The following is a 111,750-nucleotide window of genomic DNA, read 5'->3' as shown; positions in this document are numbered from 1 at the left end:
ACTCACGTTCATGTTTAAAAACTAGTCATTTTTGTTTTAGTTTATTATTGTTGATTGTTGTTGAGCATAACAGAAGACATTTTGAATAATATTGGAAATCGGTAACCATTGACATCTATAGTAGGGAAAATTGTGGTTTACAGTTTCCAACATTTTTCAAAATATCTTTTTTTTGAGTAAATGATATTGTGTGAACTGTCCCTTTAAATACCTTGATTGCTGCATGTGAAGGTTTCTAAGGGTCCACATTCAAAACATTTAGAATGTAATAAAATTTTCTTAGTTTCTTCTAAAAAAGCTTTATTTAAATAGCATTTAATTTAAGGTTGTATTTATTTTGCTATAAAATCCTGCCTTAGCGTTTCAAAAAAACTTCCTAGACACCTCTGAAGCAGTCATGCATATCAAAAATGACACAAAATGCACCATTTTTAGTCACTTTAACTGTAGTATTATACTGTTCATTTAGAGGAGAGATGTGCGGAGGAATCTTTAATGAACATGGTAGTCTGAAAATAAAATGTCAGCAAATATTCCAAAAATATCATTAAGATTAATGGCATTACAGAATTAGTTTCATCAATATTGTGCATGTTTTCTTCAAATTACTGTATTGCAGTATTAGAACTTAATGCAAGTCCTTGAGTAAAATGAGATTTACAAAATAAAAAAAAGTTTTGAATTTCGGGGCGATAATGAGCTAAATTGTCATTAAAATGTCCAGTTGGTCTCAAAGGGATAGTTCATTCAGAAATGACTCAACTTAGAATTGAAAGGCAACCTGCTGCAGAGCTTTTTAAGCTGGCTCAACTTACAATTAAAAGGCAACCTGCTGCAGAGCTTTTTAAGTTGACTCGACTTAAAATTAAAAGGCAACCTGCTCCAGAGCTTTTTAAGTTAACTCAACTTAAAATTAATAGGCAACTTGCTGCAGAGCTTTGAGTTGACTCAACTTAAAATTAAAAGGCAACCTGACGCAGAGCTTTTTAAGCTGACTCAACTGAAAATTAATAGGCAACCTGACGCAGAGCTTTTTAAGCTGACTCAACTTAAAATTAATAGGCAACTTGCTGCAGAGCTTTGAGTTGACTCAACTTAAAATTAAAAGGCAACCTGACGCAGAGCTTTTTAAGCTGACTCAACTGAAAATTAATAGGCAACCTGATGCAGAGCTTTTTAAGCTGACTCAACTGAAAATTAATAGGCAACCTGACGCAGAGCTTTTTAAGCTGACTCAACTGAAAATTAATAGGCAACCTGATGCAGAGCTTTGAGTTGACTCAACTTAAAATTAAAAGGCAACCTGCTGTAGAGCTTTTTAAGTTGACTCAACTTAAAATTAAAAGGCAACCTGATGCAGAGCTTTTTAAGTTGACTCAACTTAAAATTAAAAGGCAACCTGATGCAGAGCTTTTTAAGCTGATTCAACTTAAAATTAATAGGCAACTTGCTGCAGAGCTTTGAGTTGACAACTTAAAATTAAAGGGCAACCTATTGCAGAGCTTTGAGTTGACTCGATGTAAAATTGAAAGACAACTCACTGCAGAGCTTTGAGTTGACTCAACTTTTAACCCAAGCACTGCACTTGACTGGATTTAGGTTAAGTACTCAAAAAAAAAAAAAAAAAAAAAAAAAAAAAAAAAAAAAGCTGTGCAGCAAGTTGCCTTACAATTTTAAGTTGAGTCAACTTTAGTTCACACAATAATTATTTTTTTTTTTAGTTTTATTTGATTATTTTTGCAGTTTTTGTAGGGCATAACAGAAGATATTTGGAAGAAATCTGTTACCATTGTAGGAAAATCCCACTAATCCAGTTAATAATACACGCACAAATTATTTAATACCTCACTGTCAAAAAACATCGTTAGGCAACTTGCTGTAGAGCTTTTAAGTTAACTTAACTTAAATCCAGTCAAGTGCAGTACTTGGGTTAAAAGTTGAGTCAACTCAAAAAAGCTGTGCTGCAGGTTACCTTGTAATTTTAAGTTGAGTCAACTCTTTTATTTCTAATGCTACTGAAAATGCATTAAGGTCTGTAAAGCGAAACCACATGGGCTCAGTGCCGAGACTGTGGAATAAAGGGATTACTCTTGTCCATAATATTCAGTTTCTTGCACAAACTGATCTTTTCAGTGGATCATGAATTAAAAAGATATTTAAATCACTCAAAAATGAAATATTCCTCATTTACTCACTCAAGTGGTTTTAAACACATATTCATTTCCTCCTTCTGTTGAACAAAAGAAGATATTGTGAAGAATGTTGGGGAAAAAAAACAGCCATTGACTTCTATGGAAGTCAATAGCTGCTGCTTTCCAACATTCTTCACAATATCTTATTTAGTGTTCAACTGAAGAAAGAAACTCAAACAGATTTGTAACAAGAGGACAATGAGTAAATATGACAGAATATTCTTTTTTGGGTGAACTATCCCTTTAATTTAGTGTTTCCTGTTTGTTTTTTGACTCTCAAAGTGCCAATGACTTGCATTTTATGAAGCACAAATGACGTTTCATTAAAAAATATTGAATAATCGACTAAAGAACAAAAGTCACCCATAGATTCCTAAGAGAAATTAACATCAACAGTTGGATTAAATTATCTCTTTCCACCCAAAAAAAAAAATAAGTCATATGCCAAATTTAGTCTCTTCATTGTTCGATTTTAATTCCATGACCTGAACGTGCTTTCTGCAAGATTCCTCCTCCGACTGCATTGGTGTGGATTCATCTTCTCTCTGGCAGCTTCTTGAACCCAAGTGTCCTTTAACTGACCGAGCAGATCAGTCCCTGATCAATTAGGACAGCAGTCGTTTCTAGAAGGTCTTGAAACTGAAGCTCGTTGCGTTTGGGTCACGGTGAAATCTCTGAGGTGTCTCTGGCTGCGTGTCAGACGCAGGTTAATAATGAAACGCTTTGAGCCGCAGGCGACGACTGAAAGCAAGAGGCCCTTCAACCAAACCATCAATAATTTCGTAGCCAGTGTTTCTCTAATGAGTTTGAACTGCCTGATAGCTTTGTTCTGCTTGCGTTCACTTGTTAGATATAAAACTTGATTAGCTTTAAGTTAAGCTGAATCTTGTGAATACATTTCCAGATCATATTTCAGACCAACATAATGTTTTACTTAAAGGGATAGTTCACCTACTGATTTAGATTCTGTCATCATTTACTCCTCTTTTTTTACAGACTTGTTTGAGTTTCTTTGTTCTGTTAAACACAAATGAAGATATTTTGAGAAAAGTTAGAAACCTGTAACCATTAGCTTTCATGTTATTTGTTTTTCCTACTATGGAAGTCAATGATTACAGGTTTCTAACATTTCTCAAAATATCTTCATTTGTGGTTAACATAAAGAAACTCATAAAGGTTCAGGCACAAATGAAGATATTTTGAGAAATGTTAGTGAAACCTGTAACCATTGACTTTTATGTTATTTGTTTTCCTACTATGGAAGTCAATGTGGTTACAGGTTTCTGTTTCTTTGTTCTGTTAAACACAAATGAAGATATTTTGAGGAATGTTAGAAACCTGTAACCATTGACTTCCATGGTAAGAAAAACAAACACTATAAAAGTCGATGGTTACAGGTTTGTCCAATAAGTCAAAGTATCTACATTTGTGTTTAACATAAAGAAACTCATAAAGGTTCAGGCACAAATTAAGATATTTTGAGAAATGTTAGACACCTGTAACCACTGACTTTCATGTTATTTGTTTTTCCAAAGATGGAAGTCAATGATTACAGGTTTCTGTTTCTTTGTTCTGTTAAACACAAATGAATATATTTTGAGGAATGTTAGAAACCTGTAACCATTTACTTCCATGGTAAGAAGAACAAACACTATGAAAGCCAATGGTTACAGGTTTGTCCAATAAGTCAAAGTATCTACATTTGTGTTTAACATAGAGAAAATCAAAAGGGTTCAGGCACAAATTAAGATATTTTGAGAAATGTTAGAAACCTGTAACCACTGACTTTTATATTATTTGTTTTTCTGACTATGGAAGTCAATGGTTACAAGTTTCTGTTTCTTTGTTCTGTTAAACACAAATGAAGATATTTTGAGAAATGTTAGAAACCTGTAACCATTGAATTTCATAGTGTTTGCGTTTCCTACAATGGATGTCAGTGGTTACAGGTTTCTAACATTTCTTAAAATATCTTCATTTGTGTTTAACAGGACAAATAAACTCAAAGATTCAGACACATATGAAGATTTTTTTGACAAATGTTAGAAGTCTGTAACCATTGACTTTCACAGGGGTTGTTTTTCCTACTGTGGAAATCAATGGTTACAGGTTTCTGTTTATTTGTTCTGTTAAACACAAATGAAGATATTTTGAGGAATGTTAGAAACATGTAACCATTGACTTTCATAGTGTTTGCTTGTCCTACTATGGATGTCAATGATTACAGGTTTCTAACATCTCAAAATATCTTCATTTGTGTTTAACAGAACAAAGAAACTCATAAAGGTTCAGACACAAATGAAGATATTTTGAGAAATGTTAGTAAAACCTGTAATCATTGACTTATGTTATTTGTTTTTCCTACTATGAAAGTCAATGGTTACAGGTTTTTGTTTATTACTTCTGTTAAACACGAAGATGTTTTGAGGAATGTTAGAAACATGTAACCATTGACTTTTATAGTGCTTGTATTTCCTAAAATGGAATTCAATGGTTACAGGTTTCTGTTTATGTGTTCTGTTAGTAGTTTTCTATGGTAGGAAAAACAGTCACTATGAAAGTCGATGGTTACAGGTTTTTCACATTTCTCAGAATATCTTTGTGTTCAACAGAACAAATAAACACATAAAGGTTCAGAATCACTTGAGTAAAGTGAGATTAAGTAAACAAAAGTAAATAGTGAGTTTGTTTTTATTTTGGGGTGAACTATCCCTTTAAACCCATTATGTAAGTACCATGAAGGTTTGTTTTCACATTGGAGGATTTGTAATTTAAGCAGAATCTTAAATGGTACATTTTCTGTGTTTAATTCAAATCTCAACGTTAATGCTCTATACATGATCTTTCATCTGCGGTAATCTCACTAGATTCATAACTGAATAATTGTGGGTGAAATATGACCAGGACATGTTCTTGATTTCTCAGCTTTTACCTTCAGTTAATTCATTTGTTCATCTTTGACACTTCACAACGACTGAAAAAATCTAAAGAGAGAAACATATTTAAACAGGTTGCGTATTTCACACATGCATGAAGAATGTTATGCATATAAGATGCGTGCAATGGCAAGATATGGGTGTTAATGTACATATGTGAATGTGTCCACCAGAAGAAAACAGAAGACTTCAGTTTGTAAAATACAAGTTACTTATTGATTTTCTTTAACGATGTGAAGGACATTACTAATGTGAAGGGGGCAGATGTTTACAAACACCGTTTCCTGGAAAGATGACATTTTGTTGAACTGAGATTATATTTTTCCACTTTATGACCATTGGTTTAATGTGGCGACTGTTTATTCCCTTTGGAATAGAGATTAATGGTGGAAAGAAGAAAACCCTTGACATTTCATAGCACCACCACTGTATATATATATATTAGTTATGATCTCTGATTTGAAATGGCCTTGTAAACGTCTCTTTTTAAACCTCTGCTCTTAAAAGGGATGTTTACAGGGAACATCTGTGTTGAGGTTTTAGCTTCGTTTGCCGTTTTGTTGAAATCATACCAAACAAGTCGGCTTCACAGCGTGCGCTTTATTTGAGATCAGCTCTTCTGTGAAATGTACTTAAATACTGTACAGATAATGTTTCATTTATGCTTCTGTCTTTAATATTTCTACTCGTTTTGTATATTGAACTGGACTGGGAGTGTATTGGGTTGATATTGACCTAAGTTTGTGTGTGTGTGTTTGCTGGGGACCAGCAGGGGGCGCTACTGTAGTGCAGTGATGCTTTATCAGCACTGGGTTTATGTAAATACTGTGAAATATTGTGAAAAAGACTGTACAATGTTTTCGCTTCTATTCAACTGTGGGAGAATAATTAAATAATTATTCAACAAATTTTCCATTAAAATATCAGAGTTGGATCTCTTCGTGTGTGTGTTTCCTTTAGTACATGCTTTCATTTTTTACTCATAAAGGTTCAGACACAAATGAAGATATTTTGAGAAATGTTAGTGAAACCTGTAACCATTGACTGATGTTATTTGTTTTCCTACTATGGAAGTCAATGGTTACAGGTTTCGGTTTATTTGTTCTGTCAAACACAAATGAAGATATTTTGAGGAATGTTTGAAACCTGTAACCATTGACTTTCATGCTATTTGTGTTTCCTACTATGGAAGTCAATGGTTACAGGTTTCTGTTTATTTGTTCTGTTAAGATATTTTGAGAATTGTTAGAAACCTGTAACCATTGACTTTCTTTGTTTATTTTTCCTACTATGGAAGTCAATGGTTACAGGTTTTTTCACAACATTAAAGACTTGTACATTTATATTTTTTTATTAATTTCAATGTATTTTCTGAGACATGCTTAACATTAGTTTGCTGCTAGTCTATTAGCCCGATGTGCTGTGACAGTCATAAAGATGAACCATTGTTAGCCAAAAATACACTAACAACAAAGGCAAGGCAGGCAGACTCCTGTAGTCTTAACTGCTTCAGACCTGAATTATGTTCCAAGTTTCTGAAAAATGTAAATGTCAACAGTTCTTGAGGCTCCTATAAAGAGACCAAACTATGATAATAAAAGTTCAACAGCCTTTAGGTAAATATTTATATATTTTTGTCCATTTCAATGTACATCAGGTCAGAACAGTTTTAAAAAAATTAATTATTCCTAAAAATTGTAAGTGGTAGTAAACAGCTTATTTGGACTGAATTTAAACAAATTAAGTTGAACTTTACTGAATTTAATTTGTTTGTTTAAAACAATAAATTTGTTTAATATAAATTGTTTGCAACAATTTTGCAGACATAATTTTATGTGTTGTACTTAGCAAATATCATTCATTCATTTTCTTTTCACCTTAGTCCCTTAATTAATCTGGGGTCGCCACAGCGGAATGAACTGCCAACTTATCCTGCATATGTTTTACACAGCAGATGCCCTTCCAGCTGCAACGCATCACTGGGAAACATCCATACACACATTCACACACATGCACTACGGACAATTTAGCTTACCCAATTCACCTATAGCGCATATGTTTAGACTGTGGGGGAAACCAGAGCACCCAGAGGAAACCCACGCCAACCCCAAACATTATACCAACATAAATTACAATGTTGGTATAATCTTGACATTTCTTTTCAAAATCACAAACATTAACATTTTGACTTTAATTATGAGATTTTTGTTATTTTAAGGTCAAAATTATTAGCCTCTTTAAGCTATTTTTTTTTCAATAGTCTACAGAACAAAACAAAATCATTACAATAACTTGCCTAATTACCCTAACCTGCCTAGTTAACTTAATTAACCTAGTTAAGCCTTTAAATGTCACTTTAAGCTGTGTAGAAGTGTCTTGAAAAATATCTAGTCAAATATTATTTACTGTCATCATGGCAAAGATAAAATAAATCAGTTATTAGAAATGAGTTATTAAAACTATTATGTTTAGAAATGTGTTGAAAATGTCTTCTCTCCGTTAAACAGAAATTGGGGGAAAAAAATAATTAGGGGGGCTAATAATTCTAACTTCTATTGTATAATAAGGTTCAATCATCATTACTGGAGATTTAATTTCATTAACAGATCTTGAATCCATTGTACATCCTAATGGACAGACATCTTTTTTTTTAATCCTGATCTAAACCTTGCAATGTTACACAAGATTTTTAACTTTAATTGGTAAATGCAATCCCTTTTTTTTTTTTTTTTACATACTATGAAATGTTGGCAGACATATCAATAAATCTGAATAAAAACATTGTAAATGTGGCTTCTGTGTCTGGAGTGATATGATGCCATGCCGCTTTTCAGTGTAGTTGTGTTTTTTCCAAATTACAACATGCCGAGCCTTACTGGCATTTGACTGGATGACAATCGTCTACTCTCATGGACTGCAAGCTTTACATTAGATGAAATGCTCAGGAATCATGAAAAAACACGGGCTGACATGCGATGTCCATAGTAATGGACACAAGGTTCAACTACACTCAAAACTGAAAATTCTGTCGTGATTTACTCTCGTTTTACTTGTCTTTAACCTAAAAAGTTCTCAAAAGAACATATGAAGAGATCAGATGCAAAATCCTCGAAGTGCCTTCTGAAATTTTGATCTAAAATGAGCATTTTTTTTTTCAGCCTTCCGTGTTTATGTTCAGTTATTTTACTTTAAAAGCAATGAAAATAACCTATTCCTTCAAATTAATATATATTAACACACAGCAGCCTGGAAAAAGTGCTCAGTTTAGAAGAAAATTCAGGTGGCACTTTTTCCATCTGCTTTTCTATCAGAACTCTTCATATTTAAAAAGGCAACCTCTAGCCATTGCCTTCCATTGTAGGCCTACGTGTTGTTTATATAGAAGCAGAGATAGACTTTTTAATTTGGGGGCCCTAAGCAATCCCATGTATGCAGCCCTAACATTACAACTCTCTTTCTCTGTAGAATTTTTTCCTCTGTAGATTCTTTTTTTTTTTTTGTAAATAAACTGCAAGTAAAAAATATATTTTAAGTGGAACCTTATTAATGTAAAATGTAATACTATAAACTCACAAATAATAAAACAACTGCACAAACTAACTATATGTACAGTTAATTAGCCATGTTAGATTTTAATATTTGCACGTGCAGTACTAAAGAAATGTTCCATTATATATGGTGGACACCAGGTTTTAAAGAGGTAATACCATAAAAACCTAAATAACATAGAACGATATTACAACATACTGTATGATAGAAAATGAATAATAGAGCTATATGATTAATATAGGCTTCTTGGCATTGGTCAGGGCCCCTTATGGTTATTTGCTTTCAGTAAAACATACTTTGTGTCCAACAGAAGACAGAAACTGCTGGATTTGGAAGCACTTGAGGTTGAGTTAACTTACATTTTTGGGTGAACTAACCCTTTAAATTAGACAGTGGAGAAAAACAAATCTAAACATTAGTAATGTATGTGGTTTAAGCTCAGTACAATAATCGTCAAAACGGTAACAGTATAAAAAAAACATTTTGTGAAATCCTTGTCCACTATCCACTGCATACCGCATACTCCATTTTGTTTCACCTCTAGAGTAACTTACGTATTAAACAAGCATGGATCCAAAAGGCCTCTGTTGACGCGAAGTTGATCGCCAATTTTCCGGTCAAACACTTGAGTTTCCTCATTGAACTTTTGCCTGTCTCCTGTGGACTGTGTTGACCTGCATTCTGTCCTGTTATAAGCACAGGAAGACTATTATTAAGGATTTCCGGAATGAAACGAGCACAATGCAGAGCAACATCCTCGATGCTAATGTGCAGGGACTATTTTTCTGTCTCAAATATTAGTGCGATTAGCTGAAATAAGCTAAGAAAATAAACAACTATATACTGTGGTTTGAACGAATGTTTTGTTATTACAATTACACACATACATATATATATATTGAGAAAGAATGTCCATCTTTAAGCGATAAGTCTTCAGACTATTTTAGACCTGGGAGATGTCTGTGTTACTTACGATCAGCGCAGTTTGTGATGTTACGTTACAAAGATTACGTGTTATAATGAGGTTTAAACGCAGGCCTGTAGCCAGCCTGGTGATAGGGGTAGTGGGGTTCTGGAACTTTTTACAGTTATTGGCATAATATTCTATTTAATTATTAGATTTAAATACTGAATTTAACGTCAAGTGACATTTTAAGCAGCATTTTTAGCTGAATTAATCAAAAAAATAAATAAATAAATAAATAAAAAATAGGAAAAAAAATAAATAAAAAATAAGAATAAAATAAAATAAAAATAAAAAATGTTTAGAAAAAAAACATACCATAAAAAGGAAACACCTTTCTTGTGTGAGGCTATGGGCTCTACTTTAAAAGGTGAAGTACTCAAGTTTGACATCCAGTGGTTGAACAAGGTATTGCGCTCTAGGATCAAAACACATTTTCACTCGGCTCCTCCTCTGACGACTCCACACAAGTGCATGTTGTCAGAATGATGACACTAAAAGGAGCATGCCTGATTATAGAGGCTATAGGCTGATTTAAGGCTGATTTAAACAGAGTTCGAACTAAAAGCAATGGCACGCGATAGAAGAAACCTTTTCCATATTAAAAGGAGTTTGCCCTAGCCAAATATAAAAATTCTATTTTAGAAATGGCTTCAATTTGTTGTCGCTAACAACAGAAAACTGTGACAATGACCACCTCAGGTACACTTTAGTTGCTTTATTAAATGATAAATGCTAATAGTGTGAATGCCAATTTACATGACACTTATTAGGGGTGTCAAAATTGTTTCTTCGGTGCACCGCGATGCAGAGGTGGACAATTTGCTATCGGTTCAGTAATAATCATAACCGGTTATTCTGTATTGACATCATTTATCTCATATGCACCATGTCGCCGTAGCTTACTATGGCGAGGCGAGTATTTACAACGCTCCAAGACTTAAAAACGCAGAAACTGCACAATTCACAGCGTGTGTGTTTGCTGAACAGTCTTTCACTGACACTTACAGCAGAAGCCCGATTGAGAGAATGAAAGTACTCCATTTCTCTCTCTCCCATGCCCATTTGACCTGCTGGCGTGACTTTTCCTCTCTTCTTAGTTGTTACAGCGATACTTCTTGATACAGACACGAGTGCGTGCCTGCAGAGTTTGTGATCGCAGATGCTGTTTATCAGTGTCACTCATCTGTTGAGCGCGTGACCAATCAAAGGGGTGTAAGAGAACTTGGTAGCCAAGGATCAGAACGCGAGCGGGATATTTATATTTGTTTCTATTATTTACTATAAATGCTTGTGTTGTTTAAAGGTATTTATATATTTCAAGTTTATATATCTGACTTTGTATTAAAGGACAAAATTGTATTACAAATTGTATATAATTATATATATACATATATATTTTAATACAAGAATTGCTGATGTGAAGAAAATATAAAACCGTGTATGGAAAGCATCGCCAATGCACCGTGATATCGAATTGAATCGTATCGATGGCATGATCATCGTAACCGAACCGAGAGACCAGTGTAGGTTCACAGCTCCAGCATTTATTGCATGGTTTCCGCTACATTAATTCGTCAATGGCGGGGCGCCAGGCCAAAATTCATCCCGCCACGGCTACATTACAGCTTTTCATTCAAAATATTCAGTCGCATTTTTTTTTCTTTTAATAGCGGGTGCTAAAACGCACTAAAACGTATTAAAAAGTAAGTGAATTATAACAGTGCGACCTTTTCTGTAACCATAGTAGTGCTGTGTGTTATTTGTTTAGCCCTTTAAGGTTACGTGCTGACTGACAGGTGCGTGATGCGAGCAAACATGACCTATAGCTTTACTTTAGGACACATTAATATCACTCTGCAGGTCTATTGGAGACATTCATAAACATTCCTAGCAAATCTAATAAACGTCGGCGCAGCGTCAATCCGGACAACATTTCTAACCAGCATGCACCGCTTTAGGACGGATTTCGATCGATCTGCGTAGCGCTGCATGCAGTCGAACGCACCTTATTTCTGCGACACATGATTAAGTTGCGTTGCATGTTTTGTGAGGGCACGGTGTGAGGTACTTGACCAACCAGTGCACACAGCTGCCTCCAGACCGATCAGAGCACGCCGGGCCACTCGGCCGATCAAGAGAGCACATCAGCTTTCAGATTAATCAGCGCATTTACGGCCATCTGACCAACCAGAGGACCCAGGGTCCAACTGACCGATCAGAGCACCCTGGCACTATGTCCTAACTTTGCACGATACGGCGCCACGACACGCAATAAGAGCTGTCTTTTTGGAGTTAAAAGGAGTTGTGCTAACCATTGCGATGACGTGACATTGAGTTTAGACACCGTTTCTATTTCTGCATCACATGGTTAAGTTGAGTCGCATGTTTTGTGAGGGCACGTGTGAGGTACTTGACTCACCAGTGCACACAGCTGCCTCCTGACCAATCAAGTGCACGTCAGCCACCTGATAAATCAGCGCAATCTGGTTTATGAACTGCAGGTGCTTCTCCTCCTCCAGCTGTGCGTTGCTGTTTGCTCTTCTGCAGTTTGTGTTGGGTGTTGTCCAGCTTTTACCGCAGCAACTGGTTCTCCCAACACGCCGATGATCACCTGACAACACACAGACATTCACATTATATATAGATAATAACTGGATTTCCAATATAATGGATCCTTTTATAAATAATGTTATGATACGGTCATCAAAATCTTAAAATCTTTAGAGTTTCTCTTATTTAGATTGTTTTACATTATTATGTATTTACGTATCTATTATATTATCTTTGCATGACATTACAAAAAACAAATTACTGATTGTGTAAGGCGTTTGTAATGCAGTGTCTATGGACAGGCAAGCAAATTTGATGTTATTCTCTCTTCTCACACAATTTTGACTTTTTCTGAAAATTGTTGATAACACCAATGTGGAGGTTTTCTTTTATTATTTCAGCAAATAGGATTGTAAAAAAATGTATTATTTCTATTCCGTGCGCTCTATGCTTACTTATCAATGGCGACTTCCACTACTGAGAAACCTGGAAATGTGAAAAGGTCTATTAGTATAATAGATCAGCAAATTAATATAATAACATACATATACAGTTAAAGTCAGAATTATTAGCCACTCTTTGAAATTTTTTTTTTTTTTCGTTTTTAAATTTTTCCCAAATGATGTTTAACAGGGCAAGGAAATGTTCACAGTATGTCTGATAATATTTTTTCTTCTGGAGAAAGTCTTATTTGTTTCAGCTAGAATAAAAGCAGTTATAAATTTTGTAAACACCATTTTAAGGTCAATATTATTAGCCCCTTTAAGCTATATTTTTTTTCGACAGTCTACAGAACAAACCATCATTATACAATGATCTAGTCAAATATTATTTACTGTCATCATGGCAAAGATAAAATAAAAAGTTATTAAAAATGAGTTATTAAAACTTATATGTTTAGAAATGTGTTGAAAAAGAAAATCTCTCTGTGAAACAGAAATTGGGGAAAAAAATAAACAGGGGGTCTAATAATTCTGACTTTAACTGTACATATACAAATATGCCCTTCCAGCTGCAACCCAACTCAGGGAAACTGCAAACTTATACAAGCAATAATATCATTAAATGTGGAGGGGGGGGGGGCTTACGATATTTTCCAGAGAAAAAGCGGGTCTCAAGCTACGGTCACACCGGGCTTTGTGTGTGCGAAATTCTGTCGTGTAGCGCTGCGAAAATGGGCGGGATTAAACAAGATGATTAGACATTTAAAAAAGCGAGCAATTGCTCCATGCTTTAAATTTCTGTCCAGAGAGGTCCTGTTTTGATCCTCGATGGGTCTCACGCAGTCAAGTGATGCGATTTCGCAGGTCAGAGTTCACAAGCTTGAACTTTGCACCGCAGCAACCTGCGAAGCTTAACGCATGACCCCGCGTTTCCGGTCTGACGTATTCGTGTGCGTATTAATGGAAGTCTGTTGGGGAAAAAGTCAAGTGTGACCGCAGCTTTAGGCAAAAAAAGGTTGGCAACCACTGTGTTAAGTGACCAAAAGTAATTGGACAATTGAATTCTAAGCTGTTTTGTGGCCAGGTGCGTGTTATTCCCTCATTATCCCAATTACAATGAGCAGATAAGAGGTCCAGAGTTCATTTCAAGTGTGCTATTTGCATTTGGAATCTGTTACTGTCAACTCTCAAGATGAGATCCAAAGAGCTGTTACTATCAGTCAAGCTAGCCATCATTAGGCAGATAAAACAAAAACCCATCAGCAAGATAGCGAAAACATTAGGCATGGCCAGAACAACTGTTTGGAACGTTCTTAAAAATTAATCAGTAAGCTCTGCAACATCGAAAAACCACGGAAACAACTGTGGTGCATGACCAAAGAGTTCTTTCCCTGGTAAATAAAACACCCCTCACACAGTTAGCCAGATCAAGAACACTCTCCAGGAAGTAGGTGTATGTGTCATCTATTAAGAGAAGACTTCACCAAAGCGAATACAGAGGGTTTAACACAAGATGTAAACCATTGGTAAGCCTCAAAAACAGGAAGGGCAGATTAGAGTTCTAAAAAAGCCTTTACAGTGCTGGAACAACATCCTATGGCCAGATGAGATCAACGTGTACCAGAGTGATGGGAAGAGAAGAGTATGGAGAAGGAAAGAAACTGCTCATGATCTTAAGCAGTGAAGCATGGTGGTAGTAGTGACATGGTGCGGGCATGTACAGTATGGCTGTCAATGGAACTGGTTCTCATGTATTTATTGATGATGTGACTTCATCATTAACACCAACATTAACACCGTATATTCATTGGCTGCTAATATGATTTCGCTATTTAGAGTTTGCGAATAATACTTATGAAATTATATTATTAAGGGGAAAGTCTGAATGTGCGAATATAAAACCGACTTTACCTCTATTGGCAACAACCATGTTCCGTAAACTTTCCGTTTTTTCATGCATTTAAACTACCACTCCTCCATCATTGAAAACCAGATAAACATGCTTGTGTGATCATTCTCTGGGTGAATACCTACTGCACAATCTAAATTGTGATTGATGTCTTCTGGACAAGTAGTTTTTTTAGAAAACAAAGGAAAAGTAACGTCTTTGCACAGGGCGCATAACATTAATTCACCGGCAAAAATGGTCATTGCTTGAAGTCCTATTAAAAACTTATGTCAGAATATACCACTACAGTTTAACTTGAAGTTAATGTCAAATTTTCATATATTTTTATGAAAGTTTGTAGTGAAAGAACCTTACAGTTTAAGTTTAAGATCGTGCTCATTTTAATACAGCGTGACAATTTAAAATATTAAAACATTAAATTCATTTAAGTTAACGCTACCTTTTATGAATATAAACATCATCAATGCACAAAGATGACGGGCAAATAGGGTTTGCAGCCTGTCTCTCAGGCTCTCTCAGGCGGAGAATTGCGACGTGGTTGTCATCACTCACAGCTGATGTTTAATTATCCCCATTTCAAAGCATTTACTCAACAAAAGATAATTTCTTTAAAAATTAGTGATATAATATTCACTTAAATAACACTATAATACTGTGTTATGCATAAATTAAATTCAAATGCATATTTTTATTGCACTAAATGTTTTCAAGAGCATTAGGTGGACGTAGCAAACTTACAGATTTTTTTCGGAAACATTTGGTAGGAGAGTCTCTGCTGTGACTAGAAATAAGAGTGAGACACAAAGATTACAAAGATATATACTTGTTTATGTAAGTATTTACTCAGAGATTGGTGTTAAAAGGTAATCTGTATGGAACATCGTTGTGTACGGAATATGGTTAGTCTACGTTAGTCATCTATACTTTAACGTTACTATATAATTGAATGAATGCGCGAATATAACACCAACTTTACCTCCATTCAACATCACTCATCCTGCACAACAAACTGAGGCCTACACTCACAAAACCACCCCAAATATTAACACACACACACACACACACACACACACACACACACACTAAATCAAGTTCATTCAAAACGCGGCACACCCGCATATACAAATAAATAAATGTTTAATTCAACAATCACTCCACTATCACTGTCTGAATGACGACGATAAAAACAACTGAGTGCATCACTAAAACTTTTTAAAACAAAGCAAACTGTAGCATCCGTTTCTTGTTTATGCTAAACATTAAGCACAATTCAATTCAAATGCAAAGCTATTATTTTTTCACAAACAAAACTTTAAACTGGGCTGCAGGTTAGCATCACCGCTATGTTGATCAATAACACAAACGAACATAACATACCTTTTGTAAGCTGCTTTACAGATGGGTTTCAAACTCCTGTTGTTCTATGTTGTCCTGTCGTTCCAAAATGGTCGCCGTGTGACACTAGCGGCATTTAGTGTCTGATTCCCAAATTGCACTTGAATGTCGCCTCTTGGTGATTCTATAGACGAATTACCATTTTCAGGAATTACATTCAGGATGTGCGCAGCAAGGTTGCAGGAAAAGCCGAGAGCACTAGCATTATCAGCGAGGGAATGACATCTGATGCGGTACAGAGTTTGTTGTTGTCTTAGAAATAAGTTATATTGATTACATGTTATATATATTATTTACATAATGTTTTCAGCGTATTATAACAGCTTATCACCCATTGATAAGCACAGTTATTTGGCAAAATTAACGTTAGAGTGAGCGGCGTTCGTCTGACAGGTCCATTTGGGATAGCACCCTCCCAAAGGATACTGGAGAAGACGAAATGGACAAGCATCTCATTGAAACTCCACGTGATTTTATAAGAGAGAAGTTAAAGGTCTACAAGTCTTTGGTGACCAACAATTTTGTTCTGTGTGGAGAAGTGCAAGAAATAATGCTCTATTACCAGATTCAAAACTATGTAGAGCTAAAAACCGAGGCTCTGCCTAGCCAAAGACAAGGAAAGAAGACGGAGCTGTACAAGGCCTGGGTAATCATAAACAAGCAAAACAACTGCATTCTGACAGCAAACTGCACCTATATGGCAGGGTATGTGAACTTACACTTTTATGTTTCATCCTAAGCATTCAGTGTTCACAGTTTAATTCACCATATTTAACTGTTTTTGCTGAAATTATTGCTAGAATCAAAAACGAGTATACTGATAAAAATTATTCAAAGATGATTCCTTGGATTTACTCAATTTTTTACGTTAAATGGTTGTAAAAAATTTATTAAGGCTGAATTTAAACAAATTAAGTTGAACATTATTAAATTTAATTTGTTTAAATTCAACACAAATAAATTGTTTGCGACAGTTTTGCATGCAACACTTTTTTCAGTAAAGTATGATTCAGCATAGCCTGAACTTACCTGATATGAAATGAGAACTGAAGAGTCGAGCATTTTTAATTAGGTCCTTGCTCCATTCAGCTCCTATTTAGCCAAAGACGTCTGCGGTTGGCATTAAAAGCAGTGTGGTGTGCGGTAAAAGTTAAGTTTTCTATATATATTTTTTTTTTTTTTTTCGAATTTGGCATCCTACCGCACAACACAACATGTTTGCTATTGCAACCGGTTTCTTTTTGCAACTGGGAACCCGTGTGATGTCATGTGTGACATAGATTGGTAATTCCTCTCTTTTCTGTGACTGTCAACTGTGATCTACAGGTTAAACAAAAACCAATGTCCAGTTCACATGACATGTTCATTTGCTGGTCATTATTATTAACGTTATTTCATGGTGACGTATTTTGGTTATTTAGCCAAATAATGTATGGATCAAGATGATAGAAACTGATGAATGGATCAAATATTAACATAATAAACACTTGTGGTAATATTTGGATTATTTTCATTTTTTAAAGCCTTTCTAGGTATCTTATAAGCATAAACTAGAGGAGAGTGGGGACAGTTGAAACGCTTTTTGCATTTTCTTCAGTTTCTCAGAGATAATTTTTTTGTGGAAACCCAATATTTTAATATAATAAACCCACACCTATTGGACATAATGGCTGTATATAAGATATGATGATATATGCAGAATTTTAAACTTAAACAGACAAAGTCAAACCGTAGCAGCTGACCCAGAGCAGGGCGATGGTTTTAACATTCCTTCAAGAGTTCACACTTAGATAATGCTCGACTATGATAGCAGGTTTGGCATGCTGTCCCGGAAGAGAACCCTGAGCTCGGAGATAGATGAGCCCGAGGTTCCCGCCTGGTCAATGAGCATTAGGAGGGATACGAGATGAGGTGTTTCTCGAGTGCCCCCTTTTGCTATGTATGCGTTAAGTGCTTGTGACTGTATTACGATTCACCTATGTACATGTTTTTAGACTGTGAGAGGAAACCGGAGGACCCGGAGAAAACCCACACAAACACAGGGAGAACATGCAAACTCCATGCAGGGAGTGCCGACTGGCTCAATTAGAACTTGAACCTGTGGCCTTCTTACTGCGAGGCAGCAGTGCTAACCACTGAGCCACCGTGTTGCCCGATCATGAAAGAGGAGGAGGGAGAAGGGAAGGATGGGGGTGGTTTCCAAAAACGAAGATAAGGAATGAAGTTTAGGCAGGATATTTATAGTAGTTTTAGAATGATCTGATAGGCTAGCTAATGATTAGCAATGAGGATCAGGTGTAGTCAATCATATCACGTGCTCCTCTCGAAATTAGTTTGTGAAACTTCACTTAAAATGCTATATTCTAAAACATCAGGCTGGATTTTACGTGAATGTTTTTGGTAAACAGACTAAATGTAAATTGTTAAATTGGCCATATAAATACAGACTATTAAAATAAACAAGCAACAACCAATTATCAGGCCTAAAAAACTGAACATATTTTACTGAAAATCTGAAACTTTACTAAAGTACTTTAAAATGAACCAATTAATGAAATAATAATTCATTTCTCAAATGAAATTAAATTGAATCTGTGATAAAGTCAAAATTGTACACTGTTAACATGGTAAGCTTTTAAATGAATTTAGTAATTGGAGACAGTTTCTATAGCATGTTACAACTGTCTCAACTCTGTCGACCATGATTAAATTGTCAATGCTAGGGAGACACAATAGCTTTAACGCTTGATAGCCATACCTATTTAAAGCTAAGAAAACAGTGATTTAAATTATACAAATGAATAATGTTTCACATAAACAGATTAGACAGTATGAGAAATTTTCTAAACATAAAAAAAACTATTTTATTTAACCTAAAATGAGTTTTATACTGAAGGAACGGTCACATATGGCTGATTTCTCTCATATTGGAGGGTCTAATTGAGAATATGTAGTATAAATATCACCACTCTAGCTCATTCCTGAATGGAGGAATCAGTCTTGTCGCAACCGTTCACTGACCTCGCCTTTATCACTGTATTGAAAACTATAAAAGTTTGATTTCTTCCTCGTTCTGTGATATGAAACCAGATCTGATTTCCAACACTGGATGTTTTGAAGAGGATTTCAGTGACACACTTTTACTTAATCTGTTTGTAAACACGATCATAAACGCAAATTTTTATTGCACACGTGCTACTGTAATAAACCAATGCACAGGCTGGTTTTATCGTTATTTATAACAAGTCGTGTTTTTTTTTATCAAGGACAGAATTTTTACTGGTATATTACAAACGATAAGATATTATTACTTCGATTAATAATTGACACAACATGAGTTTTTCCCCACATATTCTTATTAAATGACAATTATTTATTATGTGATTTTTTTATAAGTTGTCTACATTTTAAGACTTTTTATTAAAAAAAATGGTTTATCTATAAAGTTGAACTCTAGTTTGGCTGTATGAAGTTCTTTCTGTGAGCGGTGTTCCTGTCTTGTCATTTCGCCAGACTGCTTCATTGACAGTGGGAAAGACCAGAAAGACACAATTAAAGTCAACTAAATAATCCCGCACCACACGAAATTGAGACGTGTGTAAATGTGATGATTTAGAAGCATTTTTTTGACTTTGAGATGAAATGTTAAATTTTACATTGTTAAAAAAGAAACAAATATAAAATAATTTCTATATTAAATGTGAAATATTTTTATTTGTGTGTATATATGGTAAGTGAAACATTTTTCAGTGTTTATTAAACCCATTTGCTCATTGTTTGTTTTCATTTAAAGTCTTTAAATTTAATACTAAGCCTTAAAGGGCAAATAATTTAATTAATGGGGCATATAATTCAATAAATATAATTCAGTAATTCATATAAAGCAGGGGTGGGCAAACTCGGTTCTGGAGGGCCGGTGTCCTGCACAGTTTAGCTCCAGCTCTAATCAAACACACCTGCTTATAGATTTCTAGTGATCTTGCAGATACTGATTAGCTTGTTCAGGTGTGATTGATTAGTGTTGGAGCTAAACAGTGCAGGACACCGGCCCTCCAGGACCGAGTTTGCCCACCCCTGATATAAAGCATAAGATTGAATAAATATTAACATATAAATTAGATCAAATGACCATCTGCACTGGACAAAATATTTAGCACAGCCTTGTATGCTTAATTTGAACAAAAAATATTCATCCTAAAACATGAAATTAACGTTATAGAAAGCAAAAATGTCACTTTCTCCAGCATCAACATATTGTTACAACACCAACTTCTATATTTTTTGTTTGTATTTCTTGAAAAGTAACGCTTTAATGAATGATCTGCCAGATAGAACCTTATAATTCCAAGTGGAAAATGACTTTTCAGAATGAGAAGGTTCTGCATTTACTGTGTTTGTTTTACCGCAAGTTACAAATGTAAGAAAACTTTCAGCATTTTTATTTAGAGTACATTTAGGCTCTCTGTCATGTTAATATATGAAAGAGAGCTGTTACACACATATTGTTTGCTATATGGAATGCAAAAACTTTGAAGTTCAATATCTCAAAATCATTTAAAACGCAGACAGAACCTTATAATTCCAAGATGACACATCCTGATAATTGGCTCATAAACAAACAAACAAAAAAACCATACAAGTAAACAACATTTTTATTTATGCTTCAAAAACAAACCACAAAACTTGCTTGGAAAAATGCAACATACAGGAAAAAAACATGTACACCTTTAAATTATACACTTTTATAAACAAAATAAATTCTATATCTATATTTTACAACAGCTGGTTTTGCAACAGTTGTTCAGATTGCAAATCTTTTTCTTTTCATTCTACAGATAAAATGCAATCTGTATTTTCTATCCTGTTATGTACATTTTTATAATTGTCTTTCATGTTAAGTTTTTCACAAAAGTCCACTCGCTTGCAAATTTCTTCTAAAATCGTTTTCTTCAAAATATAGATGTTTATAGTTTAACAAAATGTTTACATTTCAGCTCAACCGCAAAATGACAGCAGCCCAATAAAATGGACCCAGTCAAAAGAACTGCTGGAATGATAACTCAAGGTCTTTTTTTCAACACAAACTCACTCTTATATACAAACACACTAAACTAGAAAAGTAAACCAAAGATTTTTTTTTTTAAAAATGGGAGAAATATGAAGGTCATTATTCACATATCTTTCGCAAAGTCAATAGTAGAAATCATTTGCATATGTACATCAAGTGCAAAATTCTACTCTGAAAAAAATTTCGTGTTATAAGGGTCTGAAAGTGTATATATATATATATATTAGATGATAAAAGTGCATTTCGAGTGATTATTTTGCACTAAATTAACAAATTTAATTGACCTAGGGGAAACATTTTAAGTGCAGTACCCAGACTCAAACAGCAGAGGACGCTAGTAGTCCATCTCTTAAAGTCTTAAAGGGGCGGCTGCTTCAATCTAACACAACAGCCTCTAATCCTCATTATCTGATATCTAGATATTATACTGGACAAGGAGTTCAGCAATGTTCCTTCCTTTTTTCCCCAAGTCCACTCGTTTTCCTTTTTTTAATTTGCTCAGGCCTTGAGCTCTGGAAAGTACCTTGGCACAGTCTTAACAGGAAACTTTGCAGGAAAACCCTGGTGACACAGCATAATAATACACAAACGCTTTCATTTTTTTTCTATGGCTAAGGATTTGGAGCTTTCCATGGATTGGCTACTTAATAGAAACGAACAGTTCATCCAAAAATGAGATCTTTCTTTTTGGATTAACTGTTTCTTTATCACCAATTATTCGTCACAATGAAAAATGTGGAACTTGGAATAAGACAACAGTGAATATACTTGTCTGTACCTCTCTTAGAAGAGCCGTTTCTTATATACTTTGTAAATAACATTTACTTGGTAACACTTTAGTTTTGGTCACAACTCAATCAATTAACTACTGGCTTATTACCTACCTGCTATAAAAGATATTAACTGTTCATTAGTAGTTACAGACCAGTGGTGTCAAAACTCGGTCCTGGAGGGCCGCTGTCCTACATAGTTTAGCTTCAACTTCCTTCAACACGCCTCCCTGGAAGTTTCTAGTATACATTGAAAGAGCTTGATTATCTGGTTCAGGTGTGTTTAATTGGGGCTGGAACTAAAATATGCAGGACACCGGCCCTCCAGGATGGAGTCTGGACACGCCTGTTATAGACCATTTCAATGTGGTCATGTCATTGGCCCATGAACATTTCCTGCTTGTTATCAGACTATTTCATTAGGGCTGGGCGATTTGGCCTAAAATCAAAATTTCGATTAATTGAACATTTTAAATCTTGTTAAAAATAAATAAATAGAAGAATCGTTCAATAATTGTTTTATTGCCCACTCCGTGCCGCCCACACTCGTCAACGTTACAAAGGCGACCAATCACAGAGCTTGCTCTATGCATCGTCGCGACGTGTAGTTACAGTCAGTGTTGCCAGATTGGGCGGTTTCACGTCCAATTGAGCGATTTTGAATGTGATTGTGCGGGTAAAAAATAGCATAGGCAGGTTGACATAATTTGGCCGGTTTTAATTCGTAACTTTTATTTGCAACAAAACATAACTGTGTGCTCCTACTCCATTCAGTTATCAGGGACCAGTGCTCAGCCGCAAGAGGTGGTGAAGGAAAGTTGTATTAAAATCTGACTCCCAGACAAATCTCACTTCGTTTTGCGTGCACGCGCATCACCTGCAGTTATGACACTTATATCGATAATTTTTTTTGACAATTGACAGCAAGAACAGACATAGAAGTGTTGTCTGATTGACAAGCAGAACCGAATTATGTTTAAAAAAATTAAAACGATGAATAGGATGAATTTATACCATATTTCAAAAGTAAAACATACTCTAACATTAACGTTTCGATGTGATCCGCTTATGTTGTGGTTCTGTGACTGCTGGTGCTGGTTGCTGCAAGGTTAAAAATTATGAAAGTAAAGTAACAAGGTTAATTTCGATTAAAATTAAATTAAATATTAGTATTTTTTCTTTTTGGGGGGGGGGGGGGGGGGGGGGTGGGGGGGGGGGGGGGGGGATGGGGGTTGTGCGTTTTGGAGGTTTGGGCTGGAAAAAGTCAGTAATATCTGGCAACACGGGTTACATTTTTTGAGAGGTCAGAGTCGGCATCAGTCATGGCAAGGGGTATACAATACCACATGCTATGCTCAACACAGAGGTGTAAACAAAGTAGGGTCACGCGACTCCACACGCAGTAAGGAAAGTAATTGAGAAAAATTCATTGATTATCGGCTCTGAATGTCGATTACTTTTCGATTAATTGTCCAGCCCTATGCTTCATAACTGTAACAAGAGGCAATTCAATCATAACAATGTTAAAACGGCTATCATAGCATTATTTATTAATATGTGGCTCTTTTTGGATTTCCGGAAGCTATAGAAATTAAAAATGTACAACAGGAAATACGTTGGGACTGTTATTTTTGTTTACATCCCTCAAAATGGTCAAGTATGATCGTATTCTGCATCCCTAATCCTAGCTTAAACCTAAACCCAACTTCTACCTTACCAACTATTAATAAACAGCTAATTGGTAGTTCATTAAGCTAGTAGTGTTAGCCAATGGTTTGTTAATACCATGAATCGTGACCTAAACTAAAGTGTTAGCCATTTACTTCATAAGCGCAGTGACATTCAATAAAATAAAAAACAATCCTGCTCCACAGTTCCTTGAAAAGACTCAAAGATCTGACGTCAAAACAGCGAATTATGCAGATCAAGACATTTCATAGATGCCTGGTCTAAAAATGCCCAAAATTAAGCTCTATACGTGTCTTCTGTCTTCCTTACAATCTTAAAATGACCAATCTGGTAGGGTTGAAACCTGCTTGAAAGGGCAGCTTCATAACTGGACTGGAAAACACTGAGCTACACCATTATTTGGACACCACCGTTATTATTTCACAATCTGTCCTCCAATGGTTTTTCTGTTGTTTCTTCTCAGTCGGTGAGGACGACGAGCTCTCCTTCACTGCGTTCTCCAGTGTCGCTCTCTTCTCCTTCGCTGTAGGGTTGTCTTGGCCTGGCGCTCTCCCTCGTATCGCTGACTCGACCCTGCGGAGGCTCCAGACCCCGTGGCAGGTAGTGCTCCAGGAGGGCAGGGTGCAGGGGCAGGGTGCTCATGGACACAGGTGTGGTTGGGTACTGTCCTTCACTGGGTGGGTATGACAGCTGCTGCTCTGATTGACTGCGGGAATACATGACAATTATAAGGCGGCTGATGACTACACTAAATAATCTAATCCACTAATAATCTAATTTAAGAGATAGTTCACCAAAACATTTAATCAGTCTGGTTTTCAAGAAGCACACTGTAAGCCTGTATATGACCCTGACCACAAAACCAGTCGTATAATTAGCATTGCCAACTTAGCAACTTTTCAGACCTCCCTAACGTCAAATCTAGCGATTTTTTTCGTGTGTTACTGGAGATTTTCAATGACTGACGTGTCCATTGTGTACCGTTTCGGTTCCTCTCAACAAGCTGCTGGTGAAGCCGTCGGTCCCTCCCCGCCTAAGAGCACTCACAGGTGGCCCAGTCCTCTCACTGCTGTCATTCTCTCCCACCTGCAGTCAGATCACCCCTCTGCGTATCGATGGTAAATCATTTAGCACCGCGAGCTTGAGGTATTTCCCTGGTAGTCAAACCTGACTGTTTTCTGACAGGTTTTTGCATCTTGTGCTTGTATTGTTCACAATCACAGAGCTTTTAGTGACACCAGTTTCTCAACTTGTCTTTTATTTGTTTATTATGTCTGAGAGATCTGCACTGATATACCATATTCAAACTGTAAATTTAACAAAATTTACATGCATATTTAAAGCGTTGTGCACATATAAATGCCACTTTATTAAACCATAGACTCTCCCAGTACTGTATATATATATATATATATATATATATATATATATATATATATATATATATATATATATATATATATATATATATATATATATATATATATATATATATGCTGCGTAAAACATATGCTGGAATAGTTAGTGGTTCATTCCGCTGTGGTGACCCCTGAATGTACAACTACACAACAGACTAAGCCGAAGGAAAATTAAAGAATGAATAAAGCACAGACTATCAAACAAACAGAAATAGTTGGACGCAATGATGTCAGTAATATGCAAATTGATGCATGACGTCATTTAGCGACATTTATTAATTTTGAGCAGAGCTTAGCGCCTTTCCATTGAAAATAATTGGCAAGACTACATATCAGTGTCAGATTTTAGAAATTGAGATTTATATATAAAAGGTTTTGTATGGTTTATTAGGATAGGACAATAATTGGCCAAGATGCAATGATTTAAAACTGATTAACTCTATTATGATTAATGAACGATGATTTATTTAATTTATTTAACAGGTTTTGTACTGTAAATGTGCTCTTAACAAGTGAGATGTTTTGCAATAAAGGGTGCATTACTTGATTTTAAAATAATTGAAGAAAACTCACACTATCTATGATCTATGATTATTTATTGAATGCTGAGCAACTGAAATTAAAACACACATTGCCTACTTGTTTCTTATAAAATAAGTGAAAATAAATAATTAGCTAATTAAAATAAATAACTTGCACTTTTTGAAACAAAATCAATTATTTTCAATGTTAAATAGGTTAATATTAAGGGTAGAAAATAAACAGTATCTTATTATTCTAAATAAAATAACTCTTTTATATTGTGTAAATAATAATTCAAATAGTGCATTTCTTGAATCTTCTGTAAACAAGTATTTCATGTAAATAATAAATTACAATGGAAAATATGCCATTATTGTCAGTGCTCTGCAAAATTGCAACATATAGTTAATTTTTTTGCGAGGTGCATGGGAATGCGACCGCATGAAGGCTGCGCCAGACTATACCTGTGCGTTCGACGCAGAAGTATAAATAAGCCTTAACAGAGCGGGGTTACATGACTCCACACACATGGTAGAGAAAGTAATAAAAAAAAATTGACCTGGAAGGATTTGATCAATTCTGAATGTCCTTTTTGATTAATTGCGCAGCCCTATTAACAAATCAAGAGGTTAGCAATGGGCATAACTAATCAAAAATTGAGTTTTGATATATTTACACGGAGCATGATCTTAAGGTTAATCAGATAGTTCACCTAGAACTGAAAATGATATAATCATGTACTCATCATCAACTTGTCACAAACCTGTCTGAGTTCATTTTTGTTGAACACAAAATAAGTAGTTTTGAAAAAAGTCAGTTTGAAAACCACTGACTTCCATTGTAGTTGTTTTTCCCATCATGGAAGTCGATGGTTGCAGATTTCTAAAGCCTTTCAAAATTATCTACTTCTGGTTCAACAGAAAAAAAAAGTCATAATGGTTTGGAACCGATTGAGGGTGAATACATTTTCATTTTGGGCGCTCTATTCTATTAAGAATTTTAACCACTGGTTTGGTCAGGAGTGCAGGAGAAGCTTTTCACTGGTCCACTGGTATATACAGTTGAAGGCAGAATTATTAGCCCCCTGTTAATTTTTCCCCAATTTCTGTTTAATGGAGAGAAGATTTCTTCAACACATTTCTAATCATAATAGTTTTAATAACTCATTTGTAATAACTGATTTATTTTATCTTTGCCATGATGACAGTAAATAATATTTGACAAGATATTTTTCAAGACACTTCTATACAGCTTAAAGTGACATTTAAAGGCTTAACTATGTTAATTAGGTTAACTAGGCAGGTTAGGGTAATTAGGCAAGTTATTGTAAAACGATGGTTTGTTCTGTAGACTATTGAAAAACACATAGCTTTAAGGGGGCTAATAATTCTGACCTTAAAATGGTTTTTAAAAAATTAAAAACTGCTTTTATTCCAGCTGAAATAAAACAAATAAAACTTTCTCCAGAGGAAAAATATTATCAAACATACTGTGAAAATCCTTGCTCTGTTGAACATTATTTGGGAAATATTAAAAAATAAATAAATAAAATTTCAAAGGGGGGCTAATAATTCTGACTTCAACTGTAAAAGGGACTTAGCCAGAGGAAAATGAATGAATGAATAAACCATAGACTATTAAACAAACAGAAATAGTTAAACGTGGTGATGTCAGTAATATGCAAATTGACGTATGACATCATCTAGTGACATTTAGTGACTTTTCAAGCAGGGCTTAACGCCTTTCCATTGAAAATAGCTGGCAACAGTGCCTATTAGTGTCAATTTGAGCAAATTGAGATTTATACATCACATGAAAGCTGAATACATTTTTGTATAGTTTGTTATGATAGGACAAGAATTGACCAAGGTGCAACTATTTACAAATCTGGAAACTGATTAACAAATCAAAAGCTTAGCAATGTGCATATCTAATCAGAAATTGAGATTTAACATTTACATTTGAAAATGAACAGGATAACTTCATGGACCATGGTTAATGTAATCAAGGTTAATGTGATAGTCCACATAGAACTGAAAATTGTGTAATCATGTACTCATCATTCACTTGTACCAAACCTGTTTGAGTTTATTGTTTGCTGAACACTTGACTTCCATTGTAGTTGTTTTTTTCTACCATGGAAGTCGATGGTTGCAGATTTAAAAAATTATTCAAAAACAAATTACTTTGGGTTCAACAGAAAAAAGAAACTTAAAGGTTTGGAACCACCAGGGTGTGTAAATAGTGAGTACATTTTCATTTTGGGTGCACATCTGTTCAATTTCCCTGCAAAGTTTTTCACTTGTCCACTGGTATAAATGAATTTATAAATATAAATAAATATTAAATAAATGTTATGTGAATTATAAACAAATTATATGAATTTTCGTTCTCATCGTTTTAAACTAATAAATTATGACATGAAGCATCCTAAGAAATTTCACAATGTTTAACTCCAAATTTATTGTTAAAGAATAAGCTACTAGCCTACATAAAAATTAAGAAATAAGACAGATGATGAGAACATTGTGTAATATTCTTCAAATGGGTCTAACAGTGATTGATCTTTGGTTACTGATTAATGTTAACGCCTGCTGTTACTAAAAAGGTTATTCTTCAGCTGTTTACCTTCTCCTTTAAATGGTGTTTTAAAGGTTTTGTGCTATTTTAAAGTTATTTGATTTATCTAGAACCACAACATCAGCTGTGAGAAAACTCTGAATAAATGAACAAAGTATCAGGACAGACTGTGGTGAACTATATCACTATAGAAAGCTTCAATCAGCCTATTTATTAGATAATAGTGTCTTTAGTATCTTTATTGAAAAGGTGATATCAAATATTTCAGTATGAATAAGCATCAAAATATCAATACTTTGGAAAATACAAATACACCCCCCAAAAAGTCATGTTGAGTTTGTTTGTGGGCTTCACCTTGGAGGGTATGATACTCGTTGCTCCTGTCTTCGGCTCTTCATCATGGCCTTGTACTCTCCCACCCGCAGTCGTCTGCCCTCTACAATACAGGTGCGCTTTGGCCTTGGTTTGTATTTGTAATCTGGGTAACGTTCCAGGTGTTGCCGACTCAATCTGGCCTGCTCTTCATAGTACGGCTGCTTCTCCTGATTGGACATGGACTTCCACCGGGAACCTAAAGCAGCAGGAGCAGACAGACATAACAGTAGGGTGAGGAAATGTTTCAAGAAATGTAACTTAAAGAAAACACCACTAACATTGCTTTGAAAATCACCAGAGCTTAATTGAAAGATGTTACATATTTTCAATATGTGTTTGAATCATAGACTGTAAAACATATGGACTTAGTATCCGTGACGTCACCCATAGGTTTCTAAAGAGCGCAAATGAAACTACAAGTAGGCGCGGCCAACCGTCGCCATTTTGTTCGCGCGTCATCGCACCCACGGCGGGATACCAAACAAGGGCAAAGAGGCGGAGAGTGAGCGGAGCTACAGACACCTGCTGGCATTTTGCTTAGACCTGGCTTAGACAGACTAAGCTTAACACTTTATTACCTGTGACTCGTTTGTGTCCTGACCACATGTGCTTGGCTGTACACTATAACAATAAAGTGTTTAGACTTTCAAAAACACTGTAGTAATACATTGAGCCACTAAGCATTGCTCTTATGACATTTTCTACAGGAGGAAAACGCAAATTACTTCCAAACACTTATAGTGTGTGTTAGTAAATGCAAGACTATTGATGAAATCCAGGCATAACACTGTATGACAACGCTTCAGATGACTGTTCTAGAGCCTACAGCTAATCAATCTGTCACATTCTGGAGTGCTTTACGGGTCTAAAGAAAAATATAAATGATCTTAAATAAAACAAATGCATTTATAGAGATGGTATACAAGTATATAACTTTACTCACATGGGAAACGGAGGACACGTGAATGGTTTGTGAGCACAATTAAGTGCACACAGCATCCCAATATCATCTGATAATTGTAAGAAATAAGTCCAAAAGGCAGCTGACTGTGTAAAGCCACATAAAACAAAACAAAAATACGATGAATATGCCGAGATCAGTGGCTAATCTGCCGGATTCAGCTGAGGTGAAGTGACGGCGACCAGCGAGACCTAGCTGTCACTCAAGTGGCCACGCCCTTAATTATGCAAACTTAATATAACCTAATATAAAGGAAACGGATGAGTTATAAAAAAATTCACCCCCCTCACAGTTGTCATGGAGGGTAATAATAGCTATATGAACCAAAATCTTTCTTTGTACCAGGCTGTAAACACCTTTTTTTATGCTGTAAAGTTGGCCATTCTAACAGTGGGCTCAATTGCAATTTGCTCTATTATGGAGCCAGGACTAGCGGAATTTTGATAAATTGCAGTTTCAGTCACTTCCGTATTGGCCTTCCGAGGGAGAGCGGGAGGTTGCTGCTTGGTTTGAACAAGGGCAGCACAGTGGCTCAGTGGTTGGAACTGTCACCTCATAGCAAAAACGTAGCTGGTTTGAGTCCCGGCTGGGTCATGATTTATGCGGATGTCCTTCCAGGTGCAACCCATCCCTGGGAAACACCCATACACTACAATTTAGCTTACCCAATTCTAGCCTATAGCTAGGACCAGATGGAATCTGCGGACATTTTTTGCTATTTCTGCGCAAAATTGTGTTAAAAATCTTTATAAATATAATAATAATTCTTGCAGAATTATTTTAGCTAATAACTAAAACCTTAAAATATAAAATAAAAAGTAATACCTTTTATAACTTTTATTTAATGTTTACAATGCAAATCCAATTAGATGATTATTTGGTAACAAAAAAGCAATCTCTCATATAATAAATCTACTAAAAGACAGAAAATATTACTGTACAAACTGTATTGTAAATAAATCAAATGAATATTTTCATACTAGTCAATAATATTACTGTAATTAGTTAAAAAACTGAATAAAAATAAATTTACACACATTTACACAGGTAAATAAACAGAATCATTGATGGGCTAAAAGCTGCGGAATTCAGCGCGCGCCTGTAGCGCCTACCTATAGCCCATGTGTTTGGACTCGTGGGGGAAACCGGAGCACACGAACACGGGGAGAACATGCAAACTCCACACAGAAATGCCAACTGATCCAGCCGTGGCTCGAAACAGCAACCTTCTCTAGCACTACCACGCTACCCTGTTTTATGTTCAACCCACTTAAATTTGTAAAAAAAAAAAAATGTATATATATTAAGTTGTCTCCAAAAAAAACGTAAGAATTGTGTCATTTCAGCTTGTTTTAAAGGAGTTTGAACAAGCAGCACAAATCAAGAGTGCATTGTTATTCTGTAAATGCAAGTCAAACCAGATCATGATAAGGAAGTATATACTGTACATACTTTTGCCTACATTGAAAACTGCACAAATACCACTGAAAAACACACAGCGAGTCGGTGAGAGTTGAAATTCCGTGAGCACAAGGAAGTGAGAGATAATATATAGTGAAAGAAAAAGCGATGCAAATGTAAAGGAAACAAAAACAATCAGTTTAACTGAAGAATTGACTGACCTAATTGGCTACACGCTGAGAATGTTTGACATTGTAAGAATTTGGCTTATTGACTGCATGCGTGCAATGCTGCATTTTAGTAAATGTGTGCTGCAGGCTAAAAAGGTAAGAAACTGAAAGAAACTTAGGTGTGTACTTAAAGGAGCTGCAGGCCATGTTCAAGAGAAAAAGTTGAATCAGGAGGGTGTCAGTGTCACCACAATGGAATGGAATGCGAGTGTTTTGTGAAAGGAAAGAACTGAGGAAGGCAGAGGTGCAGCAAGGGATGAAGGGGCTGAAGTTCTGGGTGTTGTTTTCCTGTCACCCCAGGAGCCAGGTGGCTGAATGTGCCCTGCTTTGACCTTTTTTTTTTTTTCATCCCCCCCAAGACCTTGTGTCCCCTTCTCAATTCCAGAAGGCATCAGCAAGTGACATGTTTGAAAATACAGACATGTTTTACGGAGTGACACTACTGTAGGATTAGCTGCGAGCATAATGAACCTACCTTTCCCATAACCCCCCAGCCCAACCCAACAATAAACAACTGATCTCAGGCAGGAAGATAAAGGGGTTAGGGATGAAAAAAAGACAACAATGAGGACAATGTTGACAGAACAGGTGCTTCAGAATCCACAAAGAGGAAGGATTAGAGGCATTAGTCACTGGAGACTTCATTTTGCAGATGGAAACTCTAGTGAAAAGTATTTGGCAGCAACAGATTTCATTCTCTCAAGAAAACTATTTAAAATATGTTAATTCTGGTAGTTAAAGACCAATTAAAATGACTTTTTACAGTCTTCTATCAATCATTTATGTACACTGCAAAAATGTATAGTTTGTCTTGTTTCTAAATCTCTAGAAAATGTTTCGTGATTTCAGAATTTCTATGCAAGTAAAAAGTTTAAATTAATTGATCTTCCTTTCCTTTTGTAGCCTATCCAAGTTTTAGGAACAGCAAAATTTAACTTGACTTTTTGTTGATCATTTGGTATCAGAAGTGGCTTATATGAAAGGCAAAGGCCTCTAGATTACACTTATTTTACCAAAATAAAATATGATCATGCCTTTATTTTTTTATTATTTAATTAGGACAGTAAGGTCTGAAAGTCTTGTCACTTAACAGAAATAATGTCCAGTATAGAATATAAAGTCATGGTGCAGAGGAAAAAGAATGAATATTGTGTATGACTCCCATGAGCTTGGAGGACTGCATCCATACATCTCTACATTGACTCAAATAACTTATTAATAAAGTCATCTGGAATGGCAAAGAAAGCGTTCTTGCAGGACTCCCAGAGTTCTTCAAGATTCTTTGGATTCATCTTCAATGCCCTCTCCAGCTTTCCACAGACATGCTTAATAATGTTCATCTCTGGTGACTGGGCTGGCCAATCCTGGAGCACCTTGACAATCTTTTCTTTCAGGAACTTTGATGTGGAGGCTAAAGCATGAGAAGGAGCGCCATCCTGCTGAAGAATTTGCCCTCTCCTGTGGTTTTTAATGTAATGGGCAGCACAAATCATCACCTTGCAATTATAAGGTTCTATCTGCGTTCTGAATGATTTTGAGATATTAAGCTTCAAAGTTTTTGCATTCCATAGTAAACAGTATGTGTGTAACATTTGTTTTTTTAAATAAAAAGTCTTAAAAATGTAAACAAGCAACTTATAAAAAAAACATCCCATAATGTAAATAAGTTGTCATTTAATAAGAATATGTCAATAACTCAATTTTGACAAATGTCAGATAGAACCTTATAATTCTAATGTGACGAAATGTCTTGATACCTCAGGCTGTCGATGTTGCCATTCACTCTGCAGATCTCTGAATGTAACCCCAAAGCATGATTTTTCTTTCACTGAACAAGACTGATTTCTGTGAGAATCTTGGGTCCATGCTGGTTCCAATAGGTCTTTTGCAGTATTTGTGATGACTGGGATGCAGTTCAACAGATGATTCATCTGAAAACTACCTTCTGCCACTTATCCAAATTATCAACTAGAAGTCAAGTTACTATTTGTTGCTCTTACAATTGGGATCAATGACAAGACTTTTGTCAGGTAGTGTACACAGGTATTTTAAATGAAGTTTTTCCCGCTTTCGTTTAAAAAAAAAAAACCTTGGTCCACATGAAAACACAAAAATGCACTGTGATGCATGGTGAGGGCACGCCAAACCAACAGGCAGAGATAATTTGCTTATAAGCTGGATTCACGCCAAACGTGGAATTTTGTATTTTTTGTGAGTGAATTGTATATAAATCAATGCAACCGTTTCACGGTACGAATAACATGAAATACACGACACATTTGGCAGGGACGTGTGGAATTTGCCTCGTTTGCATCTTCTGCGTTTGGTGTGAACCTAGCCGTATTGGCCAATTAGAATGGAGAAAACATTGCACACGCTGATGTCATGAGGCAAAAACTCCAGTTGTGGTGTCCGCATGACCACCCTGTACACATAAATTTGGAAAACTTTCACCCTAGCTATAGAAAGTTTAGATTTCAGTCACCCAATACTCCATTTGGACAAATAGCGAAGCCGCATAGAAAAAAAAGGGCGGTTTTGAAAATACCCATGTTTGTTTGGACAGAGCCTTAGACTAGAAACAAATAGCTTTTTGCAATGAACATGCAACATGAACATTTATCATTCATACATTCATTTTCCTTCAGCTTAGTCCCTTATTTATCAGGGGTCACCACAGCGGAATGAACCGCCAACTATTCTAGCATATGTTTTACGCAGCGAATGCCCTTTCAGCGGCAAGCCAATACTGGAAACACCCATACACACTCATTCACACACACTAAGGTCAATTTAGTATATTCAGTTCACCTATACCACATGTCTTTGGACTGTGGGGGAAACCGGAGCACCCTTAGGAAACCCACGCCAATATGGGGAGAACATGCAAACTTCACAAAGAAATGCCAACTATCTCAGCCGGGACCAGCGACCTTCTTGCTGTGAGGCGACAGTGCTATCCACTGAGCCATTGTAATGTCACAACATGAACATATTAGCACTATATAACTAGTCCATTACTACAAATAAATTATAACTGCCTTGCCGAAAACAAATTGTTTATTAAAAGCAGCAGCAGCTTGAATCTATCTTACCAAGGATCTTGCTGATACTGGAGTTGTGCATGTCAGGGAACGCCTGCAGGATGCGTCGCCTTTCGTCTTTGGCCCACACCATGAAGGCGTTCATGGGACGTTTGATGTGGCCAGAGGAGGGAGTTCGGGATTCACCAAAGCTACCCACCCCAGAGATTGCCATCTGCCCTGTTGGGAACAACAAGATTAAAAACAAAACAATCAGTCTAGACACACATAACTTCCTTTTGTTTGACTACACGCCCCGCAGCCAAATGCAATTACACAGGCAGGTGGCATCTGTGTTTGTTGCATGCCAAAGAGATTTTTTATTGTAGTTGAAACGGTCATAAATTCACACCCATTCATAAGGCAATTGTTTATTTGATCAGGAAAAAAAGGCACAAAGCTGAAATGTGTGTGTGATCATCCCAATTTAATTATTACTAGTGACATACTATATTGAAAGTGTTTCCCTAAGTAACTCGTCAGCCAATGGGTCTTAACTGGTAGCCATGTATAATTAGATTGACGGGATGGCCGAGATGGTCATGTTTCAGGAGGTGTTTATGCAAGTCCGAAACAGTTTCTCAAAAGAACAGAACACAATGCAGGGATCTATTTTTAAGATGACACGCCATCTTTCAAGATGTGAAGCTATAGCAAATGGCTACACTGCAAAATATACTTTTCAGTTGTCTCGTTTATAATCCAAACATCTTAAGATTCCACAGTCAAGAAGCATTTTCTGTGAGGTAAAAACATTGTTTTGTTTACAGAAATAATAAGTTAAGTGAGATTTTCCTTCAAAAACAAACTAAATCTGCCAATAGGATAACAACAATAATCTTGTTTTCGCTTTGAAAAAATAACTAAATTAAGATATTATTTCTGAAAATCAGACAAAACTTTTTACTCGTCCAGAAAACGCTTCTTGATCTAAGCATTTTCAGATATTTAGACTAGAAACAAGAAAATCAGTGTGCTTGCAGTGTATAGATATGGATACAGGGTTCCCACACTGTCATAGACACCAGATTCAAGGATTTTCAAGGACTTTTAAAAGCACCACTAATTTTAAATCAAGCGCCTTATTAATCATACCCCAGCATATGTAGCGCCATGAAAGTCTTTACTGTACTTACTGTAACATTTCACTTCCAGTTAAAATTTACATTAAAAATATCAGAGCAGTTTTCAAAAAGGTTGTCCTTTTGAACAGTCATGTTCAAAGAACTTTAATAAAATTAGCTGAATTCAATATGGGTGATTTTTAAACAGTTTGATTTAAATGTAAGATTTTAAATCAAGAGTTTCTCTGTTTTAGGTTCTGTTTTTGACAGCAGCTCGGTGAAATAGTTGAAATAACACCATAAACTAATTTTACTTCAAATATAATTCAAGCACTTTCAAGGACCTATGTTAGTTTTTAAGTACTTTCTAGGCCATGGGTCTCAAACTCAATTCATGGAGGGCTGCAGCTCTGCACAGCTTTGCTCCAACCCTATCAAACACAGCTGATCCAAATAATCGAGAAGAGTCATGAACACTTTCATAAGTTGGATCAGCTGTGTTTGATCAGGGTTGGAGAAAAACTGCAGAGCCCTCCAGGAATTGAGTTTAAGACCCATGTTCTAGGTCTTGAATCTATATCAGGGCTGCTCAAGCATGTTCCTGGAGATCTTACTTCCTGCAAAGTTCAGTTACAACCCTGATCAAACACTAAGGATGGCTGACATGAAACTGACGCAGTGTCGAGATACCGAATTGCAAGTGTTTCGAAACACTGCACCAAAGCATGATCTGAAACACCCAGGTCACGTGACTAAGGTGATTCGAAACCTGTTGTTTCAAATCACTTTAGTCACGTGACCTGGTGTTTCGAATCACTTTGGTCACGTGACCTGGTGTTTTGAAAGACTTTAGTCACGTGACCTGGTGTTTCAAATCACTTTAGTCACGTGACCTGGTGTTTCGAATCACTTTGGTCACGTGACCTGGTGTTTTGAATCACTTTGGTCACGTGACCTGGTGTTTTGAAAGACTTTAGTCACGTGACCTGAGTGTTTAGAATCACTTTAGTCATGTAACCTGGGTGTTTCGAATCACTTAAGTCATGTGACCTGGTGTTTCAGAACACTTTAGTCACACAAGTTGGCCATCTTGACTGATATATACCTTCAGAATCACTGCTGTGGTGGTCCTCATTTGTCCGACTATGTCCATCATCCATCCGGTCTCGAGATGCCTCCTTATAATCGAACAACAGACAGAGATCTTACATAAGACAGGCATAAATGGCATCATGGCATTCATTTATTTGGCACAGCGATTGAATAAGTTGGCATTGTTGCTACAGAAGCTGGTCAACATACAAAAGCGTCTCAGCCACACCTATGCTGAGAAGCTCAAAGAGCTCCGGGGACATTTTAGCGCTTGTTAAATCTAATTTTAAAATTCAAACATAAATGAACTCTACTATCCTCCACTTTAAATGGTTCGGCATTGTTGTCCGTGTCTACCAGCATACTCAAGACTTTTTTTTACAAGTGTCAAGCTGTAAAAACAGGTTTAAGAGGAATGCTTGAAAACCCAGCAGACAACAAAGGCAAAAATCACTGTCATATCTCCCTGCGGTTAAACTGAACTCTAAAGGACCAACAAAGTGGTTGTCGAAACAGGTGTCTACAGAGACTATTCCACAATCGCCACGTATACAAACAAGTGAACATTGTGGTAAGACTCCAATAGCAGCTGTTCTTGGCTGAAAGGGGAATGTGGCCCTTGTTTAGCTGATATCATGAACGTCTGTAAACCAATATCCATTGCTGACCCTGACCGGCCCTCTTCTCCTGTAACACACTGGGTGTTCTGAAAGAGGGGTATTGCAAAAAAAAAATGACCATCTAAATATGAGAAACGAGAGGAATTATTAGCCAGTGAGAGCAGCAAGATAATTGTTTTTGGATTTCTTGAAATCAGAAAACGTACCTAGGCTTAGTTAAGAAAATAATGTCTTAAAATACATACTATAACATTTATTCCAAGCAGTGTTATCTGCTAGTTCTAATATTTCCTAGTCATCTTCAGACTAGCTTGTTAATTTCTTGAAGTTTGCTTTTCTTATTCACTAAACAGGAGAATTAGTCTTAATAGTCTTTCTGTCTTATGAGCCAAAATATATATTATTTTAGCTGTAATAACTTGGTTTAAGTGTGACCATTAAAAAAAAATAAAAGCTTGATCACACTTAATTCTTTAGTGACAAAATATACCCCATTATGTTTTGTGGTAGTAAACTTCAGTATTTTGAGATGCAACAAGTAATAATTTTGCATTGTAACTACTGTCAAGGCTGGATTTGAATACAAAACTGTGGAAAAAACAGTATGCCACATCAAGACTTGACAGTAGTTTCAATGCAAAATTTTACTTGTTGCATCTCAAAATACTGAAGTTTAATATATTTTGTCATTAAAGTACAAATATAAATGTGTTTGAGCTTTTACTTTTTAAATAGCAAACTTATAACAAGTTTTTACAGCTAAAATAAGTCTTAAAAATACAAGACTGGTCTTAAATTATGTCTCAAATTGTAATTAAGCTAAATATGTGGTTAAAACACCTAACTTTAAGTTTTACTAACAAAGAAAGAAACAAAAAGTGAAATAACCTTAAAACAATCATAATACAATGCTTCCCATATATAGACTTTACTTGGGCGGACTGCTCAGGTATATTAACGGTGCCCAATTATATTTAGTGCCTTTTTTTTTTTTTTACTTTTATTAACATCCTTTTCATTTTTTATTTTTGTATTCGCTCAATAATCAAACATCCACGATCGATTAAGTAGTGGAAAATCTTCTCTCGTTTACCCGTTTCGTTCTGTGTGCACAAGACTTTTCAACACTCCCACAGACAGCTGCTTTTTGGTACTTAAAAAATTAGTCCGGCCCGGATTAGAAATTTCATAAAATGTCCGGGATTCTTTTACTTTCACTTTCTAAAGCTCGCATGCATTTTTGCATCACCTTTTTACTTAAGCCTGCGTTCGCTGAGCTTTGCAACTGACGGTGCAGGCATCGCTAGAGCAAGAGAAACATTAAATAATTCATTTTTTTAAATTTAAACTCAAAAAAACTTTACTAAATACTCTAAGAGGACTAAATGGCTGGTCTAAACTGGCAGCAAAATGTATGTACACCATTAAGAATGGGTAATCAACACATTTGCCTTATTTTAGGCAAGGTTTTAATCTTGTAATTATGATCTTTTTTTTTTGAGATATTGTCTGTTTTATTCCATTTTCTGTCATTTATTTCTCATTTGCTCTATATTTTATTAATTTGATGACGTCAATATATTACATAGGCTATTTTATATACATATCTATGCTTTGGCATTCAAGTTTGCTTTGTACTTGAAAGAGAGAGAAGCAGATTTTACCTGTCAGAGGGTGCACATGGCTCCCGAATAGCATAAAAGTAAAATTCCTTTTTTTATTATTTTTTTTTTTTAATACTTTACTTTTAATACTTTTGATAATAATTTAAAATCTATTCTGAATGTAATCGGGAGCCAGTGTAAAGGCCTGAGGACAGGTGTAATGTGCCCTGATTTTCTGGTTCTGGTCAGAATCCTGGCAGAAGCATTCTGGATGAGCTGCAACTGTCTGACTGTCCTTTTAGGAAGGCCAGTGAGGAGTCCATTACAGTAATCCACCCTGCTGCTGATAAAAGCATGAACAAGTTTCTCACTGGAAACAAAGCATCTAATTCTTGCAATGTTTTTGAGATGATAGTATGCTGATTTACTAACTGCTTTGATATGACTATTGAAACTCAGATCTGACTCCAGTCACACCAAGATTCTTGACTTTATTTTTTGTTGTTTGACTCTTAGAGCCAAGGTACGCATTCACCTTGAAAACATCATCTCTGTTCCCAAACGCAATCACTTCTGTTTTCTCTTTGGTTAACTGAAGAAAGTTTTGGCATATCCAACTGTTAATTTCATCAATACACTGACAGAGGGGTTCAATAGGGCTGTAGTCATTAGGCAGCGAGTGTCTTCAGCATAGCTGTGGTAGAAAATTTGGTTATTTCTCATTATTTGGCTCAGAGGGAACATATAAAGGTTGAACAGGAGAGGTGCCAGAATCGAGCCTTGTGGGACTCCACATGTCATGGGTGTCCACCTCGACCTATGGTCACCTATACTGACATAGTAACCTCTTCCTTCAAGGTAAGATCTGAACCATTTGAGGACCGTACCAGACAGCCCAACCCAGTTATCCAGCCTATCCAGAAGTATGCTGTGATCGACAGTGTCAAATGCCTTTGCCTTAAAATGATTAAGTAAACCCTAACCCTAAGCTATGTGCATAATTAATTAAAAGTTAAAGTCAATGAGTTTACTGACTAGTAAAATCAACACACTTTTTGACTCAGTTTAAGCAAAGTCGCTTTTTACAGTGTAGATAAAGACTCTGAATCAGAAATCCTTTGTTGTCATCATATACAAGCATAAGTGGGATTGCACTTGTTAAAGTCTGTAGCTCATGTGAAATGGATTGCATTAATATTATTATACAGAGCATTCTGTGATTATTATCGGGTCATTTGCATATTTGTATTTAGAGCATCTATGGTTCCATGACTGGAACTGTCCCAGAGTCAGTTTGTGTGTGCTTTGTGGGCTCTATACCGCCAAAAAAGGAGTTTCTGCAGTGTGTGTTTCAAGAGCGGGTCTTGATGGCTACTTGCCTCAATGCTCCGGCCTTGAAGCCTGACCAATGGTGACAAACAGCGAGCCCCAGGTGCCGCTGAGAAACCTTGAAAAACTGGGGTGTGGGGTATGTGAGAGCGTGTTGGTGTGTGCGCGCTAAGACATGGACTCACCAGCCTTGTGTTGTTGTCCCTCTCTCGGCCCGTTGAGCCCTGTCCTCCACGCAACAGCTGCTGGGCATCATGAATGGCTTGTGTCACAACATCACCCTCTCCCAAGAAGCCTGAAGAGTGAAAGGGTGAGAGAGAAAGGAAACTTTAGACAAGGTCAAGAGAGATACGTTTATCCCTCCCCGTCTTGTGATGCACAAATAAAGCACTTGGCTCGAGCCCAAGTATATGATCTGATCCCGGACTAGTCCCCGGTCTTCAGTCCAAAGGCTTAAGACAAACAGTCATGTCTGAGGTGCTGACACATTCTCATGGGCTGCTTCGAAACAGGTTTTCTTTACTGCAACAACTGCTGTTAATACTTGGGAAAGTATTTTGGCAGTGGGAACCCTGAGATGGGTACTTCCTAACAGGGTGCAGAAAGAGTTTCTTTTTTCTGAATGTGAGCCCTTAAGAACTTCCCTCTTTTAAAAATGGTGTGACAGCTCAGCGGAAGAACTACAGTCAGCATGATGGTAGAGATATATGATGACCCATCTGACAGTTAAACAATACGTTGTGGAACTTGTTGGGAAAAAAGAAATTCACACTTGAGTCCGACATTTTGGCAGAATTTTTCACGATAAAAAAATACATTCAACCTCAGATTGGTTGAAACACACTGCCTTTGAAAGTCTGTTGTCATAAAAAAATGGATTGGCTTTCACTTCCGAATCTGTAAGAAGTGTTTTGAGAGACTTTTTAGATAGTTCAGAGCCACTTTACATGTGCAAGCTAAAATCCAGAAAGCCGTCACTTGCAGCACAGAGTACTTTATGACAAAGTGTGTAATATAAAGACAGAATGTGGTGGATGGTTGAGAACCACTGCTTTACCCTATTGTATGCTGATTTCAATGCCTGGCGCTTCTGTCAATACCTTTGATTTACTACATGTCTTCATTTATGGAAATTTGTGCAAGCATTATCACTATAAAAATGTACAAGTATTATATATATTAACATGCCACTGATTTTAAGAAATAAACTTAATTTCGAGATAATCCTGCATAGCTCTCAATGCAGTGGATTGGATGAATATAATATTTCCTTTTTCTTTATTGAAGAGAGAGAAATTAAAGCATCACTGCACCACTTTGCATCACTTGGAATTGATTCCAAATTGTATTGCGTTTTTTCCCACAACGGATTCATTAATACGCATCGAACTCCGTCAGCAAAGTTTCTGTGCATGACAATTTTTTCGAACACCAATACGAAAAAAAGTTAACTGGGTTAATTATGCAAGTTATGGTAATTAGACAAGCCATTTTATAACTAGTTTGTTCTGTAGACAATAAAAAATGCTTAAGGGGCTAATAATGGTTATTAAAAAAAATAAATATAGTGGCAAGATCAATTGTAAAATAATAATAATCAGCTTAAAGCACATCCCAGCAGGCACAGGATGTCAACAGATTAAGCGAAAATTAGGTTGACGTCAGAACCCAACGTCAGGCCGTCGCCAATGTCTAACTCCAAACCTAAAGACAACAAAATATCAATATCTAATGATGTTACAACTTTACGTTGTTTGGACCTTACCACAATGACATCTATCAGACGTTAGATTTTGGTTGCCATACCTGACAAATAAATGTCAGTATTTGACATCAATATGACACTGGTTTAAGATGTTGGCTCAACATTGGATTTTGGTGAATTTCCAAACCTAAAATCAACCAAATATCGACGTCATCTGATGTCGTTATTAGACCTCAAAATAATGTTGTCTTTAGACACTGGCTAGACATTGAATTTTGGTCACCTGATGTCATGACCTAAATCTAACCTAATTTTAATATCTTATGCCGTTGTGCATGACAATTATTTCTAACACCAATACGAAAAAAATGCATACACAAAAATCCAGGCGTTAAATCTACTATACAGTGCTGCTGTTGAGATATAGTGGCAAGATCAATTGTAAAATTACAATAAAAATAATAATAATCAGCTTAAAGCACATCCCAGCAGGCACAGGATGTCAACATGACTTCAGATTGACCGAAAATTGGGTTGACGTCAGAACCCAACGTCAGGTCATCGCCAATGTCCAACGCCCAACCTAAAGACAACAAAATATCAATATTTAATGATGTAACAGCTTTACGTTGTTTGAACGTTACCACAATGACATCTATCAGACATTAGATTTTGGTTGCCATACCTGACGAATAAATGTCAAATTTGATGTCAAATACTGACATTTCCAACCTAAAATCAACGTCATCTGATGTCGTTATTGGACGTCAAAATAACGTTGTCCTTAGACGCTGGCTAGACATTGAATTTTGGTCACTTTATGTCACGACCTAAATCTAACCTAATATTAACGTCTTATGACATTGTGTGCCTGCTGGGATAGCCCTGCTTAAACCTCCCAATCACACTGCTCAGTTAGAGATTGGATGTAATACTGTGGTGTATCATCACATACTCAGGCTGAGGGCAGATCGAGGAGGGCTTGGCTGCAAATCTCTGGGTCGGTACCCTGACTGCAAGTGTGCCAGCTCCAGAGCCTGGGGACTTGGGGTCTTCGGTTTAGCGGTGAGGTTGAGAGGTTGGCTGGTGTCCTAGTGCACAAAGTGATTGTGAGATTTATTAAGTACAACAAAGTGAAATATCAAAGATTAGATTCAACGTTAGAAAAATTTACCTGGCGATAGACTGTACCACTGGACCTTTTGACAGGGGTGGAGTGTGGATTGGGCAGCAATTGCATGGGGTATTCCACTGAAAACCCAAAAGTAGAATTTAAAGACTGAAATATGAAGGATTTATGAACAGAAAATGTCAGCGAACATGCTAGATATCTAAAACCCAACCCAAGCCCAATGGAACATGCTTAACTATCAGATTTCAGGGAAGGTCAATGTTTTTCTTTGTTTAACCTTGCGGTCCAGGCATGAATTGGATGTAAGAATTCAACGGTTTCACATTTTTCAATGCAAATAATGATATCTGAACTTGCTATCAGAACAAATGGTCACCATACTTAATGACTTTGAAGAATCTAAGACGTACAGCACCGCAAATTGCTTATCGCCTGAGAACATCTCTAATTTACCAGCTGGATAAACTCTTTGAGCTCAGATCCGCTTGCGTCCTTGGCCCTCTACTCCTGGTTTCTTTACAAAGACGGCTTGATTGTCGAGCATGCTGTTAGCTGACTAGCTCGTACACTTGTCCTATTGTTCCCGGTTCTTTCCTTCCACCCTTCATCTTCTAACCGAATGGAGTACATGCATACAGCATCAAAGTTGTGCGTTCACAGGAGTCTTTTAACCGAGCAAGGGCACAGCGCCGTACATCACAGATGTCAATGCAAAGAACCCGCTCAGGATTTTACGTGATCAATATGCACTCTAATTCAATGGCCAACCCTGAGCCATTCTTTAGCGGACGTGCAAGAAAATCACTCGGGCGGATCTTTGAATGAGTCTTTCTTTCTAAGTGGATCAAAGACATGAGGAAAACCATCAATGCGCGCAATAACTACTTGCATTACAAAACAGACCTTCAGAAGAACACGCGTTTATAAAAGTACAAGTTCTTTTGCAGTTCATACATTTCTACAATGCCAAGTTTTATTTCCTTCAGCACAGAATGGCATATTAACGCTTTCGGTTTAGCTTTGCTCAGTGCTACTTATTAACTAAAATACAAAACACAGCTGATAAGCCTGTGCTGAAAGGCGCGAGAGCAAACAAGTTTTCAAAAGATCGACAAAGGATAATATTTGAGGTCAATTATTTAGAGATTTTTGACAGATGCTATTTGATCCATATGACGATAATAGATGGCTGAATGCTGTGTTCTTATTGTAAAAGCTAACAATATGCCAATATGTAGGGTTTTTTATACCTATATCTGGGCATACAAGCTTTACACTCCACTGACCCGAGTTGTGGATGTTTTCTTGAGGTTTTGGTCAAGCTCACCTGGCTTACATACGAGGATAACTGATGGCTGAATGCTGTGTTCTTATTGAAAAGTCTAACATTATGGCATAATGTAGGGTTTTTATGCCTATATCTGGACAAGCAAGCTCTACATTTCATTGAGCCGAGTTGTGGATGTTTTCTTGAGGTTTTGGTCAAGCTCACCTGGCTTGCATATGAGGATAACCGATGGCTGAATGCTGTGTTCTTATTGAAAAGGCTAACATTATGGCATAATGTAGGGTTTTTATGCCTATATCTGGACAAGCATGCTTTACACTCCATTGACCAGAGTTGTTGATGTTTTCTTGAGGTTTTGGTCAAGCTCACCTGGCTTGCATATGAGGATAACTGATGGCTGAATGCTGTGTTCTTATTGAAAAGGCTAATATTATGGCAATATGTAGGGTTTTTACGCCTATATCTGGACAAACAAGCTTTACACTCCATTGACCCGAGTTGTGGATGTTTTCTTGAGGTTTTGGTCAAGCTCACCTGGTTTGCAGGGAATGGGCTGCAGAGGTAAACCCATCTGGGCTTCAGAGGTGACCGGTAATGGCTGGGCATTGGGGTGAAAGGCAGGGATCATAACATAGGGCATGTTTACCTGCTGAGCCAGAGATGACAGAACAAATAAGTCACCAACATAATATTGTGTTTCCACTCTGTCCAGCTAGTCTCAAGTGAACTATTCACCCACAAGGTTTTATTTACCCACTGTCATTATGACATATCAATGTCTTCCTTAACGTGATAGTTCACCCAAAAAATAAATATTTACTCACTATTTATTCACTTTTAAGTGGTTCCAAAACTTTATGTGCTTCCAAAGAAGGTGATTTGAGGAATGTTAGAAATTGGTAACCATTGACCATTTATCTATGCTTATTTGTTAGATTTTATGCAGATGCACTCCCCTACAGAATCATCTAAAATCATTAATTATTCTCAAATAGAGATATTAAAGTCATCTGGAGGAACTGTTTTCATATCGCAATATATGAATCGCAGAATAACAAAATATTGCAATGTTAGATTTTTCTAATATCGTGCAGCGTGCAACCATTCAAGGGTAAATAGTCAGTAAATTATCATTTTTTGGTGAACTATCCCATTAAAGCATATACATAGCTGAACTATTTCCTCATTTTCAAGTAGTTTATGCATTAAAGTAAGCTTCAACATTTCAACCATGACATTAAACCTCACCTGAATCTGCTGCTGCAGTAAGTTGATTTTATGTTGCTGCTGTATGAGCTGCTGCTGCTGCTTTGCAATCTAAAAACATATGATTAGCTTTTAGAAACTAAACTAATTCATGCATTCACACTTCTTTCCTTGCAGTGTGAACATAGCCCTCAATCACTTATATATTTTCTCCTTTGTCACAGGCTCAATTAAAAGCATCTCCACACCTGTTCTTGCTGCTGTCTTGCCAGTTCCATCTGTTGCTGCTGTTTCTCCAGCAGAAGAGCTGCCATGTTTCTCTGCTCCGAATGAGCTCCTAACAGCTGCTCTCGCAGACCAGAGAGCTGGTTTATCATCAACAACAACTGAAGCTCCTTCTCTGCCAAACTGTCTGGGGTTCCTGTAAACATATGCACATGCTGGTGGTCAGTCAGAAGTGATGCATAAATGAGAGAGGAACTAATCTCAATGAGCACATTTGGGTAGTTGACAAATCAGCTTTTATTTGTAAAGCAAAATTTTTGAAGGAAAAAAAAACATAGTATAGTGTAGTACAGTGTTGTATAGTGTAGTATAGCATCTATCGTACAGTATAGTATCTTGTAGTGTAGTATAGTATCTTTTCTTTGAGTTGCATTTTATTGTAATAGTACTTGAGACAGGATACTTTTAAGATTTGGCTCAAGAAAATGTAAAAACACAGCAGTTTGTGTGTTTTAGAATAATGAACTGCCTTTTAAATGAAGACAACGCTATTTATATTCATTTTTGTCATGTGTGACAGTACCCATGTAAACAATCCATGCGAAATAAATGGATACATGTACCTTTTAGGTTGACATTGCCTTGAAGACCCTTCCCAAGGAACTTTTCTTTCCAGTCTGTATTCAGAAGCTTTTCAATTGTGGGCATCACTAAAAAGACATTAAAACAAAAGATTTAAAAAGAAAATGCTCAACTCAACTGTAATTAAAAGGGTCTATAATGTCTAAAAGAATTTAAATAATTGATAAAAATATATATTATTATATGCGAAGCAGTGGCGCAGTAGGTAGTGCTGTCGCCTCACAGCAAGAAGGTCGCTGGGTCGAGCCTCGGCTCAGTTGGCGTTCTGTGTGGAGTTTGCATGTTCTCCCTGCGATCACGTGGGTTTCCTCCGGGTGCTCCGGTTTCCCCCCCCAGTCCAAAAACATGCAGTACAGGCGAATTGGGTAGGCAAAATTATCTGTAGTGTATGTGTGTATGAATGTGTCTATGTGTTTCCCAGTGATGGGTTGTGGCTGGAAGGGCATCCGCTGCGTAAAACAAATGCTGGATGAGTTGGCGGTTCATTCCGCTGTGGCAAAAATGAATGAATGAATGAATGAAAGTATATATTATAATAGTTTTAAATACATTTTCTTATAAACAGGCTAAGAGCGAGACAATATAGAACAAAACACTTCATCTAGATGAGCAAAACACTGCATTTAAAAAATCCTTGAGCTTAAAACCTCAGCAATACCAAAAGAAAGCGGAAAATTAAACAACTCTACTGAATGTGCGAAAACAAAGCAAAAAAGCCTTTTGAGAAAGCACTCGAGGACTCTTTAATAACCGCTGGAAAATTCCACAATAGCTATGAAATGTATCATACAATTGAAATCATTGAAAAGCTTCATAGAGCTTGAAACAAAGGGAACATTTGGATCATTGCATTATAGACTGCATCAACAATGATCGACTCCTAATTGCTCGCACGAACCACTTGCGTTGGTTTCCAATTAAAACGAAAGTAAAAACATCTTTCGAAACCCTCAAAAACAACAGCCTTGAAACATCAGAACACAATGAACGCCACGGATCAGGTGAAAATACACTAATGGCCCTAGATGGAGACTTAATATTTGTAAAGAATCAGTCCAACATACCCTCATTGACATTAGGTTTGCTCTCAATCTTATCATGGGCTCTGCTGCCTCCATCTTGACTAGCAGGCGAGTGTGACAGTAGCAGGTCTTTACTCGGAGAACGCTCCTAAAAACAGAAATAAGAAAACAAATGACTCTAACATGCATGTTTTTATTACATAAAGATAGATATCAAACAACCAGTTCATAAAACAACCCAGCGTGCACCCTGATGTGAAAACAACATCAAAAAAACAAGTCTGTAATTAAATTCTGATGTGTTAAATAATGTGTTAATCAATTTGACGTCTAACTGAGGTCTATTTTAGGGATAAGAAAACCCACTGTTAATTTGGAAGTGAAACTTTCAGATTAATTAAACTTCTTGTGTTATAATAGTTTTTTGTTGTTGTTATTGTTATTATGGTGGTCAAAAGGGCATCAATTATGTAATGTAATGTATTTTTTATTTAATGCCATGTCAGCAACCAAGGCTATTTTCATGGCAGGAACACTTCAATAATAAATTCACAATTAAAAATCAACAAACTAATGAATACATAAATTAAATAAGATTTTAGTGTTAATACATGATAATAATTTAAAAATCTTTTCTGATGTCACTTTGATAAAAATGTCCTTAAGAGAGTTAATTAAAAAAAAAAGCCTTCTGGAATCATTAAAAGCCGGACAGTCCAAGGGCATCAATAAAAAAAAAATCACATCAAACATTGATTATGGACAGACCTGTAATTGATTTTTGACATGTTTTTTATGCCAATGTTAGATCAATTTGATGTCTATTTGATGTCTATTGTAGGGATACAAAACTTACTGTAAATTTGGAATTGAAGATTTCAGATGAATGAAACTTCCTATGTTATAACAGTTTTGTGTTGTTATTATGGTGGTCAAAAAGGCATCAATCAAAAAGTACATCAAATATTGATTATGGACAACCCAACGGGCGCCCTGATGTCAAAACAACATCATAAAAACAAGTAAAAAAATGCAAATCCCTTTAGACATCAAACTGACATCTAACAATGCCATCAAAAACACATCAAATATTGATTACAGACAGTCCTGTAATTGAATTTTGATTAGTTTTTTGGCATACATGTTGGATGTCAATTTGACGTCTATCTGAGGTTTATTTTACGGATAAGAAAACCCACTGTAAATTCGGAATTGAAGCTTTCAGATGAATGAAACTTCCTATGTTATAATAGTTTTTTGTTGTTATTATGGTGGTCAAAAGGGCATCAATCAAAAAACACATCAAATATTGATTATGGACAACCCAACGGGCTTTTGATGATGTCAAAACAACATCAAAAAAACAAGTCAATAAATGCAAATCCTTTAAGACATCAAACTAACATCTAACATTGCCATCAAGAACACATCAAATATCGTTTACAGAGAGTCCTGTAATTGAATTTTAATTAGTTTTTTGGCATACATGTTGGATGTCAATTTGACGTCTATCTGAGGTTTATTTTACGGATAACAGAAAACCCACTGTAAATTTGGAATTGAAGCTTTCAGATAAATAAAACTTCTTACGTTATAATAGTTTTTGTGTTGTTTTCATGCTGGTCAAAAGGACATCAATCAAAAAGCCAATCGAATATTGATTACGGACAGAACTTTAATTGATTTTTAATGTGTTTGTTTATGCCAATGGTATTTTATGCCAATAGACATCCATTTGACATCTATCGTAGGGATACAAAATCCAAAAGGGCATCAATGTGTGGATGTTAAATAGACATCAAGATTTTGACATCAAAACTGAACAGTTTTAGATGTCGTTTTGATGTTGTTTTTAGATGTCGTTTTGAGGATCTATTATGCAAAAAATAAATAAATAATCACTTTTATTAGTGGCATCAACGTGTGAATGTCAAATAGATGTCTAGGTTTGACATTAAACTGATTAGCATTTTTTTATATCAATGTCAATTTGAGGTTATTTGGACATCGAGGTCCTCACTGGGAAGGCTAAAGACACTTTATGTCATACCAAAGGAGATTGTGCATGAACATTAGCTGACTTCTCGGAGTCATCTCTGTCGGAGGGCAGTCGAGCTGACCAATCGGATAGCGGAGATGACTGCTGGGATTCCCGGTTGACTAATCGACCACCTGACTCGTCCTCTTCAAGCTTGATACCAACACCAACCATGGTCACATTGCCCTTGGCATGGGGATGTAAAGCAGGTGGACTGGGCTCACACATTCTGTAAAACCAAATATAACAAAAATCGTCAGTGGATGTTATTCAAAATAATGTGCTCCAACTTTGAAATGACTTTACTCTAGAATGACGTTATCTAGCCCCATCTCCCACCAAACAACCTCGCATAAAGATCTGGTTTACCTCTGGTATTAAAGGGATAGTTCCCCAAGAAATTAGTTTATTCCTTTTGTTGAACACAAAAGAAGATATTTTGAAAATTGCTAATAGCTGGCAGCCATTGTCTTCCATAGTAATTTGCTTTCCTACAATGGAAGTCAATGAGTGCCAGCAACCAACATTTTCAAAATATCTTCTTTTGTGTTCAACAGAAGTAAAAAACCGCTAAATGTTTAAAACCACAGGCAGAATCAATTAGGGAAGTTTAATTTTTGGGTGAACTATCCCTTTATGATACATAATTTTGTCATTCACACTAAAGACGGATGGAAAGTGGACAACAACAAAAAAAATGGGTGTAATGAGAACTGAAACATTTTTAGCTCGTCCATTTTTAACATTTCCACAGGTAGTCAAAAAATGTATTTCTTCGTATTGCTTTCATACTGTCAACTTTTTCATACCCATGAAAAGACACCTGAAGTTTGCTAAACAAACCTGACTTCACCTTTCCAATTTAAAATGAGTAGCGACTGTCTGCGGATCCACATGTCAAATTAATGTTGCCAGCAAGATGGTGCTGTATATCATTTATTAACATCTACACCTACTACACATTTAAACCCAACCATCACAGTTATTAACATCTACCACTACCCTAAACCCAACCATCATCATTAACTTTCACACCTTCCCAAAACCTAAAAACCCAACCATCACAGTTATCAACGTCTACACCTTCCCCAACCGCAAACCCAAATCAGATTTAGACTTACAGCCGCAAGTTGCGGAGGCTTTCATACTTGACGCGCTAGCCATTGTACTGTTATTTACAACCACAGGGGGCGATGCAGAGTTGGCGGTCAGGACAAAATGGAGAAAACGGTCAGGACAAAATGGATGGATGTGGAAGTCGTCAGTGGATAAATTTGGAGAAAACTCATGAAAACATTTGGTGAAGGTGTAAAAATTTGGTGAAAAGTATTTCCACCATCTTGACAACAACATCTCGTTGTGACATCTCGCATGGTTCAATGGGAACTCGATAACTGCCAGTTACGCCTCTCTAACTTACTACAAGTTACGCCCTTTCATGTTACGCCCCGTCTTGCAGTCCGCAGACAGATATCTTAGCCTGGTACTGCAGTAAATGCTAGGAATAGATTTTAACTGTTTACTGTGCAGTGTTTCTCCTGGTTTGTTTCATCTGACAAGATATTTGCGTTTGAGCTTTTCTTTGGAGCTGGTTGTGTGACCGATTCGAGAATCGTAACCAAACCATATCTAGACAACTTAGGATTCACACAAATGGCCCATGTTCAGCAAATCTGTTGGACTATTGAGTTTAAAACACAATATTTCAAATATTTAAAAAATGTTATTGAAAAAGTATTTCCATCTTAACAAGATAAAATTATATCGTAATAATTATATTTATTGTTTAATAACCAAGCCCTAATTAAACAGTGAACTTAGTGCGCTGAAAAGAAAGGTTAAAACACCAGTTGTGAACATGACTATTAGATCAGATCGACCAAAAAAAGCATCCTAACACCAAAAATCTGATCCCTACCTGACAAATAAAGTAAGATCACGCCCTATGATTTCCTCAATAAATTCAAAATTTACAATAGTATTTACAAAACACAAGAGTATTTTGGTTTTGTCCAGCTACTGTCTGGGAAGAATGGAGAAATGGAAGAAAAAAAAAAAAAAAAAACCCAGCTGACTGCTTTGCATAAGGAACAGAAGGGTTTTTGTGGAGCCCAGACACAGGCCGCCCCATTCAAACTCTTTCACCCAAACCACTTCTTCAGGGTCTTTGGGACTCAGGAGCCCAGAGAGGATATTTGTGAGTGTGTGTGTGTGTGTGTGTGTGTGTGTGTATTTGCGTGCGAGTCTGTCAACACACAGTCAGAAAACAGATGCAAGACTCTAGTGTGCCCATCAAGTATCTGGCCGTCTCAAGTAGCACACGAAGGCCTTCTGCATTGAAGGACAAGAGGGAAGAGACGGACAAGAAAGAAAGGCGATTTCAAAATTAGCCGAGGTCTATAAACACCTCTCCACAACCCCCTTCTCCAATCAGCACAAAAGAAAAACAAGACAACCCAAAGAATACAAACACAACAGGGAAAATGCATCTCTCCCTTTCTGTTTCGCTCTCTCTCTCTCTCTCTCTCTCTCTCCATATATATAAAAATGCCCATTGTTACAGAGAAAGAACAAAGGAAGTTTAAACAATGGGCATGACATGGACAAAAGCAATAGGCTGCAGGAAACACAGCGGGGTAACAATACAAACGGAATGTGCCGATGGTCCGTGGCAGAGAAAAAAAAAACACTGAACATTCACTGGGCCGATTCCAGTTCCTCCTGTACTTTTTCATCCACTCTGAGAACACAAAAGCAGCCTGTACATTTACATTAAGAGAAAGGTCGAATGCTTAGCTCAAACTAGCCGAGCAACTTGCTTGAATTGTTTGAAGCAACGAATTCAATGGAGCAATCTGTTCTTTTGAAGTGGTGATTTTCCAATGTACCACCCAGGAAAACAGGGTAGCTTTGGGTAAAAGGGCGTCGTTCTCTATTTTGTGTATTTGACTCACCCCGAAGTATACAAATGAAGAGTTCAGATGCAAAAGCCTCCAAATTTTTCTTCTAAAATGAGCATTTTTTTCTCAGCTTCCTACATTTATATTCGGTTTTTACACTTTAAAATGCAATGAAAAAAAAAACCTATGTTACCATGAAAGTAAAATGACAAAACCTGCACCAAACAGCTCATTTTAGAAGAAAATTTGAGGATTTTGCATCTCAACTCGTCAAAAGAAATGGGGTTTCTGCTCAAAACTGCTTGAATACTAGTTAAATTACAGTCCATGTGAACCTCAAATTTGATATGGTCTTCCTAAATCAGATTTAGATACCAAGGACGAGACCTCCTGCCCTATTCTTTCCCCCGGGAACCAAGTGCACTCAAGAAAGATCCTTGTAAAATAACCCTCCACCATTGGTGCATTATAAATAAACACTTGCGCGGGGGTCTGCGGTATTCTGTTCCTATTGTGACGAGGCTAAAATTATTCCCGTTCCCCCAGTTGAGGAGCGCTGATCCATGAACCAGGTGCAGGAAGTGTGAATTTGTCAGCTCCTTCCAAGTGCACTTGCAGTTCTGGAGATATTCGGGTTATTTGCTTGAAGGGATTTGACTGTCAAAAAAACGGCACAGCCTCGAGCTCTGAACTGACTCATGGAGATTAATGCTGGAGGAAAGGTTTAAGAATGTTGCATTGTAAAAGAACAACAACAGTTGGATGGGTAAATCCTAAAACACCAAAGCTGAGAATATACGCAACATTACATAATATCCTTGTTACACAATGTGAATGGAGAACTTTATGAATCACGCTGACTTTTTGATAAATGGTATCTGAAAGCAAAAATTTTTGGAAACGAGTATCAGATTTATGTAAAAATTTAGGGGTGCAGGGGTGCTTAATACGTTGATCTCGATCTACCGGTCGATCGCAAAGGAAGATCGCATCGTATGAAAAAAAAAGAAAAAAAAAAGACGTCAGCCTCACTGAAATTTGTCGCTTGATTGACATACAGAGCAGCCAGTCTGATATCTGACCATTTCTGACACATGGGTAACCACGCATGTGCGTAAAGCCGCGCCAATAGCGGCTAAAGTTTTGCAGCACTTAGCAAAGTTAGCCCGGTTAAGTCCGAATATTGTTCCACCATGACTGATGATCATTTGGTAGCGTGCTTGAGGCTGGCTATCAGCAGCTACTGTCCGGACTATGCTTCCCTGTCTGATTCTATTCAGTGCAAGTCATCAGAGTAAGGTAATGACAAAAATATGTACAGTTGTAGGCTATTGCACAATATGAGTTCATACAGTTATGCAAGGCACATTAATATAGGCCATTTTGAGGGATGTAAACACTAACAATGGTTCAAATGCATTTCCTGTTTTACATTTTTAATTTCTATAGCTTCTGAGATAGGATTATTTATCAATATTTGGATATGACAGGTGTTTTAACGTGACGTTATCATTGAATTGCCTCTTGCTACAGTTATGAAATAGACAACAAGCAGGAAATTTTCATGGGCCAGTGACATGACCACATGGTCTATATATAGTACAAATACAGAAATCTCAATATGTTTATAAATAAATATGTTTTGCATTTTTACATTAGGTAGATCATTTTGACATGTCAATGCTAAAAAAGCATGGGCACCCCTGGCCTAGTGGTTACTGCGTCGACCCCAATTCGATTCCCGGCTCGATGTCCTTTGCCGATCCTTCCCCTATCTTTGCTCCCCAGACTTTCCTGTTTGTAAAATTTTGACTGTCCTATTCAAATAAAGGTGAAAACACCTAAACAAAATAATCGGAAAAAAAAATTTACAACATATTTATGATCTGTACAAAAAAATAGAAAATATTAAGTACACTGGAAAAGGTGATTATTAACTTCACTTATAAAAGTGGTCACCGTGAGCCCCGGAGTGCATATATATATATATAGTAAAGTCATCTTTTCAAGGCAATGGGTTTACTCAGAGTATGATTCCCGCTTTTGGTCCTATGCCGATCCTTCCCCTCTCTCTGCTCCCCATGCTTTCCTGTCAATAATCTCTACTGTCCTATACATTAAAGGTGAAAACCCTGAAAAAATAATTCTAAAAAATAAATAAATTTTTTAAAAAAAGCCCTTTGTAGAGGCTGATTTATACTTCTGCGTCAAGCGCAAACATATGCTTCGGCGCAGTCTTCGCATGGCCCCGCCCTGGCTGACGCGCACCTCTCAAAAAAAACATTTTTACTAAACGTCGCAACAACGGGAAGCACAAGCTCTATGATTGGTCGGCTTGGTAGCTGTGACCAATTTAGGTGGGACCAAGAGCAGCGCGAACCCGTTGGAGCGAGTGTTTACAAGTGTCGAGTCCTGTGAAGGAGCTCCAGATGGAAACTGTTGTTTTGTCTTTACCTTATGATTACAGTTGTTGCACATTCACTGGTTCCTGCCTCTGAATGAGCAAGTTTTGGCTACTTGTACATTAAGAAAAAAATCAGACAAAACAAAACACCCACGAAGACACTAGACAGAGATGAATATAACATAACCTACTGCCAGCTAGTGTTTGGGAAGTGTTATTGCAGAGCAACACAAACAGCATAAGAAGTATAAATGCATGACTACGCGCAAGGCAGGCACCATGAGTCACACCGATCACTCAACATAGAAATATAAATCAACCTTAACTTGAAACTGTTAAGTGGATTTGCCTTATAATTACGCACATAGTTCATTTACTTAAGGCAATGGGTTTACTCACTTTAAGTAAAGTCAGCTAATCATTTTATACAGTGGGATCATGTTTAATTTTGTTTTTAATGATTAAAAACTTGCAAAGTTAGTGCCAAAGTATAACAATTTTAAAATGTAACATTCAAATAAATTTAACTATTTAAACTTAATAAAATTAAATGAATAAACTGAAAAAAACGTAAACTAAAAATAAGTTATTTTAAATAGTTTATTTAAAAAATATTTTGAAATAAAAAATTTTTAAATAAAATCTGCAGTTTAATTATTTATAACTATTTAATGCGTCAATTTATCCTTTTCCTAAATATGCATAACTTTAAAATTGTTGTAAAAATATATGATAGCCCATATTGTTTGCTGAGAAACCCCTTTATACTTGAATTAATACTTTAAATACTAACATTTGAAGCTATCTTACCTTCATTGTCTAAAGCATTTTTGTTTTCCGCCCAAATATTTCATTAGCTCTCCAATAAAAGTAAAGAGAGGGAAAAAAACAATACAATAGGACTGTACTGACAGCATTGTTCTTAATCCCCTTTAATCTTGCCTCGGAGCAAACTATGAATGTGTCATAACTTCGCGATAAGAAATATAATGGCAAGCTCTTATGTCAGCACATGCAAAACAAGCCCAAAAGAATCAACAGTATGATTGACGGCAACTGCCAGTCGCTCTAACAAGAGAAGTCACCTGCAGTTTGTTCTTACCTGTCGTACGGATGTGGAGCCATAAGACGGATTTCCAAAGAGCTCTGCTAGACCTTTGTGGTCTAAGATAACATCAGCCTCAAGGTTCTTTCCTTTTAAGCTCAAACACCTCTGAAATGAAATGCTTCCCACGTTCAGGAGCGAGCGAGAGACAAAAGCTTAAGTTGCTTTACAAGTCGTAACGTGCCGCGGTCTCACATTCTGGCCCGCTCTCCTCTGATGCAAATACGGCTTGTTCTTTGTTGTTTCCAACTCTCCCTTGCCTCATGACGGTATTGAAGTGGTTAATTTCCGCATTGTGACAAGTCAGGCTTGTAAACATTGTCAAAAACACAAATAAAACTGTCAGGAGCACCAAAGACAAGTCTATGCGCGCTAGGACGTAATTCTACAGCAACCACTTAAAGATTCACAGTTTGAACTTTGAAGGCTCTTCAACGATTCCAATGTAACAATCTGACATGTTGTTACAACTTTACAAAAACACCTGTTGTAAACCAGCACTTGGCCCACTGTGCAAAACAGAGGGATGATATCCCAATATACACTGTAAACCCAACACTGTTGAACTCAGTGTTGAAGGTAATGAGTTAATTAAATACCTCATCATTACTTCAACTTAAATGGAGCAAGTTTACAGTACTCATATAGATTAGTTTTGTTTATTTTTATAACTCAAATGGTTTGTTGCAATCGGTTTCCTCAAACGGTTTGAGTTGACTTAGGCTCCATTTACATGAATACGTTTTAGTTTTAAAACGCATAGGTTTTGCTACGGTTATGCCATCAGTCCACACTATGCCGGAGTTTTCGAGCGCTGAAAGCGGAGCGTTTTGGAAACGCTGAAGAGGCCGTTTTCATTCTAAAATGCTGCTGCTCCGTGCCAGTGTGGATGGGGAAAAACAGACATCTGAAAACGGAGGCAGGGCTACAGACTATCTGATTGGTGCTTTTCCCTCAATATTAAGTAGCCTACAAATGGTTCAGTCTTGCCTGTAAGTTCAGACTAAGTTTAATATGGAAAACAAACTCCAGAGGACACGTCGGGTAAATCTTCAGGGACTGCAGTGTACTTTATAACATTATTCACATCCTCCTAGCTACTGTTTGGAGGATATTAGCAACTTAACAGACAGCAGAAATGTTGAGGCATCATGTACCTGCATATTTATGAGCATCATCTTTACTGTATGCATATTTATAACAAAACGGAGCCTATAACATCACTGCCTCCTTTCATTTTCTTTGAAAAATATGAAACATACCCTCTCTTTTGCTGAATGTCAGATTTAATAATCAATAATGGCCATTATAAAAGCACAGCGTACAATAAGTTTATACAATATAGGAAATAAAGGCAAGCAATCAGTCAAATATGCAGAATCAGTGCGTCGTTACATTAATATATTAACTTATCTTCGCGCCCAGACAAAACATGTTACCTAAGAAACAAGTAATAGATTCAAAAGACCAAAGTCTGGGAATATGTCGTTAGATATAGACAGTGGTAGATCCTTGATGAACAGTCTGACGAGCACAGCTCTCATCTGGGTAGATATGCTGCAGCTCATGCCAGAGTGTGTGTGTGTGTGTGTGTGTGTGTGTGTGTGTGTGTGTGTGTGTGTGTGTGTGAGTGGTCACGTGATATGCGTTTTCAGTGGTATGGTGCAGACGGAGATTTGTTCAGAAACGATGGGTGAAACGCTAGTGTGGACGCGAATCGTATTCATTTTAAAACACCGTTTTAAAACTAAAACGTATTAGTGTAAACGGGCCCTTAACTTGAGTTTTACAGTGCTCAGTTGGTTTGAGTTCTCTTCAATTATTGGGTTTTACTGTCTCAAATTGCTTCGTTTACTCAAATGGATTAAGTTCACAGTACTCATTAGGATTCATTTTTAAACTTAAATGGTTTGTAGCAATGGTTTGAGTTACCTTAACTTTTTGGGTTTTACAGCGTACATGTGAAAGGGCCAAAAAATTTGCCTGTGTGCAAAGATTTTAACATACAGCAATCAATAAAGACACTAGACACTAGAATGTAGACTTTTAAAGGAAAGTTAAAAGGATTAGTTCATCCGGATTAGTTCACATTTAAAGGATTAGTTCATCCACAAAAAGAAAATTCAGCTAATAGTTACTCACCTTCATGTTGTTCCAATCTCCTGACACTCATCTTCAGAACACAAACTAAGTTATTTTAGATGAAATGGAGAGCTCCCTCATCCTCTATAGACAGAAACAGTCCTGAGACATTCAAAGTTCACAAAAGAAACCAAAAACAATGCATGTGACTTCAGTGGTTCAACTGTAATCATACAAAACTTTTGTGCACCAAAATGCACTGATAATGCTATTAGAATTCGATTCTCTGTGTGTCCAGTACATGTGGTTGAATTGATAATAAAGCTCACTTTGACTTTGAGAATTATCAGCGCAACACATAATTGTTGTATTGCTCGTAGTAAACGCATACCCTGATCTTATACAGAAGACATTAATGAACAAAGTTGTTTTTACAGGGGTTTATGATTACAGTTGAACCACTAAAGTCACTTTGAGAAGACGTCCAGAAAAGAAACCATAACGTGTTTCTGTCCATGAAGGTTGAGGAAGCTTTCATATTTCATCCAATATATCTTAAATTGAGTTCAGAAGAATAACAGAGTTCTCAGGAATGAAATGAGGGCAAGAAATTAATAGCAACTTAAATTTTTGGGTGAACTAATCCTTTAAAACTCTACAAACACCTGTTGTAAACCAGCACTTTACACAAAGTAAGAACCAACTGAATGATATTACTAGATTTTCCAATAGACAAAACAGGTGTGTGAAAAACAAGAATGTGTGTGTGCAAAGATCTTATTTTACACTCTAGATTAAACGCTCTTCAAAATTGCATTTGCAAATCAGTCATATATCAGTTATAAGGCATGTCATAACTTCACAAACACCTGTCATGAACCAACACTTAACATGAGAACACATTTGATAATATCAGAAAGATTGCCAATAGACAAGACAGGTGAACACTTTGTTTAGGAGTGCCAAAAACAAGCCTTTGCATGCAAAGACAATATTTCATACCGATTGAAGTTGAAAACTAGAAGACTCTTCAACATTAAATTTACCAATTAGACACAATCACTCTACAAACACTTGCAATTGACCCAATGTAATAATGCATTGAATGGTAGAGTAGGCTCCCCAATAAACAAAAACAGCATTATTTTACAGCAGACCCACTGTAGCAGGCTCTGGCTCAAGGCTAGTATTTAACAGTAGATGGCGCTGTATGTTTTACAAACAGCTGTCCGCTGCCTGCATCCAATTCGAACCTAAAATATTCATTAATAAAGGAAAGGTTTAAGTAAAACACAAGAGTGTTTAAGCTGTGTTTAAACTAATCCTGTGATATTAAATCCCACTTACAAGAACGCTCTTCCTCATGAGCATGAGTGAAGAGTTAAAAACTAGCCTAGAGTGCCATGTGCTTTTAAAAACTAATCTAGAGTGCCATCTGCTGTTAAAACTAGCCTAGAGCGCCATCTGCTTTTAAAAACAAATCTAGAGCGCCATCTGCTGTTAAAACTAGCCTAGAGCGCCATCTGCTTTTAAAAACAAATCTAGAGCGCCAACTGCTATTAAAACTAGCCTAGAGCGCCATCTGCTTTTAAAAACAAATCTAGAGCGCCATCTGCTGTTAAAACTAGCCTAGAGCGCCATCTGCTTTTAAAAACAAATCTAGAGCGCCATCTGCTGTTAAAACTAGCCTAGAGCGCCATCTGCTTTTAAAAACAAATCTAGAGCGCCAACTGCTATTAAAACTAGCCTAGAGCGCCATCTGCTTTTAAAAACAAATCTAGAGCGCCATCTGCTGTTAAAACTAGCCTAGAGCGCCATCTGCTGTTAAAAACAAATCTAGAGCGCCATCTGCTGTTAAAACTAGTCTAGAGCGCCATCTGCTTTTAACAAATCTAGAGCGCCATCTGCTGTTAAAACTAGTCTAGAGCGCCATCTGCTTTTAAAAACAAATCTAGAGCGCCATCTGCTGTTAAAAATAGCAGTTTCATCTGGTGTTAAAAACTAGAAGAGCGCCATCTGCTGAAAACAAAATTAGCGTAGAGCTCCATCTACTCTTAAAAACTAGTATAGAGTGCCATCTGCTGTTAAAAACTAGTATAGATTGGCATAGCTGTTAAAATAGAACATAAAACAACATCTGCTGTAAAAACCAGCATAAAGTGCCATCTACTATTCAAAACTAGCCGAGAGCGCCATTTGGTGTTCAAAACTAGCCTAGAGCGCCATTTGGTGTTCAAAACTAGCCTACAGCGCCATCTTCTTCTTCAAAAAAATAAATAAATAAACGTAGCGCTCCATCTACTCTTAAAAACCAATTTTTGCCATTTGGTGTTTAAAACTAGCCTACAGCACCATTTATTGTTTAAAACGGGTCTCGAGCACCATCTGTTGTTTAAAACTAACATAGAGCACCATTTATTGTTTAAAACTGGCCTAGGGCGGCATCTGTTGTTTAAAGCTTGCATAGATCACCATTTGGTGTTTAAAACTAGCCTAGAGTGCCATCTGTTGAAAAAAAAAATTAAAGTAGAGCTCCATCTGCTCTTAAAAACTGGTATAGAGCGCCATCTGCAGTTGAAAACTAGTATAGAATGTAAAGCGCCATCTAGCTAAAAACTAGCTAAGAGTGCCATCTGCTGTAAAAACTAGCCGAGCGCCATCTAATGTTAAAAACTAGCCTAGAGCACCATTTGGTGTTTAAAACTAGTCTACAGCGTCATCTGCTGTAAAACAAATTAACATAGCACTCCATGTACTCTTAAAAAACTAGCCTAGAGCGCCATTTGTTATTTAAAACTAGCCTAGAGGGTCATCTTCTGTTCAAAACTAGCCTAGAGCGCCATGTACTGTTAAAAACTAGCCTAGAGCACTATTTGTTGTTTAACTAGCCTCCAGCACCATCTGTTGTAAAAAAATGTGTAGCGCTCAATCTATTCTGAAAAACTAGTATAGAGTGCCATCTCCTGTTAAAATCTAGCAGAGTGACATCTACTGTTCAAAAACAGCCTAGAGCGCCATTTATTGTTTAAAATTAGCCTAGAGCGCCATCTACTTTTCAAAACTAGCCTAGAGCACCATTTGGTGTTTAAAACTAGCCTAGACCACTATTTGCTGTTAATAACTTGCCTAGAGAGCACCGTCTGCTTTTAATACTAGCCTGCTGAGAGAATAGTGATGCATTTTGAAAATCTCAGAACCAATGCACAATAGATTTCTAGAACGATTTTTCCATCACATTTCCAGTGTGCGCAAAGATGATATTTTATCGCAAATACTAAGACCACTGAAACAATGAAAATTTCAAGCCTAAAAGATTTCAACATTGCACTTGCAAATCCGACATGTTATAACTTTACAAACTCCTGTTGTAAAGCAGCTCTTGACCAAACTTGAGAAAGCACTGGATGATTTAAGACCGTGTCTGTGTGCACAAAGATATTATTTAACAGCTACCCCTAAAGATTCACAGTTTAAACTTTAAAGGCTCTTCAATATTGCAGTTGTCATATGTACCAATCAGACACGTTATAACATTACAAACCCCCATTGCAAACCAGCACTGGACCCAATATGGCAATGCATTAGATGGCAGTTTTCCCAATAGACAAGACAGGTCTCCAGCTGTTGAAATTCACCAGTAGGATCTTTCAAACCCACCTCTTACCAAAGACATTAGCCAAGAGACAAACGGTTTACCAACCTCAAGAGTATCTGATCAGTTCTCATTATCTTCAGATCGTCTTTAGGAAATCGTTCCACTTGCCAATGCGCAAGTCTAGAGAAGCAGCTCATGATGTGATCTGGATGACTGTGGACATCCAAATGATAAATACTGGCCAGTGAGCAACTTGTCATAGAGAGGAGAGTTGGCGTCTCTCTATGCCGGATGTGGTCAGGAAAGTATGCCCTATAGCGAAGGCAAACAGTAGCATTTGCATGGCGTTTGCCTCCGTTATAACTTTCCACTGAGTACTTGACACAGATAGGGATTTGATAACATTGTAAAAGTGAAACGGGAGAAGAGCGTCCAGGAATAAACAAAATAAAATAGCAAAATCAGACTAGATGTAGATAGGGCACCTTGTTTGTGTTTTGATTTGAATGCAGATGACATTTGCAAAAACAAAACAAAAAATAAGAGATTAATATCTACTAGTGAACGGAAAGACTAAATATAGATGTAAAAACACCGTTGGAAGATAACATGCGTCATTGTTAATTGACAGAGTAACTATTGTAGCTTTTACTCTCAGTACTAATTTTTGTTAAACTATATTTGCGTATTATCTTTAATATATTGTTTAATATCCAGATTTAAGACATTATGTTGGATTATTTTAGTTCTAAGTGAAACTAAATGAAAATAGTCTCATCAAAATAGAGTTTTCTTATTTACAGCTATGGGAGGAGTGGGGGGGCAATCAATCTTTATGCTAGCCTATGTGTTTGAGTAAAATGGATTTGTTTTGTTCTGCAAACAACTACTTTAAAATGTACAAAAAATATCAATTTTTACATAGGCAATTTTATAGGATATTTTTTTATATGCAAGGCAAGTTTATTTATTTAGTACATTTTATACACAGTGGTAATTCAGAGAGCTTTACATAAACAGGAATGAAAGAAACAAGTATAAGAAAATAAAACAAAGAATAAAAATGATTAAAATGTGTTAAAACAGGTTTTAAAAGAGTTCAAAAGAAAGATATAATAGTGCGATCTGTCATAAATAGCAGTGCTTATTCAGGATAGGCACAGCTAAACAGATGTGTTTTCAGTCTTGACTTGATTGTGTCTAATGTTGGAGCGCATCTGATCATTTCTGGAAGCTGATTCCAGCAGCGGGGTGCGCTGTAGCTGAAGGCAGGAAATCACGCTAAGTGGAGGGAGGGGCACGGACACGTTGGAGGGAGAGGGGTACAGGCAGAGAGGGGCACTTCAACCAATGAGGGCAGAGGGGCAGTGGCTCTAGCCATCAAGCCACCCCCCTATGCACGGCCCTGGTTCTGGTCAGAATCCAGTGAGGTGTCCATTACAGTAATCCACCCTGGTGGTGATAAAAGCATGAACTAGTTTCTCTAAATCCTCAATGAAAACATAACATCTACTTCTTGCAATGTTTTTGAGACTATAGTATGCTGATTCACTGCTTATATTTGGGAGAAAAAAAAGTTATTAAAACTATTACGTTTAGAAATGTGTTAATAATTGCTTTTACCACACTATTGGCAAGTCGTTTAAATCTTATTTATTGGAAAAAAACTGAGGCCCCAACACATAGTAGATGGATCAAAGACGTGATGTATTTTATTCAGCTTGAAAAAAAAAACGAATTTACTCTCAGCGGTTCAAAAAATAAATTTTTTTAAAACATGGTCTCCCTTTCTTACATACGTTAACAATTTACAATTTTTAGAGCAGGAGGATATATAATATCATATAATCGCAAAAGAACCCCCCCCATTTTTTAAATTTTTTTTTTTAATTTAATTTAATTTAGTTTTTTTGATCATTCCTCTTTCATGTCACTGTAACCTTGTAATATTTTTCACAATGGCCGTGCTTGTAATAAAGGTATACAGAACCTTAGTTTTATTACACGCTGAATTGTTCGCTTTTTATATGCGTCATATTTCTTTTTGCATTTTCCTTTTCTTTTTTTTTTTTACATTTATTTATTTATCTGTTTGTCATTACTGTATTGAAGTTGTGTATGCACCCTATACATACACTTGCTGTGCATTTGTGTGACGCTTGAGGACTTTATGTTTGCAGACTGTTAGCTATGTATATCTTCAGTTAAAGCCACAAAAGGGAAAGTAGTGTTGGGGATATTTGTTTTTATATTTTGTTTTGTTGTTAGGGTTAGGGTTAGGGTTGACTGTTTGTTTTTTCTGTTTTGTGCAAATGTATAAAAAAACCCTAATAAATAAAGTAAATAAAATAATTGTAAAAATAATAACTCGGGTCTAAGATATGTTGAATATTTGGTCCATTATCATCCGTTCAATGAATAATGTTATTTGGTTCATCAAAAAAAAATTATAATAAAATAAAAATGTAAAAAAAAGAAATGTGTTTGAAAAAAAAAAAATCTTTCCGTTAAACAGAAATTGGCGAAACAAATATACAGGAGGGGCTAATAATTAAGGACTACAACTGTATATAAAAGCCATTTTTATCATACGTCATTTTAAATTGTTAGTTAAACCACCAATAAAAAAAGATGCAAAAAAAAAATAAAATTATGCCTTTAGCAAAAGAAACCCAAAAAACTAGCAAACTAAAGAAGTGAAAGCTTTCGTGCTCATGCAAAATGTCTAAGAAAAACAAAAACTGCAGTAGATTTTCCAGTTCATCAGTCGCAAACCTGTGGCAAGCTAATAGTCAAAACAACGTGGCGGCGACACACAATAGAGACTCTAACATGAAAGACAAGCAAATGCATTTTCATTAAACAGGACTGAGGTTTGCGTAATAACAGCTCCTTTTTCGACAGATTTTCCTCTTCCGTGAAAGGGACAGTCCCTGACAGTCCCCGCCTAAACTCACCGGTCTTCATGTTTTGAATGCAGGAATGAAAAACAAAATGCAAATCAGCAGGGTTTACACATGGACTTTAGGAAATACAAGCGCACACGTATTCAAATGACTGATGTGTGTTATTCATTTGCGAAGCTGCTGATGTATCGAATAATATTTCTGGATCTTAGCTTTCATTTATAGTTTTTAAAAACGCAGCATTGTAAACAATATAGTACTGATTCAGCATTATATTTTGTAGTAATAATGCAGTGCAATCTGAGTACACATTGGTTTGTTGTTTGCTTTAGGGATCTGATTGTTTGCATTCGGACCCGGAAATGGTGACATCAGACATTGGATTGCAGCGAGTCCCGTTTACACTTGTTTGATTTGAATAAATGCCACCAAACTATAAATCTTCCTGGAAAGTAAGAGAAAAAAAAGAGAGAGAGTGTAGGCTATCCAAATGTGACAGATTAAAATACTTGTTCACCTTTGTAGTTATTAAAATGATAGTTTAATCATTATTTAAAAGTGTAATCATTATAAAATAAGTATAAGAATCCACTAGCAATGCCATCGTTTTTACTTATTAACGTCAATCTACTTATTTATTAATAATAAATGTTTTCAGCTGGTGGACCACTAGCAGCTAATAAAGATTTCAAAAGTTTTAAAACCCTCCAGAATATCCCAGAGATAAAATATATGCAATTATTGCTGGAAAACTTGAATCTTGCATTTACTGAACAATTCATGTAACCTCTATAGAAGTTTTATGAGTGAATCAACTGAAACAGCATAACAACCCATATTAAATTAACCGTACAACCCCGTTAAAGAAAATGATCAACCAAAAAGTGAAAATTACCTCATTTTTTTTTTTACTTAACCTGAAGCAATTCTCAGTCCACATGATTTTTTTTCTGTCAGATAAACACAATCACGGTAGTTTTACATTGTATCCTGGCTCCTTCATGCTGTATAATGATGTTGTTAAAGCCTTTTATTTTGAAGCCTCCAAAAGAGCTTGATTGCCTAACTAACTCATATGTCACCAGGGGGTTAACGCATGTCTTATGAAGCAGATCAATAGGTTTTTGTAAGAAAAATATTTCCCTTTTTATTATAAACTCTAATCACTGACTTACAGTGGCTGGTGATTGCATGTTATACACAACTGATGTATACAACGCATACAGAAGTTCTAGGAATAGATTCATTTTGTGGGAACCATTTACCACACGGTTTGTTTGCCACAGAAACTGACGATGAACAAGAAAACTAGTTGGATTGGTGTTACTGTATAAGCTTATACAGTATATTACTCTTTAGGCTAATTTTTACTCCATGTATTTGCTAGTTCGCTTAAGTGGGTGCGGTGACTGCGACATCAGTGTTTCCTGAGGTCCGCTTTGGATGGGCGCAACATGATTTCGGCAGAGTTCACAAAATTTTTCGAGACTTGAGCACAGTTCCTGCACCGCCGCATTTCATTTGGGAATCTGTTTGAAGAGATTTTGTTTGAAATCGGTACGCCTGTACACACATCTTTATGATCCGTCCACGAGTAATCATAGGGATAACCAAATGGCCAATAATTCTTGGCAAGAAATTTCAACAGCAGTGGGAAATGAGGAAGGTTTTTGTATAAAATAAATAAATAAATAAATTGAGGGATAAGTTTGTAAAAACCAAAAAGAGAGGCCATGGCAAAAGTGGAGAGCAAGGTGGCTTTACTGCACAATTACAGAATATGTTTTTCCACCCTTCATAGGCTTTATACTAATATATATATATATATATATATATATATATATATATATTACAATTTTGAAATGTTAAACAATTTGATGGTTACAAAATTGATTAAAAAACAAATTATTTCTGGAAAAGAATACTTGAACCTATCGTTTTAAAATATACTGATGCCCGGTTTTTCTGGACTTTACTGGTGATAATGGTCAGGAATGAAAGGACCATTATTGCTTTTTTAGCATACAAGTAGAGGATACAAACTATCCAGACTGCATTGTGTGAATCGTGGAGTGGGCTAAATCTAAAAAAAGCGTCAGTATTTATTAGTAAGTGTACTTTTTTTTTTCTTTTATTCTTGCCATAATAAAAAATATATTTTATAGAGCAACGCATGTTCTGTTGATATTAATATTTTAATAAACTTTAATGGGTAGAACTGTACAAAATATAATAAGTTTGATTAAATCTTGAATGGTTATAAAAATCCTTATAATTGTTAAAATAATTTATAAAAATAATTAGTTTAAAAATCTTAATTTAATGACATGACGTAGTTCCTAAAACTTCCTACTTCAATGTTTATCCGTTTAATTTTATAGTCGGCTTCTTTTGACTTCCCCCTGTCGCTTTAAAGAACCTCTTAACGGCGAACATGTCAAGTATAAAAGCCTCGTTTGTTTCATAAGGTGCTCGCGCAGTCAGCAAACAATCGGCACGTGGCGCCAGTCAAAAGTATAAATCAGCCTTTACAAACGCATCTACCATGCATACTACCATCAAAAGTCAGTGATTGGAGTTTATAATTGAAATGTATAAATATTTTTCATCAATCCGCTTCATAAGACAACAGATTTATTCATTCATTTTTTTTCGGCTTAGTCCCTTTATTAATCCGGGGTCACCACAGCGGAATGAACCGCCTACTTATCCAGCACATGTTTTACGCAGCGGATACCCTTCCAGCTGTAACCCATCACTGGGAAACATCCATACACACTCGTACACTATGGACAATTTAGCCTACCCAATTCACCTGTACCACATGTCTTTGGACTGTGGGGGTAACTGGAGCACCCGGAGGAAACCCACGCGAACACATGGAGAACATGCAAACTCCATACAGAAACGCCAACTGACCCAACCAAGGCTTGAACCAGCGACCTTCTTGCTGTGAGGTGACAGCACTACCTACTGCGCCACTGCGTCGCCGACAACAGATTTTTGCGCGTTAAAAAGCTTTAAAATAAAAGCCACTTCCCAACACCAATGTACAGCATGAAAGAGCTAGAATAAAATGTAAAACTTCTCCAACTGAGTTTATCTGACAAAAAAATAAATCGTAAAAACAGAAAATGGCTTAAGGGTGAGTAAATTGAGCAAACTATTCCTTTATCCCTTTCAAACTCATTTTTATGAGGGCGGCAAAGTGCGTTCGGAAGATTCAACTTGTATTAATCAGCTTAAAATGCAATACAAGTTGAAATTGCGTGTAAAGTTAATTTAATCAAGCTTAAAATTTGATGGTAGCAACTACTTTTTGAACCCAAAAACCCATGCTGAAAACGTTCAGTATGAATATAAGAAATTTTAATATTAATGGTCAGCATTTCAATCATAAAATGACATCAAATTTCATAACCGTTCGCCCCTTATGTGTCCATTAGTGTGAAATGTGCATGTAAAACTGACCAAAAGTGACCAAATCTGAAGAAGCACACCAATATTTCCCATAAATCTGCACGACACATCCAAACACATCGACGGCAGAGACTTTCTTCAGTATTTTTCCACAACAAAAGCTGCTGTAAAGATCAGAATTTTGGGCTCATGTTCTTTTGAGACCTTCTAAATAAGACGTATAAATGGGATGATGGTACGAGCACGCTCTGGACACAAAAGACCGTGAGAGGAGAAAGAAAGGAGAGTGGGTCGCCGGCGTTTTTTTCCTCCGTGCGCTTTTGAGAAGCGCAGGTTAAAAAGCAGCCTCTTTCATTGTGCCTCTCTGGGCCTAAAACAGTCCGGTTATTGTGGCGCCAAGTGAAAGGCTAGTGTGGCATTTATCTGAGAGACAAGAGGAGGGGGCAATGAAAGGAGGCCGAGCACAAAACACACTTGGAATAAAGAAATATAACAAGAGAAAGGGAATAAAAGATGTTAGTGAAGGGCCCCCTTTGCAAAAAAAAAAAAAAAGGCGCACAAAAACCTTCCACCACCCCCTTCAGGCAAAGAAAGACAAAGGCGAAATACATTAAAATCTGCTGTTTTCTAAGCCTGGCACACTTTTATGTCCAACCTTGATTCAGATGAACCATTTTTATTTCGTTTAATACGAGACCACTGGTTCGTGTGATGCATTAGATGTTTGTCCGTTGGTACAGATCTCCAGAAGGCTCTGGATCTCACAGGCTCGTCCTTGAATGTCTGCAGGTTTTGAAACGAGTTCGGCTCTTTTGAGAAGAGACAGTGTGTTTCTGTGAGGTTGTCATAGAGATCCAGCAGACGTTTTGTGCTGTGAAAAACACAACAGGTGATTCGGTACAAGCGCAGGTGGAGTCTTGGAGGAAAGCAGTGGAGCTGAGGAGGATCTCATATAGTGCTTAAAGCCTCCTTAGAAAACAACCTGAATGACCTGGGGTCTCATTTAGAAAAGTTTAAGAATTTCTAAGGTTAAAATTCAATATTGGGGACTCAAATGTACGCCAGTTTTGTCATTTAGATATTGAAACAACTGAACACTTGTTTTTCCAATGTAATCAGGTACAAAGATTTTGGAACGAAGTATTAGTTTGGATACAACAGAAAATATCTGTAAGACTTTTTTTCTCATGGGAAATTATTAAGTTTGGCCTAATATTTAAGGATAAAAAGATATCTTATATGATGAATAATTTGATGCTAGTATTAAAATTCTATATTCATAAATGTACATTTTTTTTAATTTCCCCAAGACTAGTGGTGTTTAAAGAAGAATTGGTGATGTATTTGAAGACATTAAGAGAGATGAAAAGCCAAAAAGCAAGATATTTATACTCATCATTAGAGGATTTTCTTAAGTTAGCATTTATTTTTTGTTATTTTATTTATTTATTTATGTTGTATAATAAACGAGGATGGAAAGATTGTGAATGTATGCAACAGGATTGTTATCTCAGTGTTTGGTGTAATTCTAAAAAGTATTAATGCTTTTCTGTTACTGTTCAAGCAATGTTAATAATGAAAAATAAATTAAATAATAAAAAAATATATAGAAAAGTTTGCGTAGAAACCTTCCTAAAAGTGAATGGCGATGGGTGGTTAGATTAAGTCACTATAAAAGTTTACTTAAAGCTGCGCACACTCACATTTGTTTTCAGAAATCAGGGGTCTGCAACCTTTTTTTTGTAGCACGGTGTTTGTATTAATAATTTTTAATGTATTTTTTGGGGGGGAGGGGTTCGTTTAATTTAATAAACTAAATTGGCCGTGGGCAGCACAATCGCCTCACAGCAAGAAGGTCGCTGGTTCGAGCCTCGGCTGGGTCAGTTGGCATTTCTGTGTGGAGTTTGCATGTTCTCCCCATGTTGGTGTGGGTTTCCTCTGGGTGCTCCGGTTTCCCCCACAAGTCCAAAAGACATGCGCTATAGGTGAATTGGGTCAGCTAAATTGTACGTAGTGTATGTGTGTGAATGGGTGTTTCCCAGTGATGGGTTGCAGCTGGAAGGGTATCCGCTGCGTAAAATATATGCTGTATAAGTTGGTGGTTCATTCGGCTGTGGCGACCCCTGATTAATAAAGGGACTAAGCAGAAAAGAAAATGAATGAATGAATGAATGAATGAATGAATGAAAATTGGCCGTAGAGTCTGTGTGAATGAGTGTTTTCCAATACTGGGTTGCGGCTGGGAAGGCATCGACTGCATAAAACATATACTAGAATAGTTGGTGGTTCATTCGACTGTGGCGACCTCTAAAATAGGAACTAAGCCAAAGGAGAATGAATGAATGAATGTATTTTGGTTGCTATGTGAAACTACATCTATCACAAATGTACGCAACAACAAAACAAGCTAATACAACTCACCATAAAGGAAACGTTTGTTTTCCACTCATGCTGTATAAACTGAATCTTACTAAGGTGGGCGCTGTACCCCCCGCATTGTAAATACATTGCTAAGCAACACAAATGCTTGTACCTGGCTCCTACCCTCATAGAAATGGTTTAACTCCATTCTAGTAGTGGAGCATTGCATCGCTTCTGGTGTCCGGTCTGCGATGTGCACATTAAAGTGGGATCTCTCATAGCCCAGGACAATTTTGCATTCTTACGGCTAGGCATTAAGTCTTTCATGAACTGTTACTTGGTTGGGGACTACTGTAGGCATGGGATGATAACCGTTTTCAAGGTATACTGCGGTTTGGAAAAGTCAAGGTTTTAAAACCGGCCAAATTTTCTGTTATACCGTTCCTACAGATCCTACGCTCCTAGAAAAAAAAAAGTTTAAGTTTTTCCAGTATCTCCAGCAGAAAAGATATCCGAATATGCCATTTTAATTGTAAATAAATGGGTTTCTGAAACCAGCAGAATCCAGAAGTCAACAGCCCCTTTCACACAGTGATACCGGTAAATATCAGGAAAATTACTGCAACGACTTTACCGGTAAATTCAAAAAAGCGCTGTTCACACAGACCATTCACAAATCCATTCCAAAATACCAGTAAATTCTAACATCATTGACCAGAAAAGAGCTCTAAACGGCTGCGCTTGTATTTGACCCCTTGCACATAGAAGGGGTCGGGCTTTTGTTGATGATTTCACTTTTATGTAAAACTTTAGCATTCATGCAGCTGAAGCGCTAACAACAGCTAAATGTTTACACATTTGACAACATTACAAATTCTGTAGATAAATAAGTATTGTGGACAACTTCAATGAAAACTTATGGAGGAACACTTTCGCATGTCGAGACGTACATAATGTGTGGGTGCTGCTGCTCACCGGCTGCTTTACGTGCACACGCGTCAAGCAACTGAAGCAGAGCTTGAAAGTAAACAAACAGCGGTTTTTCATAAGCATTTTATCGCTAATTAATTTTTTACACAGTTGGCATTAGGAAGGAACATAGAAACGTTTTCTGACTAACATCTAGCAGCTAAATGTGTCTGAAAAAATATTCAACGGTTTTTATTTTCATAAACAGCGCGAATGTGAATGGGAGTGTTCTGATTGGCTAAAGTAGACGTCTCACACCAGCACATTCTAATCGTGAACGCGCTCTTTCTGGCAATCCTCCTTCTGCGTTCACACAGAGCAGCATTCCGGCAAATTACTGTTCAAGAGTTCACACTTAGCTCACGATTTATACATAGCTTGTTTGGCGTGCTGTCCCGGGAGAGAGCCCTGAGCTCAAGGGATCCTCGAGCCCAGGGCTCCCTCCTTTCACAGGGCGAGGGGAGATTGAGCTCAGGTCGATCTGAAACTCCCCTGTTGCTGAGGCCAAGGTGAACTTCCTGAGAGTAAGACATTAGAAAAAAGATTTAGGCTTATTTTATCTATAATATAGAGCACATTTGGATGGTGGGAGGAAACCGGGAAACCCGGGGGAAACCCACGCGGACACGGGGAGAACATGCAAACTTCGCACAGAAATACCAGATGGCCCAGTGAAGACCCAACGCCATTGGTATTCTTGCTGTGAGGCAACAGTGTTAGTCACTGGGCCACCGTGCCGCCCATTCTGGATAAAGGTGGAAGAAGGGGAGGAGGGCGGTTTCTTCCAGACGAAGATAGTTGTAGAGAAGAAATGAGGATATATATAGTGACTTGGGATCCTTCGATTGGAGGATCATGATTAGCTAATGTGAACCAGCTGGGTCAATCATGAGCACATGCTCCTCTCGAAATTAGTTTAAAATTAAACTTCACATAATGTTACAACTTCTCTTTCCAGTAATTTTCCGGAAAGGTCTGTATGCGTGAAAGGGGCTAATGATTCATTTGAATTATTAAGACTGACATGTTTACTGTTCCAAAATATTTCAAATGTTTCTCAAAATAAAATATTTTGGCTGTGTCCGAAATCGCCTACTACCTACTGAGTTTATTTGTATGTACAACTCGACCAATAGAAAAGTTCTATACAGTATGAATGAGAGTAGTATGAATAGAGCTCGGACGCAATACAGATGCCATTTTGTCATCATTAGGTGACGTACCCGCTTCACTCCCATTCATCCATGCATCATAGGATAGCGTAGTGTCCATCGGATGTGCACTTCAGAACCTCTCCAGAAGTAGTAAGTCATCCGGGTACTTCTCGCATATTGTTTTTCGAATTCTAGAAAATCAGACATACTACTTGGCTCACATATTCTTTTTAGCATACTATATAGTATGGAAGTATGTGATTTCAGATGCAGCCATTGTGTTCAAAGCAAAAAAAAAAGTTCTTGTTTTTTACCCAGTCGTTTAAAAAGAATACATTTTAAAACATATATTAGATCAATAATTACAACACCGTGAAACCATGATATTTTTTCCAAGGTTTTCATACCATTGGAATCTTATACCGGCCCATGCCTTTTGTTCAACATTACAATACCCCTACATTACAATAATTACATACCCCTTATATAGATTAGGCATACACACAAAATGGGGGTGGACGTGCATACACCGCTTCCCTTGCAAAGGTTGTGATCAATAAAAAAAAAATAAAAATCAAATGGAAGAATATGCACAGCTTTAAATAAACTTAAAAAGTCACTTAATAATGCTCCGAAATAACGCTACATTTATAAATGAGACCCCTGCTGACCCCAAGGCTATGTTTACATGACAATGGTTTTCCTTTGTGTTTTTCAGGAAGTTTCAGGTCTACAAAATGTTTTTAAAGCAGTCCATGCTTTCATATATCTGAGGAAATAGCTAAAAACGCTGTATTTACATATGCCAGGCCAGTATTTGACTCTGTCATCTTCTTAGTAAAAAGTATGATGTGGTGCCAGTGACCCGGAAATCATATGTCTGGATAATTTGCCATGCATAAGATGTGGTTCCGCTTTTGGTCGTAATGTGGAGTAAATCCACACTAAGCTGATGAAAAGTTAGCAAACATTTGAGCAATTGTGGTTAATAGGATAATAATATTTTTTTGGGTGAAATGCTAATGGTCTAATCTAATTCAATAATGTATGCTAAGCTAAGATAAAAGTGTTCTCTAGGAAGACCTGGGGAATGGTTGAGATGATTCAAAGATGGTAAAAGTAAACTGCTTTAACTCTATGGGAGTTTTAAAAGAAGTCTATTTCCAAAAAAAAAAAAGTGGGGTGATCCTTTAACATGTTCCTCAAACACAACTATAAAACATGAGGGCGAGTCCATTACACCGGAAGCTGAACTTCTGCATCAACTGTACTTCAAACTAAGCCAAGAGCACCTGGTGGAGTTTTGGGATGGGGCAGAAAGCAGCGCTCCATCGCTCAACATGAGGACCCAGACAGGAAGACAAGACGAAACCTTCACCTTTCAGGACATCCTGAGAGCCTCCCTGCGCACCAGCGTCCACCGCACCGGCGCAGGACGAACGCGTGCTAAAAACAGGATACACACTCGCCGCACGCCTGAGAAACAACAGCCAGCACAGAAACACACTGGACAGAGGAAGACCAGAAGGATATGATGGAGCGGGAGAAGGATTTCATAGATAAAAATCCACATTCATGACGATAGATCACTTCAAGCTCATAGTTTATGTCTACTTTTGAGAAGTTTTCTCTGTGAGCCTCTAAAAACCCTCTAAATATATGATTTTCCTGTTCTGTTCTATTCTTTCAGTCTTCATTTGGGTCAATTTTAATCAAATATATGCATACACAAAAAAAATAATAATAATAAATGTAGGATTTCGTAAGGTCACAAAACTTTGTAAATGCTTTATGAGATAAATAAATTTCATAAATTAAAATTTTAAAATTGTATTAAAAGTTTTGAATTGAAATAAATAAAATAAAATTTATATAAATATATAAATATTAAAATAAATAAATCCATAAATAAAAATAATATTTAAAAATATAAGATAAATGTAATTAATTAAAATATAATAAAATAAATATATTAAATTACTAAATTAAATAAAAATATTATTATTAAAACAAAAATAAATAAAAAAAATGTATGAAAATATCATTAAATTAATTAAATATATTATTAAAAATATTAATACTAAGAAAATTAATTTAATTAATATATATAAAATAGTCTAAAAATTAGATTCATAAAGATATCACAAACTACACCAACATAAAAAGATTCCTCTATAAGCCTCTTTATTAGATACACGGCTGAAGGTTGAACATTTTATCTTCAGCTTCTCACCATCACCATCTTTTATGAATTAGTTTGGGAGCATGACAGATGCAAAAGAGCAAAGTTTTATTGAAGCACTGCTAAATAAAGTCTTCAAACATTCACCCTATGAGTTCAGAATAACAGAGGTTCATTTTTCCCATTTAAATGAGCTTTAAAAGCAGGAGAAATTAGGAGAAAAATATAGGAAAAAAAAAAAATCTCCTGTGACTGGCCCAAACAAAGTAAGCAAAGGATGCAACAGGTGACGAAGTGACTGGAAAAAAAGTGTCTCTGCTAACAAATGTTGAGCTATTTAAAAGCCACATCAGTCTTCTGTATCACACATCTTGATAACATTTCAGAGATGCTCCTCAAACGTCTTGCACAAGTAGAGGCGAGAAACACACACACACACTCCCACCTACAAACACACACACACACACACACACACACACACACACACCACCCCCATTACCACAGAGCAGGCAATTTTTTTTTTTTTTTCAACATCAAACGCAAACATTAATATGTTATTTAAGTCAGCAGTAAAATTAACTTTTCGCATCTACTGTTCTCCTGTGGCATTCAATATTGTCACGAGGATCCCCAAACACTTCCAAAAAACAAACACAAACTTTTAAGAAAGTCGAAATCTCTCCTGTAAAAGTGTGTGGTTCAACTCTAGAGAGCAGATATTTGTCAGCTCTTGCGTATGGTGACATAAGTGATGCTTTCACTACATTAAATGGCTTTCTCTCGTGGTAAATGATACGTGTCAGTGATTCTGCGTTAGTGATGAGTCAGTCAGGGATTTGAGAAGGAACTTAACATGTTATTTTTTCTTTCAATGAAAAGCTCAGGTGTCAGACATGCATGGTTAGCAAAGTATGTTTAAGAATTTGACACGAAACTAATAAGCAACGGCAGCATTTCAGTCGCTTTCACACTGTAGCTAATGCTTTTCACACTTTTAGCTTTCGCTTAAAGAAGCTGAATAATCTTTAGAGGATGTTTCCATTGTAAAGAACTTTTTGTGGAACAAAATATTCAAGCTACAACCAATATCGAGCTATTTTTAAGAGTATTTTCGCCCATTTTCTCTTTCTGTTATCAGATTTTTCAGTCAAAATCATTAAGGTCTATTTTATTAAACTTTGAAAAATAAATAATAGCACATTCAAAAAAAGTATAATAAAATTAAAAAAAAAAAAAAAAAAAAATCACAGGAGGCTTTAATATTTTATCATGTAGGATGGTTAAAGTGTGCTTCAATGCAAAAGGGTTGAAAATGAGATGTCATGATTAGTGATGTGTAAGTCAATTAGGGCTCTATTATGTCTGCAACGTTCAGAATCCAGTCATTAAAATGAACGTAAACACATGATCTTCATCTCCAGAGTTACTCTGAGAGCCATTTTACCAGAATTTTAAGAACAATGATCATCATGGGCGCCTGCTAGCTTCAACCCAGAGAAACTTCACATCCTGCGCCACGTTGTTTAATTAACAAAAACATATGTGCACTTATGGGTGCCCTGTGTTAAGACACATTGGTATTTCGAGGAGCTTTTAAAGACACCCTTTTATTTATTTATTTATTTATATGCAAAACCCTCTAAATCCATCAGACCTTTTTTTGTAAATGAGCATTTTCTATAAGGCTCCTCTGATTAGGTTCAGAAGTTTCGTTTTATATGTAATGAGAAGTCTAAATCAGAAGCAGATTAAATCACTCTCCTCATAACAACCGGAGTATCAGCGCGCTGCTACATTTAAAACATATGATTCGATTCGTGCCTTCTGATTGGTTCTCAGGATACAGCGGCTTTTGCTGTCAAAGGCAAGTGCCGTTTAGCGGCATTTGGCAACAAACTGTTATTTCTGATTGCTGGTATTTGGATGATTATATATATTTAGATCAGCTATTAGAGAACTTTAGATCAGCTATTAGTTAGTCAATGGTACATTTTTTGTTTTCGTTATTTAAAGAGTGTGTTAGTGATAGGCGGGTCTAAAACATGAGTTACATGTTGCTTATTACAAACACAGGGATGCGCAGAAGCACATGAACCATTCAGGTTTTATGCTTACAAAGTCCGTCAGGTACAGTAAATGTGCCATGCCTGCAATTCACTTTTAAAGGGAAAAGGAGATGAGACTCTGATTGGTTTAATGCATGTTATGTCCAAAACTCATTTAGAGAATAAGGACAACCTTTTTAATCATGCACGCCACCTGTTTTTCCCCATACTTAAAATAGCAAAAGTGGGTTCGGACACTTAGGTCCTAAGTGCACCTGTGCTGTGCGCTTTAGACCATGCGCTTAGATCAGTATGATAGACCTGTATATAATTTATACACAAAAACTCAAGCGCTGCCATGACAATCTTTCAAAATAAAAGTTCTGTGTAACTTGCAGAATTTATGACAGAAATGTTTTTTTTTTTTGACAGTTTATGACAGTAAAATGTACTGTAAAAAACAATAATGACAATAATAATAATAATAATAACTTCATTTGCAAGGAATAATACACTTTTTTAAAGGGGGGGTAAATGAAATAATTCTATTGTTAAAACATTGTTCAAAACATTTTTCATGTTCATTCACCAGTGAGAAGTTGCTGATTTCATCTAATATGCTTTGATTTTTTTTGATATTTGATATGATTTTTTTTTTTTTTTTATAAAGTTCTGGATAATTAATAAAATAATTCTTCAGGTAAAAATTAAATGAGAATGTTAAAAATGGTATACAGGTTCAGAATGCATTATGAGGATTATAAATTCTTATGAATTATTTAACCTTTTCAAAAAAATTATTAAAATAAAGGTTATTTAACTTTAATAAAATTGTATTACTGTACATCAGAATGTACTTCTTAAAGTAATAACAACAATAAAATCTTTATGAAATAATAAGACCTGTTCTTGAGTGTTTTAATTTACCTGCATTTCGTTGCCTTGTACTTGTACATGTGTGATGACAATAAATTGAATCTAATCTAATCTAATTTAACATGAATAAGACCATTTAAAAAACATTCACAGAGTTTCAAAAAAACCTCTAGATATAAAAATTTGAGTTAACTGTTGTTAAATTGAACTCGTTTCATGATTTCTAATACACAGGCTTTTAATGAATAAATTTATCTGTAGAAAAATGGAAATTGAGGAAAAAATAAAAACATTTCATTCCATTCGAAATCGTTGATATGATTATTTTGACCCAACATATGATCAAACTTCGACAACTAAAAGTTTTCAACCTGCAAACCTCAAAATACCCGTCATTCAATTTCCCCCAATGCAATCTGCAGGATGTTTGCTTGAGTGTGAATTAATATGTAACAGTTCTTGATTAATTTGTAAAGAAACAAATCATGAGGCTTCAGAAGTCTATTAAAATATCAACCCGCAGGAACACTAGCCTGTGTTCTCAAAGTTCACAGCGAAGAGCAGCGTAGTTCATGCAAATATCTGCACCGCTGTTTCCCGGTCACATTCACTCCTTCTCAAAGCGGCCTTACTGTACTAGAATGACAGTTTATCCCACTGCTAGCCAACATAGTAGCGCATTTGTGTTTTTACATATGACAAACAAACAAATGAAGCCCACACAAATCTGTTGACAATATTTGCACTGACGTTATTATTCAGATTAATGTAAATGATTAAACTGTATGGTTTAATGCATTTAATGTGGCTTTTATAGCAGACGGACATACAGCATCAAATAAATTACAATTGAATTCAATGTAGTAAAGTGTGTAGGAAATAACCTCTTATACACTTTTCTTTCACTAAGAAAAGTTAAACACTATATAAATGCAAAAATAAATAAATATAAATAGATAAATAAAATAATAAATACAAAAATAAATAAATATAAATGCAAAAATAAAATAATAAATGCAAAAATAAACATAAATAAATATAAATGTAAAAATAAAATAATAAATGCAAAAATAAACATAAATAAATTTAAATGCAAAAATAAAATAATAAATGCAAAAATAAATAAATATAAATGCAAAAATAAATAAAAGTTAAATAAATAAAAATAAATAAATGAATAAATATAAATGCAAAAATAAAATAATAAATGCAAAAAAAATTATATAAATAAATATAACTGCAAAAATTAAATAAATGCAAAAATAAATAAATATAAATGCAAAAATAAATAAAAATTACATAAATAAAAATAAATAAATGAACACAATAAAGAAATAAAAATACTAAAAAGGGAATCCAAAAAATAAATAAAAATTAATTAAATACAATAAAAATAATAATAAAAATACAAAAATAAGTAAATGTAAATATTACAAAATCAGATTTTAATTCAGATTTTAAATTCAAATTAGAAATAAATAAATAAATAATAAATAATATATATATATATATATATATATATATATATATATATATATATATATATATATATATATATATATATATATATATATTCAGATCCTCAAAACTACAGTCTAAAGTCATGGGAACCTTTCTAATACCTGAATAGCACATCAAATGTTTGCTTTTCCATGTCTCTTGTTTCATTCAACATAATTCTTGCCCCAATTTAAACAATTACACATTCAGGGCAATAAATCCACCCTGCAAATTGCCCCTGAAAGCTTTATGTGAAACCCTTTGTTCAACTTCACACCCAAACCAGCATATTCACTCCAAATCAAAGTCAAGTTCAAGCTTGCAAAACTTCACCTTTTGCCCATAACGCTTTAATAAACCTGAGAACACGCAGAACAAACACAATTGCGACAAAATAAAATGCACACCCGCAACAAGGATCAAAACGTTAGGTTATTAAATCTCACATTTATTAATATAATAGATATAATATAATATAATATAATATAATATAATATAATATAATATAATATAATATAATATAATATAATATAATATAATATAAACATAACATAATATAATAAATATAACATAATATAATATACTTTATTACAAATTTAAAAATGCCAAAATTAAATAATGCATGGGGAAAAATATTGTTTCTAATATGCAATAAACCTTAAAAGTAATTAAACTTAGAAATGCATGAAAAATTACTGCAAAAAACATTAAAGAAATCAAGCAAAGCAATGCTCACCTAAAGGGTCCGAGTTCAGCGTGATGACAGAAGTCAAAGAGTAATGCTCGATCTGATGGGTGGCTGTCAGGGTGTCTGCTCAAACTTTCTCTGTTCTACATGCTTTAATGAAGGTCTTTCTAATTTCCGCTGTGGGTCTGAAAGCTCAGCTCATGGTAAAGACAGAGGGGAGGTGGAACATACAATAAGAAAAAAAAAACTGGAGGTTTTGGGAACTCGTAGGCGATCAGTGAAAATCTAAATGGCACTTTCCAGTTGACACCGCTCACGTGCGGAAAGCCATTTTACCATTTCGGACTAGAAAACTTGCCACTTGGGATTATTAATAGATAACTTCTTTATACTTTCAAATGCTGAAGATTTACGACGGATCTACAAACCACGTGCAAATGTTGTAAGCACAATGCAACTTCAACTTTTTAACAACATTTTGCAGATGAAAACTACTTTAGATGAGCAGATCGTTATCGATACGACTTTTGGCAACACTTTAGTAGACAGAAAAAGTCTCACTGTAACTAGTGACTTATTAAATGCCTATTATTAACAACTTTATTTAACAATGTAAAAATTTCTGGGTTCCACACAATTCCTTCATGTTGTTCCAACACAAATCGATGATGTTAACTTCATTTGAACAAATTAAAGTGGATTCAACTTAAAATAATTAGGTTGTCCCAAAAACAACGTAATAATTGAGTTGTTTCAACTCACTTCATTAAAAATAAGTAGTTTAAACAAGCAGCAAAATAATTTGAGTGTAGTCTAAAGTACATAATCTTATCCCCTCTCCTAAACAATACATAAATACAAATACTTCCTCAATAATTGCTTATGCTTATTAGGCTAAAAGTCAGTCCATATTTCATCAATAGCAAGAATTGTACCTTAAAATACACTGCAACCCAACTTTTTTTTGACTTGCAATTATCTAACATGATGTAGGCTCTGAAACACTGAGCTCTTTGACTGCGAGGCTCACTCAAAGCGTGAAGATGATTTGATGGACAGCCGCAATGATCGAACGCATTTATCAGCGCGAGCTTCTCTGGCCTGCTCTGTTTGATTTCATTGATGCTGTGGCGAGCCCTGAAAAACTCACTTAACAAGCCATTGTTGTCTCTCTCTCATCAAACCCCGGCTCAATAGGACACATGAAACAATGCAGACCCGAGCAGAAGAGGTCAAAGTTTGAACAACACAAAGAATAGACTTTTGTTCATTCGCCTGTCCTAGCTAAACTCTCTCCCCGATGGGAAATCATGTCACGAGGTTGTCCGCTCGTCAGCGTTTGCAAAGGTTTCAGTCAGGAGCTGTTCTCAGCACAGTTGGAACTTTTCTCTATTTTACACTACACAGTTCAGTTCAAAGAAAGTGCTTAGCTACGTCACAAAGTGAATAAACCTGCGGTGACTTGGAACTCTTAAGCTGACTTAATTTTATAATGTTGCACAGTTCATTTACTCAAAATAAGTGAGTAAACCCATTTCCCTAAAATTATTCACTTCTTAAAGTCAACATATTGCTGTAAAATCTGTAGGTTTACTCACTTTAAGTAAAGTCAACTAATCGCTTTAAAATCAATAGGTTTAATTTTAAGTAAAGTCAACTAATCGATTCAAAATATGTGGCTTTACTCCTTTAACTAGTCAACTAACCAATTTAAAACCAATTGGTTGACTTTAAATGTTAAGTCAACTAATCACTTAAGTGAGTAAACCAACAGATTTTAAAGTCAGCAATTGGATTTAAAAACAATTGGTTTACTTGCTATTTAAAGTCAACTAATCGCTTCAAAATATGTTGTTTTACTCACTTAAGTAGTCAACGAATTGATTTAAAAGCAATTGGTTTACTCTTTAATGTAAAGTCAACTAATCGCTTTAAAATCAATTGGTTTACTCACTTTTTAAAACTAAAGCCAACTAATTGCTTTAAAGTATGTGGGTTTACCCACTTTAACTAGTCAACTTATCGATTTAAAAGCAATGGGTTAACTCACTTTTTTAATGTAAAGTGAACTAATTGCTTTAAAATAAATTGGCTCAATCACTTTTTAAAGTAGTCAACTAATCGCTTTTAAATCAGTGAGTTGACTCACTTTTTAATGTAAAGTCAACTAATTACTTTGAAATCTGTGGGTTTACTCACCTAAGTCAACTAATCGTTTTAAAATCAATTGGTTTATTCAATTTTTTAAGTAAAGTCAACTAACTGCTCACTGGGTGTACTCACTTTTCTAAGTCAACTAATCGCTTTAAAATCAGTTAGTTTACTCACATTTTAAAGCAAAGTGAAGTAATGGCTCTAAAAATACGTGGGTTTACACACTTTCTTAAGTAAAGTCAACCAATCAATTTAAACTCAATGGGTTTACTAACTTTTTAAAAGTCAACTATTGCTCTAAAAGCTATGGATTTACTCACTTATGTAAAATCAACTAATCGCTTTTCAAAAGTGAGTAAACCCGTTGAATTTAAAGTCAACATCTCGCTTTAAAAGCAATGGATTTACTCACTTTAGTAAAGTCAACTATTTGCTTTAAAAGCAATGGGTTTACTCACTTTAAGTAAAGTCAACTAATCACTTTTAAATAAATGGGTTTACTCACTTTTTACATTCCAAAAAATTATGATGTAAAAATGAAGCGTTTAGGGAAGTCAAATTTTTATGACATCATTTTTTGGAACCTTTATTTTTTTGAAGTGTCATACAGGTTAAACTATGACGGATAACAAATAAATATTATAAATGTGTCTCTTTATTTAGAGCCTAATTGCAATGGTCTGGTATACATTTGCATACAATTAAAGGCACAGTTCACTCGGAAATGAAACACAAAAGAAAACATTTTGAAGAATTTTGGAATCATGTAACCATTGACATTTATAACTAATACTATGGAAGTCAATGGAAGCCAACATTCTTTAAAATATCTTATTTTGAGTTCAACAGGGGAAAAAAAACTTAAACTGGTTTGGAACAAGTCAAGGATGAGTAAATGAAAATTCTTTTGATAGTTGAACTAGGAATCAACTATCAATCTATATCTTTATTTGCCTCCCCAAGGACACTTTTGTCTTAGGTAACGGTTAATGATTAGGTGAGTAATTTAAAATATCTAACAGTGTTAGTTTGGATAATTATTCCCCCAAATGTGTTGAATGGAAAATCCCAACATGTTTTGTCAATTTAACAGTGTAAAACATGCATTTCTCCTCACTTTAACATGTTGTCAAAACTGAAAACAAAGACTTCAACTTCCCAATCTACCTGAATCCTATGTTTATTAAAGTATTGATCACTGGAAAATCCCTATCAGTCCACTATTATACTCAAGACTCAAACAAGCAACACATTTCCAGTATGTCTCCAATCCAAATTTCAGCCTTGACAGCCACATACAATCAACTTGCGAACTGAACTGGGCTCCCAAACCGGAAGTATAGACCCGCTGACAGCTAGAGAGAACCACTGCTAGCTTTCTGACCTCTCAAATCCAGCAAAAACACACAAAGAGACGCAGAAGAATGGAGGTGAAACAGAGAGCGACGCAAAGAAGGAGAATCAGGCATAGCGTAAACATAAGATGGGGAAAAAAGCAAAAGGTCACAGACTCCCTACTGACATGCAGCTTTGTGCGCAGCCAGTCACCGTGAAGCCAAACACTTCGCCAACTTCCCCTTTAATGATCCGTCAACAAGCTCCGTCACAATGGAGGAGCTCAACTCAGGTGCTGGAGGTTCATCATAGCGGGATACTTTCTATCTGCACCGGCACGACAGCCGCATGTGCACACAGTAAAATGTCTACTTGGAGCTCATTATCAAAGTTTAACACCTATTCAACGATTGCGCCACAGTCGGTCTGCCCCGAGGAGCTCTGCTTTCTGGTTATTCCGGAAGGCTGATATTCTTCAACAGAGAGATCAACTATTCACTTCTCACTGGAAATCTGTCAGACCTGTCAGCTGCATGAATAGCAATTGTTAGCAGGTGTCCAAATAATAAAAAAAAGATTGAAAAAGAAATGTTCAGAAGCAATAAAAACAAAGTCGAGCCACTGAAATCAGACAGTCCCAAGACATAGTCATTTTAAAGTACTAATATACAGTGATACAGGGTTATAGTTGTTATTTGTGCAGCTCATGTAGAGTAAATATGCATGCCAATAAAACTAGAATCAATATTAAAATGTACATTTAATTATGAAATTTTATTAAAAATTAAAATATAATAGTTATTATTAGTAAATAATAACAAAATTAAGTGCAAATAATATGAAAATGTGCGTTTAATCATGACATTTTATTAATAATTAAAATATGATTGTTATAATTAGTAAATAATTACAAAATTAAGAGCAAAAAATATGAAAAGGTGCGTTTAATCATGACATTTTATTAATAATTAAAAAATAATTGTTATAATTAGTAAATAATTACAAAATTAAGTGCAAATAATATTAAAATGTGCATTTAATTATGGCATTTTATCAATAATTAAAATTTAATTGTTATAATTAGTAAATAGTTACAAAATTACCAAATTAAAAGTGCAAATATCTTATTAAATTAACAACTATTTATTATTTAGTACATCTTAATTTCAAATTTAAGTGTCAAATATATGCTAGTGCATCTTATTTGTTGTCATTAAACAACAACAACATACATAAAATCTTGTTTTCTTCTTTATATATCATTGAAATGACTATTTTGGTCAGCGTATTCTAAACAATAGTCTTTAATTTCTTTCAAATGTACCTAAAATCAAGTCTCTGTTAAATTGTACATGCATTTTAAGCATGGTAAAGGCCTTACTCATCACATTATTTAGTTCTCCATTAAAGTTGAGTGATTTAAAAAGGGGAAAATGCATTTAATTGTTTGTTTGTTTGCTTGTTTTAAGTTGGAGTACAAGATCACCTCATTATGACAATCATTAAACTTAGTCAAACTACTATTCAAATGAAGGCTACTCGTAAAAGTTGGTCAAATTGAGCATGAGTGTGATATGAGAGAAAACTCAAACTACCGCCTGATGTAGCCTACTATGAAATTGAAGTAAAGTTGGTTTTATATTCACACATTCAGACTTTTCCCTTAATAAAAGTCATGTTTCACGAATTCTAAATAGGGAAATCATATTAGCAGCCAATGACTATCAACATACAACAGTTTTTGGGGGCAATTAAGTAGTGCTAATGTTGTTTTGGAGTCATGTTTACATGCAATTTCAGACCGAATATACAAAGTGGTAAACGCTATATGGACTTGTGATAAGTTGTCACTGGACGAATGTGCGAATACAAAACCAACTTACCTCAATTATAATGAATGGCTGCAATGTCTTTAAGAGGACATTAAACACATTTACAACTCACTTTAAAAAACAATTCAATGAGTAGCGCTGAAAGCAGGTCGTCATTTCCTAACAAACAGCTAGCGCATACATGCGGTCCTGACACACAAACACAGTTTCAGATGAAGAAGAGCTCGTCAGATGGAGAAATGCGAGTCAAAATGAGATTTGTTTACTCCGCAGGTTCATTGAGCGGCTGTTTTGACTCTACGCATGGACGAAACCCACTCAGGTACATGACAGAGCATCAAAATCCTCATCCCGTTCATACGCTTCTGTTAGTATTCGTTAAACACACACAAACGCGTCAAACACTCATGCGTAAAGTTTCAAACGAAGCGCCGTTTCCCCACTTACCAACTCCAAAAGACCCGTGCGCTCCCCAAACTTTATTCCTCCAGTCTTCCCGTGCTTCTGTGGGCCTGCAGAGCCGATAACGCCGCATGCAAAATGTGGTTTTCCCTCAGCGAATAATAATATACGCTTCTCTGCCTGTGAAAAGCTGACAGCAGGAGCAGACAGAGACCCGGAGCGCACAGCTGATGAACGCGATCCAGCCTCCCTTCAGTCCACAATGACTTTCTGGTGTTCAGTTTCCAACATTCTCGCTCCTGCCGCCTGTCATTCACCTCCCTCTTAAAGGGAAAGCTCTTTCTCTCCGGGTTTCCCTGGGCAGAGGGAAAAACGCTGGAAATCCTTCAAGAGATGCTGTGTTTATGGGGACCTGCTGTTTCAAGATCCAGTTCTATCATTTAGATGTAAATAACAGTTAATCAAGCTTTGTTTTAGAGCGTTTCTTCATATTAGTCAGATTTTAAAGGGGTAGTTCATACAAAATTGAACATTTGTTTACTGTTTACTCGCCCTCAAGTGATTATGAGATTCTTTTTTTATGTTTAACACGGGGACCTGCTGTTTCAAGATCTAGTTTGATCATTTAGGTACAATTAACAGTTAATGAAGCTTTGTTTTACAGCATTTCTTCTTTAATTTAGACTTTTTAAAGTGGGTAGTTCACAAAAAATTTAACGTTTATTTACTGTTTACTTGCCCTCAAGTCATTATGAGTTTCTTTTTTTATGTTGAACATGGGGACCTGCTTTTTTCAAGATCTAGTTTGATCATTTAGGTTTAATTAACAGTTAATGAAGCTTTGTTTTAGAGCATTTCTTCATTTTAGTCAGATTTTAAAGATGTAGTTCACACAAAAATGAAAGTTTATTTACTGTTTACTCAGCCTCAAGTGATTATGAGTTTATTTTTAACGTTGAACACAGGGACATGCTTTGTTGAAGATCTAGTTCGATCATTTAGGTATAATTAACAGTTAATTAAGCTTTGTTTTAGAGCATTTCTTCATTTTAGTCAGATTTTAAAGGCGTAGTTTTGACAAAAATTAACATTTATTTACTCTTTACTCGGCCCCAGGTGAGTTTCTTTTTTATGTTGAGCATAAACTGAGCCTTAAAGACAATTTGACATCCATAGAAAAAAAAATACAATCAAGATAGAAACTCAAGTTTGAAACAACTGAAGGGAGAGTAAATGTGGACAAAAAAAAATAAAATCATTTTGGGGCGGACTATCCCTTTATGTAAAGTTTGTAACTGATGTTTCACATGTTACAGCTTTAAATCCAGTTTTATTGTTTAGATATAACTAACTGTTAATGAAGCTTTGTTTTACAGCATTGCTACTTTGTTTTAAAGGGGTAGTTCACACAAAATGAATATTTATGTACTGTTCACTCGCCCTTATTCAAGCGATTATGAGTTTCTTTTTTATGTTGAACACAAAAGAGGATTTTTAAAGAAATGTAAAAACAATTTGACATCCATTGTAGGAAAATAAATACTGGGAAGAAAAAACTCAAGTTTGGAACATGTGAAAGGAGGGTAAATGTAGACGAAAAATTGTCATTTTTGGGGTGAACTATCCCTTTAAGTAAAATTTGTAACTGCTGTTTCCCGTAATTGTATTGCACAGAATTACGGAAATAAAGAGAAAACAGTGACATGCAGTTTTACACTTTTTTATTTAGGTTTAAAAAATTACTTTACAGACCAATAATGTGATATAAAATGAATTGGTAATGTGTTTTGTGAATTTTTATATAACTTACTGAATTCATTTGTAACTGTTTTAGTGCACTGCAATGACTTTATGCTGAATTAATGATGATTTATGAGGTAAACTGACAATTCAAAGGTCTAAATTTAACATTTGAGTCAGAATCAGTTTTGTCTGAGTACTTTTGTACTCATGCTAATGAGAATACCATGATATTAAGTGAGATTAACAAAAAGATTAACATGTAACACGAAGCACTGCACTGTGAGCTTTTCCAGCCTGATCTCACGAGAAAACGTAAGTATTTTACGTTTTGACAGTTTAGTGGCTAATTCATACGAATTCGTACGAGTTCAGTCGTGCGAAATTGTACGATTTTAAAAAGGAGGCGTGGCACCTAACCCCACCCCTAAACCCAACCGTCATTGGCGGATGAGCAAATCGTACTAAATTGTACGAATTAGATCGTACAAATTTGTACGAATTAGCCACTAAATCAAAAAGTTACGAATTGCCGTGAGATTGTGTTGGCTTTTCACATGAGCAGCTCATGATAACAGTGTTTTCAGTGACTCAGACGGCTCACTTTTAGCAGGAGTATCCACACATTTCCTCAAGTGCTGTAAGTAGCTTACCTGAAAATACAGCCTGATCTCATGAGGAAACGTAACTATTTTACGTTTTGTCAGTTTAGTGGCTAATTTGAACGAATTCGTACAAGTTCAGTCATGCAAAAACTTACGATTTTAAAAAGGAGGTGTGGCACCCAACCCTGCCCCTAAACACAACTGTCATTGGGGGATGAACAAATCATACTAAATTGTACTAATGAGATCTTACAAATTCATATGAATGAGCCACTAAATGAAAAAATTATGAGATAACATTGGAAAGTACAACGTGAACCAAACAATTTCTCAAAATTGTAATAAAAACGGTTTATAAATCTATTTCAAAAGATACACTTTTGACCAAAATATGTGTGGTTCACAGGGCAGCACGGTGGCGCAGTGGGTAGCACTGTCACCTCACAGCAAGAAGGTTGCTGGCTCAAGCCTTGGCTGAGTCAGTTGGCATTTCTGTGTGGAGTTTGCATGTTCTCCCTGTGTTTGCGTGAAATTCCTCCAAGTGCTCCGGTTTCCCCCATAGTCCAAAGACATGCACTATTGGTGAATTGGGTCCACTAAATTGGCAGTAGTGTATGAGTGTGAATGGATGTTTCCCAGTACTGGGTTGCAGCTGGGAAAGTATCCGCTATGTAAAATATATGCTGGATAAGTTAGGGCAACCCTTTATGAATAAAAGGACTAAGCTAAAGGAAAATAAATGAATGAATTTATTATTATTATTTTATTTATTTGTATAATTAATAATAAATAATATATCATTAATGTAAAAATATATTTTTATATTAACATATATTTATATTATAAAATACAGTCAAAGTCAGAATTATTAGCACCCCTGTTTATTTTTTCCCCAATTTCTGTTTAACAGAGAGATTTTCTCAACAGATTTCTAAACATGATAGTTTTAATAACTCATTTCTAATAACTGATTTATTTTATCTTTGTCATGATGACAGTAAATAATATTTGACTAGATATTTTTCAAGACATTTCTAGCTTAAAGTGACATTTAAAGGCTTAACTAGGTTAATTAGGTTAACTAGGCAGGTTAGGGTAATTAGGCAAGTTATTGTATAAAGATGATTTGTTCTGTAGACTATCGGGGAAAAAAATTAGCTTAAAGGGGCTAATAATTTTGACCTTAAAATGGTTTTTAAAAAATTCAAAACTGCTTTCATTCTAGCCGAAATAAAACAAATAAAACTTTCTCCAGAAGAAAAAAATATTATCAGACATACTGTGAAAATTTCCTTGATCTGTTTAACATAATTTTGGAAATATTTAAAAAAGAAAAAAAAAATCAATAGGTGGCTAATAATTCTGACTTCAACAAAATTTTATATTAATATTTTATATTATTATAAATATATAATTGATAAATATAATTATTAATATTATTTAATATTAATAATTTATTTATATTTAATTAATATATAATTTTGTTTAATGTAATATATATATTTATATATAATATTTAATGTTTAAAAACATTTTTATTTTTCTTTATGGGAAAATTATTGATAAAAATGTAATCATAAGTGTAATAAATCAATTATTTTAAATAATAAGTCAAAAAAAATATTAGTTTCAACCCTTCTTTAAATGCTACATTTAAGTATGTTGTATGTACATAAAATAATGAATGAATCATTAATCAAAAAAGAGTCAATATTGTGTGCTTAAAACCCTGCGAAATGTGCCGTGACAGAAAAATAGTAGCTTGCCATATCCACGCTGTAAAGCACCCTGACATGCAATACTTCAACATTTTGAGCAAACCCTCAATTAAGACCTTTCCAACAGCAGCGTCATTGTATTAAAGTTCTCTGTAACAAGGGGCTCCATCACCGTCACCCCTCATCTGACATTTGCACAGGGGTCCGAGAGCCAACCTGAATCATCCGAGACCCTCAAAGCAGCATTTTTACGTCTCTTTCTGCCTCTTTTTCCCCTCCGCGCACGCACAACTAGCCATCGCCGCACAGGGGTGAGAGCGCAAAGCCGATGTGCCATTTCTAATCCCCTCTGTTCCTGCCTTTGTGTAGTGGCCCAGCAGGAAGTAGGAGCTGGGCAGACAACAATTAACAAAAGAGCTGTGAAGAATACAATTAGCCATCAATAGGAAACCACAGGCCTTTGTGCCTGTTTCCATGGGGATGCTTGACTAGCACTATTCCAGGATTACAGAGCGGTCCCCCCCACCCTCCACAACAGCACCACTTCTTCAGGGCTCTTTTCTTTAACCCTCTCCGTCCTTCTTTTCTTCCTCTGCCTTTTATATCCACCTCTCTTTCTTTATTTCCATGTCAGTCTCTTGTCACTAAGTAACTCTGGGGGCTTTAGACGAACGCTCGCACTTTTGTTCTGCTTGGGGCTTTTCAGGTCTTCTACCTTTATGTCCCCCGCTGGGCCGAGGTGAAGGTGCCGACTTTTTTTTTTTTCATTACGCTCTCTCCCATTTTCTTCATTTGTCCAAAGGATTACCCAGACTGCAGCTTTGTAAAGACCTGAGCTGATATAACGCCTCGGTGTTCTGAGAAAGGTTCATGAAAGAGAAGTCTTTATTGTCCATCTGGGGACTGTGCGCTTCGGTGTACCCGCTGGCTTTGTCCTGGAGCCTGCACTGTTTATTAGTGATTCACGCTTTTGTTTGTTGCAGATAATGAGAGGTTTTGTTCTAAAAGTGTGTTACAAAGACTCAAAAATGTTCCTGAAATGTTCTCTGAACTTCACGCAGCATCCTCACATTTGTGTTACGAACCTGAATTCACCATTCAAACATTTTGTTCACCATTTTGTCTTGGAGTCCATAATGTTTATGAAGGTTTAACGCTGATTTTTTTTTCTCTTGCAATATAATGTTGACATATAGGACCCTATCATGCACCCTGTGCAAGACATGTTTGGTGCTATTAATTGCTATTTTTAGACCAGCGCAACCCTAATTTTCCTGCTTTGTCAACTCATGAATATGTTGGTCCAAAAGGAGGTGTGTTAAGGCACATTGTGTTAATGCTGTGTTAATGCTGTTAATATACACAGGATGTACAGAAATACACAAATATCTTTACAAATGAAAAAAAAATTTAAGGATTAAACTATTACAAAAATATTATTTCCCACATAAATATAAAAACCTTTGCCTCCATTTCTTCTTCATGTTGGGGGGCTTTTTTCAGTTTATTCATGATAATTTGCTTTTGTATAATGTTATTATTATTAGTAGTATTTATTATATGCATATTAATATTTGTTTTAATGAAAACAAGCTTAGATTTGTCCACCTGTCGGGTTTTGGACCATATGAGGCATAGGTTGTGTGTTTGGAATAACTCAGTTTTTTGATCACACTTCATTAATATTGTTCATTTATTTATTTGCTGGAAATTAGAACTGAATTTAGAAATAGTTTTGAAACAAATCTTTGCGCTTAACAAATTTAATTAAATATGTAGGCTAATGGATGGCTTCAGTGGAGTGCGTACAACACCGTTTCCTTATGCACAAAAGTAAAGGAGTGAAGAGTAAAAGTAAAGTACAGAGAAAGTAAAGAGGCTGAATGGAGGAGGCTCATTCTTTATCCTCACCCTGCAGATGGTTTGTTTAACAGTTTTCTCGCTAGTGAAGCATTCAGTTTTTCCACTTTCAAAGTCCGTCATGTAAATAGCAAATGCACCAAGTCGCGACGCTACTGACTCTTAAAAGGAATGGGAGATGAGACTCTGATTGGTTTATTCTCAAAACACACCCATAACTCATTAAGAGAATAAGCACAACCCTGTTAGACCATGTGCCAGGGCGCAGAGCGTATTTTTCCATCCGTAAATTAGCAAAAGCGGATTTGGACATGCCCTTAATGCTGTTGCACCATGAGCTTTAGACTTTGCGCCTAGATTAAGAAAATAGAGCCCTTAGTCTAACCGTTCCAAAAATGTTCCTGAAATCTTCTCTGAACTTTAAGCAGCGTCCCCAGATTTGTGTTGTAAATCAGAATTTTTAATTCAAATATTTTTTTCACTATTTTGTCCTGTGGTCTGTTCTTCGTACCTCATTTAAATAGTCTATTATAGATCCTGGATCTTTTAATCTTGATAACTTATCTCTGGCTAATTTGGTTCTTCAAACAAGTTCGTGAATCAGATTAAAATATCTGGATGAACTGATCTCAGATCGCTGCATCTGTTGTGAAGGAAAGATCTATCAATACTCAAAATCATGATCAGGAATGCAACGATTGGCTGATGGCACAGCAGCGTAATGACCATCAGATTAATATTAAATTATCCATTGAGTAAAACTATATAAAATTCATAGTAAACAGTTTGTTAAATATGATACGCAATAACTGTACATCTTTGCATTCATCTCTGATTATTATATTAAATATTCATTCATTCATTTTATTTTCGGCTTAGTCCCTTTATTAATCCGGGGTCGCCACAGCGGAATGAACCCCCAACTTATCCAGCACATGTTTTACGCAGCGGATGCCCTTCCAGCTGCAACCCATCTCTAGGAAACATCCATACACACTCACTCACAGTCTTTGGTCTGTGGGAAAACCGGAGCACCCGGAGGAAACCCACGCGAATGCCCTACGAGCACTACGAACTGCCCCACTGCATCTCCTTAAATACTCATGCTAAGAACAATTCTTATAGAGTGGAAATCATCAATGCCACCTAAACTGTCACTTTGGCTTAGTGTATTTAATGTAATCAAGCTATTTTTGAAAACAGAAAAAATGTAATTTTTAAGTTAATTTATTTTATTTAATTCATTTTTTTCTTACCCATTTTTATGTTAATTTGTTTCTGTCTCAAATTAGTGTGTGGTTTAAAAAAAAGCAAAAAACAAAACAAAAAAAAAAGACTTTTATCATTGAATACCTGTAATGTATTGTACTTTTTGTCAAAAACAAAATAATAAAAAAATTATAATAATAATAATTCTAATATTCATGCTATCACAAAATGATTTATGAGGTCTCTGTTCAGAAGTTGTGCTGCAAAGATTTCATTTTCGTCTTCAGAATGTTCCAAAAACATTCCTGAAATGTACTTTGAACTTCACACAACATCCTCATATTTGTGTTATGAATCTGAATGATTTTGTCTTGTTCACAAATATGTTGTTCACCATTCAGAAGGAGTTTTTCCATTGCAATTTAAAATTAAAATTCCAAAAATGAAAATGATTCCGCATTTCAACATTTATTCTTCCTTCACTTGTTTAAAACCTGTTTGAGTTTCTTTCTTCTTGCTAAAACACAAAAGAAGATGTGTTTAAGAATGCCGAAAGCTTATACCAATTGACTTTCACGCTATTTTTTTATATTATGAAAGTCCCAGCAACCAGCATTCTTCCAAATATCTTCTTTTGTGTTCACCTCATAAAGAAACTCATAAAGGTTTAAAATCATGAGGGAGAGTAAATACGTAAATAATAAGGTAAGTTTCATTTGTGGGTGAAAATCTCTGAAATCTATCTGAAAATGCTGAAATTAAATCTAATCGTTCCAGAAATGTTCTCTGAACTCCACATCCTCACATATACACTACCTATCCAAGTTTTAGGAACAACAAATGATAACAACTTGACTTCTAGTTGATCATTTGGTATCAGAAGTGGCTGATAGGAAAGGCAAAGGCCTCTAGATTACGGTTATTTTACCAAAATAAAATATGATCATGCCTTGATTTTTAATGATTTAATAAGGACAGTAAGGTCTGACTTTGCTTAGACAAAAGTCTTGTCACATTTTAGAGCATCACCTGTGACAAATACTGTAATTAACACATTCCTATGTGTGTAAAAGAAGAAGCCCCGTACACCCAACCTTCATATGAAATGTATCCTGACATGACAGCATGGCAAAGATTCAAGCACAGACCAAAGTGCTGATCATCAAGAGCCTAGAGACCAAGTTTCCTGCTGAGCTGGCAGACATCTTTAATGTATCTAAACGTAAACTTCATGAAAGATAAACTTCACCACAGGCCCAGGTCAGGCAGACCCTGTAAGACAACGGTTCGAGAGGACTGCTTGTTGGTTCGACAGTCCAGGGCCAACCAAGACATCTTAAAAAAAAAACGTGTTGCAATTGCCAGGCATTTGCATTTGAACTACATCCCAATCATCACAAATACTGCAGAAGACCTATTGGAACCCGCATGGATTCAAGATTCTCAGAGAAATCAGTCAAGTTTGGTGAAGGAAAAAACATGGTTTGGGATTACATTCAGTATGGGGGCATGCGAGAGATCTGCAGAGTGGATGGCAACATCATCAGCCTGAGGTATCAAGATGAAAGATTAATCTAAAGAATCCTGATGAACTCTGGGGTCTTTGCCTTTCATATAAGCCACTTGTGATACCAAATGCACAGAGATGAATAAAGTACTAGAGACCCAGACTTAAGTAAAAGTACAAGTGCTCTATCAAAAAAGTGACTTGAGTAGAAGTTGAAGTGCTCTTTAAGTACCATACTTAAGTGGAAGTACTAAAGTATTCAACAGTTTTTGTAGTTAAGTATCGCAAGTAGTTTATTCAAAAATTTACTACTCAAATACTGAAACTAAAAGTAGAAGTATTGTGTAATGTAGTAATATGATGGGTCAAAAACACCATTCAGTGTGACACAGCCTTTATGATAGCCAGCTAGGTAACATTATCTTATCTAACGGTAACACGTATGGATAGCTCAAAATGCTGTGTTTTGTGTATTTTTAACTTGATATGTTTCTTCAAATTCGACGGTGAATTTTTGAAGGCTGTTATTTCGCAATCTTTTGGGAGGCAGAGTATGGACTTCATTCTGTCTCTCACTCCGACAAATGCAAACATCTAAATAGGGCCACTCGTGGTCTTTTTCCTTATCGCCACGAACAGTTGAAAAAACAAACTAAAGTACTCTCAATGCATGCAGGCAGCGCTCTTCTTTGATCGTCTGAATGATGACGAGCCAGCTTATTCAAACCTGTGACAGAGCCATCTGCTGCTCTGGCATTGATAATGTGGGTTTGGAATGATTCGCAACATTTTTATAATTGTAACGAGTAACTATGCAGCACATTAAAAATCTATCGGAGTAAAAGTATTAAACTCATTGAAAATATGTACTGAAGTGAAAGTGGAAGTAGGAGAAAAAAACAATACTCCAGTAGACTACATATACAGCCTTTTAGTACTTAAGTACAGTAGTAAAGTAGCTCTAGATTCGCCATCAAGAGCAAGTTGTGAATTACTTCTGAAGAGCAGCGTGATCTGACGAAGCATTATCCAGAGGATGAATATGTGTAACACGGCCATTAATGAGGTTGGTGTCGTGATCTCGTTCCTTTTGAGTGTGCATGCGCATTAGTGCCGGCAACTTGAATAAAATGCTGATTTTGTTTGATGTGAACGTTTAGAAACTAAACTTATGAGATGGTTGTTGCTTAATTTTATTGGTGATTCCAGATATGTAATGTAATCGTAAGCTTGGCAAACAGTTTTAGAGAATTTGATGTTTGCCCATTCAGAAAGAATGCCCGAGCAGGCTGCCTGAGAGGAGTTTCAAAGATGGTTACCGAGTGAATTGACTTGCCTTAAAGGCACTTTAATGACACAAGATTTTCTAAGGTAAATAAAGGTATCTCCATCTCCTCCTTGAACTTTAAGAAGTTTCTATCAAAAATTTGATTATATTTATTTTTAGTAGAATATTATTATATATTACACATAATACTGGGGTATAGTAAACAATGTATACACTCAAAAACTGCCATTTGCTGTTTGTTCAAACTACTTATCTAAAATGAGCTGAAAGAACACAATTCTTGAGTTGTTTTTGTGACAACTTAATTGTTTTATGTTCAATACAATTCAATTTGTAAAAAGTCAGTAAATTAACTTAATTCCTTCATGTCATCCCAACACAAATTGATTGTGTGGAACCCAGCATTTTTTACAGTGATAAAACTCCAGCTGATTTTAAATATCTGTTGTTTTCTATTAAACACTGAAGTGAATGTTTAAAAATAACATAATATTATTTTGATTATTAATCATAATTGCGGGAATGACGGAACTGAAGCACGCTGATTGTTTCCACACAGGTTTCCCCATTACAGACTGAGGATGCTCAAACAAATGGTTCAGTGTTCCAGCATTTCAGAGGGCTCTGTTCATGAATGCTTCACTTGTAAACTTGCGCAGTGTATGTTTCTGGCCTCAGACAACGTTGCTGGAACGTTCCCTCTGAGCTCGGGATGTCAAGACAAGCCTTTGTGCATCAAATGACGGCGAACCCAAAAACACTCTACATCCAGCGAGCATTTCTGCAGAACCGTGGCATTTACAAATGCAAATGACTCCATAGAATGAAGACGTTAATTCAGTCTTTTGGAACACAACCAGAGCCCTTGTCTTCATTATAACATAGCCCGCCTGTCAGGCCTGTAAGAATCACTCTGTATTCTCCCCACTACACTCTATGCCAATTAGGCAATCATTGTGACTAATAAGAATAATCTCACATTGTGGCTGCAGAAATGGCACACATTCTGAACAGAACTTTGGGAGCGGATATGCCTGCGCTCTGTCTTCCTGTTTGCTTGTGCTTTGCTATGATGTTTTCCCCCCCTGCCTCGCCTATTGCAGATCTTTATCAACACATGCAAATCTGCCTCATTTAAAACATTAATGTCATTAATTTCATTGTTTGCCCCTTTTTTATACAAACATATTTGAGTTTTTATTTGCTTTTAAATACGTGAGAACGATAAACTGATTAGAAGATGCTGATTTAGGTAAGTGCGCAGTGTTTTACCACATTATTTTTAGTGATGTTATCAGGTAACCTTGAGAATTCACGTTTAAATGAACATTCTGCCATCACTTACTCACACTGAGGATGTTCATGTTTCATTTTTTGTTAGCAAAAAATAGCCATTAATTAACAGTTTCCGTGATCCTCAAGTGCTTTTTGTCCACTTGTGGTTTTGAATTGCATTATGGGATAGGGTTGCACGATAATGGAAAAATCTGACATTGCAATATTTTGTTATTCTGCTATATATATATATATATATATAGCAATTTGAATGCAATTTTACCAGATGAGTTGAATAACTGTTTGGAAAGAGTTTATGATTTTAGATTGATTGGGATTATTGTGTAGGGGAAGGAATAAAATATAATAAACAATCTACAAGCATAGATAAATACACTACCTGACAAAAGTCTTGTCATCGATCCCAGTTCTAACCGCAACAAATAATAACTTGACTTCGAGTTGATCATCTCGAAAAGTGGCAGAAGGTAGATTTTTCTGATGAATTGTCTGTTGAACTGCATCCCAATCATCACAAATACTGCATAGACCCAAGATTCTCACAGAAATCAGTCAAGTTTGGTGAAGGAAAAGTCATGGTTTGGGGTTACATTCAGTATGGGGGCGTGTGAGAGATCTGCAGAATGGATGGCAACATCGACAGCCTGAGGTATCAAGACATTTGTGCTGCCCATTACATTACAAACCACAGGAGAGGGCAAATTCTTCAGCAGGATATCGCTCCTTCTCATACTTCAGCCTCCACATCAAAGTTCCTGAAAGCAAAGAAGGTCAAGGTGCTCCTGGATTGTCCAGTCAAGTCAGCAGACATGAACATTATTCAGCATGACTGGGTAAGATGAAGGAGGAGGCATTGAAGATGAATCTAAAGAATCTTGATTGACTCTGGGAGTCCTGCAAGAACGCTTTCTTTGCCATTACAGATGACTTAAGTAATAAGTTATTTGAGTCATTAATACTCCATTAGTATTAATTTATCCAACAGGGCAGTAAATGGTGGCGAGATCTGTTTGGTTACTAACATTTTTACAAATGTCTTCCCTTGTGTTGAGCAAAACAATAAAAATGTACACGGGTTTGGAAATGAATGATGACAGAATTACAATTTTTGGGGTGAACTGCATTAAAAAATTATTTTTGCTGCTTGTTCAAACTACTTATTTAAAATGAGCTCAATCAACACAATTCCTGAGTTTTTTGAGGGACAACTTCATTTATTTATGTTCAATCCACTTAAATGTGTAAAAAAAATTATAGCCATTTATAATTGTTATAGCCAAAAGTAGCTATAAATTAATAGTTTTAAATTTTTTTTATCCTCATGTGCTTTTTGTTGACTTATGGTAGTGAATTGCATTATGGGATCTCGATCTCTGCTCTGTCGACTTTTGATTTTGTCTGCATTTTGTCTTTTATTGACATTTTTAGAAGTTTGAAACAATATATATATATATATATATATATATATATATATATATATATATATATATATATATATATATATATATATATATATATATATATATATATATATATATATATATATATAAGAAATAATATAGAGAGAGAAATGAGTCTAGAAAATAACAGAAAAAGTGCTGGTAGTTTATTACCAGGTTATTGTACCATAATTTACAACACCAAACCAGTCAGGAAAGGTCAAAGCCCCATATTGCAATTCAAAAGCAATAAAACAATAAAAATGTACACAGGTTTGGGTATAAACTACAATTTTTGGGTGAACTGCATTCAAAAAAATTTTTTTTTGCTGCTTGCTCAAACTATTTATTTAAAATGGGCTGAATCAACACAATTCCTGAGTTTTTGGGGGGACAACTTCATTGTTTTATGTTCAATCTACTTAAATGTGCAAAAAAAAATTAAGCAAACTTAATCAATTTGTGTTGGAACAACATAAAGGATTTGTGTTTAACCCAGAATTCTTTTCACTGTTAAAAAAGCAGGGTTCCACACAATTCATTCATGTTGTCCCAACACAAATTGATTAAGTTAACTTAACACTTTTAACAAATTTATGTGGATTGAATATAAAAGAATTAAGTTGTTCCAATGAAATCTCAAAAATTGTGTTGTTTCAGCTCATTTTAAATAAGTAATTTAAACGAGCAATAAAATATTTTTTTGAGTGTACGGTGTGTTCCTTTTATAAAAGCAATTCAATAAGTAAAGCCATAAGTGACATTTTATTGATCAAGTAGGCCACCGCTCATGCTTATTCAACATGTGGATTTGTGGGATAACGACATAAACCACTACGAAATGATTATTTTCCTTTGAAACTGCTTTCTCTCCAACCAAAATGCCATTTTTGTCTATGTATGCACTTAGCAGAAACCAATGTGTCCTCTTAAAAAAAGAAAAAGTGCAAAAACTGTTGATGGGGGAAATAATACTGAGCCAGAAAGTCTCTCAAACCGCATGGGAGGGGAACGGGGGGTGATACAGAACAGCAAACATGACAGATATTTGCCCAAAAAACACATGTGCGATAAGGTCAAGCGTATTATTTCCGAGAACTATCGGAAAGCCGCAACCCCGTTCCGATTCCTCTTCCGTTGATATCAAGCAACAAATGTGTTTGTTTGTGAGAATATATGAAGCGAAACGTTCCTTTTAAACCGCAAATGCTCAACGAAATCACAAGAATCAAGAATCGGGTCTGCACAACCTAATTGAGGTAAAAGCAATAGCAAAAAAAAGAGAAAAAAGCAGCAGGTGGTTTGAGAACCAAAAAGGTTTGAGTGGCAAGTTGGGCCTCGTTTATTTTCGAGGCCAATTACAAGCTTTTTGTGCAACTTGGCTTTCATCAAATATCTCGCACCTGAACAAAATGGGCTGAGAGGCACCAAACAAGTTTATCTGATGGTGCTTTCAGGCTTTCGGCATTTTGCTGTGCCAGAATTCTCTCTCCAAACACGAGGATACGGGCGAAGGGCATTAACCTCGCCTGTTTCATGTCTGCTTGTTTGGATCTCACATTGTAAAATGAATAACTCTACAGAAAAAAAGCATCACAGTTGGGCTAGGGGACAAATGTGAAATGTACAATCGATTATAAAAGCTATTTCACTATTTTAAAAAACGATATTGTAAAAAATGTAGAGGGTTGAATGGTAAATTGGAGTTCTCTTATACCAATAATGCAAACAAGCCCTTGCCAAATACTTTATATAATATAATAATTGTTAAGTAATTGTTCATCTACAAATGAGCATTCTGTTATTGTTTATTTACTGTTATAATATTTTTTCTGCACTGTAGAAAATACTGGGTTTCACACATTTCCTTTATGTTATCCTAACACAAATCGATTAAGTTGACTTAATAGTTTTTACAAATTTAAGTGGATTGAACATAAAACAATTAAGTTGTCCCAAAAAAACTTTAGGAATTGTGTTGTTTCAACTCATGTGTATGAAACACAAAACATTTTTTAAATTCTTTTTTAAACTGACATGAGTGATTAGAAACTTGCTACGGTGTATATGTTTCACCATAAACCTACTGTATGTTTTCAGAATGTCTAAGGCGTTGTCAGATGAACTGTGTTTTAATTGTAATTCCTACTTGAAATAAATTATATAGTAATATTTAAGCTATACTTTTTGTAATGCATATAGAGCATGGTGTATTGAACTTATAAACTGCATTAAATACTGTAGTATACTTTAGTTATTCTACAGTAAACTAAATTATAGAAAAAATATACTCTATAGATGTAGAAAGGTATAGTATGGGAAATTTGTTTAAATACAATAGTAATAACTATTAATAATAACAATAGTTATAACTACCACAATAACTATGGCAACTACTAATTCAAGTACTTTAGTCTAGCATTTCTAAACACACTATATTTACTTTGGTAGTTTTAAGGTGATTATACACACAAGCTTGTCATTATAAATCAATATCTCAGAAGTGATGTGGTATCCGTCTTTCTATATTTAATACAATTTGATCTTATGCTTAAATTTACAGTTACATTATCCAAAACAATGCAAAGTACATTCAACAATCCTTGCCCCAGTTTATGCATTCCCTGGAAATTGAACCCACAACCTTGCTGTCATGCTCTATTTTTTGAGGTACAGCAATGCAGGACATAGTCTGTCATCTGTCCTGCATTGCGGTCATCCGTACCCTAACACTATCCTAACCGTAACTAAAACATTTTATCCAAAGCATCAGATTTGATACTTTTCCACCAGTTCATGGATTCCCTGTATTGGAATCAAACCTTCAACCTGTCATGCTGTCGTTCAGGTTCAGAAAAGCACAAAATATGTGGTCATATGTCCTGCTATGCAGTCATCTGTTCCCTAACACCATCCTAACTCATTTTACCCAAACCCAGGCTCATTCTAAATATGTAGCCCCGTATACATTTCTGGAGAGTGCCAAATACGTCCCAAGAGGTACCTTTTTTTTGCAATTTTTGTTTTCGCGAATCTGCCAGAGGCTGCTGTCGACTGACTGACTGACTGACTGACTGACCAATCGACTGACTGACCCTCCTCCTTCTCTAAACCCAACCAATAGTGTTTTCAAAAGCACTGATTGACCAGTGATGTGCGTGATGCTCTACATTCTCATGATAATATTGACTTCACTTATGCACTTTAAAATAAAACAAACTAGGCCTGCACAATATATCACTTCATCATCGATATCGCAATATGCGAATCTGCAACAGTCACATCATTCATTCATCATTCATTCATTTTCTTTTCGGCTTAGTCCCTTTATTAATCTGGGGTCGCCACAGCGGAATGAACTGCCAACTTATCCAGCATCTGTTTTACGCAGCAGATGCCCTTCCAGCCGCAACCCATCACTGGGAAACATCCATACACACTCATTCACACACATTCACAAAACATATACTACGGACAATTTGGCCTACTCAATTCACCTGTACCGCATGTCTTTGGACTGTGGGGGAAACCGGAGCACCCGGAGGAAATCCACGTGAACGCAGGGAGAACATACAAACTCCACACAGAAACGCCAACTGAACTCGAACCAGCGACCTTCTTGCTGTGAGGCGACAGCACTACCTACTGCGCCACTGCATCACTTAGTCACATCATACACATAGATTCATGATAGTTGACCAGACATTACGATTCGAGTCATTTCAAATATTAACTTGAGAGTAAAAGTTTATTATTTGCATTTCTTTTTAAGGCCGTGTAAGCATTTCAAAGCAAATTTAAGACATTTGGGCACAATAAATTAAACATTTGTAGCTTAAAGATTAATTGTACAGTATATAATTATTGTACACAATGAAAACAATGTTATTTTACATTTATTTAATTAATTTCTGCTCCCAAATACTGTTCGACTCCCCCGAAAGTGATAAATCATTGGTTATTTCATTTGTATATCTTTGCTCTGTTGTATTTAAACTTAAATGCTCCCTACAAAAATCGTTCCAATCAATCTAAAATTCAAGTTATTCAAGTCATCAGGTGAAATTGTATTCATATCGCAATATATATCACAGAACAAGAAATATTGCAATGTAAGCTTATTCCAATATCATGCAACCCTGAAACAAACTGGTTTGGAAGACCATGAGAATTAGCACTTTAAGCCACAATGCACAGTTAAACAAGTTTAGATCAAGACTAGGATCCCGACCAAACCACCCAACCAAACACACACACACAGTGCATGTCAAATTGGCGTCGCATTCAAGTCTGCCAAGAGACTCAGCTCTGGCGATTTCCAATTTGCCGTGGTAAACCCAGGTGACAAGGCACAAGTTATGCCCCACTCCCCCTTTTTTCCTCCTTTCAGAGGCCTGTCTGCTCCCAAACCACCCACATTTCTACTTTAGCGCTTGTGCAGAAAAAACAAACAGTAGCGAGAATAAAGGGCCGGCTCACGGCAGGGGCTGAAGGGAATATTGGCAGTGCCGCACACAAAGGCGGCCCTGAAAATAGCCCCCTAGCACAATGAAACCTGCCACTCTGTCTATGAGATAATGTCTAATTGAAAACAGTGCCGCCATTGTGCCGCTGTCACCGGCCTATTGTCCAAAGCCCCCCCCCTCTTCTCCGCACACACTTTTTTTTCCATTGACGCGGCGCGATTGTTCCCTGCCATTGTGGCACCCGCAGCCCTCACTCTCTCTCTGTATTGTTATAATTTCATTACTCGTTTGTTTTTTGTTCCACATCTCCTTTTGCTCCCCTGCAGGTCTTTTGTTCGGCACATTTAGGCACTTCATATTGAATTGCCAACACATTGTGTGTGTGTGTGTGCGTGTGCGTGTGTGTGTGTGTGTGTGTGTGTGTGTGTGTGCAAAAGTCTACCTTGCAGATGAACAAAAAAAACTACTATGAAAGGTTGAAAAGTGACCAATTTTAGCGAACATAAGTGGGAAGTTTAGACAGTGAGAGTTTAGTTGTTTACCACAGAAAAATCAGCAGATTCTGTTCCAAAATTCACCAAATTGCATAAGTGTCACTTTGTAGTGTGTTTGTTTAGGGTCGTTTTAAAACCGGGCCCCGTTGGGTCTCTCATTAACATATGTGCAAATAATGACTTTAACAATGGCTAGCTGATGCCAGCTTTCACTGGGTGTTTTATCTGAAGCATCAACAGAAATACACTTAACTTTTTTATTTGTTGTCCTTTTTTTCATTGAACTTGACCTTAAAATGGACATAAAAATAAACATTATAACTTTATTATTTATATGAGTTATTTATAAATACATTGTGACAGAATTTCTTATTAGATTTCTTGTTAGCTTTAATTCATGTACATTTACACGTATTGTTTAGAAGCGTTATTTGTATTTATTTATTACTGCTATTATTTACATATTTTATTATTTATACATGCATATGCACACACATATTCACACTTATTTAATATATATTAAATTAAATTACAGACACACACACACACACACACACACACACACACAAATACCCCCCTTTGATTTGATTTTCTTTTTTAAAAAATTCCCAAATGATGTTTAACAGAGCAAGGGAATTTTCACAGTAAGTCTGATAATATTTTTTCTTCTGGAGAAAGTCTTATTTGTTTTATTTCGGCTGGAATAAAAGCAGTTTTTAATTTTTTGAAAACCATTTTAAGATCAAAATTATTAGCCCCTTTAAGCTATATTTTTTCAATAGTCTACAGAACAAACCACCATTAACTAATTAACCTAGTTAAGCCTTTAAATGTCACTATAAGTTGTATAGAAGTGTCTTAAAAATATCTAGTCAAATATTATTTACTGTCATCATGGCAAAGATAAAATATATCAGTTATTAGAAATGAGTTATTAAAACTGTGATGTCTAGAAACGTGTTGAAAAAATCTTCCCTTCATTAAAGAGAAACTGAGGAAAAAAATAAATAGGGGAGCTAATAATTCTGACTTCAACTATTATATATAATATAATATAATATAATATAATATAATATAATATAATATAATATAATATAATATAATATAATATAATATAATATAATATAATATAACATAATATAATATAATATAATTTCAATTTATTTTTTGTCAAATATTTATAAATGTAAGTAATTTTTTGTCATAATTTATGTATAATTTCAGAATTAATTATTTCTAAATTTTACCTTTTTACTTGCGAGAGTGATCTTACAACAACAAAAAAATCATATCATAATTTTTTTTTAAACTGCCTATTGGATGAAGAGTCATTATTAATATGGTTAATAATAAAATCAATGTCAAACTTAATAACATTTAAAAATATACATAAAATATACATTCAACATAGCTTTTTATATTCAAGCAGAACTGCGCTACTGGTCAAAAGTTTGGGGTCAGTTTTTTTTTTCATAATTTAACATTTTTTTAAGAAAATTATTCTGTTCATCAAGGCGTCATTTATTAAATAAAAAAAAAATGTAATTGTTAAATAGGCTAAACTGTCCGTAGTCAATGAGTGTGTATGGATGTTTCCCAGAGATGGGTTGCAGTTGGAAAGGCATCCGCTGCATAAAAACGTGCTGGATAAGTTGGTGGTTCATTCCACTGTGGCACCCGCGGATTAGATTAGATTAGATTCAACTTTATTGTCATTACACATGTACAAGTACAAGGCAACGAAATGCAGTTTAGGTCTAACCAGCAGTGCAATAGCAGCAAGTGCAGGATACAGGTATAAGTTATAAAGTGCAGTTATAGAAAAACTATGGTGATATTTACAGATGGATGTACTATGAACATTATATACAGGTTGTATTAGCTATGAACAGATTTACAATAAATGAATATATGTACAGGATACTATTAATAGCAGAAGTGTGCAGATAGATAAACATAATTACAAATGTCCATGTGCTGTGGGTATGTCCAGTTCAAATAAGTTAATCAGTGCAATGAATATGTGCAAACTTTGCACATATAAAGGGACTCGTTATAAAGGGACTAAAACGAAAAAAAAAAGAAAAAAAACTGAAAAAAAAATGAATGAATGAATAATAATAATAGTAATAATTAATAGCAGAGTGATTTCTAAAGGATCATGTGACTCAGATGACCAGAGTAATGAAGTTGAAAATTCATCTTTAAAATCACTGGAATAAATGAATAAATTAAATGATAAACTACTTTTGAACAATTATTCTATCATGCAATAACATTTCACCATTTTACAATCTGTACTGTATTTTTGATGAAATTAATCAGCCTTGGTGAGCAGGAGAAGCTTATTTTAAAACATTTAAAAATCATATACTGACCCCAAACTTTTGACCAGTAGTGTATATTTTATCATTCATGACTTCAGACTGAAATGACACATAATATTAAAGACATATTATGTAACATCTTTTAAAAATGAGCCCTTTCCACAATAGCCTTTCACTGTATCAGCGCTGGCGTGAAGCACATGTGATTGCTGTCATGTTATCTGCTGTACATTTGTATAACTGCTGAAAAGATTAGCCAGAAAAGTGCAGAGCAAACTATAGTCAGCGCGCAGCCGTCCCTCGATACCCTTCTATCATCTCTGATCATCAGAGGATACAGAAACATGAAAATGTCCAAAAGCTTGTTCATTATGTGTTTGCACAAAGCGCCGGGTTGATTTGGACTCTTTCTGACTTTGCGCTGAGAGTCTGGACCTTTGCCCGGCGGTGCCACACTGAGTCACAATGAAAAATGCTACCAATGTTTCCTTCACTGAAAAGCAGAAACAAAAGCTCTTATCGGACGTGCATATTATTGTACGTGTTAATAGGAGAAAAATGGAGGTATTATGTATTACGAGCGGACTGTTAAAACAAGATAAGCAACATGTTCACAGGTCACTGCCTGTGCGTTTGCTGGAGAGTCACCTTCTGTAAACAGCATTTGCAGCTTTTCCGACTCTTTTTCTTTTTTTTGTGCCTCTAGTGAGGAAGGTGTTTTTCAGCTTTAAACTGGAGGGTTTGCATCAACATCGTATGAGTGTTTTACAAACACACACACACGTGCATCCACACATGCATAAGACATAATATGTATTATTCAACAAAAAAAAACACTGAAAATAAAAAACTGAAAGTGTTTTTGGTTTCAAAAAGCTTCCTGTCATTTGTGGTTAACTGCAATTTTATCTGGAGATTGGATCATTTTATTTACTTAACATACCATATAACTATTAGTGTATTAATTCATTAATAAATTACCAAATTATTGGGTGAGGAATGATAACTTTCAACTACAGTTGAAGTCAGAATTATTAAACCCTCATTGAATTTGTTTTCTTTTTTAAATATTTCCTAAATGATGTTTAACAGAAAAAGGAAATTTTCACAGTGTGTCTGATAATATTTTTTTATTCTGGAGAAAGTCTTATTTGTTTTATTTCGGCTAGAATGAAAGCAGTTTTTATTTTTTTTTAATTCATTTTAAGGACAAAATTATTAGCCCTTTTAAGCTATATATTTTTGATAGTCTACAGAACAACCCATCTTTATACAATAACTTGCCTAATTACCCTAACCTGCCTAGTTAACCTAATTAACCTAGTTAAGCCTTTAAATGTCACTTTAAGCTGTAAAGAAGTGTCTTTAAAATATCTAGTCAAATATTATTTACTGTCATCATGGCAAAGATAAAATAAATCAGTTATTATAAATGAGTTATTAAAACTATTATGTTTAGAAATGTGATGAAAAAATCTTCTCTCCATTAAACAGAAATTGGGGGAAAAAACAGGGGAGCTAATAAATCTGACTTCAACTATATATATATATATATATATATATATATATATATATATATATATATATATATATATATATATATATATATATATATATATATATATATATATATATATATATATATATATATATATATATATATTTACAAAATACAAAAAAGAAAGAGTGTTTTTGGTTTCAAAAAGCTTCCTGTCATTTGTGGTTAACTGCAATTTTATCTGGAGATCAGATCATTTTAATTACTTAACATACCATATACATAATAGTGTATTAATTCATTAATAATTTAACAATTTATCGGGTGAGGAATGGTAACTTGGTGTGTATATACAGTTGAAGTCAGAACTATTAGACCCCCCTTTAATTTTTTTTTCTTTTTTAAATATTTTCCAAATGATGTTTAACAGAGCAAGGAGCAAAACAGAGCAAATTTTTCACAGTATGTCTGATAATATTTGTTCTTCTGGAGAAAGTCTTATTTGTTTTATTTCGGCTAGAATAAAAGCACTTTTCAATTTTTAAAAACCATTTTAAGGACAAAATTATTAGCCCCTTCAAGCTATTTTTTTTTTTGATAGTCTACAGAACAAACCATCGTTATACAATAACTTGCCTAATTACCCTAACCTGCCTAGTTAACCTAATTAACCTAGTTAAGCCTTTAAATGTCCTTTTAAGCTGTACAGAAGTGTCTTGAAAAATATCTAGTCAAATATTATTTACTGTCATCATGGCAAAGATAAAATAAATCAGTTATTAGAAATGAGTTATTAAAACTGTGATGTTTAGAAATGTGTTGAAAAAAATCCTCTCTCCGTTAAACAGAAATTGGAAAAAAAAAACAAAGAGGGGGGCTAATAATAATTCTGACCTCAACTGTATATATAAATATATATATATATATATATATATATATATATATATATATATATATATATATATATATATATATATATATATATACACATACACACAGTTGAAGTCAAAATTATTAGCCCTTTTATTTCTTTATTTTTATCATTACCAGAGCAAGTTTTTTTCATAGTATTTCCTACAGTATTTTTTCTTCTGGAGAAAGTCTTATTTGTTTTATTTCATCAAGAATAAAAGTAGTTTTTAATTTTTTAAAAACCATAATAATGTCAAAATTATTAGACACTTTAAGCTATAATTTTCTCGATATTCCACACAACAAACCATCGTTATACAGAAATTGGGGAAAAAAATAAACAGGGGGCTAATAATTCAGGAGGGCTAATAATTATGACTTCAACTGTATATATATATATATATATATATATATATATATATATATATATATATATATATATATATATATATATATATATATATATATATATATTTATTTTAATACACTTGTATATATTATTTTTAGTGGGCAGCACGGTGGCGCAGTGGGTAGCACAATCGCCTCACATCAAGAAGGTCGCTGGTTCAAGCCCCGGCTGGGTCAGTTGGCATTTTTGTGTGGAGTTTGCATGTTCTCCCTGTGTTTGTGTAGGTTTCCTCCGGGTGCAAAAACATGTGTTTCAAAAACATGTGGTACAGGTGAATTGAGTAAGCTAAATTGGCCATAATGTATGTGTGTGAATGAGTGTGTATGGATGTTTCCCAGTGATGGGTTGCAGCTGGAAGGGCATCCGCTGCGCAAAACATATGCTGGATAAGTTGGCGGTTTGTTCCACTGTGGCGACCCAAGATTAATAAAGGGACTGAGCCGAAAAGAAAATGAATGAATATTATTATTATTTTTTATACTTCTTCCCTCAGACTATCAGGCTGATGAACACTTAACACACCCCACACAGACTCTTCCACCCCTCACTGCACACCATTAATATGTAGCATGCACTGCACTTTAACCAATCCATACTTGAAACAATACTGCCTACAACTATGTGTACGTCTACCCATTGTACATATCGCTGTCAATTTTACATTGTCCTGTTTTTTGGGGGTTTTTTTGGGAGTATGCATGTTGTATTTTGTACTGTCCGTATTTTGCACTGTCGTTGTACTTGCACTGTCTGTATTTTGCACTGTCATTGTATTTGCACTATCTATATTTTGTACTGTCTGGAGCCAGCACCTAAGCTTTTCACTCATTATAGCACACATGCTGCTGATGATGTGACAATAAAAGTGATTTGATTTTTAAAGTTTTTGTAAGTGATAAAAGTTGACTTGTAATAACTGATCAGTATTTTCTGATCATCAGTATTTCATGAGTGCCCTATAAGGGATATATAACATGTAGGGTTATTCAATAAATTAATAAAGGTTTTGATGTAATAAAAGTACAGATATATAAAAAGCAACAAAAAGATCATTTATGTATAATTTCATAATTAAATATTTCTAAATTTCACTTTTACTTGTGGGAGAGTGATCTTAAAACAAAAACTATTTTGTATAATAAATATAATATATATAATATAGTTTGTTATATAATAAAATATGTTTAAGAGACTTATTCTCAAGATTTATTACATTATAATACATTCAACTTTTTTTTTAAATACATATTACTAGTTTTGCCTTGTTTATATTTCAAACTATTTATTTATTTACCTACAAATAAAAAAGAATATTGTAGAATAAAAATGGTTTTATGACATTTAAGGAATAGTTTGTTGTAAAACATGTAATATTTTTATTTTAATATTTTTATAGGTATACATTATATATAGTCAAATTACAAATTTTACAAATAAATTTTGGTTTACAAAACACTTCCAGCAGTTTTGGTTAAATATATTTGAGAAAATATTAATTTATTCATTCATTCATTCATTTATTCATTGTCCCTCGGCTTAGAGCCTCATGTATTAGAGGTCGCCACAGCGGAATGAAGTGGGAAACACCCATACACTCATTCATATACACTCATACACTTTGGCCAATTTAGCTTAGTCAATTCAACTATATAGCTCATGTCTTTGGACTGTGGGACAAACTGGAGCACCCTGAGAAAACCCACCCCAACACGAGGAGAACATGTAAACTCCACACAGAAATGTCTCCTGGTCCAGCAGGGACTCGAAATAGCGACCTTCTTGAGAAAATATATATAACTGACATAAATATATATAAATAATATAAATATATAGAAATTATATAAATATATATATAGACTATTATAAATCATGAAGTGTGTTAATTATCTATTATTTTTACATTTAAAAGTATAAATATTTGTATTAAATTTTATATTTTTTATATCTTATTCAATATTTATTTTCAATTAATATTGACAAGACAAAAACTGCCTCATTTATTGATTTATGTCTTATTTTAAATAACACCAGACCTCTTTTCCGTCTCATCAAATGATTATCCTAAAACAGAAACAGTTTATCAGTTTCTCAAAACTATAAATGTCTTTTCTCAAACATTACGCTGTTTTCTTTAGGAACTAAGCTTCATTTACAAGAAATCCACTTCGGAAAGCTTTATGTTTTTGGAGCTATTTAAATCTCCATAATAACTATTTTGGTCCCCATTTCAGAACAATGAAAACAAACAGACCATCAGTCTTTCCAGAGACAGAGAGGACGGCGGTCAGATAAATGACCCTTCTTTAAAAGATCTATATTTAATGTCTCTTTATAAGCAGAAAAACATGAAGCAGGTTAGACTGTGGCCAGCAGAAATAAGTCTAGATTTCTCAGAAAAACAGCACTTTTATATTAGAAATATACACTTGTGCAATTCTGTTTTATTTTAGATTGGATTAGTCAAAACTGGAACTAATCTAATAAAATCCTTTAAGATCTAAAATGAGTCTGCACAAACGAATATGTAAGGAGAATATGCTAAAGAAAAATGTAATATAAAAAAATCATGGTGGCCATACAAAATGCTAAATTTGGTTGAGTTCTTTTGTAGGTTGTGATTAGGGCTGCACGATATATCATTTTAGCATTGATATCGCAATGTGTGCATTCACAATAGTCGCATCCCAGAATCCTGCAATCCAGGAGCCACAGTTCAGAATATGAAATTTGTGGAGTCATTGAAGATGTTTATCATAAATAATGGAGCAAATGTTTATCATTTGCGTGTGTTTTTAAGTCCTGTGACTGTATGAGCGTATCAAGAGAATTTAAGGCATTCAGAGACAAGGAATTCTACCATTTGTAAGTTTAATAAAAAATATTTTATTTAATTATTTATACAATGAAGACTATGCAGTGCTGTTTTACATTTGATTATTCAATTTCTGTATACCTGAATTTTTACTAAATAGCTATTTAAGATTGTTTTAATATTGCAATATTTAATCGCAGAAAAACAAAACATCATAATGTCAGATTTGTCCAATATCGTGCAGCCATAATTATGACATATATTTAGGTACTTTCTCAATTACACTTCAAACGGACTCTTGAGCTCTTAGAAGAAGAAACTGTACTCTTCAATCGCTCCCTTTTAAACAACAAAAGTAGCTACATTTTTATTTATGCACTGTTATAAAATGACAATTTAAACATTTTATATATATACACATATGTACACATATATATATATATATATATATATATATATATATATATATATATATATATATATATATATATATATATATATATATATATATATATATATATAAATATATATATATTTTTCTTTTTTAAATATTTCCCAAATGATGTTTAACAGAGCAAGGAAATTTTCACAGTAAATGGGAGGGCTAATAATTCTGACTTCAACTGTATATAAATTTTTGTGCGTATACACAATATGCATATATTTGGTTATAATTAATTGAAAATAATTGTTAAACAGCACTAATAATTAAATAAATAAATAAATAAATATATATATATATATATATATATATATATATATATATATATATATATATATATATATATATATATATATACAGTACATTTTCAAGAGATGTATTTATCCATAAAACACTAATAATATATAAATATATATATATATATATATATATATATATATATATATATATATATATATATATACACATATAATTATATATAATATTTATATCTAATTGTATAAGATATAAATATTTCATTTTTAAATTTGATTAATAAACATTTTCTCAAATAAATGGATGTGTTGGATATTATATAAATTACGGACCATTTATAATTATATAAATAGATATTATATAAATTACACAAACATATATGTGTATGTGCATATTATACAATTCATATATATGAATTGCTATATTAATTGTTTGACAGCACTAACAAAAATAAATAAATAAACAAATAAAGATAATTAAAAAATTCAATGGAGATGTGCTGATTTATCCATAAACATACAGAACTGTATTTATGTAGGCTGATGTTGTGGACTGTTG

General features: G+C 35.3%; 1 protein-coding gene across 4 annotated transcripts; it reads right to left on the bottom strand.

Moving 5' to 3' along the window:
- Positions 1-23,708: 23,708 nt before the first annotated feature.
- Positions 23,709-85,190, bottom strand: LOC130237640 (transcription factor SOX-13-like). Of its 4 annotated transcripts, none has more exons than XM_056468643.1 (14): positions 84,961-85,190; positions 49,018-49,234; positions 47,010-47,115; positions 45,927-46,013; positions 45,327-45,499; positions 45,121-45,189; positions 44,407-44,521; positions 42,627-42,703; positions 42,408-42,543; positions 39,933-40,042; positions 36,208-36,280; positions 34,051-34,218; positions 28,343-28,559; positions 23,709-24,174 (listed from the first exon to the last, which is right to left on the bottom strand). In XM_056468643.1, exons 2-14 carry the CDS (start codon positions 49,231-49,233, stop codon positions 23,928-23,930), a joined length of 1,794 nt encoding a protein of 597 aa, XP_056324618.1. In that variant the 5' UTR covers position 49,234; positions 84,961-85,190; the 3' UTR covers positions 23,709-23,927. The 4 variants fall into 4 exon arrangements, with proteins under 4 accessions (XP_056324618.1, XP_056324619.1, XP_056324616.1 ...); XM_056468644.1 differs by lacking the exon at positions 84,961-85,190 and adding an exon at positions 82,869-82,989; XM_056468641.1 differs by lacking the exon at positions 84,961-85,190 and adding an exon at positions 61,197-61,385.
- Positions 85,191-111,750: the final 26,560 nt, after the last annotated feature.

The sequence above is a fragment of the Danio aesculapii genome, chromosome 11, assembly GCF_903798145.1.
Source record: "Danio aesculapii chromosome 11, fDanAes4.1, whole genome shotgun sequence".
Classification (NCBI taxonomy): Eukaryota; Metazoa; Chordata; class Actinopteri; order Cypriniformes; family Danionidae; genus Danio; species Danio aesculapii.
The sequence above is the reverse complement of the archived record's forward strand: the minus strand, read 5'-3'. Positions and strand labels throughout refer to the sequence as shown.

What these genes read in the sequence shown, in the direction of transcription:
- LOC130237640 (XM_056468641.1), bottom strand. Translation starts at nt 61,351, where the DNA reads ATGACAAGTTGCTCACTGGCCAGTATTTATCATTTGGATGTCCACAGT. An exon ending in TCGATCTGCCCTCAGCCTGA is followed by an intron (nt 40,043 to 42,407) that starts GTATGTGATGAT and finishes TTCACTCTTCAG; the next exon opens with GCTTCTTGGGAGAGGGTGAT. An exon ending in CCACAGCAGTGATTCTGAAG is followed by an intron (nt 34,219 to 36,207) that starts GTATATATCAGT and finishes TGTTCCCAACAG; the next exon opens with GGCAGATGGCAATCTCTGGG.